The sequence below is a fragment of the Strix aluco genome, chromosome 5 (assembly GCF_031877795.1).
Source record: "Strix aluco isolate bStrAlu1 chromosome 5, bStrAlu1.hap1, whole genome shotgun sequence".
In the NCBI taxonomy this organism is placed as follows: Eukaryota; Metazoa; Chordata; class Aves; order Strigiformes; family Strigidae; genus Strix; species Strix aluco.
Genome location: NC_133935.1, coordinates 25,588,298 through 25,732,476, shown reverse-complemented (window position 1 = coordinate 25,732,476; position 144,179 = coordinate 25,588,298). Strand labels below are relative to the sequence as shown.

Genomic DNA, 144,179 nt, shown 5'->3' with positions numbered 1-144,179 from the left:
CTGGGACTGCCACTCACTTCATGGCAAACAGTAAATAAACTCTATGGGTTTGGTTTTGTTTTTGTTTTTTTAGTTTTAATGCTGATTTTCCTGGACAGCATTTCTAAAACAGACCCTTTTATCTGTTAAAAAGCATTCTCAACCTTCAGCTTGATCCACTAATTCTGAGGTAGGAGTAACATTTTTTTCATTACATAAGGTAATACTGTGAGGAACTGAAGGAGCTAATGCCTCAAACATTCATTGATGCAGAAAGCCTCAAGGACAAGTTGTGACATTTGTCATTAGTCTAAGGAATGAACTATCTGCCTAAGGAAGCACAGAGTGCATCGAAGAGTGCATGGCTCCACTCCCTTGCAGTTCTATTGCCAAGTTCTCTAGATAAGTGTCAAAGGGGGGAAATGTCGACTGAGTAAACCATATGTTCAGGTTAATGCCTACACTTTAATATAAGGAGCTTGATAAATGATGTAGTCCTTGCTAACGACTATACCACTGAAGAAGAGCTAAAGGATTGCTAAGAGGGAAACACCCTGCCCTAGAAGAAGCCAAAGGCTGGATAATTACCCAAGAAGATAAAAGGGGGGGGAAGGTAAAGGTGGCAGGGGGAGATCATGACCACTGACTCAATTAGAGAAAAGGGTTAATGCACCCCATCCCCCCCCCCTCAATACATGCACAGAACCCATGCTCCAAGTGTTCCTCACCTCTCATGCAAATGAGTTTGTGGAAAACCCACCTCCCTTCATCTAGTATGCAAATCAGCTGATAAAACAAAATGAAAAGGCAACAGAGAACTTCCTGTGGGCTGTAATACTATCTGTGCTTTCATTAGTAGCTTTTCCTAATTATCTTCGCACATTTTCAATAGCTCTTTCTAGTTTTGCGACCCCTAACTGTGGTATAAAAGCTGTTACAGTCAGGTGGAACTTAATGCCACATTCTATCAGAGGGCTGTAACACTTTTTCCTGTAGATGTCAGTAGTTAGGAGCTAATGAGACAGAAGAGGTACTGGTCCTAACCTGTATGGGTGTGTGGTGGATTAAAATATTAACAAGGTAATGATTTAGCAGCAAATCAAGATTTATTAATGACTAGAAGCACTTAATAATTAACCAGTTTAAGGGTTTACAAAATAATTCAGTAAAATGTTATGATCAAAATAGTGACTTAATTGTAGATTCAAAAATGACAAGGTTCACACTAACTTACTATAATGTATCTGTTTTGCTGATCAGGGATATCAATTAAACTCAGACACCAGAGTGAAAAGAGCAGGCATATTTTACTAGAAATAACTAAATAATATAACAGAATAATACAGAAAACATACAGTAAGAAAAGACAGAATAGTGCACTTAAACAAATAGGAAAATACAGGGTAATGCATCAAATCATTACTACTTGAGAGAGAGAATAGTGATTAAGAAAGATACATCACCACTTGCATATGTTACCATCATCCAGATCCGCAGACACTGGGGAGCCCCGGTTACAGAGAGGATTTGGAGAGCCTGTCCCAGCAAGTGGGAAGTCCTACACAATGCGTCCATTCGTAGCTGAGGCATCCAAAGTCACTGTGAGCGGGTCCAGCCTTATATACTAGAGATCGACAAGCTAGAATAGCTGGCACCTTTGTTTTGAGCGGAGAATTTCTGTTCTCATTCTCCTGTTGTATTCCACCCGAAGCCTAGCCAGGGCTCGGGGTGGAAGACCAAGGGAGTTTCTAACAAGGCCAAATATGTGGGTTCTCAGCCTTGAACAAGGCTAAAAAAGGGAAGTTGGATACATTCTCTTAGCATTTCCTCCTCACTACTGATTATATTCTAAACTGCATCTTTCACTAGTGAGCTTACATACTTTGTTAACGATTACATACTAAGTTAGCAGCTTTGGCTTGGGACCTGTTGTTCAGGCTTCAGTATTTCAATGCTTTAGCACTTTTTACATCAGCATAAGTGGGTTTTTATAACTTAGTACAATACCTACTAGCACAATGGCTATCAGTTATAAAATATACAAGATTCATCTATAGGTCAGCTCTGGATTGGGCCTGTTGTCCAAGCCTTAGCACTTCACCAAGGAGAAGGAATTGTCCTCAATAGACTCATGGCCATAAAAGGGAAAAAGGAGTAAGAGCCTAACTCCCCAAACGACCACCTGAGACCCCGCACATGCATAGTGTAGTTTTGCAACACCAGCATTATGTAAAAGTAGTAGTATTGCGGTTTGAACTCAGCCAGTAGCCAATCACCACATGGCCAGTTGTTTACTTCCCCCCCCACCCCACGGTGAAATAAGGAAGGGACAAAAGAAATTTGTAGGTTGAATAAAAAAAAAATTTAGTAATAGCAACAAAAACAAAGTAACAATAGTAAGTCCAAACCGGTAAAATGCAGCAGTGGCTTATCAAGTGTGGCGACAGGTACACAGCCCACCCCCCCCACAGCAGTCATCCAATCGCACCAGAAAATCCTGCCATGCTGACCTGGAAACTGAAAATGGGAAGTGAGAGAGCACTCATCCACCTATATACTGAGCATGACGTCACATGATATGGAATACTCCAATGATTGATCCAGACCCGGCCCTCCAGCTGTGCTTCCTCTCAGCCCAAGGAAAGTTAACTCTATCCTGGCCGAAACCAGGACAAGTAGATAGGCAGGAAGGTGAAGACTTCTTGGAAAATGTATGAATCTTCATGTCTTTAAGGTATATAAAGGATGAACTTTTGTTTTAGTGTGTGCGTGTTAGGAGGAATGATCCCCCATGCACCCAGCACCAAATAAAGAAATGCCTGCTTCTTAATGCTACACTGGTGTTAAGAGGTTTATTCCCAATTTTGGGGACAGCTTTGGCGACCCAGGTGGGACTCTGCTTCTGAATCTCAACAGATCTGTGGGATCGCAGGATCTCCAGCAGGCACTGAGGGATTCTCGGGGACAACCTCTGATCCCCAGAATGACGAGCTTGGACCAAGTTCCCTGGTAAGATTAAAGGCATTCTTTTGGAGTTTTTGTTTGCCTGCCTGTAATGCGTGGTGAAAGCCTCACAGGGTTGGGCTATAAGGGTACTCAAGGGGTTTGAGTCCCCATTTGTTTAAGTTCTACCAAATAAAAGTTTGGAGGATGCCCAGGTTTTTGGTTTGGGGTTAAAGACCCACTGAAAGAGGTATAGGGGTTCGAGTCCCACCCATCCTGAAAGTGGTATAGATGTTCAAGTCCCCTTCAGGTTAATATGCTAAGCTGTGTATTGTAGTTCTGTGTTAGGTTATTGTTTTGTGTATGGTTTATTGTACTATTTTGTTTATTATATTATTTTTGTGATGGGTTCTGCCCAATCACAGGATGGAGGAAGTCTAAAGGCTGATCCTTTAGGCTGCATATTGAAACACTAGGAAGATCTGGGGGGAAACCACTGACCCAAAAGAAACAGATTGAATATTGTAATCATTGATATATACTTTAGATGATCAGGAGAAATGGCCTAAGAACGGAAGTATAAGCTGTAATATTATGTTGCAACTGATGCTGTTTTGTAGACATGAAGGAAAATGGGATGAGATGCCATATGTGGAATTGTTCTTTGCATTATGGGATAATTAGGATGTACGTAAGGAATGTGGTTTGGTTGTAAGTGAAATTGGTGTATTGGCACTAGAGGTAGAAAATAAGCATGTAGCACCAGCAGGTGATGCAAAGGAGAAATGAGCAGGAAATGGCAGCACAGGATGAAAGGGGAGTGGACGGAAAGCAAGGGGAACAAAAGGATAGTGACTCAGATAGTTTCACCCACGAGGAAGGTTTCAGTCTAGTGGTGGGTAGGACTAGGTGGGGAAATGCTCAGAACATACAAGCCCCTCTGAAGCAAGCAGTAGGAACAGATAAATCAATTGGATAAAGGTGCCATTTTTGGTATCAGATTTAATAAATTGGAAGGAGTCTGTTGGGTCCTGCCTGAGGAAAAGAGAATTGTGTGAGAAAAAGCTCAGGAGGAGGAAGAGAGGCTAAATACAAGGGATGGTCCATATTCTTTTATGCCAGCACAAGAGCCAGACTAGAATCTAAATACAGGGGCAGGTAAATTGATGAATAAATAGTGTCAACAGCTGACTACTTTGTTTATAGATCAGTCAGCACTGTATATAAGAAGAAAGTTACAGAAGTAGTGGGCATGCCTGGAATGTCAATAGCTTGATTAATAGAAAGTGCATATAAGGTATACAGTAATAGGAAAGAATTGGAGAAGAAGGAGAAACAAAAAAAGAGAAACTAAAGGATAGGAAGCAAAACGTTGCAATTTTAGCAACCACATATGCTCAAGGACAAACCTTCCCTTGGGGAAAAGGTTTCCCAAGAGGACAAGGAACAGGAGGAAATATAGGAAATAGAATCCCTCTGGGACGGGATCAGTGTGTGATCTGGAAGGAAAAGGGACATTGGAAAAATGAATGCCTAAAGAGAGAATCAGTTAAGTCTGTACCCATTCCAGAGGCAGACTGATGTATGATTGGTATGGAGATTTGGATTGACAGGGACAGAGGGTTGAGGAATTAAGACTCCCCAGCTGAACCCCTGGTTCCAGTGAAACTGGGGAATGAGGCAGTTAAATTCCTAGTTGATACACGGGCAAAACATATTCTGTACTAAATAGCTGTAAAAGACCCATGAGCAAATTCTTTATGTCAGTGATTGGTGCCACAGGGCAGAAAGAAAATCGGCCATTTTCCAGCCTTTGAGGTTTGGAATTGGGAAAAGGGTGTTAACCCATCAATTTCTTTATATACCAGATTGCCCTATGCCACTATTAGGACAGGACATATTAAGTAAACTGAATGCATGAATCATTTTTGAAAAAGGGAAAATCCAAATCTATATTCCTGAAAATAAAGCTTTGGATGCCCAAGTCTTTATCTTACAGAGGGAAGCCAAGTTACAGGAGACACCAGAAGAAGTTGAAAACACCTATTGTATGGGCTTCAGAAACACCAGAATGATCCTGAGCAAGAGAATCAGAAATCATCCAGTTGAAACCAGATGTCAGACCGATAAGATGGAAGAAATACCCAATTAAAACTAGAAGCAAGAAAATGATTAGAACCATTAATAGAAAGATTCATAAATTTTGGGTTATTAAGAGAATGCCTATCACAATACAACTGATATTTTAACTGATTTTTTTAACTGATATTGTCAGTTTAAAAGCTACATTCAGAAGAGTATAGGATTTAGGATTTAAGGCTATAAATCAAATTGAGCAGGATGTCCATCTCACAGTGGCAAATCTGTTGATACAGAGAAATGATTACTTGTTTTGAGACTTATTTACTTATTTAATTACAGCAAACTTCTTAGCAACTTATTTACTTACTTATAGCAACTTATAGTATTACTTATAGTATTTTTGAATATTGCTAAGAATCCTGCTTTCCCAGACTGTTCTGTGGAATTTTACCAAGGACTACTATGTTCATCAAAACAAAGCAGTTTACTGTGAAAATCTACCAAGAACTGCAGTGCTCAGCAAAATATCATGTTTTTATCCTTGGGAAACAGATGTGCTCTAACTAGTTGGGTCTTGGTAATGAGTAAAGATAGCCATATACGGACGGTAGAAGTTCCATTGGTTCTCTTAGATAAGATAGAAGGAATACACCAGCTGAAAAACACTCTTGTTATTCAAGAAATCGGCCAAGAGAATCTGCACATGCTCGGGGGAAAAGTACAAGGTGAGAAAGACTACGAGCCTTCCTCCTAAAGACGACCACCAGGAGGCAATGTGCAGGTGCAAAGATAACATAAACTGTTGACATCAGCCTTTCGAACTAACCCAGCCTTACTCATGCATATGTATGTTTATGTTATGTAATCCAATGAATCTCTATATTCACACTCTATATGTTTTTGGTAAAATGTGTGGTGGGTGTGCAAGCTTTGTGGAGAAATCCCCTTGCACTCCAGCGCTGGAGTAAACATACCTGCTTTATAACTCTACTCGAGTTGTAGAGTCTGTTTTCCGCACATCACTGTATACTCTCTTGAGCATCCTGAAGGAAACAGACACGTGGTTAACTTTACTGGATCTGAAAGATGCATTCTTTTGCTTCCTGCTAGCAAACGAGTCAGGAACTGTTCGCTTTTGAATGGGAAAGCCCTAAGACTCCAGACAATTGTGCTGGATATTATTACCGCAAAGGTTTAAGAATAGCCCTATAATCTTTGGAAATCAATTAGCAGAAGAATTAGAAGACTGGCAAAAAGATGCATGAGAATATCACCTTGCTGCAGTACATAGATGACATACTGCTAGCTGCAAGTAATAAAGAGGATTCCATACAAATGACAATTGACCTCCTAAATGTTTTAGGTCTGGCAGGGTACAAGGTGTTCTGGAAAAAGACACAGATCGCCCAGAAGGAAGTAACATATTCGGGGTTCACTATTTCCAAGGGCCAGCATAGTCTTGGAACTTAAAGAGGCTATTTGACAAATCCCAGAACCCAGTGAAACAAGAGCTTAGATCATTTCTTGGAATGGCCGGACGGTGTCGCCCTATGAGTAATGAATTTTGGACTTGCTGCCAAAGCCCCATATGAAGCTGTACAAAGTGAAGGAAACCTCCTTGTTTGGACTTGGGAGTGCAGAGATGTGCTTAAAATTGAAACAGACCTTAATGAGCATCCTGGCGCTAGGCCTCCCGAATTTAGAAAAGCCATTTGAACTATTCATACATGGGAGACTGCATATTGCCTTAGGAGTATTGGCCCAGAAACTAGGATCATGGAAAAGACCTGTGGGGTACTTTTCAAGACAACTAGACAATGGTCAGCAAAGGATGGCCAGCATGTTTCTGAGCAGTGGCAGCTACAGTACTACTGATCCAAGAGGCCTGAAAATTGAAACTCAGGCAAAAGCTAACTGTATTTTTGTCCCATGCAGTTACAGCTGTTCTAGAACAAAAAAGAGGACACTAGCTGTCACCAAGCTGGATGGTGAACTATCAAGCCGTTCTTTTGGAACAAGACGATGTGGAGCTGAAAGTAACCACAATCCTGAATCTGGCAACCTTTCTAACCACCAATCACAGTGGAGAAGAATTAACTTACGACTGTTTGCAAATGATGGAGCAGATATACTCCAGCAGAGCAGACTTGAAAGACATTCCAATGGAAAATGTGGACTAGAGCCTGTTTGTAGATGGTAGCAGCTTTATGTGGGATGGAAAGCTGAAAGTAGGATACACAGTGGTAACCATTAAGGAAGTAATTGAGACCAAAGTTCTGTCATCTAACACTTTGGCCTAGAAAGCAGAGCTCATAGCCTTATTAAGAGCATTAGAGCTGTCAAAGGACAAAACTGTTAATAGATAGACAGATTCAAAATTTGCCTTTGGAGCAGTCCATGCTCATAAGGCCATATGGAAAAAAGGGGACTCTTAACATCTCAAGGATCCCCAGTCAAACACAGGCAACAATCCAGCAGTTATTACAAGCATTAAATTTACCTAGACTATGGGCAAATAGAATTTTCCAAATTACCATGGCAAAATGAATATCAGTGTCTTTTAGAAATTATAGGTACTTTTTCAGGCTGACTGGAAGCTTTCCATTGTTGCACCAACAAAGCTAGGGAGGTTGTAAAAGTCCTATTAAAAGAAATAATATCCAGATTCGGACTTCTATTGGGAATGTCATCAGATAGAGGACCTCATTTTATAGCAGAGGTTGTACAGAATTTATCCAAAATAATGGGACTCAAGTGGGAAAGTAGGAAGAATGAATCAAAGACTAAAAAGTAAGTAAGTACTATAAGTAAGATGTGCCAAGAGGCACAGATAAAGTGGCCGGATGTTCTACCCTTAGCTTTGCTATGAATACGTGTCCAACTTAGAACAAAAAAAAAAAAAAAGGTTAGTCCTTTTGAAATCATATACAGTAAACCTTACCAGGTGACAGAAACAGTAGTCAATTCTGAAATCATAGGGAAACATTATCTGAAAGAGTATGGTAGCTCTCTAGGCAATGTTCTGTCCTTTTCCCACAGGTATGTCTTTGTGAGAACACCACGGTCCCTGGATGTGATATTTTGGGTAGATGCTGAGTTTTAATTGCTAGGTCAGGTGTGATTGCTGATTCAAGTGCCAAAGCAAGCGCAGAGCCCCATATTTGCTGTTGGGCTGGACAGGCTTCAAAGCACTTTGGAAAGCCAGGGCGAGAATTCCCTGCTAGCACCTTCTCTGTGGCTCAGAAGGTGGTGTGTTCGTACCCTGTTCCTGAAACTCACAAGTGTGCTTGTTCAGGGACAAAGCAAGTGCGGAGTCCCACAATTGCTGTTGGGTTGGACAGGTTGCACTGCACTCAGGGAAGACAGGCAGAGAATTCCCTGCTAGCACCTTCTGTGTGCCTGGTCAGGAGATTTGTTTAGTTGTAAGTAGCTAGAGTACATGTTCACAGTAGCAAGTCTGGGGCTCTGCGTTTCATTTCCCCCTGAACAAGCATTCCTGCCTGATCTTGTGAAACACTCAAAACGCAAGACATGCCCAGGCACAAAGAAGATGCTAGCAAGGAATTCTGGGCCTGGCTTTCCCGAGTGCTTTGCAGCCTATTCAGCCCAATAGCAAACCTGGGGCTCTGTGCTTCCTTTGGACCTGAACAAGCATTCTAGCCACCTCCAGGGAAACATTCCAAACACATCTCCTGCCCAGGCACATAGAAGGTGCTAGGAGGGAATTCTCTCCCTGGCTCTCTGAGTGCTTTGCAGCCTGTGCAGCTCAACAGCAAACTTGAGGCTCTGCACTTCTTTTGACCCTGAACAAGCATTCTGACCACCTCCAGTGAAACTAGCAGAACGCAACTCCTGCCCACGCAGAGATAAGATGCTAGCAGGGAATTCTCACCCTGGCTTTCCCAAGTGCTTTGCAGCCTCTACAGCCTAACAGCAAACCTAGGGCTCTATGCTTGCTTTGGCCCAGAACAAGCATTCTTACCACCTCCAGCTAAACAATCTAAACACATCTCCTGCTGCAGGCTGCCTGACACCTCATGTGACCACACTCATGTCTGCAGCTATGTGTTATCCCATGTTGATCTGTCTTACCCCATGTTATCCTTTGTTATCCAATGTTATCCCATGATCTGACCCACAGGGCCTGGCCTGCGGCTCATGCCTGGGCTGCCTGACCACCATGTCCCCATAACCATGTTCAAGGCTGCATGTTATCCCATATTGATGTGTATTATCCCATGTTGACCCATGTTACCCCACATTCTGGCCCACGGGGCCTAGCCTGTGGTCATGCCCGGGCTGCCTGACCCGCCCTGTATCCCACCATGTACTCATACCCATGTCTGACGCTGCCTGTATCCCATGTTGATGCATGTAATCCCATGTTGACCCATGTTATCCCATGTCTGGCCTCCATGGCCTGGACTGGGGCTCCTGCCGGGGCTGCCTGACCCCCCATATCCCTCCATGTACCCAGAACCATGTCCGAGGCTCCATGTTATCCCATGTTGACACAAGTTATCCCATGTTGACTCAAGTTACCCGATTTTATCCCATGTTACCCAATGTTACCGCATGTTCTGGCCCACAGGGCCTGGTCTGTGGCTCATGCCCAGGCTTAGTCACACCCCATATTACTCCAATCACCCATAAATATGTCCGAGGCTCCTGTTATCCCATGTTGACACATGTAACCCCATGTTATGCCATGTTATTCCATGTTCCAGCTCACAGAGCCTGGTCTTTCATCTTCCCCGGGCTGCTTGACCACCCATATCCCCCAGTGTACCCATATCCATGTCCAAGGCTGTGTGTTATCCCATGTTGATGCGTGCTGACCCATATTACCTCATGTTATCCCATGCTCTGGTCACAGGGCCTAGTCTGTGGTTATGCCCAGGCTGCCTCACCCGCTATGTCACCATACCCATGTCTGAGGCTGCATGTTATCCCATGTTGACCTGTGTTATCCCACGTTATCTCATGTTATCCCATGTTCTGGCCACATGGTCTGCTCTGTGGACATGCCTGGGGCTGCCTGACCTCCCATGTCCTCTTAGCCATGTCTGTTGTTGCGTGTTATCCCATGTTGATGCTATCCTGTGGTTTCCCTTCTTACCCCATGTTATGCCATGTTATCCTGTGTTCTGGCCCACAGGGCCTGGCCTGCAGCATCTGCCCGGGCTGCCTGGCCCGCCATGTCCCTCCATTTACCTATAACCATTTCTGAGGCTGCATGTTATCCCAGGTTGATGCATGTTATCCCATGTTGACCCGTGTTGCCCCATATTATCTCATGTTATCCCATGTTCTGGCCCACAGGGCCTGGTCTGTGGCCCATTCCCCAGATGCCTGGCCCCCTATATCCCTCCATGTTCCCATACCCATATCTGAGGCTGCTTGTTATCCCATGTTGACATGTGTTAGCCCATGTTGTCCCTTTGTTATCCTCTATTCTCCCATGTTCTCCATGTTCTCACATGTTCTCCATGTTCTCCCCCTCAGGGTCTTGGCTCTGGCTCCTACAAAGGCTCCCTGAGCCCCCTTATCCCTCCATTTCCCCATGCCCATGTCCAAGGCTGCGTGTTATCCCCTGTTAATATGTGTTATCCCATGTCTAGCCCATGTTGTCCCATGTAATCACATGTTATCCCATGTTTTCGCCCACAGGGCCTGGTCTGTGGTCATGTCCAGGCTGCCTGACCCCACATGTCCCCATACCCATGTCTGAGGCTGCGTTATCCCATGTTGACCGGTGTTATCCCATGTTGATGTGAGTTACCCTATGTTATCCCATGTTATCCCAAGTTCTGACCACAAGGACCTTGTCTGTGGTAATGCCTGGGCTGCCTCACCACCAATATCCCTCCATGCACCCATAACTCTGTCCGAGGCAGCCTGTTATCCCATGTTGTCCCTTGTTACCCCATGTTAAGCCAAGTTGTTTTCCACAGTTTAGTGTTGCAGCTGTCCATTGCTTTCCCCTGCCACCTTAGCATAGCTCAACAGCCTCTTATATTTCTTCCAAGGCCTGTTTTTCATCAAAGCCTAGCTCTTTCTCACAGGCTGTGCAAGGCTGACAGGCCAATGCCTCCCACAAGTTGTGCCAAGGCAGCAAAAAACAATGGCCAGCTGCAACACTGAACTGTGGAAAAATACTGAACTGTGACAAGTTACCACTGTGTGAACAGCGCATGATTGAGAAGTTGATTGGTCTGCACAGCACGTGTTAGTGTACTCTTATGCTGATAGGAGAAAAGGTAGATAGCTGTCTAATTGCTGATTTGCTGATTATGAAGTAAGAGCTTTAACCATAGTATAAGTATGTACTATTGTAATAATAAAGGGTCTGTCTGTCTGCATAAAGAAGAAAAAAAACTCTCTGACTTGTTATTCTGGCCGCTACATATAAGAAAGGTAGATTGGTGCTTTAATTGAGGCATGAAGCCTATTTATAACATTAACAGAGCCAAGTGGAGGTGCTCCAATGTCTTAAATCATAGTAAAATAGCAATCCTAAATTCTACTTTAATAATGATAGAATATTGTAAGAAACAAAATTTCTTGAATGGAAATTGTAAACAAGGAATTTCATCTCCAGATTACACAACATGGGTCATGTTGGATGGATATTGGACTACCCAATTACAACTTAGTACAATAACTAGACAAGTAACTTTACGATTATTGACCCTATGGCCTACATGGAAAAAGAGTCCAATCAAAGCCCGATATTGAGGATGAATTCAAAGGGATACTGAAACAAAAAAAGACCTTGATACTTGGACAGGGCCTTCCACAGCAGTACAACTTGATTAGGGACTCCAAAGTTTCCTATTAACAGGACTAATGGCTTTAGAAAATCAAGTAATGTTAGAAAATTTGACTTGGCAAGTAGAAACTTTGTCAAGAGCCACTCAAAAGGGATTCCAAATTCCAAGCTAATACTAAAATGACTTTACAAAATAGGCTAGCCTTAGACTTGCTATTAGTTAAAGAACAAGGGGGGGTGTGAATATCTCGAATTAGACAAGGAACACTGCTGTATCCACATCCTAAATATCACTGATAACCTGCAAAAACAATTAGACAGAACAAGAAAAGTAGCAGAAGATAACAAAGTGATCAGAGATGTAGCAGAAAATAATTGGCTCAACAAAACCCTCCAAGGATTAAGTGAGAACTTTAATGTGTACATAATAACTAATAGCTTGTATGCTGATTAATGGCAGTCAATGTGCTGCAAACATTGCAAAAGTGGGAGGAATGTCCATATCACAATTGATAGAAATAGCCTACAGGGTTTACAATAATGGAGATGAGAGAGAAAAGAGGGAAAGACTCAAGAAGAAGCATAAATGAATAAAATTACAAGCCTCACTGCTGGCAGCAATGATCATTGGGAGCCCCAGCAGAGGTGGAGGAAGGGACTGAAGTAGAGGTGAATGGAACTGAGGATGAGGATGTGGGGTTAACTTCTTGAAGAGTATCCTTGTGGGTCCATAATCAGTGTGATTTTTTGCAGGAAAGGACACTGGAAACATGAATGCACTCAAAGAAAAAAATAATTTGTTGAGTCTTCGGGAAAAGAGGGGCTGGAATCAGATGTTAACCTGCTTATGCTAGAGACATCTGATACTGAATGAAGGGGACCAGGAGAGAATATGAGAATCTCCCCAGCCAATCCCCTGGTTCCTGTAAAGCTGGGGAACGAAGTTACAGATTTCCTGCTAGACAGTGGGGCAACCTGTTTGGTAGTAACTAGTTGCAAAGGACCTTTAAGTAAAACACATATGCCAATTGCTGGGGTCACAGAAAAGTGCGCTTTAAGGCCATTTTTAAAATCTATGGAATGCACAATTGAAAGTACGACATTAACTCATTAATTTCTATATATGCCAGAATGCCCCCTCCCATTGCTAGGATGTGACTTATTATGTAAATTAGAGCACAACTAACATTTTCTGATGAGTCTATTCAGATACATGTGCCTGAGGAGACAGCATGGAAAGCTCAATTGTGTCTATTGACTAAAAAGAAACAGGAAGGGACCAGGATCTCAGAAGACATTTTGGATGCTGTAATACCGGTGTTATTGGCCTCCGAGAAACCTGCACGAGCAAAGAACGCTACTTTGGTAAAGGTAGAGTTAAAATCAGGATCACCACCATGCTAGACTTAAAAGATGCTTTCTTTTGCATCCTTCTGGAGGAGGAACGCCAGAAGATCTTCGCCTTTGAATGGGAGAGTCCCACTACCAGTAGGAAAGTACAACTCTGTTGGACTGTGCTGCCCCAGGGATTCAAGAATAGCCTGACCCTGTCCAGTAATGTACTTGTCAAAGAACTGGAAGAATGGCAAGGTAAGAATCCCTCTATCACACTGTTGCAATATATGGCTGATATACTTTTCAGAACCAGAACTGAACAAGGAGTGTAAAAAACGCCATAACTGACTTGCTCAGTTTCCTGGGGCTAGCTGGATATCCTGTCTCCCAGAAAAAAAGCCTGGATAGCTCAGACTACAGTGACTTACCTGGGATTTGAAATATCCCAAGAAAAAGAAGAATTGGGTGCAGAACAAAAAGAAGCTATCTGTCAGATAGCTCCCCCCGCCCCCGATCTAAGAAAGAACTGCAAGGGTTCTTGGGAATGGCTCGGGATACCAAATTTTAGCCTGATTGCTAAAACATTATATGCAGCTATCAAAGGGCCTGGAGAAATTTTGGAATGGACACCAGAGTGCCAGAAAGGAATTGATTCCATTAAGATTGAACTACTGAGAGCTCCTGCTTTAGGTCTGCCAGACTTGAGTAAAGCCTTTATGTTATATGCCCACAAGAGACAACATGTAGCATTGGGGGTCTTGACCCAGACTCTAGGGGACTGGAAAAGTCTGGTAGCTTACTTCTCTAAGCAATTAGATGAAGTAAGTAAAGGATGGCCTGCATGTTTGAAAGCAGTAACTGCAGCGGTGGTTTTAATTAAAGAAGCCTGAAAACTTAACTTTGGGACAGCCTATCATGGTTTTTGTACCACATGCAGTGATAGCTGTGCCTGAACAAAAGGGGCATCATTGGATCTCTCCTAGCAGAGTAGCTCAATATCAGGCTGAACAGCATGATTCCACTTTAAGGATGTCTTCAACTTTGAATCCTGTCACTTTAATATCAGTTGATGAGAAGAGAGAGCTGGAACGTGACTGTCTGCATGCCATAGAGCAAGTATACTCTAGCTGACCTGATTTGAAAGATGTACCATTAACTGATCCAAAACCAGAACTTTTTACAGATGGAAGTAGCTTCATGATGAAAAGGGAATGGAAGGCTGGGTATGCTGTGGTAACCCTACAAGAAGAAATTGAAGCACAAGCATTGCCACTCAACACTTCCTCTCAAAAGGCAGAAATTATAGCTCTAACCCAAGCCTTGGAGTTGTCTAAAGGTAAAAGAGTAAATATCCATACAGACTCCAAATATGCGTTTGGAGTGGTCCGTGCATGTGGAGCCATCTCGAAGGAGCGTGGACTATTGTCTTACCAAGGAGCTCCTATTAAATAGTATTGATTCCTTTGAGAAAATTCAGTGGGAACCTCCAAAATGCTCCAAAGAAGAGAATTGGCTTGCCAAACATTTAAAATGTGCCAAATCAGAAGGTTGATGGAAAACTAAAGATGGACAAGTATTGAGAAATTTTGAAAAAGACTCCATAGTTTTTTTCTCCCAACTTCTCATGGGAGAAGATGCTCTAGTGGCAAGTGTTAAAAGATATGCTATAGGACTAAAAATGCAATAATTAGCTGATATAATTGTACTAACAATCTGAAAATTCAAAGACAAGTGAGACAAGATGAGTCCTGGGGGAATACTGGCAAATAGATTTTTCTGAGTTACCAAAATGTTGTAGATATCTTTTCAGGATGGCCAGAAGCTTTTCATGTTGTACCAACACAGCCAGAGAGGTAATTAGAGTACTATTAAAAGAAGTGATTCCTAGATTTGGTGTCCCAGAAGGGATATCATGAGATAACAGGCCTCATTTTATGGCTGAAATAACAAAAGGAGTTGCTAAATTCCTACAAATTAAATGGAATTTGCATACTCCCTGGCAGCCTCAGTCAAGTGGAAAAGTCAAAAGAATGAATCAGACATTAAAAGGACAAATTTTGAAATTGGGTCAGGAAACTCAGATGAAATGGATAGATGTGCTGCCAATAGCATTAATGAGAATTTGGATTACCCCAGGGTCAGAGAAGGTGTAAGTCCTTTTGAAATATTATATGGTAAACCATACGCAGTAAATGACTGAACTGGGAAAGATAGCCAAATGCATGTCACAGGAGATCATACACTACCTGGATATATGTTATCTTTGGGGTGTGTTCTCTCTTCCTTCCACAGGTACCTAAACCAGAGGTATACTCCAGTACATGACTTCCAGTCAGATGATAGAGTCTATATTTGGACTTGGAAGGATGAGCCCTAAAAGGAACAGTGGAAAGGGCCTTACCTGGTACTGTTGGTTACCTATACCGCTGTTAAAGTAGAAGGGATAGACTCTTGGATAACTACGCCAGGGTGAAGAAGGCTCCAAAGGAAGAATGGATTTCTGAGGAAATCCAACTGTTGAAGCTGAAGATTTCAAGAATCCAATGAACTGTATCTGGGAATTCATTAAATCATATTCAGATTTAGATTATATTTAAGGATTGATTTCTCTGTTTTGCATACAGTTCATGATACTGATGCCTTTTGTGAGATATATGCTTAGAAATGACCATCAAGAACAAAGTAGGATTAGTTTGGGTGATGCAGTATTGTATACCAATTCTTCTGACTCAACAGGAACCAGGAAATCTGTGGGATCAGATTCCGAGGACCTTACAATCGCAAACTGGTCTGATTGCTGTGTTAGTACTCATTTTCCAGAACATGGCTGAAAGGGGATTCCTTTAATAGGAATATCCACTCCTGCAAATACGTCATGCACAAAAAGAGCCAGTCCTCTTAATAGAGCAACCAACAGTTTTTCATTCTTTTATCATGGTTAGGAGTCAGTGAATTGGAAAAAGCCACAGTAAATATTTTGGCCACAATTGAGAAAACTGGAAATGAGACTTAGGATGCTATAAAGGCCCTGCAAGAAGAAGTGTCTGAGTTAGCTAAAATCGCCTTACAAAATAGAATGACTCTTGATACATTGTTGACCTCTCAAGGAGGATTGTGTACAGTTTTAAATACGAGCTGCTGTATATATGTAGATCAAAGTAGAAGGATTTAAATGAAATCTGGAAACAGACTAAAATGCTTCATGAGGTACAAAAGGATAATACTTCTTATGCACTCAAAGAAGCATTCAAATGGTTAACTTCCTGGTTCCCTGATATGAGTCTATGGATCAAGAAACTCTTATGAATTTTAGTTACAATAATAACTGTGTTTATATGCCTTTTATACTCATCCAATATACATGGAGATGTTGCTTGTTTGGGTGAACAAACTGTGGAAAAGATGAGACTTATCTAGATGAATTTAAGCTCTCCAGATAGTCTCAAAGGGGGGGAGTTGTAGCCTCGGGCTTGCTGTGCCACCTCCCTGCCCGCCCAGCCTTGAGGGGCTCACTGACCACCTCGCTGGACAAGCCTCCACCAAATAAACGAAGCAAACCAAACCTTTCCATTCAAGCAAGTCAGAAAATGAATTTAAAGGAGCCACATAAAACTTCTGAGACTCCTCCAGCCCCGAGGGGCCAGTCTGTGAGCCAGGAGAGCAGGAATGGGGCTGAGTGCATGGCCGAGGCTGAGGATGGTGCCAAAATGGTGCCCTGGCCTGTGGGGCCTGGTGAAAGGCATTAGGGTGGATGAAGCCTGCTGGTGCACCCAGGGCAGGAGGTTTGGCCATGTGTGGCTGAAGCAGGGACCCCACCAGCCCACCAGAGCATGATCATGGTGAAAGCATGGCTTGGGGGCACTTCTCATCCACCACAGTTCACCTGCCCAGGGGTTTGCCACAATGCCTTTTCCCTGGGGTAATCTTGCTGCCAACTTATCGGTAAAGCCAAGCAAAAGTGAGCAACTTAGGCAAGGCTTTTGCCAAGGTTAGAAATCAGCAGAAGCCAGCAGGTCTGCTCTCCAGTCCTCCAGCCCACCACCACGTATTCTCCCCACCCTGTGTGCTGGAAGGATGTCATTTGGAATTTCATCACAAACTCCTGTTAACAAAGTCATTACAATAAAGTTACTGCAAAATTTTGCAAACTGAACCCTGCCCCTCCTGCAAGATTACAGGGAGTGTTTCAGTAATGCAGGACAGAAACTGTGCTGCATATCCTATGATAAAATATGATGGAAAAAAAGACAAAAATCATGGGCCTTTCATGTCCTCTATCATCATTCAGCCCATTATTCAGCCCATCATTCAGCTACAGTAATCAGTTTGGGCTGTCAGCTACTAAAGCTGCATTAAGCATGTGGTGGTATTTTAAATTAAACATGTCTTATTTTACATATAGAAGGACATTAAGGCAAGATGCACTCCTGCTTTTCATAAAATTTATGCAGCTGATTGCTCCTGCATTAACTGGCAGACACCAAAGGAGAACTTGGAGACTAACATGGGCCCCCAGTGACTTCAACCAAAATAAGTTTCAGGCAATTTCAAAACATTTGTCTCATCCAACCCAAATGTAGCCATGGCATTTCCAAAAAAGGGGCATCAGAAGCAAGTTCTTGCTCTGCTTACAGCTCACATCCCCTCTTCTTCCTTGGGTGTCAAGACTGATTTAACCTGGAACTTGCATTTGGTGGGGAAGCAACTAGCCCGAGTGTTGTGCAGGCCTGCCAGTAGCTTTTGGAATGTCACAGGGGAAAATAATCTCTGTAAATAATTATTTGAGCTTCCAGCATCAATAAAGTATTACTGTGAAAATGGCTGAATGAGACTCGACAGACTATTGCTATGGGGAGGACAAGAATGAGAGGAGGTAGCCTGGGACGAAATCAATGGGGAGAACAAGCGTAGTAGACTTCCAAAATGGAAGATGATGTGCTCACATGCACCTCACATGGATGTGCACTGTTTCTAGTGAATGCAACACTGTGGGAAAAGTTTGCTTCTGTGTCCCACTGTCCCTCACTGTCCCTGGACAAGCAGCTCCTCCAGCAGGTCAGTATAAGGAGAAGGATTGACAGGGCAAGGACAGTGTGCTTTTTGAGCACAAACCAGAAATGAATCTCAGCAAGAGACACAATGGTCATCTCCAGTCATATTACCCTTGTCTTTCTCCTCCATCCCTTGCTGTAACCTGTTGTAGATACTTGCTTTCTGTTTGAAACTACATAAGCAGCTTCTGGAGGCAAGAACCTATAATATATCTGCAGGACACCACTGAGTTGGGCCTCCATCTTCATGACCCTGATGGTGCAGGAGGAACAAGTGCATCTCTGACAGCTGAAATTTGCATCTGCACTATGTTCAGTGAGGACTGGTATCATTAATTTGTTGGTGCCCCACAGCAGAACTGCCTATCTGCTTGAATGCTCCTACTTCATGAAAAAAGCCCCTCCAGCTTTTTAGATGAGCTCTGAAGCTTGCAAGAGGGGAAAACATCAAAACAGCACAGAATGATATTTAAAGGGGACATTTCTGAACCTAAGTCAGCACAAAGTCTGGAATAATGTTCTGCTGCACGTGCACTGGTGCACTCACTGGGGACTTATCCTGGCTCTGTGGCTGTTCATATCTGTCAGTTAAATCAAAGATTCCCCGTGGTGACATATTAGGCCAGATGCTGAGAAAGACAGTGCTGTTGCCGTGATTTTTGGGTGGCTTTGCAAGCTGGGGAGCAGGCATGGTACCCAGGGAGGATCCCCACCTTGAGTCATTGGGGTTCATTGCACATTCCTGGCCTCTGCTATGCACACAAGATGGTGAAACTTCTGTTCCCATCTGCTTTCTAGTAACTGGGACCAACCTTCTGCAGAATTTCAGAGAAACCTAAATGGTTTTTCTGGCCTAATCTGATTGCTGTCTCTGGGATGGGAATGCTCTGGGTGACTCTTTCAGTGACAGCACTGCTCAGCTCAGTAACTGACAGTAAACAAGGTACTGTGAGTCCTTGCTTTGAGAATCTAGTTTAACTAAAGGTGGGATTTTTTTTTTATAGAATCCCTTAATCCTAGATATATGCCAAAGTAGCTGACTTGGCAATAATGTCTAATGATGAAGAACAGATCATCAAGGTCAGGTGCAAAATAGAGGTTAGCTACATCTGATGGAGAGAAGTGTGTAGATTCAGGTACTTCTACACACAGCATTCTCTTAAGAGATTTCAAACCTCTCTCAGCCTCAGGGAATAACATCAGTTTACACTCTGCACACTGCAGTGAATATGTGCTAAAATCACCCAAGGGAACAATTACGAGTAAAAACCCTGCCATCCCGCAGGTAAATCTGCAATTCCCAAGCAGCTATTTTGGTCACACAGCTCTTTCCAGTGAGACACTAAAGCCTCTGTGGTATGTATTACTGTGTGGGGATAGCAAATCTACAGCTGCCATCGGCACTGTACTGCACTACGTCTTCTGTGCATCATTACTTGGGTTGAATATTCAGCTATAGAGAAGATAGCTGGGTGGGCTATTGTGAGACAGAAAATACTGTAGATAGCAGTGCAGCACCAGATTCACTTTTAGCACAAAGCTCATCTTCACATGCCATTTTCTCCAAACCCTTAAAAAGTCAAATCACAGTAAGAACTCAGATTTACTGTCAATCTGGTGAGATTTAAATACAAACAGCAGTTGTCATAACAGAAGCGTAGGGCTAATGTGCACACAAGTTCTTGTTTTCTTCAGACAATCACAGATCAGCTCCATATGCTGGTTTCCTAGTCAACAGCTGTGTCCCAGCTATTGATTAAATTCTAATTAATCAAGCTGGAAAATGGTGTCACTGCTTGCAAATGCAGCTTCTCATACGTAACTCAAGTTTGGTTCATCATGTTTATTCTGCTTTTCAAGAGCTACCAACAAAATCATTACTTTAAGGTTGCAGCAGCATTCCTTACCAGGCAAGGAGAGACAACAGACTTCTCAAGGTCTTGAAGTCCAGCCACTCCAGTGTTCTCTGATACTCCTCTTCTTGGTTTTAACCTAATGGTACGCTGTAGTGCTAGGGCCTGAATAATAGGCCCTGAAACAAAGTTGACCTCTAGATGAACCTCATAACCAAACATTATCCATTATTAGTATCTGTTAATTAGTAAAATCTGTATTACCATTAGCATTAATTATTAGTATCTGATCATTAACAAAATATGTATGCTCACTAGTGAAAGATGTACCTTAGACAGAATATAATCAGTAGTGAGGATGAAATGCTGTGAGAATGTGTATCCAACTTCCCTTGCTTCGCCTTGTTCAAGGCTGAGAACCCAAGTGTTTGGCCTTGTTAGAAACTCCCTTGGTTCTCCCCACTGAGCCCTGGCCAGGCTTTGGGTGGAATCCAACAGCAGGATGCAACCACATGTTTCTGCTCAAAGCAAAGTTATTCTGGCTTGATGATTTTTGGGTATATAAGGCTGGACCCACTTGCCACGACTTCGGATGCCTCATCTATGGATGGACACATTGTGTAGGACTTCCCACTTGTGGGGAAAGGCTCTGCAAATCCTCGCTGCAACCGGGGCTCCCCAGCAACTGCGGATCTGGATGTCGGTAATGTATGCGAGTGGTGAGGTATCTTTCTTAATCACTGTTCTCCCCATCATGTAGTAATGATTAGGTGCATTACCTTGCTTGTTCTTATTTTCTATAATTAACTGCATGTAGTAATAATTAAGTGTACTGTTCTGTATTTTTCTTACTGCTTATTTTCTGTATTACTTGGTTATATCCTTTAATTATTAACGGCAAAATAAGCCTAGTCTTTTCACTCTGGTGTCTGAGTCTAATTGGCATCCTTGATCAGCAAAACATATGCTAATTCATTAACAAATTAGCAAGAAATTTCCATCCCATACCTGAGCTACAGTACAAGCTACAACACTGATTTTCTTGTAGTGGTATGGCAGTAGCTATCTACTCTATACATTGTTAAGAAATGCAGCCTTAGTTTGACAATATTTGGCAATTATTAACTCTCCATATGTGCTGCCTTCCCAGATAGAAGAGTATCACTAACACACCGTGTCCCTCTCTGCCTTGTACACTTTATGATTGTTCTTACTGTAATGGTAAAGCAATTGCTCTCAAAAAAAGGCCTTTGAAGTGTGGAGTACTTTGAGCCTTGTTTCCACAGGGAAACAGGGACAACAATATTCAGTGAAGTCCAAAGGTCACACAGGTTGCCTGTGGCAAAGCAGGAAAACTAGACACAGGTATCCCAGGCTAGTTGCTTAAAATGCACCACTGTTGAACTCAGTACCCTTGTCTATGTGATGTAAGGTAGAATTTAAAAAGCAATGGAAGAGCTTTCTCCTATTTTTCTCCTCTTCCATAGGTTTATGGAGATGTCTGCATCAACACACATCTTTGAATGCAAAGTGTGTCTAAACAGCTTGCCCTAGCTCCTTGTGAGGTTGAGGAAAAACTCTCAGTAGCCATCATGAGGGCAAATGAAGTTGTAGAGACTGATGTTAAGTCACTGAGTCCATCCATCTTCCCAGCCCTTGCCAAGAAGCAAAACTACTGCAATCAGGATGGTTCACTTGCACCCTTTAACCAAAAGCATGGGATTTTATGAGCAGTATAGTTTTGCTTATCATGCCAATGAAAATAGCAAGTAGGTTTTTGACTTTGGCTCTAGGATCCTGACTGTTTTTGAAATAAAAATATGAGGAATCATGGTCCCAAGCGTCTTCCTAACATGTTTTGACTCAGCTCAGCATTTTCTCTTTCCTGCATGCTCTCTGCTCCCAGTTGCAGGGATCACCCTTTACCTGGAGGCTTTCAGAACTGAGAATTACAAAAATCCCTCATCTGTGTAGCACCCTTTGACTACAGACCTACTAAATTAACAAGGATCAAGACCTGTGAGTAAGGCCACCCCAGTATCTGAGGCACAAGTATTTACATACTACAAAACAAACACAATCGCAATTGGTGCTACACTGTAACTTGGGTTTGCACACTTGGCAAAGCAGCCAAGGGAACTGAAGGCGAATTTGACGCATCCTCTTAGGCTGAGGAAGTATCTCTGCATTCAAGTTGAGGTGTGTTGAGAGAGAGCACAGCGTGAAAAAAATCCATGCACTAGGATCTTTTAGCACAGCCTTGGGACAAAGGCTGTCTGTACATCTATATCCAAGTTTCTACTTCTGTAAAAAGACAAACACGTAGGCTCAGGGGGTAATGTCTGAAGTTGCAGTGTCTACATGTACACAAACCTATACCTACAAATACCTAAGCTAAGTATTATTTTCAGTCTACATTATGCCAGTCCTTGGAACTGAGAAACTTCATTGGTAACATTATTAATTCAGGCTATTTTAGCATTAGTAAAAGATTAAGAAAAAAGACCTCCCCTTCCAAAACTACAGGTAAAAACCCAGAGCAGTAGGATTTGGTGAGCTCCAAACAGCAGTGACACCCATGATATCCTAGCAGGGTTTCAGATTCAATGGTCTAATTCCTCTTCTCAGCATTAAATTCATTTAAGTGATGTAATTCTGCCACTGTACTGACAAATAACCCCAAAAGAAAAGCCAGATTATGAGATTTTGTAGATTTAGTCTTACTCCAAATTTCTCATTACGAAGACTAGGTAAAAACCTATTTGAATCTTCCTTATTTCAGAAGGCAGATGAGGTGAGACAGCTCTGAGTTACCTCTGTTACAACATACTGTGAGATTAAGGGTAGCATGTAACACTCAAACATGAGTCCTGCTGAGTATGTTTTAATTTGCACTTGTCTTTACACCAAGACTTATTATGTATGGAAAAACATGAGTATGCACAAGTGACTGAAGAATGGGTATTTCTGAAGAAGCGTGAGAGGGTTAGGCCTTCACTTCTCATGGAAGTGCAGCCAGAGACAGCACCATGCTCCATTACACACTTTGAAAATACAAGCCAAGTGAGTGTACTAAACTAGCTCCTTTTCCACAGAAAGGCTTAAGGAGAGCAGTGTATGTAGTGAGGCCAGCTGGGCGACTCAAATCCCAACCAACAATTCTCCTTCCAATTCAGATGTAGAGAAAGATCTGACCTATTTGGAAAAAAATAACTACTTCAGCAGTGAACAATCAGTTTTCATCTTGAGCTAGATGACAAATAATGTGGTAATTTTAGGAGAGACTCATTCATTCTTGTGAACAGAAGTGTGCTCCTTTCCTCGGTCTCCTTCTGGCCTCATGAATCTTTCCCTTATTCCTGTACAGTGGTGCAAGTTTCAATAGGCAGGACTGGAAAACATTTTCATTTCAGTTTACAGGTTTTAGGAAAGTCAGTTAATTGCTAAAAATACACAACAATCATAAGAATAGCTGTAACATTGAGAACTGATAGGCAAAGTTAAAAATCTGGAAGCAGTATCCTGAGCTTACAAAAGGGAAGTCACATCTGCTTAGTAAAATTTGCAGCTATTTCTGTATGGTTTTGCTTAAGTTAAATGATGGCTGAATTCACATGTTTATCCTGGCTTTGCTCTTCAGCCAAGTTTCCTATTTCCACCATAGAAGCTCTGCTCACCCTGTCATTAACATTTGTCCTGAAGTTTCAGTAAACAGCCCTTGAACTCCAAAGTGTTGTCTCTGATGCTGAAAGAATTCAGTGATTTGTTAGTGTTTATTGAAATAGATTCGCAAGAAAATGCTACTAATACTTTTTTTAATGCTAATAATCCTGTTTCTTTGAGAAATATGCTGACTAAAACTGTTGCACTAAAAAATCAGATTACGTTTAAAATGGAGGTGCAGATCACTTCTCTTTCATTTTTAACTACAATTTTACAGATATCTCAATATAATCTTGATGCTCTCAATCTTTGCTAAAAAGTGATTTTTTTTTTTTTTTTTGTCTGTGGCTCCACCTGTTTTTCTTATTTTCTCTTTTTTACTTCCAGTGCAGAATTACTGTGCTGCCACAAGCTTTCACTTAACCACCAACCAAAGAAGCAATTTAACCTGTGGAGTTTAATTCTACCTTGTACACCCCAAGTGTAAATACTTATTTAAACATGTGGCTAATTCTAAACAGAGCTAGTCAAGTGAATAAAGCTACTTACATTAAAATACCCGTGAGATTAAGTTTTTAGGCTATGTTTACACCATATCGAGTAGTGCTGTGTAGAGCTGGACCTGGAGCTAGATGGTGGAGGAGAAGCCAATTAAGTTAGTCCTACAGGTGTTGCTATCATAACTAGATTATTTCTAGGATTCACTGGTGTGCTGATGGTGCTGTACTGTGCCATATAAAAAACCAGCCTGTTCTGAACTAGCCCTGGACTTTCTCAAGACAGTACTGCACAGTGTTATCACATCATTAGTAGTAGCAGTAAAGCAGGGATCCTTCTGCAGAAAAATGCTACATCGTTTAAAAAAAAAATAAGAGCATCCTTTCATACACAGCAGATATTTTTAAAGTGCTAGTTTAAAACCAATTATTGGTTATATGATTTCCAGCTCAAAATCAAACATGTATAATAAATTTTAGGCTGCTATTTCAAAATTAAAGTTCATAAAATGAACATCTTATTATGTAGAACTCCTCCTGAACAGCTACCAAGGACTGTAGTTTTTTCACTGGTGATTAAATTTACCTACCATGAAAGGGACTAATGATAATATACACCATTAAGAGTCTACAACAATTTACGCTTTTTGCAAAGCCTTTTATACTAATTTTAAAATGTGAAGTGGACATCTGCAAATCTTAGCTAGAATACGACTTGTATTTCCACCAAGATGCTGAAATGCAATTTAAAAAATACTGAGACACATAATTCCATGAGATCGCAGAAACACACTGAATCCTCAGTAGAAATACTAATTAAGTATACTAATTTTGTTACTTTTATCTATGAAATAAATTATGTAAAATGTGAACTAATTTCATTGTTTTGACACAAACATCTTACCAAAATGCTGGTTTTGACTATAATTTGTTCTCTGTGTCATTAACTGTGGCACTTACATTGAGTGCAGTAAGAGAGCATTGCTGCATTTTTTTTTTTTGCTTCTTAGCTATCAACAGCTGTACATGATTTAAATTTATCAGTACCTGAAAAGCTACACTTAGAAAATTTAGTCTTATTAAAAGATGCATTACTATATCTACAAGTGACAAAGCAAGTTCTGCTATGATGATCTCATCTACAGCCTATGTGAATTACATATATATTGATTTATATATCTAAATGCCTATACATCTATCCAATGTTAACTGCAGAGAAAGAACAGAAAAAAATAGAGCCTGTCTGTACAGAGGATTTATACCCAGCCTGTTATTCTACTTTGAACTTCAGTTTTAACAGTCATCTTGCAATTATACTTAATATTGACCTTGGCCACACTGAAGCCAGAGGCAAAGAATCTTACTGATTGTTGTGGAGTCAAGTTTGTACTGTTTTTACTAGTATAAATCAATTACAATATTAAAGTCCACTTGGAACTTATTAAAAATCCTATAAATTCTGGTCTGCATTCTCAGTGAAACTCAACTTTCAGAAGAAACAAAATTTCAAAGAGCTAAAAGCCCATTCCCCATTACAGCTATTTGAAGGGTTGGAAGAAGTTTCCCAAGTTGTTTAGTGGCAAGGAAGGGCTTCATCAACCATTGGCATACACAAGATTACACTGGGCATTTCACTGAATTACAAATAGAAGTGCCCATAAATTTTCTTGCACATCAGTGACCAACTGAAATACCTATGAAACTCTGATCACTTACAAGGAAAAGACAATCTAGTCATCCCACACAACATGTGCCTAATTTCCACATCAGTAACCAGTTATTTTTTGACATAGAGCATACTAAATTAGGACTACTGAAACAAGTTAGAAGTTCTGTCCTGTGAAAAGCTTCCTGACATAAAAACGTAAATTACTGGGCTCTAAGTTACATCTTCTAAGTTTCTTGTTCCAAAAATACCTGAACAACTTTGACTCTGTATTAGAGTGGGACAGTCATCAAGACTGCCAATGCCTCAAATCCAAATTTTGAAAGCTTTATTCCCTATTACCCTGCCTTAATGCCTTAGCTTGATTAAAGCAAGTACCAAAACCAGGCTGAAAGCAGCAAGATGAGGAGTTAGAAATGTTAACTTGCAGTCCTTCTAAAAAGGATCATGTTTACTAACACAAACAAGCCGTTCCAGCAGCACAAGTTCCACTCAGCATTGTGTCCAACTCCCTCCAGATTGGTAAGGTGAAGGTTCAAATCCATAGAAACCTAAAATCAACAGTTTGAAACACATTTGATTACTCAGTGACTGCCTGAAAAGGCAGAAGTTGCATATTAGTCTAAGCTGGAAAATAATCCACTTGAAAATATTTTTCCCTCAGACTGCTATCAGTAATCCTCTTCACCATTTTTCAAGTTACTAACCCTTATGCTTATCCCCAAATCTGAAATGGCATTAAAGTGATCATGAGAAGAAAGCTTACCGGAATCAGTAAATACTTGGTTTAAATATGGCAAAGATGGAGAGGGAGAACAAACAATCCAGCCCTCTTTGCTTTATCACAAACAAACTGACAGAGCACTGTGCCACCACCCCGCTACTACAAGTATTGTGCTTGTAGCATGGTATAGAATTGCACTGTAGATGGTTTATATAAGTAGTTGTCCTGACTGTCATTTTTTTTTTTTTTTTGGTGAAAAATGTGTATTTTTCCTGCAACTGTATCTGGAGTTTCACTCCATTTGATCTTTCTGTTTATCTGCAAACTTACACAACACTGGAGTGTTTCCCATGGCTTTCTACCAAAACAACTGTAAGAACTCTGGAATAACGATGTCTGATTTCCAAGATACACGTTTTTATGCTGAAAACCAAGTTCCTTACAGAACTTGGATACAAAATACCCCCAAGAGTTAATAAAGGAAACTAAATACATGGTGGTTTTTTTAAAAAGACAATCTAGGAGCAGGCTGTAAATTTCTATAATAAACCACAAGCAAGATAGCTCTGAAAAACTATAATTTAAGAAGTTTTACAGCTGGGGGTACATAAAGGGGGACTGTCATAAAAACTTAAGTAGTCATGAGTAGCATAGAGACAGAAGATAAGAAACAACTGTTTGCTGTCTCTTCCAGTATCAGAAGCAGCCATCCACAAATTGAAGTAGTAATCTGCAAATGAAGATAGCAGGAGCCAAAACAGGGAGAAGCGGCTTTTCCTGCAGTAGGAAAAGCAGTCTTAAACACCGTAGCTGCTCTTATGTTCCATGCAGAATGAAGTGCAAACTGTCCAGAGCTCTTCAGAACAAGTTGTCCTGGTTTCAGCTGGGATAGGGCTGATTTTTTCTTCTTAGTAGCTAGAATAGTGCCATGTTCTGGATTCACTGTTTAGCACTGTGCTAAACACAAGTGTTTAGCAGTTGGTTGTATCTTGCTGAAACAACACTAAGTTCACATGCATGTTTTTTTGGTTTGTGTTGGTGTTTTTTTACCATCTCTTCAGTGATAACAAAAACATTATTTGATACTGCTACTACATTTGCAGAAAAAAAAAAAAAAAAAAGAGTATGCTTAAAGACCTGGCAAATCAAATGTGTATGGAGTATGAGGGATTAAGAAACCAATTTGCTTTCCTATTTTGACAAGACAAAATCTAAGGATGGAACCACTCCTGTCAAAGAATTTTTGTCAACTCATCTTAAATTATTTTGTCTAAATACTAAAGCCCCATTAGTATTGTCTTCTCTATAATACAGCCCTATCTGTAAGATTTATGAAAGAAGCAGTCTTTGAAGTCAGATTTGTTCTTTAAAAGCATTGTGTATTACCTGGAGATATTGTACGGTTCAAAGTTCTGCTGCTCACTTTACACTCCTTTCTAGAAACACACTGATAGAGTATTGTTACAAAAGAGTCCATTAATTATGTTACTTTCTCTCAGTTGTGCCAAAGTTCCCTAAGTTTGGTAGGGCAGATTACTGATGTCAGGTCATGTACACTTGGGATCTGCAAATGTCAGTGAAGAAAACTTACCACCCAGACAGGACCAGCATTGTGAGAGAAATAATGACACTTTTTACGATTTCCAAAGATTATTTGACTATTTCTAGAGGTTTTGACATGAAAACAAATGAAGAATAAAAAGTTATGTCTAGTAACTGCCCACATATGTGAACTTATCCTTTAATAAATCAGGCATGCTGAGGTTTCATTTAACCTAAGGTAAAAGCACTTCACAAAGCTGACGCATAATATATACAGCTGTCAGGGCCCTTAACTGTCTTTTTGTTTGTTTGGTTGTTGTTTTTTTTTTATTCCCCAATGTAGTAGGCTGACACAGCTTGGCAGCAGTTCCCCAAGACCACAGGACCTGCACCAGTAAAACTGGCTACTTCCAAAGGCTGTGAAAATTTTTGTCATGTCTGAGTCTTTTCCTCACAGGGAAGATAGGAAGTTTCTGAGAGCAATTAAGCCAGGAACAACCCAGAAAATCTAGTCATGACAGCCATCTGTCACAGTAAAGGGGAGCTACCTAGATCAATCTTCTAGAGATGAGGTACACACAAAATGTGCTACAGCTCTATTTCACCAGCTCATTCACCACTCCTGCCCTTTTTCCTGGTTTCCTTCAAAACCTGAAACATGGTTTTATATCTTTTAACCTGCAAGAACCTATAACCCCAAGTATCTTCTCAACCTCCATATCTACACAGAACAAAATAATTCTTATCAGGGATGGGGAATAAAATTATCTTCAGAGAAGTCCTAAGTGGCACGAAGCTTTCCAGCTCATGATTACTTCCTGGAATTCCAGGACATTTTATGAATTGACACAATACATGTCAACCCACAGAAAGAAAGCAAAAGACTAAGTGAAAAAGGCCAGAAGTCAGGGTCTGCAGAGAAGCAGCACCACTTATGCAAGAATAAATTCTTCAATTGTTTGGATCATGGACAGGAACACATTGCTAGGAGCAACTACTAAAATGACTGACTTGAACCTTTTGTGCTTGTGAGTAAACCAAATTTTCCAATACTCTAAAAAGCAAAAGATCCACAGAAAAGTCCAGAACGACAATGCACCACAAGAAAGAAACATGGACTGATGCTCTGCTCTGAGGAAATCCCAAGAAACAATTACACCCAGTAGAGCACAGAAAGGATCCCCCCTGCCCCCACAACACCAACTGTGAAATACTGTTACAGGAAATGTAAAAGTTAAGGTTTAATACATTGGTATCTTCATGATTCATCGCTGTAAAACATGAGGGTATTCTGAAGCCCTGTTTTGATCCTGTGTGCCACACAGCAGTCCAGGCCTTCCTGCAATCTACCTCTGACCTAGATCAAGTTTGTGACACCCAAGGGCTACCCTCCATCCAGCCAGACCACTCTCATTCCAACAATACCCAGATGGGATTGGTCTCTACCACATTCTCACTCCCTGCTCCTAATTCTGAAAAGAATTCTCTCATGTTTTCCTGGCAGCACAGGAACTGGTTTCCCAAAGAAGCTGCTGCTTATATCAGAACACCTCTCCCATCAAGATTTTCCTGTGTGCCCTCAGTAACAAATCAGTTGACCTATCCCCATGTACAATCCTGATAACTATTTAATAAAGCTTTTAAGAGCCCGTTGACACACACTTTATCACTCACCATACCTACCCGCAAGATGACTAGAGGCACTCTGCTTTCCAGAGATGGCCTAATTAAGCTGCAACATCAAGGTTTTTTAGTACCTAGAAAATGCATGTTAGTTTGGATTACAAAGTTCCCCTGGCTGGGGAATATAATCTTGAGCTACCAAAATCCACATTAGTTCAAGCTCCCCATTTATATTTTTAGGGAATGAGCCTGGGATCTGAAAGCATGAGTACTTTGTGTTTCAAGTATTAGGTAGAACTGTCAGCAGACGAACAGCAGCGCATCGAAACAACGTTTTACTGACCTGATTTAACCACATCCTCTGATAATCTGCACCATGACATGAAAAAAACCTGTCCAAATGTTACTAGAATTGTATTGTTATATGAACAGAAATAAGCACATACTATCTCAACTGTATTCAAAAATATGTATTAATGTTACAAATATTTACAAGTGACATTTTTTCCTGTAAGACTGCTTTAAGCCAGGAAAATTCACAAATAGTAAAGGGAGAATCTAATAAATTAATTGAAAGCCACAATACTGATCACTGACTACAAAAGACTCAAAGTTACGGTTTTGGTTTTAGTTTTTTTAGGGAAATCAAGAAGAATCCAAAAATAGTGGTTTGACTCTAGATGGTTATATAAATCTTGTGAAAGAATTAATATGCTCCTTCAATAACAACATCTGCACCATTTTCAGACTAATTCAGTTGAAAAAGAAACTATGTTGAGGAAAGTCTGTATAATTTTAAGTTATTTATTTACTATTTCTGTGTTAGCTACAGTATTTCTTGTTATATTTAGAATTTATTCCTAGAATAAAACAGAAAAATGAAAATGCATTTTACAATGACAAAAATTGAAATTCTCAAATATCATTTATACAAATAGGTATCTACCAATTCTTAGAAAGTGCCTATTTTTCTCATTTTGCTCCACAATATAGCCCAAAATTCATTTTCTGTGAAGAAACAGAAAAGTATATTCTAATAAAGCTAGAGAACACATAATTTTGGCCCCATGTCTGTAAAAAAAAATTTTAAATGCAAGAAATCACATGTGAGTTCAATACAAAAAAAAATCTACAGACTAAAAAAAAAAATCAATCCAACAAGCTGTTCTAGAAAATCTGGACAAGATGTCACCAAAAAAATTCATCATTTGCAAAACGATTCATATCTGTAAGATATAAGCTGCTCTGTCAAAGCGTAGGAATTCAGTGCATGACAAAATTCTGTATTCATTCAGGGAAGGACAGTTATCCCACAGGAGCCATGTGACACCTAGCCACTATCGTGTCTGTTTCTTCACACACTTTGGCCTCCATGAAAATATGTGAAACAGGCTGCCCATCGCTCCCCTTTAGTGTTAAAACAAATGGCACGTGCTTATGGTAGTAAGCACTATGTTTAAATGTCTATATTCAAAATACGCATGTGTATCAAATATCTTCAAATGCTTTCCTTTCATTACCCAAATTTAAAAAAAAAAAAACAAAACAGAAAAACTATGCTTAATGACATATAATTGATGCAAAAATTTGTCTAAACCATTAATACCAGAGATAAAAAGATCCACTTTATATATTAATGCTATATGTTTCTAATACAACCTATTAAGTGCCATATTCTTGAGTAATTTGCTGCAACTGGGATACAACTCTTGCAAAAGCTGTCCCTCAAAAGAAATCATCCTATATAGTGTTCACTTACAGACAGCACTATATTACACAAATATTTTAAAAAGTCAGAAACTCAAGCAACAGAAAATCACACTAATCTCTCTGAAAACATAGAGACTATAAAAGATACTATAGAATTTTAACATTTTTCACTAACAGACAGCGTTAGCCTCATGCTGGAACCAAGACAATCTATTGTACCTTCTCTAGTTAGTAAATCTGTGACGAGATCAAAGTGCTTTATTCAGTTATAGCATTACTTTTCTTAGGTTCTCTGCACTGCTCCTCTAATAATACATTACAAATAATACAAAATAGTAGTGAAGATTTTGTTGCTCTTTTTTTTTTGTTGCCCTTATGGTTGCATACTGGAGAAGTGACTATTTTTCTCAAAACATTCTCTTCCGACTGTTATGGTGATCTAATTCAAATCCTTGCTCCCACAACTGTATGCTTTATTTTCACTTTTGACTACAAAAATCACACTTCTGAAAATGGCAAGGAATCACAAACTGCATCCTTTGAAAATTACAATACCTTATTTTACAACTGTAGTGTGTGCAAATCATCATTTCAATGAAATTTAATAGTTACAAATATTCTTAAACTGTGTAAGTACAGTAGGTTCTGCAGAAAGTAACAAGGACAATCAGTAATCTACCACTGGAAACAAAAACAATAAATAAAAGTTTAAGTATTAAAACTAAGAAAAAAATATTCCTGTACATTGTACAGTACCTTTTGGTTAAAGATTCTTAGCAAAAATATAGTAATGTCTTTTAAGCATTCCAGTTACAGATGGTTTGATATTAAAATTTCAAGGTTTATCCATCATGAAAAAAATATTGCATTTTTCCATAGGTGCAGCAGAAACTGTCTCTCTCTGAACAAGGCTTCAGTCTTTAAAAATATATAGACAGTAAGTATGAATTCAAATGAAGCAGTAAAAAATTATAATACAGTACTGAGGATGTATGGTTGTTGTGCATTACGGATTTTACATTCCTTTTTATTTTGAGAAAGCAAGACTAAAGAGCCCACTGTATATCACTGAGCTCAGCTGGATCCCCAAGTTCTCCATCAGCCTCCAAGTAATTCATAAGAGCTGTCATAGCAGTGTCATCATTTTCACATATTGCATCGAAGTCCAGCTGAGAATTACCACCTATAAAATTATTAAAATATTAAGGTAAGCAGTACAAAGCATGAAGAGTATGGTAACTTTCAAAACATATTTGTGCTTAAAGCATCTTACTTTGAAGTCAAGGCAAACATTTACATGTAAATGTTAAAAAAAGTTAATCAAGTCATAGAAATAATGGCTGTCTACAGACAGTTATAAGGACATGCATAACTTGATTTAAGAAGACGACTTAAGTCTTGCCAATCCATTGCACTGCTTCCAACTGCTAGCTAGTAAGACTTGTGCCCATGCAGTGAAGTTCATATTACTGAAGTGGAAAACTGCTTTCTACTTTACGTTACTTTAGTGGGAAACAGGGTCATGTACCTGAAATCTCATCTGATGTACTATGCAGATGCACTCCAGAAACTTTCTAGTTACTGTGTGTTAGCTCTAGAAATCAGTGCTATACCCTTGCCTTTAACAACAGTAAGGTAAAATGCTCTAGCTCAAGTATCAATAAAAAACGTTTCCTTGCCTACCTTGGATAAAATGTTGGGGGTTTTTTTTGTTTGGGTTTTTTTTTTCCAAACCCTTACCTGAGGATTAGCTTTTTTTGTGGGTTGGTTGGGTTTTTTTAATATAACAGGCTCATAGCTAAACTGGAAGAAAGACATAGGTTATAAATAAATAAACAAAGCTCTAGTAACTGAAAGAAAAGAGGGAGATGGAAAAATTTCTAAGAGCTGAAATACAGGATAAGCATAAACATTGCTTTTAGAGCACTTTGCCTTTTATGTTAAAAATAATACAATGGCATTCTCCTCTTACAGGGCCAGGGAATCCTATATCCAGATTAATTGCTGCCTCAGTGCATGCTTGAATGAGGGAAATTAAAAAAAAAAAAAATTCTTTCTGAAACATTTTGACTAGCCCTTTATATTGACTATTCATATCTTGCAGTTAAGAAAGAGATAAAGTGTTAAAAGGAAAATAGTTCTGAAATTACAGCCAGTTCCCTTATATTACACCAAAATACTTTTCCTTACCCATCTCTCTTTTCTGGAGGGAGAACTAGTAAGTACTTAATTAAAACTGCGGCATGCAAGAATGCAATGGTAAACTTCTGTTACAAGATGTTATTGTTGTCATGAGATTTTTAATCACTGATCAAATTTTGCTGTTTCCCTTCCAGTGGTAACCACATCTGTTTTAAGAGTCATCTTCAGACATACAAATCTTTTTACAACCACGTTTAAATTGTAAAGTGGTGCACTCAAAAATTACGCCATTTGTCAGAAATTTCTTCCCCTGCAACCCCCAAAATATTCACAAGAGAAGTAAATCTTACTGAGGAGAGGTTCATTAGTGGAAAAGGGAATAGCACCCTGGTTTTGTTCTGAAGTCTCTAGAACTTCTGCTTCTGAAGGACATAACTGAATCAACTCTTTATCTGGCACCTGAAAGAACAGAAGTAATAAAAGGGACAGAATTAAATCCTAAATTTAGTCACAATTATCACATTACAGAAACATTATAAATCACTGTCTAAGTATTAAGAACAAAATAGAGTAAATGAAAAATATGCATCAACAGGCAGATCTACTGCATTTAAAAGTAATTTTTTTTAGAAGGTCATGTAGCACTGGACTTGGCTTAAATAAAAGGTGTTACACATCTGTCAAAGGTATTTCACAGTGATGGCATCTGCTTTATTGAGGGTCTAATTCAATATTCAGCAAATAAATCTAGCACAACAAATTGTACTGGTATATACTTTCCATGTCTAGTACCAAAACCAACAAATTCCCAGTGACATCATGTTTGTCAATGTTGACACATTCTAGCTAAAAGATTAAAAAAAGACCCTCATACCTCCCACATTCTATATGCATTAACCTATATGAATTATAATCTTGTATCTTTTCTATTATTTTGTGTCTTGATACCATCATGATAAAAATCTAAGTAGTTTTAAATTACTTTTTGCACTTCAGAGAAATAAGGCTAGCAACAGAAATGGAATTCATCCTAACCAAACATACCAGAAAAAAAAAAAATCCTCTTCCCCCCCCGCCATTTTCATGTAACACATACATGCAATTTATCAGGATAGATTTCCTGGGTTGCCTGACTTCTATTAATTTCCTAGTAGAATACACAAACTTGAAATGCTTTACAAAAGCATTTTAGGAACAAACGGGATACCAAAGCACAGAATAAAGAAAAACCTTCAATGAATACAATGAAGGTCTCCTTATGAAATACTGCATGATTTAGGGAGTTCAATGTAAGTCAGCCAACTCCTAGGGGGAAAGACCTGTGGTAAGGCAGGGGAGAACTGATCATAAAAAAGGGAGGAAGCCAAAACAATCCCTAATCCACAATATTACTGTTATGAGATTAAAACTGCAATGGGAAGATAAACTGTCTTTAAATGGAAAGAAATTTACATTCAAAGAAATGCTGATGGAGAAGTAAATGTTTGTTTGTACAGTGCACAACATACAATATACTTAGGTAAAAACCATGTTAATTTTTTCCATAGCTATGGTCAATAACTATGATAGTTATAGTTTGTGGTGTTACCAGCACTACCAGATTAGTAAAACAGCATATTCTATCAATTTTAAGACTACTGAAATACTTTCAAAGTAAAAATTTTAAACATTTCAAAACATACAGCATAGATTTTTAAAAGGATCTTCAAGAACATTACAAGTACAAGTGAGAGAAAACAAGAACTGATATTTTATTTAGGTTGTCAGACTGAACAGGTGGAAACACTTTTACTCTCTGATGGTTATTTAGCAAAATTTTTAATGCAATTCCAAATCCAGAAGAGTCCTCATCACATGACTCACACTCATATTTAGCATATTTGTAGAGCTTCAGCAGAGATCCTAATAACTGAGTGGAGACTGCAGTCCCCTCAGCTTCAGGAATAGCCCCTTAAGACTTGAACTGATGCACCTGCAAATGAAGTTGGAACTTCTGCTGCTGTCACATCTCTCAGAAGGCTTTCATAACTGCCATGTAGTTGGCAGTACCTTACACCTTCTCTCACAAAAACACAAGTCAGGGTAATTTGGTTCAAACATGGGCTTTGAGCTATCTGGCATTAACCTTTTACTTTTAGATTTTCACAGGCAGTGACATACTCACATTGCTGCAGTTTACAGTTAAAGAAGGTGACTTTCTCAAGAGATGTGATGGACTTAACTCCCCAGATGGTGAAGAATGCAACCTAAAATTGTATACATTTAGTTGATTTACTAAGTCACATTGATCATAAACTGAAAAATAGCCTATCTGTTGCACAACCCACCAGACCTCCCCAGTGTCGAAGCATGAGCCAGCTAATTTGAGACAATGTTGTGTTAAATTCTCTGGAAGATTTTAAATTCTCCTGCTCCAAGTTTTCATAACACAAAAAGCAGAAGAGATCAATAAAGGCCATGGGTCATAATTACTTGAGCACACTTTGATTTTTCTGCTGAACCATCAGTACTGTCAGATTAAAGAGTAACAGGTTTCAGAATTATGCACACTGGGACAAATAGCTATATTTCAAATACAAACAGAATATAGACAATATAACAAAGTTCTGCTAAACTGTGAAGGAAAAACAGAACATCCTTCTAATGCTCTATTGTTATTTTGTTATACCTGTCTTTCCATATTTTCATAAAATTCCAACTAAAAATAAAGATCACTTGTTTGTTACCAGAATTCTGTGAGATACTGCTCATCCTCCCTCACCAAACATGCCAGATATGAAACTAACAGTGAAAATGTCGTACCAGGGCCCTTTCGACAGCTTGCTCCCATCTCCCCCTGCTCTTCCTGACTCCAAAAAGGACAAGGCTATAGAAGAATTGGGGTGCTCTGGGATGCTTCCTCAGATCCGAAATCTGTCACTTCCTCAGATCCGAAATGTGATAAGGGATTGGAGGAAAGATAGAAAACAGGTGAATAAGCAGCCTAACTTAAGTAAGTTGAGTTATTTGTGTGGAATATTTGTTAGTTCCCTATATTCCAATATCCAATGTGCCATTTGGTAAGCAGTACTGCCATCTCTACAAGCCAGGACAGAAATTCCAGATTGAATAGATTTATAGCATTGCTGTAACTGAAATGATCATTCATCAAATGCTAATCCAAGTCAAACATGCTTGTAGATAGAGCTGTAGGCATAGTCCTGAAATTTTTTTAAAAAAACTTGGTGATGCCTGATGCACAGCTTGAGAACCATCTGTGTCTTACTGATATTAAAAATATGCAGAGCAGATTCAGGTAGTAAATGCACTCATCCTATTGGATTGTGTTTGCAGTCACAAAGCTATCTGATGAAAAACAGCTGGTGTTAGCCTTTGTTGATCACTTATGTCTAATTTTCATTGCCTTGGTGTGTGCAAGATAGTAACTTGATTTCATACAAAAGAAAAATGAAGAAATAGCATGAAGTTCTACTCTTTGGCTAGAAAGAAATAAAGCATTGTTCTCAGCAATGATTCAGGAAAAGTGAACTACATCTGCGTGCAAGCAATGACATTCAGACATCTCCAGAAACATTCAGTTCTTACTGTGAGGCCTTCAATGGCCGACTGTATTTGTGAATGCCTCTAGTTTTTCCCCCCCAAGATACAGGTCTGTAGGATGAATATTATGCCAGACATCCCAGTTACACAGTGCAACTGCTCCCATTCATAGCTGGCTTCTTTTCAGAACTGCCCTTCCTTTGGACACAGTTTAGTTTATTCTGCATGACTTCAGTCTTAATCTTTTCTTTCACCTGCATAGCAACTTCTTGGGCTACAAGTTTCAGCACAAGTTTATTTCTCAATTTCCAGTTTCCATGGACAACTAAGATCGAGCCTGGATAGCTCAGCTGGGAGAGCATCAGACTTTTAATCTGAGGGTCCAGGGTTCATGCCCCTGTTCAGGCGAAGGCTTTATCCTTGGCTGGTCACGAGTGGTGTCCCCCAGGGCTCAGTTTTGGGGCCACTCCTGTTTAACATCTTTATTGATGATCTCGACGAGGGGATCGAGTGCACCCTCAGTAAGTTTGCAGATGACACCAAGTTGGGTGGGAGTATTGATCGGCTCGAGGGTAGGGAGGCTCTGCAGAGAGACCTGGACAGGCTGGAGCGATGGGCTAAGGCCAACTGTATGAGCTTCAATAAGGCCAAATGCTGGGTGCTGCACTTCAGCCACAACAACCCCCAGCAGCGCTACAGGCTTGGGGAGGAGTGGCTGGAGAGCTGCCAGTCAGAGAGGGACCTGGGGGTGTTGATTGACAGCAGGCTAAACATGAGCCAGCAGTGTGCCCAGGTGGCCAAGAAGGCCAATGGCATCCTGGCTTGTATCAGAAATAGCGTGGCCAGCAGGGACAGGGAAGTGATCTTGCCCCTGTACTTGGCACTGGTAAGGCCGCACCTTGAATACTGTGTTCAGTTTTGGGCCCCTCACTACAAAAAGGACATTGAATTACTTGAGCTTGTCCAAAGAAGGGCAACGAAGCTGGTGAAGGGTCTGGAGCACATGTCGTACAAGGAGCGGCTGAGGGAACTGGCGTTGTTTAGTTTGGAGAAGAGGAGGCTGAGGGGAGAACTCATCGCCCTCTACAACTACCTGAAAGGAGGTTGCAGAGAGTTGGGGATGAGTCTCTTTGACCAAGTAGCAAGCGATAAGACAAGAGGGAATAGCCTCAAGTTGCGCCAGGGAAGGTATAGACTAGATATTAGGAAGTATTTCTTTACAGAACGGGTAGTCAGGCATTGGAATGGGCTGCCCAGGGAGGTGGTGGAGTCCCCATCCCTGGAGGTGTTTAAGAGTAGGGTTGACATAGCGCTTAGGGATATGGTGTAGTTGGGAACTGTCAGTGCTAGGTTAAAGGTTGGACTAGATGATCTTCAAGGTCCTTTCCAACCTAGATGATTCTGTGATTCTGTGATCACTGAAACAAACAGACCTGCACAAGACTAAACCGGCTTGGATCACTGTGGCTGATGAAGCTGGCAAGCGGAACATCTTGCCTTTGGCAATCTCATGACATTCAGTCTGTTAGTTGAGAAATAAGATGACTGTTCCCAAAGAAAGCAATGTAATGTTTTTTCATTCACTAGCCAGTGTTCAAGATGTGAACATAACCAGGAAAAATACTAAGTTCAATGAATGACTTGAAGAGTAAGACTACCTGATGCAGCTTCTTGAGGCGTGTGCTCATCACTGTCAGCACTTCCACAAATATTTGTCCTGGAAAGTAATTCTTGGAATCCAGAACTTGCAGTTTTTTATTTCTCCTAGCAGCCTCACTTTTTAAGTTAGAAGCAAGTCTGAACCATCACTGTGATCTTTCTGAAAAGATGTTTGGTAAATCAGAGCTAAACATCCTGCTGCCTTAACCTGCTGCTCCATAAAGAGTAAAGCCATGCTCTACTTATATGATGAAATCAAGACATCTATAAAACGAATCTCTGACAGATAGGGAGGTATGCATCATGAGCTTCAAGCTTATGATAGGCAGACAGACAAACAGAAAGAAAATTATGCCAGTGTTAATACTATGGAAGCTGAAGTTTTTGATAAATAAGATCAATTTCTGTAAGGTCTGTAATGGACTAGAAAAATCCACTCTTCTTTTGGGATCGGGAAGGATATGAAATAATAAATATTCCCCTGAAATATCCCTAAAGAGGCCTCAATCATACCTGCCTCAAATGTACAGCTGAATTCCATTTAAACAGACTGAAAAAAAAAAAAAAAATCCCACTCTTACAAAAAGAAATCACCCCAAATTGGGGAGATTAATTCAGTACCATATCTTCTCTAAATTCCACAATTCTGCTTGTTGTAATGGATTCTTCTGTTTCTTAAGATTAAAACAGATAGACTTTGCTCTCTTGTGACCTGTTGAACTGTCACAGAAGAAGAGTAATGGGTTGGTTTCATCTTCATACAAAGCTCACAAAATCTCCCTCTGTTGCTTAGGAAGATACTGCTCCTGAAACTATTGCCTCTGTAGCAATATGAAGTGAAAGAGCGTTGCTTGTGGTTCTTAAAACCACAAATATTAGAACTTTCAAGGGGTAGCTTTGAAGAAAACTTTCCCAAGAATGAATTAATTCTTTCATCATCCAGCAGATTTATTATTCATCTACTTAATAAACTGGTTTCCTTAAGTTGATGACACTTACACTCACATGGGTAAGCATTTTCAGAAAAAGTCAGGTGATCTGAAGCAAGAACATCACATTGAGCTGACTGAAGTGTCTAGAACAAGAGTCAAATGAAGCTCTTGTGTGATGCCTGGATATTAACCATCAGATGTGAGAACTTTTGCCAACTTATTTCAGTCTGCAGAAAGATATAAAAATTGACTCTCCTTCCCTCTACTGGTGGTAGTGATGAGAGGCCATTAACAATGGTATTACCAAAATCTAACATCCCATCTTCACTGTTGAGGATATCAATCCTTTTTTTGTTGCCAGTGCTTTTCCTCCTCCTTGCTGGATAACCCCAGCAACCTGCCAACATGCTGTGAGATTAATTTAAATTTTTTTTTTTTTAAGTAGCAATCTTTTCATCCCGTTACAACTAAAGTGTTTATTCTTTTCTTCCTTTCATTGAAAATTAATGATTCCCTGTGCAACTTAACTATTCTAGTAAAGGAATGTGACTTCATTGTTGGAAGGTGATTCCAAAACACTGAAAACAGAGTAAGAAACATCTACCATTGTCACTTATCACAATCTTTGGCTCTGCCTATGGTTTTTACTGTTTCAGAAAATACAGTACTGTCTTCTGATGAAGAGACAGCTGAGAAGACAATCACATTGCAAAGAGATAATGTGTAATCCTGGACTTCAGCACTGGATGTTGTTTACTTCGACTCTAGTAAAGCTCTTCTCACTGTTTCCCTTAACATCCTCACAGACAAGCTGATGAGTTAGACTACTACTGAAACAGCAGAAGCTCACTATGCTATGGCATATATCGATATGTGTTGATGAGAACAAGAGGCTGGAGTACCATCCTGCAGAAAGAGATCTGGGGGGGTTTGGTTGATGGTAAACTCAATGTGAGTCCACAATGCGCCCTGGTGGCCAAGAGGGACAACGGTACCCTGGGGTGCATTAAGCACAGTATAGCTAGCCAGCTGAAAGAACTGATTGTCCCACCAGGCTCAGCATTGGTGCAGCCTCACCTTGAGTACTGTGTGCAGTTTTGGGCTCCACAATATAAGAAGAATATAAAAATATAAGAATGTGTCCAATGGAGGGCAACGAAGATGCTGAAAGGACTAGAGGGCATGACTCATGAGGAACAGCTGAGGATACTAGGTTTGTTCAGCACAGAGAAGAGGAGAATGAGAGATGACCTCAGTGCTGTCTACAACTTCCTTATGAAGGACAGCAGAGAGGGAGGTGCTGATGTTTTCTCTCTGGTGTCCAGTGATAGGACGTGGGGAATGGATTAAAGCTGTATCAGGGAAAGATATTAGGAAAAAGATCTTCACTGAGAGGATGGTCAAGCGCTGGAACAAGCTCCCCAGGGAAGTGGTCATGATCCTAAGCCTGTCAGTGTTCAAGAAGTGTTTGGACAACACTCTTAGATATATGGTTTAACTTTTAGGTTGCCCTATGTAGAGTCAGGAGTTGGACTTGATGATCCTCATGGGTCCCTTCCAACTTGGGATATTCTATGGTATGAAACTATTCCTTATACCTTTACCATTTTTGCCAAAACTGGTATACTTCTTCCTGGAAGATTTAGTATTACTACTCTTTCAGGTCCAGTTGCAAAAGTGCCAGTGGAAAGAACTACAGGGGACCTTAGAACACACTGCTCTGCAGACATAAAAAAATTCTTGGCATTCTGTTACTTGGAACTGGAAATGTAAGATCTAAAGTCTGAGGGATGGCTTCATTATGCAAAGCTAACATTTAGATAACTTGTCCTGTGCTGATGAGATGATAGTACCATTATGCTAAATTTGACCTTAACAAAAATGGTTGGACCTTCTGATGAAGCCTTAACTCCTGAAAGAGTTGTGATTGAAAACAGACTTTTTCTGTGCATGTGCACCCTGAAGTCCTGGAATTAGGGGGCTCAGAGACTTTTTTTTGAAATGTTCTTAGACAACAAATGCTGATACAGTGCAAAGTGACATAGAGTAATAATCTTTCACTCTATAAGCAACTCAGGCACCACTGTGGGTGCACAACACAAAAAATACATAAGGATATCTTCACATTAAAACTACCTTTCTTCCTTTTGAATTCCTTGGCTATGCTGTGTATCTGATAAAACTAGTTATTTTTAAAAGCGTCAATCTTTAATTAACAATTTGAATCTTGTATGGATTTCCATTTGGAATGAGAGTGAGAGTTTTTTCTAATCTGTTACTGGGTACTGGGAGGGAATTGTGCTATCACTTTAGTCTACATTCAGGATAATCATGAAATGGACAATACAGGCTATGAAACCACTCCACTGGGGACTGTTTCAAGGAAAGTCTTCCTAGCAGAGTGACACTATCAGAACAATATAAACACTACTCAGAGACATCTGATTTTCCATTCCCGAATGGTTTATCTACTCATTTCAACATCGCGTAAAGAAGCTGCATCACACTATCACTTTTGAAGTCATAGGTAAGTAATACTTTCATTAACAAAGGAAATTGCATGCCCAAAACAAAAGTATTTCTCACCACCAGTGATATATTCTGCCGTGCATAAGACTAACATTAGGTTATAATTGGTATCTCATAACGCCACTGCTCAACCTAGAAATATTTTATACACATAATAAAATAAAAATGAAATTTGAACCACCTCCACATAATCACATAATACTCTTCTCTATCTTTACTTAAAAGCCCAGTGTATGATGTTAAGTGTTTATTACCTTTGCAATTCTAATATTTCATTTGCAATTTCGGTTCCTATACTTCCAGCACCAAGAACTGTTCCAGAGGACATTCCAGGTACACTTACTAAAGACTGCTTTACAGCATCTAAAGTTAAAAAAAACCAAAATAAAACCTTAAGTTTGTAGCAGTTTCATTAAACAGCAAGGAACAATCACCTCAAGGATTAATTTTAAAGCAGTTTTTGTTCTGTTAAATTCCTTAAAACACTAACTCATGGGGGAGGGTGTTGTTAAGTCTCATTTGAAATATAGAGGTAAGTGAAAATTTGAATTTGTGAAAATTACTGATCTCCAGTAGTGAAAGTAGGTTTAATCATCACCACCTCCAGTCTCTCACAGACAATGAAAAACACGTGAGAAAAAAAAAAACCTTGAATTTTTCACAAACTGAAATCAGTTATTAAAAAGAACAATTTCAAAAGCAAAAATAAAAAAAATTGTAGAAAGATGATAAAACAGCATGTAGAAATCAGCATCTATGCACAGCATAAAAATATTAACAAAATATATATCAATATCATCCTATATTCTATAGGTAAACACAGATAGTACAATTGCATTTCTTCAGAAAGCCAGGCAAAATATGAAGATTCTGTGACAGAAGCATAATATCCTATCAACCAAAATCCTAGCTATATTAGAAGTTGCTAGAAGAAAAAGAAACACTATAAGCCCTTCTGATCAGAGTTATGTGAATGATATGAATTAGGATGATGTGAGTAACCAGAAATTGTCACCAGAATTAGTTTTAGAACAAATTAATCCTTCCTTGCACAACAACCTAGAACAGAAAAATTCCTGGATTGAATAAACCTGAAATTGTAGTAATTGATCAGGAGATGCACCTTTGGTAACTGTAAGAAGTGACACTTGCCTTCTGCAGGCTGGGAATCGTAGAGGACCTCTTCTTCAGCTGACTCGTTATGACCTCTGAGATTTAAATAAATAAAGACAACAAAATCAGCAAAATTTTCAAAGGCAAAACTCAGCATATTTATGTTTGATTTCAATAATACTTTACACAGAGTAAAAACTGACATCCTCAAACTAGTAAAAAGATGAGATATACCTCACATTTTTCAGTGTTCCATCCTTTATACTGTTTCTGAAGCACTGGGTGAAATATTAATTTCCACTTATTCTCCAAATAAAGAAGAAAGGCCAATACAGTCTGTGTTCCATGACAAAAGAACAAGGCTGCCATTTTTACTACTAGGACCAGTTAAGCAAAAAAAACTGCTACAAGGACAGGACAGTGGCTACCATCTGCCAGCAGCTGCTGCCTACCTTCCCTCCTCTAGACAGCTGCAGATGCCCAGATCTCCAGGGCAGGCAAAAGTTGCCAGTGGCGGTTGGGTAGCATAGACTATCTTAACTGATCTTCTCTGTCTTCTTGGAGAAAAAGGACATGGGCAAAATAGGTGGGTGATGTTGACTTAAGACATGAACCACCTACAGAATAGGTAAAAGGCCCCCTTGACAACTTAATGGAAATAAAATCCCCCGTCGCCCTCTCAAAAACCCAGTCATTGGCAAAGATCCTCAGTAGCATTGGAAATCTAAATTATAGCTCCACTGCAAGTCACAGAGAATGAAAAAAAAAAGAATTAAAAATAAAAAAGAACAAAACACACACATTTACTGTCTCACAGGCTCCTCCCTTGCAATCAATTTGGAGAGTATCTTTCTGTCCTGCCTTACATTTCTACAATCTATCAATTATGCTTCTCCACATTTTGACAGATGGTAGGTAGGGTAACACTTAAAATTAGGTCAACTGACACATGCAGTCATGTAAAGCTCAGAAGGAAAAGTTGAACTAACTTCACATTTCCATTTATTCATATCTACTTTTCTTAAAAGATCCTTCCTTTCTTCCTTTAATAAGAAACTCTTTCACCTATTTTTTTCTCCTGGGGAACAGCGTAGTTTTCAGAGTCAAATCTACGACTTAAGCCCGAAATAAAAATAACTGGTAAATGAAAAAAAAATGTTCTTCCAGGTTACTCAATCATTTTTTGTGCAGTGTTGATGTTTTCCAGTCTTGTTCTGCTTGTTAAACAGGCTGCTTTCTGTTAATGCTAACTGTAATTAAGACAAAAAATAACATGGGGATTCATATGAATTACTTACAATACCACAGTGTTGTTTGATACAATGTACTCCAGTTCTTTGGTCCATGGATTCATGAAACTAAACCACTGACTCTTTAAAGTAATAAAAGTCCCATCTTTTGCTCTAAATTTGTAGGAATTTGTAAATACTTTTTCTTTATTCTGCAACACTAGATAAGAAAGGAAAGTTGTAATCACCACATTTATACTTAGAAAGGTAAAGTTAAAAAAATGATCTGTTTTATAGCATCATAAAACCAAAATGTTTTTCATGGCCAGAAATACAAACTAAATGCCAGAACAACTGACCGGACGGGAGCTCTACTAAAATCAAACTATAATTTTAGCAATGTCCTTAATCTTAAATTAAAGCCCAAGTACTAAGTTTCTGCAAACCACTAGTACAGAGACTTCTGGCTTGGTGAACTTTCATAATCAGTGTCTTTAATTATATGTTTAGGCACATTTGCTACTCAGGATTCCTTCCTCATTCTTACAAAGAATTGAAGCAAAGGGTTGAAAGAAGCATTAACATTATTCCCTTTCAATTAAAGCACTGCACTAAGATTCAAGACAACAGAGATTTCTCCCTGCTTTAATTACAAGCTTTCTGCGGGCATGTCTTAATGCAGCTGTAGAAACTATTGTTTAGTTTTATTAATTCTCAGCTTCTCATTTTTGGTTTGTAGTGTTTTCACACAGCAGTTACATGGAGTTGTAAGCAGTCTGAGAGGACCAGTTATTTTGTACCTTCTTTATGTTTTTCAGCTAGATGATTGTGATCATCTTGATGGCAGTACTCGTAACAAGAAGTTCCTAGAAGCTCTTGTGGCAGATACCCTAAAATTGCTGTTGCACTGTTAGAGATAAAAACATGAACTACAGTGGATTCCAAAAATTGCAAAGCTTGTTTTCTTCAGTATCAAATAAAGCAGAGAATTAATATTTAAAGGAACAGATGCTTGTATTCATGTTTGGAAAAAAGATACAGCATTAGTATAGCTCTAAGCCAACAGGAAATATTATTCACTGCAAATTAGCTATTTGCAATGAATGGCAATTCAAAGACAAAATAACAGTGTTCATACAGCAAACCACATGTACACACAAAATACTTATAATCATTAGGTCTTCCCATTAGCCAGTCAGGGTACTGGTCACACATAAGGCATCATCAAAAAATTTAGTAGTTGAATTTTGCTCTGTCAGTTTAAGGAATAGGTTTAAACTGGCTTTTATATGAAAGAGAAGATGACTGAAAGCAGTAAAAAGCTTCCAGTGACACTAATGAGTAGCTCAGTCTCTACAACAAATAAAAATCTGTTTTAGAAAGTTCAGAAAATAGCAACTTAGCTTTCACTTCTAATGAAATAATTTGGTGCCTCATTTAGATATAATGTATTTGTTCCAAATTGTTAAGATTTTATGCAGTAGTAATTTGGGGTTAATTTTGTTACTTAAGTCATATGCATAGCTATGAAGGTCTAATTTGAGATTTTTATTTATGAATAAATAAGTATGAGTGCATTTTATGACATTTTTATCCTGCTAGCTCACCTTTTCCTATAGGACAATAAACTTTTATGCATTACATTTTATGTTTGACAAAAAAACCGAAAGCCCAAGTACTCAGATTCAGAATGAGCTGCTTCTTGTGTACAGCACCCAGAAATTCTATCCTGCTTGAGAAATTACAATTCTGACAAAGTATTAGAAAATTTAACTGGTGGTGTCGCTTTCATTTTCGCTTCATTAAAGAACAAAATGCTTACCGCTGATCTACATAAACAAACTTTCCATCCATGGCAAATCGTGTAACAAATTCTGTTGCTTTGACGTTTATCTCTCCACTCTTTTGTGGAACAATATAAGGGTGTAACCTCCCAATTGCAACAAGACAGTTAAAGTTACTACTGTCCTTTTCTACATCATTTTCCTCTTCTACTCCCACTTCATTAGGAGCCCAGTTCTTCATATACCCAGTACAGTGAATGGTACAGTATTTTCTGTGATCTAATAAAAAGAAATGAAATAAGAAGCAGTCATGGTTCAAAAAGTAAACTGAATTACTTTTTTTAATCACCATGAGACCAGCAACTATATTTTATGCTTACCTACAACAACTGTACAAGGCTACAGATAATTTTACAAAGTATTTTTAAATTAATTTTGTACTACTTAATTTTGGCTTACCTGGAGAGAGTGCTTCTAACCCTATGTAAGATTTAGGAAGACGAGTTATAGGTGTTGGAAGTTCAAACACAGTCTCACAGAAAAAAAAATGTAAACCAACATTCTGGTAACCCACATATCACTTTCTCTTTATAAGAGAATACATATAAGAGTATATGTATTGTAAATTAAAATAAACTGGAGAGGCATTCTGTAGCTTCCGAATCAATTTATCTTTTGTGAATTTGATAATCATAACCTATGCTTACTGCAACTGCTAAAAGAATCAGTTGAGACAACCACTCAAAACAACTCAGCTAATCTTCTATTTATGTTAGGCTTCTGAATTCAGTAACTATGTTTCAAAAAAATTGCCATATTCTTGATATCTGTATTCTGAACAAATTATGCTTTACATAGATTTGATTTCCTATCAACTATGGAAAACATATATCAACTCCGTAATATGAAAAAATGAGTTATCCTACTGTGACTTTGCCACAGTTTCTCAGATTGTCAAGGTGCCTTCCCAAGAAACATCTGTACAAGTTAAATTCTTATCTCACTAAGTAAGTTGGCACATTAAGGGAGACTGAATTCTGTTTACTTACAATTACAGACCTATTTTAAAATTTACTATTGTATGGTACATCTCAATAATTACAGGTTACACTGAAAAACAGAAGTAGGAGGACTTTTTCAGGGTCAAACAGTTTCAGCACACCACTGCAAAAATCAATACTAAGGTATTAAAAGCTGGAAATTACTTTTTAAAAAGATCCATTCACTGAAAACTTGACAAGAGTATACTGCTGTACAAGCATACCAAAATATGAACTAAATTAAAATTACTGGAAAAATTAATGGAATTACACTGATAAACTAACTTTACTATTAAAAGGAAAAAAAGGAAAATTCATACTTTTAAGTACACACAACACAAAGTACATCAGAAAAAAAAGTTGGTCTACTTGCTTTTTTTCCTTCAAAACAGTAGATTTTGCAGGCCTTATTCACAGTTATCTTCAAGACGACATACGTTAATTAGTTTCATTCTTCTGATCTGCTCCAGTGCTTTCAAAAATTTCCCTGAGACTTCTACAATTAGACTACAACAGACTATGCACTCCTAAACAGCCACTGTAATTCAGGTTCCTCCCTCCCTCTTTTCCAGGAATGAACAGGGAGGAGAAAGAGTACAATTAGACTGTTTTGCAAAATGGTCTCCAGTACATATTTACACTTCTCTACAGCTACTTTGTGAAGTCAGTGATAACTACAAGGGTCACACTACTGACTCAGAACTTAAATATACCAAGTTTCAAGACAGAAAGCCCCCACTTCATCTAGGTTTTAATACCTTTCTTCTTTGGGTTGGGCAAGCACTCCTTCTCTTCTTTGACTGTGGTCCTACTACATTTAATCCGACAGAAGAAGGAACGTCGAGCACCAGAATTCAGTCGAGTTGGTCCAGCTTGAAAATCTGTGTGTACTTGCAAGCCAGCTTACAGAAATTTAGTAGAGTAGTTTAAAAAACAAAATCCAACAATAAAAGTTCAGAATACAAGACTTTTTTTCATTTTAGCTTCCAGTACATTCTCCTTACTGTTTAGCTGCCTAAATTTTACAATTAAAAATGAAAAAAGTCTAATAACTTAAATAGGGCAAAGAAAACCTGACTGTCACACAGATTACAAAATTAAAAAGAACTACCAAACTATTTTTAAACCCTTATTGATATTCCAAATGGTATTTTAATAAATATGCTTTATAAACTTTCAACTTCTATTTGGTACAATGAAGACCTGCAAAAATGCTTATAAAAGCCAGCTATAAAACAGTCATTAGCTGCAGAGTACATAATGCTTTCCATATTAGAAATAACTGTAAACAAAATAAGACTTGGTTAAATTAGGATTGACACTTAGCATTTTCAGAGAAGACAGTGATTCTTGATTTTGAAGTATTTTATCCCATGTTCGACTACATCAGGTCTTTTGTACTGACAAGACCTATTAAATACAAGAAAAAAAAGTAGTATGCCTGGTAGGAAGAACGTCAGACCGCATCTTGGTAAATGTTTTAACAATGCAAACTTCAGTAATTCTTATTCTCTAAAAGAAATTATTTTCTGGGCTAGCTTTTAAACTGTAAGTGCATTCTAAGCAGCAGATAAGCATGCAAATATGTTTGGTTCATAGAAATTATACCTCAAGTTTGTACATCTATGCACGTACAAACACATGAATATGTCCAGCATAATAACTAGATTTAATAATATCTCTTTAAAAAAATCTGAGCACATTCAAATATGACTTACTTTTCCCATCTATGAGCTTCTCCCTAGGAGAGACATCAGAAGAAGAAAGTTGCTCCTTAACTTTTGCAACATCTTTTGGATGCAAGTAATCAAACAAACTTTGTCCAATTAAACTGGCCTATTAAAAAAAAAAAAAACAACAAAGAACAAAAAAACCAAAAGAAACAAGAACCACATTGTTTTAGAACAGGACCCCACACATACTGTCTCGGAAAAACAACTTTTACACCATTAAAAAAAAAAGTCAAATACCACAGTTACTCTAAACTTCAATATTTTGATCCACATTTAATTTGCCATTGTTTAATATTATTTTTATAAAAACAGGGTAGTAAAAACATCATTTGTTACTTCCCCTTTGAAAAACAGCAGATTTGGTTGGATAATAAAAAACAGTTCTGTAAAACTAAATGTTTTATTTATGTACATAATATGATTCCTGATCCTATCTGAAGAAAGGTTATGCACAAAATAACTCTACTCACAGATTATTGTGGGGCAAGAAGGTAAGGAAACAGGAAGAAATATTCATGCTACCTAATGACTCTGAGCTCTAGTTTGGTTGGACAAAATGGCACCACTGAGCCAGGAGCTGCCTGGAAGTAGGGGTCAGCTCACTTCATCACTTTAGCAGGGGATATTTACAAGAATCTCTCTAGCTGGGATCCATTCAACCTGCTGACTGCTGCTTTAAAGCACTACTGTAGGTAGCACCACTTTCTTTTGAAACAGGAAGCAATTCTCACAGAAGTGGGCTGATATGGGTTTTTTCATTGCTTACCTTCACCATAGCAGATTAAATCAATGGGTAGAAAGGAGCTATGTTGACAAGCAGTATTCTAGATTCAAATTGTAACTCATTCTGGACCCATGCCACTTGCTATGTGATCACTGCATACATAAAGGGGAGCACTTTTCCAGTAAGCCAGAGTCAGAAATGGGTTTAATGAAAAGCTTCTAAGAAAGCAGGATAGACATAAAGCCTCTTTCATTTGCCCAGTCCCCACCTACCCCTAATGCAAAGGAAAAATGCTGAGTGCCACTGAGAAAAGCTAATAGCAGCCTTGTCAAAATATACAGGTGTAACAAACAGATTAGGCTGCAGGATGGGATTCATAACCTAGAATGATTCCCAAATAAGCTAATAAATTATGGGTTGACAGTCATGCTTTCTGAACCTCTTTGGCTGGAATAGCAAAGATCTTATGGGTCTGGAAGTAGATATATGTCTGATGTGAGAGACTCCAAAAGGTACTTCTACACTAAATTTACTCAAGAACTATTTTTTTTTTTTAAACAATCTGCTTTATACTTGTTCCCATGATTCATTTCACTTTAATTTAAAATGATATAGTTTGGTTTTTTTTTAAAAAAAATACAGAACAGAGTCCAGAGTCCTTCCATTTATGGAGAAAATGAACACAGCACAAACGGTTTCAAAGTTACAGAAGTAGACAGATGGAAGCACTAACTGGTCTAGCCTCTGTTTTTGGAACAGAAGCCATACATGAACACGTTATCATGCCTTGATTATCTGGTAATTGTCCATGATGTTAAATGTCAACTAATGGAAGTTACTTAGAGTTTTCCTATTTCTCTTATTCTACAGGCTAAGCTAGCTCACATGATCTCGTTTTTCCTTCAAGTTAAGAGTATATGCACAGATAGTTATTGTGGATGAGGTGTTATGTAGTGCATCCAAACATAAAGGCACTACAAGGAAAGCTTTAACTTTCACTGCTGAACTACCAATCTTCCTTGGACTAAAAAAAACCCCTCAAAAATCACTTCACCATTTAAAAGAAAATCTCTTGGAGATAGAAATTAGGACATCTACAAATTATCCCTTCCTCGCAAACTAGCAGTTTTCTTAAGGATGATCAGTTGAAAACTGGTGCTATTACTCAGGTCAGGAACACTGACTGTACTTGCAAATATTTTGTTCCATGATATTCAGCCTTACTCTGAAGGAGGTTAAATCAAAGAAATTCCAAAAAATGATACATAAGGACTGTTTTTCAGTAATATACAATAAAATGTAAAAGTTTAGAAATTTCTAAGAAAATGAAGGTAAAAGCAAACCAAGAAACTCAATTATAACCACCTGATCGTAATTAAGTATTTTGCAAACTGATTCTGAGACAAACAGAATTTTTCCTCTGTTGCATCCAACCACAAATAGGAATCCATCTGCAGCCTGAAAATATAGAGATACTGTCTTTAGAAGCATACAATTAAAATATACAATGAATATTGATGACTACAAGGAAGCACACTTTTAAACCCAACTTTTTTAATTAAATAATCTATAAATCACACCAAAAAGCAATTAAGATTTCAAGGACCAAATCAGACCTTCAACTACAGACAGCTAAAGCTTCTTAAACCCAGCTTTGGGAAAAGAGGCAGCCAGCTGCAAAACAGCTTAACTTGGGAGTCACATTACAGATCTTGGCAAAGTCTGTCATTGCAGCAAAGGAAAAAGAAAACAGTTGCAAATGAGAAAGGGTAAAGGGGTGTGGATATATGACAAAGTGTGAAAAAAAGAAGAAAAAGTTTCTTTCAGGTATTATTTCTGCATCTTTTTCAAAGTACATAATCAAAAATTTAAATGAAGGAGAGCAAACAACTGCAAGTATATTTACACGTAATTAAAAGCATTCTCTACTGCATGCAGACTTCAATATCAACATAAAAAAATTTATGTATTAAATATGCAGACTGTATACAGATTCATTATCCCTTCAAGGGCTGCTCTCTGCCATACTCACAAATCATCTTCTGTACTCCATAATGAAAAAGCCTGTATAGTGTACAGAGTTTATAAACTAGTACTTATCAAGTACATCAAAGCACTTGCTTGAAGATGGGAAGAAGCAGCACTCTTCAACTAAAAACTCAAGTTAACAGCAAGCTTTAATAAGGATATTATTTAACTGAGAGTTTCCTTCCACTTACCCTAAGGATTAACTGTTGGATCTCATCATCCTTTAAAAATGAAGGTTTATAGCGGACTTCTGAATAGGAGCTAGTGGAACCTGGAAAACAGATTATTTGTAGACATAGCGTCAGAAGTTACACTTTAAATTTACTTTTAACAGAGTTATACTTGTTTTGTATTTTATAAATTTTCTTTGCAACTACAACAGCTGAATAAAATAAAAATCCTAAAAATATTAAAAATAAAAAAACCCTCTTAAACATATGGTGGTAATGAATATGGGCACACAACCAGTTTTTTTCTTGCCCTTTACTTAAAATAAATCAAGAAAACTTCTGCCCAGATATCTTCAATGTACAGAAATTATACATTATGACAACTGAATTTTTGAGAAGCATTTCATAGGCTTATTTCAGAATCCTTAACATTTGCTGAATCTGAATAATTCCAAAGTTATCAATTGTCTTCTGGCATGAATTATGCTTCATTAGTACTATATATCCAACAATCCAAAGAACACTCTACTGTAGTTGAGTGTCTCACTAAAAGTAGTGAGACTGATGCACTATATTTACTGTTCTAGCATCTGTGGCAAGTACACTAAAATAATTTTTAGTCATTATAACCATTTCCACATTTTCTAGTTATTTTTTGAGGTAAACAGAAGTTGGTCTTTCCAGCAAATTTCAGCATTCACTATAATTCCACATAGTATCTTCTACTTTCTTAAAACATTTGTTTTGAAGATACATGTAACTGTGCTGGATGGAATGCAGTTTTCATATACTCTTGTTCAAATACAAATGTTTGAGCTGAAGATTTCTTGTAGATGCTTGTTTAAACTGCAAGTGCAATTACTGCTCTGCTAATTTGTCACATTATTTCTTTACACAAAATTCTCAGCCTGCTTGGACCAATGGGCCCATAGAAAACCCCTCCAACCTAAATCATTCTATGATTCTATTACTGTCAAGTTTGTAGCATAATTAATTTCTTACACTTCTGTGACTTAAAACTAATAGGTTTCTTATTAGATATATTTATTTACAATAAATTTTTTTGCAATGCAGTCTTTGATCTTTGCTTAGAGTTGACCAAATTATTATTCTGAAACAGTGCTGCCAAAAAAACAAATCTTGTGTGCTGCTGATAGATTATGTAATATGTATATTTGGACATAATTTTTTTAGGGGAGGAAAAAAACATCTCAAAACCTAGCAATAGTAAAAGGAGAGGAAAGACTAGATCCTGGTTTGATCCCGACACTGAACTATTCCCTGAGATCCATGATTACTTTAACTTTGCTAGCTGACTAAGGATATAAATTTTTGGTAACTCCTTTTTCTTGGTATTCTTTAATAAGTCATGGTGTTTAAGACTTCAATGTAATCAAAGTCATCAACCATTCTGTTAAAGTATGTTTTGTCTTGCAACATTCCTTATGACTACTGTTCTTGCAGGCAACAAAACAAGTTTCAAAGATGATTATGTCCAAATGCAGTTTCTTCTTTAGCTTTATGCAACTGCTTTTGGTTTTATGAAATTACACCGTGCAAGACTTAACCTATCACTGAAGTGAGTTCCCCATGCTTCCTACCAGTGCACACTGGACGAACAATTCATCAGAAGTATTTGATATTTTATAACTTGGCTTTCAACATAAAACCTTCCCAAAATTTTAGCTGTAGTTGGGTTTTTCGGTTGGGTAGTGTGGGGTTTTTGTTTGTTTTGTTTTTTAATGGTCTTTTTCATGAGCTTGTGAATTTCAAAGTCAACAGATAAATAAGAAATGCCAATACAGAGACAAAGGGTTGATGCAATCATAAACATGGGAATAACAAACAGGAGTATGAAGACCATTTGCTTCTTGTCCTGGTTTAACCAGGATAGGGTTAAGTTTCCCCAGCAGTGGGGGGGGAGCTCTAGACGGGTTATTCAGACACCATGCGGACGTCACATCCTGGCGCGTCACACTTTCCTGGCGCGGGAGCGCGGTGCACGTGTGGTTTTGTACATCTGCTCCTCTCACTGCTGTATTTGGTAGCTATTTTGCTCTGTTCATTGCTATCACTATTACTGTTATTGTTATTGCTGTTGTTTGTTGTGTTGCTATTGCATTGTTGTATTAAACCTTTCCTTATTTCAGTCTTGGGGCTTTGTATTTCACTCCCTTTGTGGGGGAGGGGCAGCGGCCGCGTGGTCTCAGACCCCAGCAGGGGCTAAACCACCACACTTCTCTATTAGCAGTACAGCTGTTGGCATGGGCACAGAACCAAAGGTATTACTGTTACAAAAAGTATGATGGAAAGTGGAGAGTTACAGAACACATGTTTACTTTGGGAGTTGGAAAATAACAAAAGACAGACTTGCTTGATCATTTTAATCTTTAAAAAGAATCAAGGAGTGATTCAATTGCAAGGCATACCCTTAGCAAACAGAAAATATCAGACATTGAAGGGTGGCTTTTTCCTGCTATACTAAGCAAAAAGAAGAAACGAAGTTCTGGACGCTGCTAATACGTAAATTTAAATAAAGAACAGAATCCAGCAAGGAAATGTAAAATAAATGACCTTTGATTTATTTAACATCAAAGAAGATACACAGTCTAACTCCTGATAGAGCAAGGACTTTCAGAATTAGCTTTCTAAAACCCACCTTTTAAAGATTTTAAATGTTGTACAGCCATCCGTAAAACTGTAAGCTTGTCTAGCTTTCGTGCCATGGGACTGCACTGAGGTATCATAGCAGACAATTCCTCTATCAAATTATTCATTTTGTCTCTTCTTCGTTTCTCTGTTTGACTGTGAGCCTCTCTAAGAAGAAAAATTATTTTAAGAAAGACATAGAACATATGATTTTTCCCATAATGTCCATCAATTCAATTTTGGGAATGGAACATATCACAAGAAGTACTAGTGCACTGAAAAAGTTTTTCATACACTACTTGTATTTGATAATTGAATTGGATTCACTTGTCAAGTGAAAGCAGAAATGGTCACAATAATGATGTGAAATAGTAAGGGGGGAAAAATTATCTCAAGCAACAACTTGACTATATGTGGCTGGAACAAGAGGTCCTATGAAGACTTATAAAAGTTGAATTCTTCTTGTGATCCTTGATGTCCAACTGAATACCTTGACACCTTACCATATACCAGAGAACTTCTGATGCCCAGTAACCACTGGAAAACATTTCTGCTTGCTGGCCCTGTCTCTACCTGGCCTGTATAACCAAGATGGGGTATTCATTCTACTGCTTTCTTTTTTTTTCTTAAAGAATGCTCTCAGCACTTGCTAAAGCATCTCTGAACTCTATTTTATGCAAGCTCACAACAATCTGAGATGAGCAATGTCTCCTTGTTACCTCATTACCTTAAAAATTACTCAGATTGAAGACAGACACAAACACAAGCATTTATTCATAGCACAGCAGAAGCGACAATACATTATGTGCTTATAGGAGATGTAGCAGAAACTGAAAGAAAAAGCTATGTCTCATGTAATTTCACCAGAGGTATTTCAGAAAGCTTTCACCTTCATTCATTTGATAAGGTGGTAGAAAGGGCTTCAGTCTCTCTGCATCCCGTGTGTCTCAGGTTTCATTTCTTGGTAAGCCTCTGTCCAAGAACTCAACCACAGAAAGAGAGCTTCTCTGCTTGGACAGTTTTAATCACAAACCCCCTTCTAAGGCACATGACAGTGCATTTAACAAATATATTTGTATCTCAGATCACCTTTTCTTTAATTCTTTCTATGGGAGTATGTTAGCTTTTATAGTCAATCTCCTCCCCTCTAACACCCTCTGGTAGATCAAGAAAAGTTTAATTCATTCGATTCCCTCCTTACCCAAAAGACAAGCTAGTCACCCAACTAAAACCAAGATTATTTTCCTTTCTGACTGAGAATGCATACAGTGGTAGTTAACCAAACTGTGGGACAACAAGTTTTGGATAACTGATCTCCAAAACTCTTTCTTAGGCATACTGTAACAGAAGGTATCAAAGGTAATAGAGTTAACTACACCTGGCCTATTGAGAAAGAACAAAGTACAGTTTTAAAGACCTAGTCTTCTATTATTTTTATTATTTTTCCCAAAACCAAATCCCTTCTCCACACAAATAATTCTGGGTCATTCATCCAACCAGTTACCTTTACTCTCTCTAAAGTCTTTTTTAAAATTTAATTTTATCAGTTATTCTCAGCTCTACAGGTTCACCCAACTTTTCCTTCGTGTCAGGTAGGAACAATCAAGTAATATATTGTGTATGCTCCTTGAACTGTGAAACTCAGGAAGACAGATACAAACATATGGGGAAAGAGGACAATCTTCCACATCTCTAGGAGTCAATATGGAGTTACAGAAACCTGAACAGGTGGATGCAGAAATTCAGGTGATGACTAGATGATTCAAAAAGCCTTCTGTTACATTCCCTGGTTACAAAGGGAAAGGGAGAAAAGCAAACTCCTCAATAAGCTTGAGAAAAGAAACACTGGAGGGAGGTAACTTAAGCAAACCTTCAAAGAGTCTTTTAATTATTTTTTTCCTTCAACTAATGAACCAAAACTTAAGGAAAAAAAATTAACAATACAACATGAAAGTTATTGAAACAGTGTGCAAAACAGATTCTTATAAGCAAGATTTTACTCAGTAAATAAAAATGAATTTTGGATTTAAACAAAAAGACTGTGAATATATTTTGGAATGCTTCAATTTCTTCCATCTTATTTAAATTACAGAAACACTTCATAATTATTAGCACACTGTATAAATAATGCTTTTGACAGCAGAGTGGATTTCGTATTTCTGCTTTGACATCTCTGCTCATATGACAAATGAAAGATATTTTCAAAACAACTTTATAAAACAGCTCTGGTTTTACTCAGTGCTTTGTCTATACTTTAAAATATTTGTTTGGATGAATCATGACTGCATTCAGTCACACAGTGTTTCAAATCTTACAACTGCTTTAGGTGAATTTCAATTTGGATTCAGTTAAGATGCGAATTTGAAGTGCACTGGCAAACCTTGAATAATTCTCTATACAAAAACTTGTTCCAGAACAAGAAGTCTTTGTCATGCTTTAGCTGAATCCATTTTCATGTGGGATAAATTTTAAATACCTCCAAGTGTAGACAAATCTAGAAAAAAACAATTCTCAAATTCATACAGACTGAGGATCAGCTCCTCCCTTTACATACAGCTTGAGACTACTGCATTTAATTCTCACCTTGAAAATTTTAACCCAAGGCTTTTTCTATGTGAGATATTCTGCAACACAGCTTTCATTAGAATTAGTAGAAAATAAAATCCTCAAGGAAGCTCTAAAAATTACTATACATTTAGTGGGGGGAAAGGGAAAGTTTACTGTTAAATATTTGACAGTTTTAACAAATGTTACCCAAACTCATATTTTACTATTATGAATCCTAGTATTCACTAGCAAAATGTACATTTATTGTAAATTAGTACCTGAAATCTTTTATTTTAACATGTTCTTCATCTTCACTCCTAAAGAAAACAAGATAGAGATTCTTACATTGCATATTTAATACTAGACACTTCTTTCCTCCCATGAATTCAAGAAGATACAGAAAATGTTACAAATTCACTATGGCTCTAACAAAAGCAAGACCACAAAAATTCCTAAACCAAAAATGATCTAGCAAGTGATGCATAACAGAAAGAGACCAAAGCATAACTTCCAATATTCACAGTCATGTGAGCATATTATGGGGATATTTCATAATTACGGGGCTATTTTTATCCTGGAGAACACAACAGTAATGGAATATTCAAATAATTTAAGTCCAGGCTTGATTTTAGTTTTTATTTAAAATTTTTACAAGAGGGATCATCCATTCATGTTTTTATTTCTGAAATCTTCCTGTCAAATGATGAAAAAAGCAACCATAGCCCAGACTGGGCCTAAAATACATTTTAATTGCACATGGTTAGGAAAGGTAAAAATTAAGTATTTTTCCATACCATACAGCAATGACTGAAAAGTCTATGTCATAAAACTGTAAATGGAAGACAATCATAGTGTCTGTATCATGAACATATTTGGCAGCAGGAAAATATAAAGGATGATTCAAACATGTTCTTTCTTCTTCCCTAAGATCACTGTATTCTTCACCACCACCTATTAAGAACATCAGAACACGGCCTAATAGTTATCTTGCCAGTTCAGTACAAGCAATTTGATACTTGCGGAGACAGTTCCCATACAAATACTGGCTACTCTTTTCCTTGAAAGAAAAACTGATACAAATATTTTTAATCTTTCTACAGCAGTCCTTCAGCTATTTTTAATTCAGCAGTGGAAACATCTCATGCAGTACTCTAAACTCCATTCCAGAGGAGAGACCTGCTAGTCTATAACCATTTTAGAAGAGGCATATGTCGTACCAGAAAGATTATAAGGAGACAGGCCAATCAGTCAGCAGGTGCTTCCTATGAGGAAACGGAAGTAGGAAGTAGAAGGACAGTTGGAGATTACAGCTTTAGGAAAGACCCAAAAAGCTGCTTCCACCTGTAACTAAGCACTGACCCTGGTGGAGGATCCAGCAGCCAGAGCCAAATTAACACACCATTTAGAGATCCAGCTCTTCAACCTGGGATTTCACTGGAACCCAGGAATCTTCTAGACAATCTGATAAACCCAGATACAGGAGTAGTTTGGGCTCACAAGACCCTAAGACTTTTCTTCAGTGAAACTGTTTCAGATTTAGACAAGTTAGCATTAGTTAGTATTTTTCTTTCATTTTAAAACAAACTTTTACTGGAAATGTGCATATAGTATGAACTCTGACAGAAGTTACCTTGTCTGACTGTAAGAGAAGAGGTAAGGGTAAGACAGTCCAACTGCAATGCAGCATGTGGCCTATTAACTAACTCTCCTTCTCCCTCAGGAGCTCCACTTGGGGAAGAAACTAGAACAAATTTGCTGCTCAAGCAATCAGTCACAGTCTTCAATGGATTTATATAGCCTCCATCCTAACAGCTGTGCTGTTACTGATATAAATAGATAGATTAAAACTATCTTGACTACATGAACATAGGGTGAAACTCTACCTCATGGCTATAATGTAGATATATTTAATCGGTACTAGAAGAACAGAATCTGTATTAACCAGGAAAAATTAAAGAATACCAACTTTCCCTCTATTTTTTCAATTGATTTATTAAACATACTTCCCCATTTCTTCTAAAGTGGAAAGAGAGGTTTTAAAGACATAAGAGAAGTATTTTTATTCACACTTTTCCATCATGAGCATGATGGAAAAAATCCACAAAGAAACAAACAATTTATCCCCAAAGAAAGATTTTTATACTACCCAATAAGCCACGTACTGGCACTGACTACCCTGCAGAAAGGGGTCTGGGGGTGCTGGTCACCAGCAGGCTCAATAGGAGCCAGCAGCGTGCCCTGGCAGCCCAGAGGACAAACTGCACCCTCAGGTGCATCAAACACAGCATAACCAGCCAGTCAAAAGAGGTGATTATTCCGTTGTATTCAGCATTGGTGCGGCCTTGCCTTGAATACTGTGTGTGGTTCTGGGCCCCACAATTTAGGAAGGATGTTAAGGTCCTTGAATGCATCCAGAGGAAGGCAACAAAGCTGGTGAAAGGGCTTTCCTATGCGGAATGACTAAGGACTTTGGGCTTGTCTTAGTTTGGCAAAAAGGAAGCCAAGGAGCAACCTCATTGCTCTCTACAGCTTCCTGAGGAGGGGACACAGAGAGGGAGGTGCTGATCCCTGGGATCCAGTGATGGGACACATGGGAATGGTTCAAAGCTGCACTGGGAAGGTTTAGACTGGACATTAGGAAGCATTTCTTTACTGAGAGGGTGGTCAAACACTGCAACAGACTTCCTAGAGAGATAGTTGATGTCCCAAGCCTGTGAGTGTTTAAGAGGCATTTGGACAATGCCCTTAACAACATGCTTTAACCTTTGGTGAGCCCCAAATTGGTCAGGCAGTTGGACTAGATGATCATTGTAGGTCCCTTCCAACTGAAATATTCTATTTTATAAAAAAGAATACTGCACAGCTACATATAAACAAATATATCTTCTAAGTGAGGTATTCAGGTGCAGAAAAAGAAATCACAACAAAGTAACCAGGTAATCAATAACTATCCTGTAACATACCTACACAAAGGGTTTACTTATGCTGCACAGCCAAACTCACCTCTGGTTTGTCACCATATAATAGCGTTATTTTAACATAGTTGTGGTAGTTCTGTTTTAAAAAGCACTTGACGAAGTTAAACAGACAAAAAATGTTTCCATGCACCAGTCCTAGAAGAGTATGAGACCTTTCCTTCACCTCTGTAGTTGTCTTCTTTAACTGTTACTTGTAATTTGTTCCCATTCTTACCTTAACTTCAATACTAACAAGTCTGGTAAATCTACAAGCAAGTCAGAGTATCTTCTTAGAAAGAAATATCATGAAACCTTAACACTAAATGGACCTGTTAATTAGTTTTATCACTTTGTGCTGTACAAAGACCTGCCCTTAGACAAAGCATTCCTTAAGGCAAACCATACAGCTCATCTAATCAAACAGATAAATGTGCCATGTTTATAGCACTGAAAGCAGAAATGGATTCATTTATAAAAAGTACCTTTTCTGAGGATCACCATCAACTTCAACTGTATCCCTGCAGAAACAGGTAATAAGGTAATCAAAATGTAGTTTGAAGCACAAAAAGATGACTTAATATACCCAATGAAAAAAAGCCACAGAAAAATTTTAGTGGAAAGCCCACTCGATTAGTTATTTTCAGCAAGAACATTAGTTTTTAGAAACTAATTACTACTTCTTATAAACCAATACTTTTTCAATTAGTATTTCAACTTGGGCTTTTTCTTTTTTATGACACAAGTTTCATAAAATCTGAGATAGATCCAAACTTCAGGGAAACACTATTGATGAACCAGCACTTTTACTGAACAGGGAAAAATTAACAAGTGCTACTGAAAAAGAATGGAGACTTTTTTTTTCCAAAACTAATATATTTCTGGGGTTTTCAGTGATTTACAGGATACACTTGAATCTCCAAGTTGACAATTGTATCAACATCCACAGCATGGCCACATTCTGTAGATCAATGGACTACATATGGAAGAAGCAGTGATTAAAGAGAACTGCTTCAATAATCCTAAATACATATACATTTCCTACCTTGCCCCCAACCCCACCCCACCCCCCAGCTTTTAAAACATTGATTTTCCACACTAGTTTGGAGATAATTGTAAGGCAGTAGATCTGCAGACTGACTCGTGTCCCTTACTTCTGGCTGATTAATACAGTTTTGAATAGATCACTTTAAAAAAATATTTTTCTATGTAAATGATTATTTGATTAACTGGCATGTGTTTAGCAATTATAAAACAGGAGAAAACAGTTGACAGTATTGTATCAGTAGTCAAGTATGACCCAGTTAAAAGACTGAGCACTGCTGTAGGACAGTCCTCATTTTTAGGTCACAGGTCTGTCTGGACATTTAAGTAAATGGCTGCCCTGGTCATTGAAGAAGCAGTTCTGATTCTGCAGTTCCAGATCAAAGATCTTAACTAGCAATCTTGTTTCACACTTTAAGGTGATACTCTAGTGTGTACTTGTGAGACTTCAAGCAAGTTAATAACAATTTGCTGCAAAGAGAACTTGCCTTAATAGCAGGCAAAGGAAAAAAAAAACCCACAAGAAAAAAAAGTTTGAAATTTCGGTATTAAAGACACATTACCCAGACACCTCAGGCCAGGAAATGGTATTATAGAATCCTACATATAACCCTTAGATTTAAGGATTATTTTTTCTATTTTTAATAACTCAGGACTGTCAAATAATGCATTCGGAAGAAATTGTAATAAATAATGGTAATAAATAAAGGAAAGAGGATTAGACAGTTACCATCTCGCACAAATAACAGATGAATGTCTCAAATTTATGTTGAGACACAAACAGAATCGATTTACTTACTGGTTATCAGAATCACTTCCTTTGCGCTTCCTTGGAATCTCAGACACAGACGCACTGAAAGAAGTGGTGGTAGCAGGCTTAGTTATTGGATTCATGAGGCTGAGGACTCCAGAAGCAACGCACAGATTTCCATCTATTGGGAAACTATCTGTGAATGAGAAAAATGCTCAGTGTCCAGTTAGAGCTATATCATTATGTATCTATTCTGATTTTCATCTGGGAAAAACAAAAATAAAGTCTGTGTGTGGCTTCTATGCCTCTGACACAAAAACCATAAAGGCTGCACTGCTACAACCTAAGTACAGAAAAGAGTACATCGTCATCCCACAGTCCTGTAACAATCTCATCAACCCAATCAACACACCAGTGCAATATAAAATACACCTATTCTCCTCCTTACACAATCTTAGCAGACTACACTTAAATCCCCCAAGCACCTCAAACATCCTGCTGCAAAATCACAAGATGTGGCATTAGTTAACAGATCAAAATCGTGTGACTAACACTAAATTAAGCTTAATATATAGTGAACTCTGTCTTTTAAACAAGCTGGACATCCAAAAACTGAAAGTTTGCCATAACTATGTTTCTGACATAAAATCTATAATTACACATAACATCAGTTGGAAGAGTCCTGAAAGCTTGTCAAGTTCTACCTCAAAGTTCCCTTCACAGTTCTCCTCTCAAGGAAAACTGCTTTGTTTCTGGGAGGGACAAAAGAGAAGTCACAAGCCAAAATAATCCTAGCAACCGACTGGGAAAGCAAAACAGTCTCAAGGAATCTAAGCACTATTGAACTTCTTTTTTTTTTCCTATCTCAATGCAAAGCTATCACAAAGAATCACCCAGTTGATATTTAGGTAAAGAATCAGAATTAACTCTGTTTCAGCAAATGTAGGGACTCCTTTAGGCTTCATGTGCTAGTGAGGAAAGTATCCTATGTGATACATCTAGAAACAATAAAGAGTTAACACCATGAAGAGACACAGGAGGGATTGAGAGGTCATTTAAGGAAGTAAGCATCTCCTACTTTTAGCAGGAGGCAAAAACCCAAGATGAGTCCTCTCAAAATCCAGCAGGAAGAAAACTGGATACTTTATTGTGAGCTTTGGTTTTTTTGAGCATCTGTGCTGTCTGTAAGTGACAGATAAAAATGTGTAAGAATGACGACACACAGTGTATGTTTTTTTCCTCCTAGGCGTAAGCACATCTTACACCAGAAAAATGACCTTCTAGGTTCTCACTTTCTGTTGGAATATGACTCTGGAGGGTTAAATGAAAATAGGCTAATACTTGAACAGCTTGCCTGGTCTTCCACTAATCCTCTCTCTACCAAGTCAGACTACACAGAGTCAGCCCCTGTTTTATTTTAGAAAGCTCTTTAACTCATTAAGTCACACAGAAAGTTAAAAAAAAAAAACAAAATCAAAGAATCAATAAATACTTGACAAATAAGTAACAGCCTTTGGGCATCTGCAACAGAAAGAAAATTTGATTACTTCAAATATTCCTAACTTGAATTACATTGTGCATTAAAAACATATTAGAAGAAATTACATCATAAATACTACAAGGGCACAAATGGTCGATGTTTGAAATATTGTTGATTAAACATTACTTCATACAGTCTCGTTTTATATTTCTACTATAAATTCATGCAATTATAAAACAAACAAAAAAACCCCAACAATTCCAAAGGAACTCTTTATTTATAAAGAGTAGTTTTAATTCACTTAGGTCATAGCAGCCTATAATTACTAGATTAAGTTACTGAAGTATAATCATACTTCATGAATATTCATGAAAGACTACTTACTAAACAGAAACCTACATGTATCAAAGACAAGAATGCCTTCAGCACTACAGATCCTTTCATCCTGGAACAAAGCAGGCCAGAACAGACCCACTGACCTAAATACTCCTTTGCACACAGATGGCCAGCCTGCTTTCTAAAGCACTTCCCTTTAAAGAAACAAAATGAAATGCATCATTTACAGCTCTTCCGATTTATCCTTCATATTATCAAAATAACTAGTTTTTCCTCAGCTCAAGCACTAAATTCTGCATACTGCACTTACCTCCTTTACATTTCCTAAAAACACCCTTTTCTCTTTCTTAACTAAGAAAATCAAAGATGCCTAGATTATCAGCAACAATGACCTATTAAGAACTTCTACACTACAATTTTTAGGTGATAAATTGAATCCTAAATACTATTGCTGTGACAAACTAAATGCTATGTGAAATGCCATCCAAAAATATAAGGTTAAGAATCTGTATTGATCCCTGACATGTACAGCACACAGCATATATTCTTTATATATGTTCTTTAAGATTCTCAAAAAACCCCAAACGAAACCCAAAAAGCCCAAAACCAATGCAAAATAAAACAGAGAAATAAATTTAAAGCTTCAGAACTACCAAACTTAGTAGAAAAGTAATTATTCAGAATTTAACAGACAACAGCAAATCTTTTTAATACCTACTACTCACCGAACAAGAAGCAGACAGAAACAGTTCATAAAATAATCTCTTAGGCCTTTACAATAGCTATCATTATGACACTAGGTGATTCCAGGGTGCTTACTCTTTCCCTGAAGAGTGGCTTAATCTCATGTAGTCTCTGATCAAAGATTTCTTTACTTCTTCAGCTATACTAGTTTGGAAGAGCTGGATAAAGGATTTAAAAATCTTTGAGTTCATAAAAAGAGTGAGCTAGAATGAACCCCAGTAACCAGGATGTGCTTCTATGGTAGGAAAAAGCTGGATTCTTACCTTTCATTTGTGCACCTGGCTGAATTTCTTATGTTTTCAATTTCTGTGAACATTTTCATACCATTAACATCAAAAATAAACACCACTAAGAACACGAGAAGCAAACCTAAATGTTTCCCAATTTCATAACACCCTTGCTTCATGAAAAATAATATCCAGAAAGACCATTCTTTATTTCCTGGAAAACTGAAATCTTTAGTCAATTTTTAAACTACTAGAAACAGTTTAATTCATCTAGAGATGTTTTGTTTTACCACCCCAAGGGCTATTACTTACACTAGTCTGGTCTGCAGTCAAATAAAATTCCAACTAAGAAATGACACTTTAATTATTACCGTTCATGTCAAAGTTTTGCTAATGCCCTGGCATACTGGTAACTAAATAGTTCTTCAAATACTTACGTCTATTTATGATCTACGTTTGGCTCTCAGTATTAAGTATATGTGTTTATCTATATTAAAAATTGAAACTATTTTAAAAGTATATTATGCACATCAGGACAGATGAAAGTAATACTGAAAAAAACCACTGTAATCACTCCCTCTGCAAAAAAGCAAAGATGATCCAAACATTACAAACACACCATATGAAAAATAGCTCATTTCTAGAAAGTGTAGCAGAAATAAAAAACTATTAACACTAACTTTTGTATATTTCATTACCAGGCAAAAAAGTATTTAAGGAATGGTTATCAATACACACAGTTCTCATCACATCAACATACGGGACCATATCCTACTGAACGACGACCTCTCTTTTTTTTTTTTTTCCTCCTTGTAGAAAAACACAAGTACAGTCCCCAAGGGGTTTAGCAAGGAAGTGAACAACTGCAAATGAGCTACATGAAACTACTGTTTAGGGGTGGAATATGAAGTAAAATCATATGAAATCAACTGTATTCCTACGTTCAGCAAAGGTTCTGTGCAAATCAAATGTAATGTATTAAGAAACAAGGCTTGGAAGATTCTACAATTTTCCAATTACTGATAGTAATATTTTCTAAACGCATGCCACATTCCTGACCTGTTTTCTCCTCCAAGTTTTAAGGTTTTCAGTTGTTAAACAAACACAATCTATTAGAAAAGTCTTACAGCCAAACTCCACCAACCATAAAAGGTGAGATTCATCTGAACAAAAAGATGTCCACATCTGAACTAGCCATTCTAGTCCCTCTAGGAGGGAAGACGACACTTTCTAGGATGATTCATCTCAACCTAAAATAGATTCTTACAGTTGGCTAGAAGAAATACAACATTTCTAGGGTGATTCATCTTAATCTAAAATAGATTCCTACAGTTGGTTAGATGAAATACAGTCTAAGAGTACCTATCCCTATCTAGTAATTATACAAAACCCAAAGTAACTAGCTCAGACTTGGATATCTACTCTGTAGACATCTAAAGATAAGCGCGATGAATCCCACCCAAGGTGGCTATACCACACAATTCTTAAAATAAAACAGCCACAGACAGCACCCGTTTGTGTCACATGCAACAAGTGAAAGCCTAAAACAGTCTTTCAAAATTATTTCCTTAATAATGCACTACCACCTCACAACCTACTCACCCCCCCTATGAAAGGTTAGCTTTTCTGGCAGGGTTTACTCCTCAGAGGCTTTCTGAAAATATTACTTGTAGTACTAAAACATTATTTTGACTTTTTAGAATCATCAAAAGGAAATCATACAACATACACAGAAGCACTTCAAAAATCAGCAGAAAAAGTACACGTCATGTAGGCATTAATAAATTAAGAAAAAAGCTGTCAGTCAGCCCTCATTTAGCCAGTTTAAAAAGGAACATCTAAATCAATCTATAAGGACATTACAGTAAAATATGCTTGAAATAAAATGTCAATGAATAAGTACATTTATAAAACTTACTGGTGGCACTCCTCACAGTCTGCGAATAATGTACACACCAGACTTGGAGAAATATCGCAGCTCTGCAGCTGCTTAAGTTAACAATATGGTAACACTGGCACAAGCTTTCTAAGACAACACTTTCAATCCAGCTTCCTATTTTGAAACACTTTCTGGCAGAAGGAAAGGAGAAGAAAGAAGCTGCTTTGAATTGAAATTTCTAAGACCATGGATGCCACAGACTATTAAAATGTGTATTTTCCAAATGTATGTTCTTGGCATGCACAAAAACCTTTAGCTAGAATTTCAAGCTTTGACAAGTTTAAAGAAGTCAAAATTATGTTGTAAGTTACTGTAGTTAAAGTGGCACATAAGGGTTCTTCAGCCTAACTAGATGAGTTATTAGAATTGAATCCTACTCTCACAAGCTGTTAGGCTATGTCTACAGCAGTAAATACAATGGCATAACAGCAACAGGTCAGTAGAGAGAAGCAGCTGGTGCAGAAGCCCCTGTTTCTGATTTGCAAGTAGTACAGGGAGCTAACTCACATTTAGTCTGGTTCACTGGGCCAAAAATCCTTACGTGTTTTAAAGCTGCCTGAGCAGTCCCTTATGTTTGGAGTTGGAGCATGTTTGCTATGTGCCTGGAGTAGCACTAACTTTGCTAGAATAAAATTCTAGTTTAGTTTCTTCTGAAAGGAGTCCAGTTCATTTATAGCGAAACTGCTCTGCAAACCAAACCAATGAGCAGTAAGTGGGGATGATGGGATTCAATTCAAACCAATGCTATCACTCTGAACCAAAACACTAATGTGCACACAGCCTCTGAGTACTTACTTAAGGGCCTCAGCCTAAAGTCCTTAGGAGCACAGTCATACAAAGGAGCAGAGATATATAGACAGACACAAATCTAGGCACACAAGTCACATAAATTTTCTAAACTGAGGTACTACTCAAGATGTCAAATTGGATCCTTAAGTTTTGTCACAATTGACACAGTAATATTTTTCTTAAGATATGTCTCTGATTACTTAAGTAATTACAGATATATCTATCTATACATGCAGCACACACAGGATAGAGTTATTTGAAATTATTTGTCTCAATAGCTATGTCATGTAAATTGCTTTATTTTACTGTGGAGTTATTTTTCTAAAATTATTTTAATGAGTTCTTACTGCAGATTTTCATTAGAGAATGAGAAAACTATACCTATATCCTTACATACATATACTTCCTCACATGTATGAGGAAGAAAGTTGCAGGTGCTGTGATATGCATCACTTTACAGGTCCTGCAGATCCAAACACCTATAAAACAAAGAACTGTATTTTCTAAACAGGAGTGAGAGCTATATTAAATATTATTTTTATTTATTTTAGAGCTTTAAAATAGGACATGAAACATCTTCAGATTAGTTACAGCAAGTCTAGCATCCAGATCATAGTCCACAGTATCTCTCATTGAAAGTTGAGGCAACAATTTTCATTGGAGTTAAGTTGTGAAAACAGTAGAAATGTACAGTTCCCCCCCCCGCCCCCCGTGCCCCGCATTTTATAAGCATGCATTATGCAGGAACAAGATACAGAGACTTCAGTAATGAAGCCATCTTATGAACAACACCATACAGACAGAGAATAGTCTCTTACAGGTTAACTAAAGAACATTGGATTTGTTTTTAATATCACAAAATGATGAAAGGAAAACTTATCCTGAATTATAGAAATTTAAATCAAACATTATCATAGGCAGCTGATTATTTTCTGCATCTATTTTTACTTATTTTCACCACTCAGTAGTCAAGAATCACAACTTAGCAATGAAGCAACACATTTACTTAATAGATTTTGAACACCAAATATTTGGCCAAACCTATTAGTGTATTAAAAAGTATGACTGTAACCAGCTAATGAAGAGATACTACTACACAAGCCCTTGAAAGGCTACCCTGCCCTCCCAGTCACTTTCAGGCTCATACCATGTTGCTGATAGAAATCAAGAGTCTCCTATATCATAGTTCATTATTAAAACAAAAAAAAAAACCCCAAACAACTCTCCAATCATATACTGCTAAAGGAATGGCAGGTACCTGTTTTCTTGTAAGTTTTTGATTCATATTATTGTAAAATGCTGATTCCCATCAAGTCAGCTGCAGAACTTCCATGGTTTTAGCTGGCCCTGCAGTCCAAACAGGGAATTTTCTGCAATTCACAATGATTTGCTTCCCCCAATCACCCACCAAATTATTTCTTCTTACAATTAATTTGATTCTTAGTTGATGTGAACTTTCCAGTTTAGAAATTTGTTCTTCATAATTTGCAAGTATACCAACAATAACGTGTACACTTAAGTGAAAAACAGCTTTTAAGCAGCTAACCTTAGTATGGACCTATTCCACAAAAATTAAGATACTTTTATCTTAAAAAAGAAGAAAAAACCCATTTCTTCAAAATCTGTTAAAATAGATATAAACATAGGTAACAAAAGAAACCAGGGAGGGGGTTTTCTTTCATTGCTTTCCCAAGTCTGTTTGTAAATGGAAACATCTGCATATTTGGGGTTTTCTTTGATTATTTCCTTTCCTTACACTATGTGCATGATACAGAAACAATGAAACCTTGTTTTAAGCACAACTGAAAAGACTGCAAAAACTCTACAAAAATAACACCACCAAAACCCCACTTTGTTTTCAAACGCTAGATCACTTGCTACAAAATTATAGCCATATTTAAATAATCAAGCTGCAGATACAGAAAAACATCAATTATTCTAGACCGCCTGGATCCGCATATACATTAAAACACAGATAATAGACATTTAGAAAACAACAACTACTAAACCTAGAATGATTAGTGCTAACAAAACAGAACTGCAATGTTGACTTAGAAGAGATTTGCTCACTTCTGTTTTTCAAAACCCCGTGTAAAACACTTCTTTCTCCTCGGAGAGACAAAGCAACATACTCATTTCAAAGCAGGAGGAGCGCAAACAGCTGCTGGTGGCTTACAACGAGCCTTGTTTTAGTACCAGAAACTTATGATTAAGAACAAGGAACATAAAACCTTGACCACCATACAAGCGCGGGCATACACACACACAGAGAAGTCAAAATCACTATATCTAAAATACTAAATTATGTTTAATCTACAAAAAATCATATTAGTGTATTAGGAGCACATAAACCGGCTGTGTATCAGAAACAGTAAAGTACATTCTAAGTTAAAAAACCAAAACCATTTTTAGTCCACATCACATCAGTATGATAACACATCTATAACAGTAATAAACAGAAGCCCAGAGTGAACATTATACTCTGGATTTCTCTGTGAGTGCACAATGTAATGCCGTTGCATCCGCCCCCGTGTACCTTTATTGAAGTTGAATGGGAGAAAGGAGTTAGCAGCACTCGGGTCAGCCTTTGGACCAGCATGTCTCCAGACAACGGCGTGAATTAAAAAAACCCCACCACCACCAAGTGATACTGGGACCGCGACCCAGGGTGCCCCCAAAGAAAGGCTGTACCCCACGGACGGCCACACACAGCCTGGAGACACCCACCACGGGCACCAGCCTCCCAACAACATTCACGCAGAGCTCGCTCGTGCCACACCACGGAGGCAGACAGGCACACCCCACCCCACAAGTTACCCACGATCGCCTCACACGCACAGTACAACACACCACCCACAGCCGCTACAGCGGGACGGGGGGACACCCAGCCACTGCCCGCCAACAGCCACCCCCCAAACGGCCCCCGCCCCTACCTTCAGTGGCCCGCCGCTCCTCCTCAGCCACCTCGGCGCTTCCCGCTCCTGCCTCGGCCATGGCGGGCGGCCCGTGCCCCGCTCCACAGCGCCCCCGACACCGGCGGCATGCAGGAGGTGAGCTAAGGTGAGGAGAAAGAGCCCGTCGTGTCGGCCCGGGCGCCCCACCAGCCGCCTCCCGTCACTGGGGCCGCCTCAGCAGCACCACCGTCGCCCCGCCCGGCCCAACCGGCGGCACACTTCTCGCGAGAGTTCGGGCCGCGCGCGAGCTGGGAGCGGCTCGTGTGGCAGGGCTGGTGGTCTGGCGTGGCGGAGCGGCTTTTTCTCTCTCTGCCGCACCTCAGGCGGGCGCCCTTCCCTTATCCCCGAACAGGGTAGAAGAGGGGAAGGCTGGTGTCCTCATCTCGAGCCCTGAGACCCACGAGGGTACTCGTGGCAGTTGGACTGGCCGCCATGCTAGCCATGTTCAGTATAGGATGGAAGTGCCTACTGCTCCCTCCTGGCATACTGGAGAGCCAGGGTCGGCTTTGCCTTGGCCTGTGTACCTGTTATATTTTCAAGGTGCTGTACAGAGGACACCTTGTCTGAGGAAGAATCGGGATCTTGAAATAATTTCGGTTGGGAGAGAGCTCTTTGGGTCATCTGGTCCAGGGTGTGCGCAGGGTAGAGAACAGTCACACATACTGATAAAAAGCATAAAAATAGGGTTAACTTTTACCAGTATATTAAGTTGTGTTAGCAGACCTGGATCACACTAGGTGGTTGAGACTGTAGCTATGTTTTTTGCTAATACCAGGAGGGCAATTTTGAGGTGAATCTATCCATCCTCATTGTGCTTTGGTTTGCACTCTGTAGTAGTCTTGGTGTGTGCAAAGGGTATTCCTTTTGCATGAAGACTTCGAGATGCACTTGTAAGAGCTTAATGTGCTCCAGCTGCTAACGGGCACTCACTCCAGCAGACCCTGCTAGAGCTAGTCTGGAATGAAGCTTCTACAACATGTACAGTGTTGGCATCAGGACTACAGCAATGCCTATTCTGCTGGGCAGAACCTCTCTTACTGTCCTGCCCTGTCTGTTGATGTTGATGTAGCCTGTGCTTATTCAGTTCCAGTTGTAGGTGTGGCAGAACAGGCTATTGCCTAGACTCGCACATCCTTACCTGTGCCATCTTCATGGGCTGTGTGTGCGCCTGCTTCTATCTATTGAACTCGGGTGTGAGGGAACTTACATGTACAGTGCAGCTGGTATTGCTCACCAGTAAGGCTGGATTTAGATCATCAGTGACGTGTATGAAGGAAGCTACTTCTGCTGGTGTACTGTTCAGTGGGCTTTCAGAGCGTCTGTCTGTTATTAGTAATGGGGGGTCCTTTGGAACTAAAAAAAGTAGGTGTAATCTTTTGCAAAGTATATTATATTCTTTCATCATCTGTTCTAGTGATTAATATCTAAGTTAAAATTTGTATCTTTGACCTGCAGACAAGTGATTGTTTTTTCGGATCTGGAGGCATGATAAATTTACTCTTAAGATAAAAAACCATCCTTTGCTAAAAGTGAAAAAGGCAGTGTGACTAAATACACAAAAAAGATCCACGTGGTTTTAATAAAAGCAAGATTATTACTTACATCAGTATTTTCATCATTAACTCCATTATGCTGAGGGGAAATATATCTATTTGAATGCCAGTTTTGTGTCCAGATCAAAGGAAGTTGCAAACACGCAAAGGGTTAAGCCAAACCTATGTATTATAAAATTGCTCTTGCAGAAAGAAATTGCTTGAAAGATAGTTTTCTGAAAGGCTGTTTTCTTCAAAAGGATAGTCACATGCAACCAAACGATGAGTCTGGAGCTGTAGAAACAGTGCAGAGGGACTCTTGTAGTAATGTTTATAAGCATCTCACCCCTGGTGGTAGGACTACAGGTGATTATTTATAAAATTACAAGAGACTGTTTACTGTTGACTCTCTTAAAAAAAGAAAGCTTTTTTTTTTCTTCAAAATTAAGGAAATTTTGAGGTCCTGCTAAAGATTCTTACTATAGCTTGATATACCTGGACAAAAACCTCATACGTGTAAAACAGCTCTTTCTGTGTTTGTTTTCTCTGTGTAGGAAAGTTAATATTTTATGTTGAGAAAACTAATGCCTTGAAACAGAAGTCTCATCAAATCTTTGCTTCTCTGCTTCCATCATCCCATCTAAGACAGCAGTTCAGTATTGTCTTTATTTTAATTATGTATAAAGATCTATGTCTGCCAAAACACTTCCTACAACTACCTGAAAGGAGGTTGTAGTGAGATGGGTGTTGATCTCTTTTCCCGAGTATCCAGTGATAGGATGAGAAGAAACGGCTTCAAGTTGCACCAGGGGAGGTTTAGCTGGGATATTAGGAAAAATTTCTTCACCAAAAGGGTTGTCAAGCACTGGAACAGGCTGCCCAGGGAAGTGGTTGAGTCACCATCCCTGAAGCTATTTAAAAGATGTGTAGACGTGGTGCTTAGGGACATGATTTAGTGGTGGACTTGGCAGTGTAGGTTTATGGTTGGACTCGATGATCTTAAGGGCTTTTTCCAACCTAAATGATTCCATGATTCTATGATTCTAAGAACTTGAGAAAGTAAAGCCTCACAAAATGACGTGGGCCAAATCCATTTGAACACCTATGGATTTCATGTAATGTGGTGGAAGATTAGTAACTTGCATAGTCAATGGTAGAGCTGGGAAAAAAACCCAGGAAACAAGGATGTGTTTCATTCATAGCTTTCTGAAATTTAGGCAGAATTTACTTGCCTAAACTCCAAACTGTAATCTTGAGAATGATTACTCAGATGCAGTCCTGAACTCCATTTGTGCCATCTTTTATACTTTGAAGCTCCTAACACATTTCACATTTGACTTGGAAGCACCCCATCTGTATGGGAGGGAGTGGGTGGCTGAGAATCTTGCCCATAGCTAAGCCCAAGGGTTGGACTAGGCATGTGGAACAGCTGTGTGGGTGAACGGCTCTAACAGAATATGTTTACCTGGCTGGGGAATCGTGCGTTCCAACTGGGGATGTTGCCGAACAAATGGAATTGGACTACTACAGTCCCAATGCACGCTTTTTCATACGCTATTTTTTTTCCCTTGCAAATCCAACTTTTCATCTCAATTTTAAATTATATGTAATCCTGCAGTTACTATCGCAGTGATATATATATTCCACCATGCTGGGTTCAATTGGTCTTACAGAATTTGTATTGGACAAAGGCAATTACAAACCATTTTTGCCCTAAATGAAATAGAAAGCAGTAGGAAGAGCTAACGAACAGGGTTTAGTGTTGCCATCTTTGACAAAATAATTGTTATTAATGCACATTTGTTTTATTCATATGCTATATTGATATTGAAAAAAATTTCCCAGAATTTTTTCATAGGAAGCTTAAATGTCATGTTTGGCCCTGCTAAAATACTCTTTTGCTCCAGTTTTGAAGCTATGCGCTCCCTCCTCCAGGTTTGCATCATCAGTGGACACCCAAATGTTAAGGAAATTTCAGAAGAGTGAGTCAGCCACATTGACTGAAAATGTTTCAGAGACTCAGTAACCACAGAAAGTTGAAGATGGCCGTTGTTATAAAGCTCAATGAGTTAAAGATTTAAATAGTTCCAGAAAACTGTTTTAACAAACTTAATAGCTTAACAGCTATTAAATACAAACTCTCTCCATATGGGAACATTCACTGAGGACATTAAAAATACAATAGTTAGGGTTTTTTTAAACTGACTCACTAGAAACAGAGCTAATGTGCCTTATTCACATTTTATTTATTATTTTTTAGTGCAACAATAGAAGTACTCATAATTCAATGCAGAAATTTTTGGCACTTTATGATATGTCTAGGTCAGAAAATCAGATGAATCTCTTAGCAATATTTCTGCCTGTCATGTTTTCTGCTGTGTATTTCTCATCCATGGTCAATGTCACATCTCCTGACACTTAGAGCATTCTTATAAACATAATGCACTGCCAATTCATTAACACAGATTTTAAACATTTGTTGTACTTGTTTCTTATTCAAAGGTGATGATTGGTCTCTTCATTGAACATTTCATACATTGAATATATGACAGTAACTGGTGTTTATAGTATATAGTTAGCCTTGAGTCTTGGCAGAGAAGGATCCCAGTTTATGTAAGGCACTGATTTTGAGTAGGCCCCATTTTTAGGTGAGCACTTTCTGTTGAGTAGCTTTTAGGTATAAAATAGAGAACAGAATGCTTTATGTAAGCAACAGATAGCCTCTTTTTTCCAAACAACTTATACAACAACTTGCTAAAGGGGTAAAAATAACAATCAAGCCTCAGAGCAGTTAAATAATAGCCTGGGACTGAGCAGTTAAAAAAAGGTGTCTGTATTATTACTCCTTTTTCTTTTCTGTAAATGATTAATGACATCCAAAGCACAGTGTGTCTTAGCTGTTACACAGGACATGAAGAGCATACAGTCAGCATTTCTCTGAGATACCATCCTGAAGAGGATGCGAATTTCTTTGTGTATTTGCTGGGGCCAAGCTAGCTCCATGCATGCCACACTTAGAGACCTATTTCAGAAGCTGGGAGAGACTGGTCAAAAGCACTCTCCTCTTCTGAGGGAACACTGAGAGTCACTCTGTGTTATTAGTGTGACTTTTATTGCTTCACATAAAAACATACTTAGGTGACTACTTAGGGTGAGCTAGCTAACTTTTTTCTACTGAAACTTAATAGCAGTAAACTGAAGTTACTCAGCATACCTGTAAATACAAATACAGATTTTTCACAGACTTCTCTCCCAGAACACAAGTGTTTATGGTTTCCCCTCAGGCCATGGTATTACATGGCTCAAAGTAATGTAAAGAGCAATACCTGTGTCCTGAATCAAGTGTGTTTTTATAGAGTACAAGTGAACAGGCTATCTAATTAGAAGAATTAATACAATTTAAAAAAGAATCTGTTTTAGTCTGTGGTTTGTGCTTGAAGGGCAAAGGCACCACAAGCCGTTTGTTGACTTTGGTATAAATTCTGTGTCTATGCATTAGTAAAATCTGCTATCATTTTAAAGCAAAATTTCTTCCTCAAATCCAAAATTCTTTTTCTTCAAAAATTATATAAATAGCATAATCATACTGTAATCAGTCAATAACAAACATAGGCTCTTTAAAGTTATATCCACTCAATAATTTGTAAAGAAGCCCTTTGAGGAAGCAAAAAAACAGCACAAAAGAATTCCAACTTTGCCAGCAACAGGCTGTGCTATGCTGGCATAATACAGTGAGTGATTATGCAGTACATCAGACTGGATTGTGATAGTGATATAGTCTGGCCTTAAATATCTGTGAATCACAGACAAATTCCTTGCATGATGAAACAAGTTTAACTTAGAAGAGCTTCCAAATCCTACTTGCTCTCTCTTTCTAATCTCAGTATTGGAGCCAGTAGGATAATCAATTTAGTTTGGGGTTTTCTAATTAAAACAAGTAAAAAAGATTAGTATTTTCCAAAGTGCCTACTTTATTTTGGAGTCCTGGCTGGTGAGGTCTGTGCCCATGAGGTAATTCACTTGCTTGTAAACCTCTTACCTAGAAGTCTCCCAATTTGATGGTGCCACTTTTGATTTAAAACCAAAATAATCTTCAGTATTTAAATAGCCTTTTCATTCCTGGCAGAAACGGGTATTTTCTGAATGCCTCACAAGAGCCTAATGTCTCTGAAAAACAGTATTGCTGTTACAAATCCCTACACAAGGATAAAGCAAGCTGCCTAGGGGACCTGTTGAAAGGAAGAGCAATTCAAATGTGCCCATGGTGCACAAGGCACAGACCCCAAGCTGAGTCCTACCTCACCAGGATCAGTGAGATCCCACCCAGGCCTTTTCTGCTGTGACTAAAAGAAAACAAAAACAGCTGTGGGGGCAGCATCCCTCCAAGGACAAAACACCTTTTCTTGGGATTGCACACAACCCAACTGTGAACCTCCCAAGCTGCAGTCATCTCATCCATCTTGCCTGCAAAGGTCCCGACAATGCATTACATCACTGTCTGAAAGTCTTCTCCTTGGTTAAAGTAGACTTGGCACCTACCGTACAGATTCCTGGTCTTTTCAAGTGTTAACAGCCTCATATTAAACAGCTGGTATAGTAACAATGCAAAGATGCAGAAACGTAAACCACCTTCAATCTGTGCCAATAAATCAAGGCACAATTAACTGAAAAGGGAAACCAACAACTGTTGCACAGAGTGGGCCCATGAATATGGCCAATGTTACTCAACAGAACTGAGACAACTGAATGCATCACATTCATTGCTCGCTGCCTGTGAACTTCACAAATCAAGAAGTCAAGCCGATCTGTCTGCTTCCTAGAATATGCAAAATCCATACTGAAGCCCAATTATGTACTGTGCTATTTCAGAAAAAGGCATTGAAATAAATTGTGCATTTTGAAGTTTCCTTGAGGCATTAGTTTAATTTTGTTTATTAAAAAAGGTAGCATCTTCTTTAATAACAGAAGTACCGTGCAAATTTCTCACCATTGTATTTGAAGCCAAAAGCCCTCCTCTTCAGATACTGCTTTTCAACCAATTGAGTTGTATAGATAATAAAATCTTTTCATCTCATTTGTAAAGAACACAAAAGCAAACAGCTCGCTTTGGAGACCATGCTTGTTCACTTTGTTGTTTCTTTGGGCTTTAGATAGGGATCTTTTGCTGACATCAGTGAGAGCTGGATGAGACCTTAAAGGCAGGCTGCTGGATTGAAGAATCTTGAGATGTGTGTCTAGTTTACCAGTGATTCACTCTGTCATGACCAAAAAGTCACTGAAGTTCTTATCTGATCATTCGTTATTCTTAAATAGATATATTGAAGTCAGAAGTAGACTTTTTCGAGAAATCAGTGTCCAAGACTAGCAGAGCTCTTGCAGTTTTTGCTTAAGTCCTAACACTAGAGAGATGTATGTTCAAATCAATGCTTCCATTTTGAGTCTCAGTTTTGTGGATGGCTGTGTGTGCAGGGACAGGGCCTGGGGGAATGAATGTCTTGGCACCTGCTTGCGGCTGGAGCTCCATGACCTTCCTATTCCAGCCCATCCATCCTTCTGCCTCAGCCCAGGAAGGAAACAAGGTGTAACATAGACTTGGCGTGTATGTAACACTTGCTATCTGGAGCTGCCCTCTCTTTTTTCAAAATGTGGAGCAAGGGCTGTGGTTACACTTTTACACAACAGCTCCAAGGTCACAGCACTTACTACTCTGCTGATGAGCTGCCCTTTCAACATCATTTAGTTTCGTGGGCAGGAAATGTAGAGGGAAGGGCAAAGCTTTTGTCTTTGGAGGGGGGAGGATGTGCAGAGACACCTGGAGGAGAAGGAGCTACTACCAATTGAAGGTGGGCTGCCTGGGGACAGTACATAGACAGAGCACATATTCCTAGAGAAGAGAGAAGCAGCAGCAGATGGTGGCTCACTAGAAACAGATTAAAGCAGCTGGTACAGAAACAAGATGTGGCATCAAGGGTCAGTTCAAATCAGAAACAAACTGTTCCTAGCAGAGCTCTGACTTGATTGGGAAATGAGAAACCTGGGTTAATTTCCCTCCACAGCAAGAGAAGGTTCAAGCCTACATGCCCCTTTTCCCCAGAGAACAGTAACCTCCATGCTATCAAATAACCTGGAGAGAGGTGGTAGGAGAAGTAAGAGATAGTGGGATGAACTCTCTTTGCATGCATAGATTCACTTCCCCTCACACCGACTGTACAAGTGTTCCTGTGCGATGAAGTGTACAAATCTGGGTGCCATTACTATTGACAAAGAATAAGTTCATTGTATTATGTATACATTAACTTGCCCTTTAACTGTCCCAATAGTTAACACACCTGGTATCTCTCAGACAGTGACTTCTTTTAGACAGAACAGCATTCTGTGCAGCAGAGCCTAGCACTGCTGAGCCCAGCATGGCTGACAGGTTACAGACTGCTGGCACCCACATTGAAAACCTGCTGAAATTAAGCTATGGGATAGGCATTTTAGAACCTCTGTGATATTTAAAATTTACATGCATGATAAATAAAATTACCTTAAAGGAGTACCTGAAGCACTTCCTGAACTGCAAATAAATCCTTGTCTAGTCCAGAGCTGGGAACCACTATTGTCATCACTCTCAACAGCAAGCCAGACTGTTTTGAACATGCCTCCCTTCTCTTTCCATGGGAGGATTTTCAGAAAAGACCTTTCATTGTCCAAAGCATAATTGTTTTGCTTATGTACAAGGCACACTTTGTACAAGAATAAAGAAATGAAAAATGCACAATAGATATTTGTATATATAGTGTTTTAGTATATAATATTTAAAAGTGGTTGATTTAAAAAAAAAATTTCTCCACATGCTGAAGGCATAGCCTTTTTATTTACCACTGAATTTGAGGATAAATGAATTTACCACTATTTTTGAGGAATACTGAATTTGGTAATGCAAGGGGATAAAGAATAAGTCTACATTTTCTTATGATATGTAGCTCTGAGATACAATATATGGTTACTGGAAGAAAAGTGTAATCCCATTAAATAGAATTTGTACAATTCTGTTAAAATTGTATCATTTACTGAAAGCAGCAATTCTCAAGTGGAGGGAGGGCTGTTATTCACTGGAGGGCTTCAGAGGCCAGTCACTAGCTGCTAACTCCTCTGCTTTCAGCTGCTCAACTCTTTTTTTATGTGACTGTTTCACAATTGCATCTGCTGTCACTGCTCTAAACTCAGTAAGGAACAGGAGGACAAAATTGTTTCTATAGTGAACCAGAGAACACAACTGCTTGTGGAAGCCTCTCTTGAATAAATTATGGTCTACAGGGAAGAAGAAAGGTCTCTTGTGAAGAGAAGTAATGATTTCAGAAGTAGCTTCATATGACTGCAGTTGGTACAAGTTGAGCAATTTTTGTGATCTCTACTTTCTGACTGAGATCAGTGACACTGGGGTTTTCACTCTCTATGGAATTCAAGACGAGAATACACAAAATACTGTCTCAATTCTTTAGATAATTCCATTCTGGAAGATAAACAAATCCAGTACACTGGTGTGAAGAAATAAAACCAGCAACTTTACAAAAAGAATGCTACTTTTATTTTCAAATGCTGTAAAAAGCCTCATATAAATTTTTATAATGCTTCTATGTAACTTTCCCAACCACAACGAATGAAACAGTCTAGGAAAAATATAGCAGTTGCCATTTTGACTCCAAGAATGAGCTGCTATAATATGTCAACATTAAAAGGACAAGGTACAGTATGTTACAATGCTTTTAATTGCTCATATTATTGAAAAAGTGAGAGCACTTCCTAAGCATTAGAGTATAACTGGGCTAAACTGCAGTATTCCCTACTTGCTGTTTGCAGAGGAGGAAAGTCACCTCTTTAGAAGGAGCCGACACAACACCCTTTATACTGCTTATGCCCATTTATCTTAGTAGTGTGGAGAGCTTTCAGCAAGCCCCTTTGCACTTAGGTGAATTCACCCACATCAGATGCTATTATTCCATACTGTATCCAACGGCTCAGGTGTTTTAACAGTTGACCTATAAAAATAACACTTATATAACTCTCCAGCAAGGCAAATTTAACAGTGCAAATGCAGTATCAACAATATTTGATTTCTGAATGCTGGCAATTTTTTTAACTCCTTTTGCACATGAAACAACTTCTGCTGATTTCCTAAGGCCACTCACTCACTCTGACTGGAGATGGAACAAAGTGCAAAAGCTCAGCTGTGTTTCCCAATCCAAGCTTCCTCTCCAGTTTCCGGGTATTCAGATCCAGAATTTGGATTCAGGCTCACCACTTCCATCGATGCACTCAAGTTTTCCCTGCTGGAATAGGTTAACTTTCCAGCAAACCTCTGATAACAATTTGCATACACAATTCCACATTTTAACAGAAGTTAACAAAACATACTTCCAGAAAATAAATTTTCACATGGTTGCAATCATCAAGCCATTTCAGGATCTTTGGTACTCCAAGAATAAGAAAAATAAATGGCACAGTGACAAACATTGCCAAAGGAAAAAACACAAACATCCAAAGGAATAAGACTAACAAAACAAAAGATATGTTGCACTTCTGTTTTTTGAAAGCCAGTGTAGATTAACCTTCTGTTCTCTTTAATCCATTGGTGTCACAGTTTCACCTTTAAAAAAAATTGTATCATCCTAAAAGCAGTAGTTAATATTTTGTTTAACTTGACTTACTGATTAAAATAATGCTATGTTTAAAAAAAAAAATCAACTACCGCAATACGGGAATTTATGCTAAATATGCTGCAGGCTGTTTCCCTATAGATATAACTCCTATGTGAGCACTGATATGATTAATCATCCACAATTTTAAATGAGTATTATCATTAGTGTTACAAATATAACGGTTGAGTTTTTTCCCGAGTTTGTAAACCAGTGAGTATGTACAGACATAGTTGTTTAACAGATAGCTTTAAATTGTGTATTTATCTCCTCGCCCTCAAACCCCACAGGAAAAAAAAAAAGTCACCAGTATTACTGCACATTTGCGGTTTCCATGACACTTATCTTGTCTTAGCAAGTTCAAGCAAAGACTTCTTTTTATATTATGCAAATAGTGTTACTGTGGTCTTTTGCAATGTGTTGTTCACAGGAATTCCACATAGTGCCCCATGAATGAGATTGGAAATTAAGACTAATAAAAACTCTCGTTTGAATAGCAGTGTCCTTTGAGGCCAAGTTTGCATCTGATAGTTTTTGCCCAAGCTCCTCTGTCTTGACAGAATGGATTGAAGGCTTTAGAAAAGGAATTTCCTTTCCTGAGAAGCCTCAGAAGCTGCTAGGGCACTGGCAGAATGAAATCTGAAAGTGTAAAGGTGGATTTAAGCAAGTTACTGGTTTTGGGCAGTCTTTGGATGGACACAGGTAGAGCTTCACTACATTGACAAGGCTAAGAACACCACTGGAGAATTTGAGGGATCTTGCCCCAATGGCAGTAAAGGGGTGTTAATTAGTGTAAGGTATGAGAAGAAAAACTGGGAGATAAATGAGCTGTTCCCATGTAAGTCCAGCATTTAGGCAAAAGTTTGTATTAGCCATGTTCTGATATAATGTTATATAAATTGGATGGGCCCTGAGGTACTGGCTACTCCTCTTTGATGAGCTGAAGATTAAAGCTTTTTGTAGAAATGCAGTATAAATAGCAGATATTAGACACTTGAAGGGAGACAAAACATTGCAGGAAAGATATCACTGAAGCCCTTGCGGAACCTAGTAGCTGTTGGATCAGTAAGCCACTGATGCACATAAATCTTGCTGGTAAATGGTCTTTTATGCAGCAGATGAACACCCCAGTGTGTTTTTAAAGCATACAAATAATTCAGAACAGCTGATACCATGGTGCCTAACAGCAACAAATACTTCTGTAATAGCTTTATAAATACCCACTTCCATTTTGCTGCAAAAGCCAGTCTAATGGAGTCTTTCCTACTGTATGCCAAAATAGCCTGTGCTTTACTGCAGTGGGTGTTGCAGAGGTTTTAGAGTGCCTTTCACTTGCATTCAGAGGAAGACAGCAACAGCGACTCTGCTTGTTCAATTACTGGGGAATTGTTCATTGCTGTAAATCTTTTTTGTAACCAGAAAATTACATCAAAGATCTCTACTGTATTATGATAGATTCAAAATACTGCAGATAATATGCTAGTACAGGTAGAGATATAGATACATTTGCCAGCAACGAGGTAACTGGAAACTGATCAAGGAGTGCAATTCAGTCCTGAACTGCTGCTGGGCTGAGAAGCAAAACCATACCCTGCATATGGAGGGATTTCAGCTTCAATTTCCTCGACCTAGGAGGAGACCCATGTCAGGTGTCAGTTTGTCACCATCCTGCAGACTGGGGAGAGCCTTTAGATGCTCTGCCCAATTCAGTTGTGGTTGTTTGTGGCTCCTGGAAACTGGGCTGCAGACTCAGCTGATCCTTTGTAATCCCATGGCCCATGTTAGATGGAGATACTAGAACATGGAGCCCACAGGAAAGTCTGAGTCTAGTGGGGCAATCCATTTCCTCTAGCTTGGCAGAGGCTGCTACAGGGTATTCTGGAAACAAAAGGCTAGAGCAGGATCCCTTCTGCCTGGAACTTCTTAGGGGACAAAAAAGAAAAAGCAGCAATTTGATCACTTTTCTAGAATATGTTTTGCACAGACAGAAAAGGCAATTTAATTTATGAGTAGCAAAAAGATGAGCTGCTTTACAGCAGACGTAGGAATGCAGTCCTGGAAACTCTATCACCTCCTCAGAACTTGGTATCAGAAAGTTTCCCTTCTGTTAAAAAACTTTATTTTTTTTTATTCAGATTCCTCTTTTCTTCTGAAGTTGCCAACAGGCATCATCATCTTAAACTGAACAACTATAATTTAAAGCAGAAATACCACTAACCAGATCACAGGGACTGTGTCACCACCAGACACAGTGGAAAAAGGAAGAAAGAGAATGGATGATCAGCTGATAAAACCCTCCAGTGGAGAGAAGCAAGGGTAGGCAGGGTACAAAAGTAGGCCCACGGGACACTGCTATTTAAAACAACTCCATGTTGCCACACTCATGGGGTATCTGCAGACCACAACTGGAACACCCTTGAGCAACTGCTCAGAGAATTTTGGAAATGTGGGCAATGGTTTCTTATACTGCGTATCTAAAACCCACCAGGTAAGCAGTATAACAACAATGCTGCATAAAATGGTATGTTTTACTCCTGGGTTGATTAGATGGTTTACAGTACAAAGCCACAGTACAGAGAGGCATAATTAACCATTATACACACATAGGCAGTACAGTTAAAGGGATGTACGTTCCTTTTATTCCAGTACCTTTGTATAATAAAGTTAACAAAAATATTCAAATATTAAAACAAAAAAAAAAAAGCCAGCTGGCACTGCCAACTAATTCCTGTAGTAGTCTTAGAAATCCTAATCCTGTAGAATTTCCTTGTGAAATTGATGTGCACCAGAGTCAATGTATTGATAACTAATGCCAAGCGGGTCTGGTGATGCAGCTACCTGAGGTTTGTATTACTTCTTTTGTGTGTTTGTGTTTTGTTTCACAACTTCCCAGCTTTCATGTAGGAAGGGATTGAGCCACGCTGCGTGAGCCCTTCGAACCTCTTGTAGGTATAATTGAGGAAAACCCAGTCTTTGGATTTGTAGTCAGGTTCCGTTGTGTTTGGCACTAGAATTCAGAAACAAAAGTAAAAACACCACAATTAAAACCAGCACTGCTTCCGAGAGGATTTTTCACAGAGCACTGACATAAACAGCCCCAAACTCTTATTTCTCCAGTCAAAAGAAATTCCTTGAAGAAATCCTGTTTCTAATCAGGTCAGTTGCCTTTTGTCAATGGTCTAAGATGTACAATTTCAGCATGTAACTCTGAAGCAGAAAACATTTTTTTCTGTTTGAGTTTTGAGGTGGTTTTTTTTTTAGTATGTCTACATACCATAACAGGCATACCTTGACAGGAACCTCTAACACACCCACAGGATATACAGTTATGCAAAACATTTAGTATGCTCCATGCACAACAAACACATGTATACATATCATGTTATCCTTACCACAAACAGAAGAAAAAGATATATTCAGGTTCTCCCAAGAGAACTACACATACCACGCACATATTACTCTCCTAGGACTTCCTCCCAGCTTATAGCTTCAGTGAGGCTTGTACAGCCTCCTATTTTATGAACAGCCCACATGGCTGGCATGCTGCCCATGGACATTCACTGCAGTGGGCTTCTATATTTAGCTCTCTGGATGCTGTTTTTAGAGTTCTATAACAATATTTTCAACTCAAGATGACAAACACACCAATATCAAAGTTTGTAGTTAGGTATCTAGATGTACAGTAACATTTTTAGCGGGTCTGAAATGCCAAAACCAACACAAATGTACTTGACATCCAAATATGGACTTACAGCTTAATTGAGGCACTGGAGATTGATTGCTTTTGCATTGAAAGGACAAACTTCCTTTCCTTTAAATAAAAGCCATTTCAGAAAAAAAAAACCCTGTTTTTTGATGATTATGGTTGTTAGACACATCTACACTTATCTGTCATCAATTAATCATTATATATCTGCCTATCTTTAAGCCATTAATAATTAATTGAAACAGTGGGAGCTGAGAGAATTTGGCGTGTCAGAGAATCAAGCCTTTTATGTATAAAAATGTCCTACTACTTGCCAATAGAAGTTAACAATTAAAAAAACTTAAATGCGTTGCAGAACCAATCAGGTTCATAAATCACTATATTAAATAATCATCTGTCCGAAAATTTTTGCCCACAAATATGTGAACATTTATGTTTGGCATGAAACTCAAAAGTCATTAAAGATCAAGAGCAAATCAGTGCATAGTGTTTTACCAGAATTTGCTTAGACTGTATGGTGGGAAACTGTACTGTTTTCTGTGCTCACTATATATGCAAACCATTTTTACTAATAGATTTAACAAAATCTGTGGGCTTTTTTTCCCCCCCTCCAAGATTCTAAGGAAGTAGAAGCTATGAGAGATCACAGATTTACATTTATATTTGAAAGTAAGTTTCTAGATCAAGTCTGTATATTACCTTGATTAAGGTATCAGAAAAATGAATATAAACAACATCTGTGGAGTATTATGGCATGTAATAGATAGAAATTTGGAATGGCAGTCTCACCTGGTTGTAAAATATCAGATTCAGGAAATTCATCGAAGTTGGAAGTATCATCAATACTTTTGATTTCTATAGGGATTGCAGCTGGTCTTTCCCTGCAAATAGAAATAAATGCCAGAATAGTGACTACTAGGAAAAGATACATTAAATCCCAGTTTTGATTAACTTAGCTTTTTACAGTTACAACATCCTTTTAAAGCACAAAGGTTCCACTGAGTCCATCAGAGATGTATCTGACTCGTCTGTTTGCTGACATCATGGGGAGATTTATTGGTTTCCTATCTAGCATTAGTATCTTCCTGGCAAACTTGAGGAAATCATAGTTTTCCCATTAACTGAAGCAACATTCCACACTTATCTGCCATACAGCTATTGCCATGGTCTTGGTTGTCACCAAGAACCACTGTGATTACCTTCATTTCATAAACCTAGCCTACCCAGCTGAGCAGGATTTTACTTGTATTTGGAGCCATCACATGCATTGCTTTACAATTCCAGTGCTCATCAGCCTGGACCTCATCCAAATACCTTTTGACTGCAGCTCGTCATTTCTGACACTTAGTTGCCAGTATCTCTCATCCAAAATCAGTTGGCTCTGACATGTTACTGCTTTATTAGCTCAACAATTAGGCAGCCCTTTAAGAAGTTTTAAGGTGGCTTTCAAAGTTGCCCAAGTGATCTGTCCCACAAAAGCATTCAAAACTGGAACACGGCACAGTGGGAAAGTCATTAATTTACACCTGCAAAGTTATTATGGTTGTAATTATTACAATTACAGTTAAATCTGCTTCTGGGTGGAACGGGGAGACCATTTGGCCAGGGCGCCAAATGTGGCATGAACACATATGTTTCTACTCTTGCTGCCTATTAATGTCTCCCTGAAAAGATAAGTTAAACGAAGCTTTCTGCACCAGAGGAAATGAGAAGTACAAGAGCTGGACAATCACACGCCCACAGTATGGATTTTCATGTAGAATACTGCAGTATTACTGAAAGAGCAGACTACCTCAAACCCTAAAGGGAGCTGAACAGTAGCCATCATTTCAACTGAAAGTCTCTGTGGGGCCACCAAAGTCTGCTCTAAAGGTGTTACCACTTTAGGTACATGCAGATGTAGCTCAGCATCTGCAAGCACAAGCTCAGGCTGGAACTGGTACAGCTGCCTCAGCTGCGCCCTCTACCCAGGCTTGGCCCAGCAGAACGTGGCCACAGAGGCTGCAACTATGAGGTGAGTCAGTGCCTCTGCCCAGCGCTCTGTAGACACACTGGTTCACTCAGGTGTAGCATCTGCAACGTGCAGTAAAGACATGCCCTGTGTTTTCCTCCTACTTGCTGCCTCTCCTCTTCATTCATCTATTTTCCCTGCATTTTTAGCATAGTTTGCTTTTCTTGTGCTATTACAATAAAGATTGATTATAGCAATAGCTGCAGAGCCCATTACTATTTGAAGAAGAGCTCTCTGCTGATATCAGAGCATACATGAGGAATAACAGAGCCACCCTACCACAATTTCTTTCCGTCCTGGGCACTCTGGGGCAATCTGAGGCATCCCAAGACAGTTAAACTCTGATCAGATCTATGAATGCCAGCGAGGCCTGAAAACCTTTGCTGTCACCCACCTACTGCCTGTAGCTGCTCTTCAAAATAAAAGATAAACTGAAAATAATTATCCTTGACATGATAGTACATGAAATTCTTGCTTGTGTGTCTTTTATTCTCTCTAGAAAATGTGTATATATATACCTGATATGTCCCCAGTCCACTCCTTCAAAAAACGGATGACTTTTTATTTCCTCTACTCCATTACTACCAATTCTATTTTCTGAGTCAATACAAAACCTGAAAAAGTCAAAAAGAAAATGTTACAATAAATGCAGACTGAAGCAACAGCAAATACAACTGCTGTGGATCCTGTATCAGGAATTTGAGAAAGTTCTTTCAAATTGTTGCATCACCGGGTAACGTAAAAGCAGCATTGCATCTAGGAGAGAAGGGAAATAGTAGAAGCAGAATACTGTTAAGAGTTCCAAAACAAAAGAGCTATGATGACGGTAACTTGCATGTTCTCTAAACTGTTGCATCACCATCTTCAATGTTTATGAAAAGTTGCTCAAGTTCCAGCCCTGTAAGATTAGTTTGGAATGGAGGCTTAAGTCCATACCACTGAAAACTCCTCTGCATGTTCTCAGCTATTTAAACATGTTTCAAAGTCAAACTAACAGGAACAGATAAACTTAGTGAAATAGGACTACTCTCTGATGTCACATTTTGGAACTACAGTGAGCCAGACACATTCAAAACACGCCACGTCACTATTCTCCCTGTCACCCCCTCTTCCCTCTCTCCTTAGAGGTCCAGGTACTAGTGGTACAAAGAGCCAAAGCCTATTTTTAATATGGCCCAGCTGCATAATCTCAGCTCAGACTCCAGAAGAAATTGTCACTATGAGAGCAGCTGTGAGAAAGTCTGTAGTCAAGTAAGAAGAAAAAGATGAAACTGGAGACAGATAGGATTGTTGAGATGGGACTGTTACCTGCTCAAGTAGGCAGGAGGAAAAACACCAAGGAGAAGTATAAAATCCTAAAGAAGAAAAATACAGAGGTGAAAGCTCTAACAGCAACTCAGTGACATCAGGGATTTGTTCCAAGGAGCAGCAGAGGCTGACCCTTCTCCTCTGGACCAATGCCTAGCTGGCTGGAAAAGACTTGGAAGCATCTCACCAAGGATATGGTGAACATACCAATGTTTAGCCTAGGAGTTCATTAAATCATATCTATCTTTTGTATGTGTTAGCAAAGATATAACTGCTTTATATTTTTACACTGTCCTTGCAGTTTCTTTGAGGATGGCAAAAGGTGTCAACAGTGACACAAAGAGGGAGGTTTACAATAACAGGAAAAAATGCCCCTGTCAAACAAAAAGCTTGGTCTTGCCAAGTTGAAGTCACCTGATGACCTTCTGGAAATGGGGAGTACTTGGTAGCATGGGGATGTGGGCCTCCTGTTGTTCTCAAAGTCAGTTGGCCTTTGTTAAATGAAATCCTGTTTGCCTAGATGAGCAAAGCCTTCGGATGTTGATTTAGTTATCCTGAACTCATAATCTCTACACACAATCACATCACCCAGATTCGCAAGGCAGTTTTCACATCAATACACTGCAATACAAAAAAGGTCACCTTCTTGCTAGTTACTGAAATTTTCAGCAGGTAATTTAGTAATGTAGCATGTTAGGCTATAAACTGTCTCCAATTATAGACTGTGATGGTCTTTTACTTGTAGTTGAGTGTCACTTGGGAAAAAAAAAACTGCTTGTATTTCTACTGCAGCCCAGCCAGTTGGTTGATGCCAAGTGCTAATAATAGACCTCAAACCTTGTAACAACAGTTAGCCAGACCAGGTCTTGGGATCTGTCAGGCTTTGTCTGAACTTGTGCTTATTTTAGTTTGGTTTTATCTATACCCATAAAAATAAGGAAACTTTAGCTTTGTCTGCAACTTCCTTTAAGTTGAAATATGTTGTCTAACTTGTCCAAGCTATAATGGACAAAGTATTCAAAGGCCAGGTGTTTGTTGCCTAACCTGCTGTTTTGACCTCATTTGAGTAAATCATCTATAACTAAAGATGTTTTACCCTAATTTAAAAAAACTAGTCACTGTATAAGTAAATTCATAAGCAAGACATGTTAACAAATAAACTGCCTGTATTATCTATAAATACCCCAAACACAGCCAAGACTGAGGAGGAAGACATCTTCAGCAGCAACAGCAAAGAGCTCAGGAAGTATGTTCCCCTTTTTGACTGTAACAAAATTGTTTAAGTTTGTAATATTATCTTTGGGAGGAAAAAAAAAAAGCCAGAAACCACATCCCCCCTGAAACCTCCCAGCACAAAAGAGCATTTCTGCCTGACTTTGACACCAAAACCCCTTGCAAAAACTTCAGTGCAAACTGAATGGATTAAAAATGGTCATTTTGGAAAATGTGAGTAAGTCCAAAACATCCAAAGATTTCTGTTCAGCGCATTAAAGGCTGGCAAGCTGTTATTTTCTAGTTTCCTCTGAAAAAAATTGTGTGTTAATCACTCTCCTCCCCCCCCCCCCCCCCCCAAGTCTGCTCTGTTTCTCCTGATACCATGGGTCAAACCAAGATCGCTACAGCTTATTCCTTCATGTTAAACAAATGGCAAAGGGAAAAAGACTACAAAAATCCATCAAGGATGTGACACAGAAGAAACCAACTTTCCCACCAATGTGAAGATTCCTTCATGCAGATTGGAAAGTTAACCTAATGGAAGATGACTATGTCTGGGTGAGTGACCAGAAGTGGGCTTTTGTTACTGACCTTAGAATTAAATCCTTTGATTTCTCTGAAATGGGCACCTCTGGAGGAAATACCAATGTTTCTTTCCAGTTCATAACTTTCCTGTAAGTCTCTTGTGGCGTTTCTGAGCAGAAAGGTGGATACCCTGTACAAATAAATTCAAAAATTAACAAGCTTTTCCCAGAAGAGGAAAGTGACCTGGGCCTCTGCTTTTGCCACTACAGCTCCCAACCTAACAAGTAGTACTAGCCAAAAGTTTTCTATTTTGTAATGCAACATTAAAGGTTACTTTGTAACTTCCAAGTAATGAGACGCAATGTCAAAAACATTTAATAGGGAACAAGTTACTCACTGAAACAATTAACTGAGGCATCATCTCTTCCTGTCTTCTTGGAAAGGTGGGAAGTCTTCAAAATTTTCTGGAAGCTGAATTTGGGGCTTACTTCAGGTAGAACTGAATGAAATTCTGGTACCTCCACTATGCAGGGGATCAGACTTGGTGAACTAATGGACCCCTGTTACCTCTGAACACTTTGAATGATTCTTAAGTTGGAGTCTTTAACATACCTATTAGCATTTCATACATAATCACTCCCAAAGACCACCAGTCACACAGCTTGTTGTACCCAGTCTGCATGAATACTTCTGGTGCAATATAGTCTGGGGTTCCAACAGTAGAATATGCCTGGAAAAAAAGAATAAATTCTTTAAGAGATAAATACTGTGGTTTTACACTTTGCAAAACCTTTTTCTGGGAATTCACATACAGGATCTTGTTACTTGGATGGACAAGAATGCTTAATTTGAGAATTCACAGTATCTAAAGTCCCAAGAACATTATTCTTTCAGATGAGTAAGCACAGGGAACCCTGAAAGTAAATGGAAATCATCCTCCTAAATGTGACAGTCATAGAATATTCCCACTGTAATATCAGATGCCAAGATTTTATTTAACATTTTCTGTAAATAGTTTAAAAGCAAAAAAAATTACACATAATTTTACTAACTCACCAGCTGTCGCCTGTTCTTCTTCCATGTTTCTGCTTTTCTCTTTGAGTTCATATTCTGAAATGCTAATTTACAAAACAGTTATTAGATAATAAATGCATTTAAGAAAGACTGATAAGATTCTATGAGAATAACTATTTTGTATCTTTAGAATGTCTAGAAACAAATACTTGATTATAACTGGAAATGGGAAAATGATAATAACTACTGTCCAATTTGCAACTGAAAATCATGTAAGTAGGACACATGATCAGCAATTCTAATTTAGAACTTGCTAAAAGTTTTACGGACTGATCTGAGATCAGCAGCACTTACTGTTGCAGCTGGCAACGTATATTCAGTTAAGGGCAATGTTTTTTTAAGCAACAAGTGAAGAATCCAAGAACTGCAGAGGAATTTTACATTTGTAGAATAAAACACTGATGTGGATGTGTCACCAAGTCATGTTGATGAACAACTTTACTCTTATGAAAAGCTTCATGAGATTGTCACTGACTTAAGTAAGTTGGCACATGAAACCCATGTCCTTCTGCAAGAGTGTTATTTAACTTCACTAAAGCTGTTATGAGAATTAAAATACAGATACATCACATTATGTGTATTTGTATCTGTGTACAAATGTGCAAAAATACATTAATACTGCAGAAATCATAATTTCTTTCCTGTGAAATGCTTCCATGTCCCAGGGAACAGGCATTTCCAGTTTTCCAATTAAAGCAATCAGCCTAACGAATCTTGCTCACCCCAGCAGAAATAAATTATGATGCAGCATAGCTGCAGCTCAAAACTATTTAAACATTTAAACTAGGACACCTTATACTTACAGAAGTCACTTGGTGGGTTGTGTGTAAGGTTCCTGTAGAACTCTGTTCTGTGAGCTTTCTTTAAACCTGTGCATAGCCCAAAATCAGATAGTTTTACATGACCCTAAAAAAAAAATAATCAGAGAAAACATAATTTAGAAAGGTAGTGCTTGAAAAAGAAAGTTTTAATAACTGCATGTGCCTTCTCAGGCCATGATGCACTTGCACAGGCCAAGTAGGGAAATGATGCTTGAATCTTGGTGTACTGAGAGACTATGTTTTCTCTCAAACAGGTTACTGCCCCCTGGGAATGGCTACCTCTACAATTCTGCAACAGCTGAGGGCAGCTAGTTTGCCTGGGTTTGTTTTGAACTGGATACCACTAAGACTGAGAAAGCCTTCAGGACAAAATTCCTGTTGATTTTGGTAACCTGGCTTTATTCAGTTTCCAGACATCAGTGCTAGATAGTCTACAGACTTGTGTATGATGCTTACTGGGTCCACTTCATGGCTCACTATAGTCAGTCTAACAGAGTGTTTCCACTGGTGAGCGGGTAATAAAATGAGATAACTGTAGGAATTGAACTGGTTATTTAGCACTGTCTGAATGTTTCATGCTTTCATTTGTTTTGAAGTAACTATGTGTAAGAGTTTTTAATGTGTATGAATATGAGCATCTGGACACCCTAAGTGGGCTTGCCTTGAAAGGGCTTTCCAACAACAAAAGGTAATTTTGCTTAAAGTATATTGGTGTTCTACAAGGAAAGGACCATTTTCTGCCTTTACTCCAGCTAGTTTCAATCATTGGTGTGGCACTGCTAGTTCCCACCGATTAGCACCACTATAAATGGCATTATCTGCAGACTGAGATGTTTAAAGCATAGGCAGTTTACATGCACATTACATGCCTTGGCATCCAGCAGAAGATTATCCGGTTTAATATCTCTGTGGATGAATCCTAGCTGGTGAATAGCATCTATGGCCAACACAGTTTCAGAAATGTAAAACTGTGTCTCCTCTTCTGACAAGGTGTCTTTCTTCATTAGTAAGGTCATCATGTCACCTAATCAAAAGAGAAGAAAATACAGCTTAGAAATCAGAACATTTTAATCACAGGGCTAATTCTGCGTGAAACCCCAGTAGAATCCAAATTTAACTTTGTAACTGGCCTTATAGCTACTAATTATAAAACTATTACTGCGAGGACCTACAAACCCAACATCCTTTATTAGTAAACTGGATGTAAAACTGTTGAAAATCCTAAATGGGAATTTTTAATTGGATAGCCCAGGAAGATATAGTGAATTTTAACACATAATACATGTATTGCACAAATAAACTGTTTGAACAAGAGCTTCTTTTTGTTTTTACTGTTAATAGCTTCAGCAGTAAAAAGCAGAACATTGGATTAGAATAATTATTTAATCCAAGTCTATTTTAACACCCTTTCATAATCTTTCTCCTTCTCCTAAAAATCAGGAACAGTTACATTACTGGGACTTCATTTAAAACAGTGCTAAAATTTTTATTATCACAAATTACACAGTATGCTTGTTTATAACATTTTACAAAGCTGACAAGAAAAGCTAAGGAAAAAGTACTTGTATCACCTAACACCACAATATACAGCTTACCTCCAGGTAAGAACTCCATGATTAGGTAAAGATTTCTTTTATCCTGAAAGCTGTAAAACATTTTCACTACCCAGGCTCCATCTGCTTCAACCAAAATATCTCTTTCTGCTCGAATATGGGCCACCTAAAATTTTTTTAAAATTACTATTATTAAAGGACAACTTAAATATTTCAACAAGGAACACTGTATTATATTCCTAGTCCTACAATACATTTTCATGATCTTTAGCAAAAAACCTATTTTCTATGCTCTTTTCATACTCATATTTTTCATAATTTTTTATTAGATCCCTCAAAGTCCTCACAAAATACCCACCAGAAACCCACAGAAGTCAACTCAATATTGAAAGTAACCATTCACACAACTTTGCAGAAGTAATCTCTAGAAACACAAGGCATAGCTTGTTAAGCTGTTTTTGTTTGTTGGAAGAACTGACAAAACTGGTGGAAAAGTGCAATTCCCTTTTTTTACTATATCCTAAAATGAAATTGGAATATTCAAAAAATTTGAGCTGACCATCACAGAGCTTTATACAGTAGCATCACAGAATCATCTAGGTTGGAAAGGACCTTGAAGATCATCTAGTCCAACCTTTAACCTAGCATTAGCAGTTTCCAACTACACCATATCCCTCAGCGCTATGTCAACCCTACTCTTAAACACCTCCAGGGATGGGGACTCCACCACCTCCCTGGGCAGCCCATTCCAACACCGAACAACCCGTTCTGTAAAGAAATACTTCCTAATATCCAGTCTAAACCTTCCCTGGCGCAACTTGAGGCCATTCCCTCTTGTCTTATCGCTCATTACTTGGTTAAAGAGGCTCATCCCCAACTCTCTGCAACCTCCTTTCAGGTAGTTGTAGAGGGCGATGAGGTCTCCCCTCAGCCTCCTCTTCTCCAAACTAAACAACCCCAGTTCCCTCAGCCGCTCCTCGTACGACATGTGCTCCAGACCCTTCACCAGCTTCGTTGCCCTTCTCTGGACACACTTGAGTAATTCAATGTCCTTTTTGTAGTGAGGGACCCAAAACTGAACACAGTAATCGAGGTGCAGCCTTACCAGTGCCAAGTACAGGGGCAAGATCACTTCCCTGTCCCTGCTGGCCACGCTATTTCTGATACAAGCCAGGATGCCATTGGCCTTCTTGGCCACCTGGGCACACTGCTGGCTCATGCTTAGCCTGCTGTCAATCAACACCCCCAGGTCCCTCTCTGACTGGCAGCTCTCCAGCCACTCCTCCCCAAGCCTGTAGCGCTGCTGGGGGTTGTTGTGGCTGAAGTGCAGCACCCGGCATTTGGCCTTATTGAAGCTCATACAGTTGGCCTTAGCCCATCGCTCCAGTCTGTCCAGATCTCTCTGCAGAGCCTCCCTACCCTCGAGCAGATCAACACTCCCACCCAACTTGGTGACATCTGCAAACTTACTGAGGGTGCACTCGATCCCCTCGTCCAGATCATCAATAAAGATGTTAAACAGGAGTGGCCCCAAAACCGAGCCCCGGGGGACACCACTCATGACTGGCTGCCAACTGGATTTAACTCTGTTCACCACAACTCTCTGGGCCCGGCCATCCAGCCAGTTTTTTACCCAGCAAAGCGTGCAATCATCCAAGCCTCGAGCAGCCAGTTTTGCCAGGAGAATGCTGTGGGAAACAGTGTCAAAGGCCTTACTGAAGTCGAGGTAAACAACATCCACAGCCTTTCCTTCATCCAATAAGCAGGTCACCCTGTCGTAGAAGGAGATCAGGTTTGTCAAGCAGGACCTGCCTTTCATAAACCCATGCTGACTGGGCCTGATCATCTGGTTGTCCCACATGTGTTGTGTGATGGTACTCAGGATGAGCTGCTCCATCAGCTTCCCAGGCACCAACGTCAAGCTGACAGGCCTGTAATTTCCTGGATAATCCTTCCGACCCTTCTTATAGACGGGCATCACATTGGCCAGTTTCCAATCTGTCAGGACCTCCCCAGTCAGCCAGGACTGCTGGTAAATGATGGAAAGCGGCTTGGCGAGCACCCCAGCCAGCTCCTTCAGCACCCTCGGGTGTATCCCATCCGGTCCCATAGACTTGTGTGTGTCTACGTGTCCTGGTTTAACCAGGATAGGGTTAAGTTTCCCCAGCAGTGGGGGGGGGAGCTCTAGACGAGTTATTCAGATACCATGCGAAGTCACATCCTGGCGCGTCACATTTTCCTGGTGCGGGAGTGTAGTGCACGCGGTGCACTGCTCCTCTCACTGCTGTATTTTGGTAGATATTTTGCTCTGTTCATTGCTATCACTATTACTGTTATTGTTATTGTTGTTGTTTGTTGTGTTGCTATTGCACTGTTGTATTAAACCTTTCCTTATTTCAGTCTTGGGGCTTTGTATTTCACTCCCTTTGTGGGGGAGGGGCAGCGGCCGCGTGGTCTCAGACCCCAGCAGGGGCTAAACCACCACAACTTTGGCGTTCCAACGTGAGGCTGGAGAAGACTGAAATAAGGACAAAAGGAGAAGTGTGTTAGAGCAATCTGTTAGGTGTAATTTTTCTGTTTTTACTTGTATTGTTTGATAAGAAATGTTTGCAATGCTGGGCAATTTGCTTGCGTGGTGGGGCTGGATTAATCCTCATATCCACTCTGTGCTCCTAGTGCTGGTGTTTGTTCTCGGTGGAAAATGTGTCAAGGGTCTTGTTCTGCTCTACTGGTTACTGTCTGCTTATAATGGGCTCGTTTCACTGCTTGTGGGGGTGAACCGATACCTGTTTGCTGCCTGGGCTTTTGTTTGAGGTCTCACCCCCTCTGTGGGTGAGCCAAGGGAAGAGATTCTCTCGGTTTTGGAGAGCTTCAGCTACCCCTGGAGTACCCAGGCCACTGTGTTTGCGGCACTGTGCTTTCTGAATGTCTGCCAGATGTTGTTTTGGGCCATGCGGTACTTCTCCAACAATAGCACCACCCGGAAACCTGCCTTGAGGGCAGATAGCTATAAATGGCTAGGTATGTGGGAGAAGATGGGCAAGTACCTGAGTGGTCACCCCCAACGTTCTGGGATTTTACTCCCGAACAAGTGCAGAGTCCTGATAAACTGGTGGAGTGTTTGGAAAAGGTGTGCTGCCAATCAGACAAACCCCGGGAGATGCAGCTCGCTGCGATGTGCTGGGGGCTTGCCCATGCTTACCGCATCGCCCTTAACACTGATCACTGCCCTCAAGGGGGAGAAAGAGCTGCAGGGTCTGAAAGTGAGCCTGCTGGTACAGCAGCTGGGCCAGGGGGACAGGCAGCGCCAGTACCGGTCACCTCCACCAGCACAGCAGCTACGCCGGAGGGACAAGCAGTACCAATATCAGTTGCCCCGATACGGAAAACCAAATATACCAAAAAATCCCCTCACAGTGCACAGGGTGATAATGAACCAGGCCCATCACGAGAGCAGGAGGAAGAGCCGGAGGTAATCATCCGATCTCTATCCCTAAGTGAGTTGCAAGATATGCGGAAGGATTTCAGCCGCATTGCAGGCAAGCAAATTTGCACCTGGTTGCTCCGGTGCTGGGATAGTGGAGCTGCTGGTTTTGAATTGGAGGGGAGAGAGGCCAAGCAGCTGGGACCTTTAGCCAAGCAGGCTGGTATTGACAAGGCAATAGGGAAACAGGGTCAAACCCTCAGCCTTTGGAAGCGACTCCTGCTCGCTGTGAGGGAGAGGTACCCCTACAAGGATGATGCTCTATGTCGGTTAGGCAAGTGGACCGACATGGAGAAAGGCATCCAAAACCTCAGGGAAATGGCTGTGTTTGACATGATCTATGGTGATCTGAATGATGAGCAGTCACCAATGGATCCAGATCAGATCCCTTGTACACAGCTGATGTGGCGGAAGTTCCTGCAAAGTGGACCAGAGGGACATTCCAAAGGATTAGCAGCAGCATCCTGGTGGCGAGACACTCAAGACAGTGGATGAAGTGACTATCCAGCTCCGGCAATATGAGGGAAGTCTCCCTTCCTCCCAACATGCTTTGGTTTCAGCCGTAGAGGAACTGTCTCAGAGGCTCCAGAAAGTGGAACAGGACATGTCCTATGTTCCACCTGCACGGGCCGATGTCTCAGCTATTAGAAGCAGGCGTTTCCCCACCCAAGAGAAGGGCAGTAGAAGGTACACACCACGGGGCACCCTGTGGTTCTTCCTCCGCGACAATGGGGAAAACATGAGAAGGTGGCATGGACAGCCCACTTCCGCCCTAGCTGCATGAGTACAGCAACTGAAAGGGAAGACCACCATGAAAGGGGAGTCTTCCAAGAGAGATGCAGCTCCAGTGTCCAGTCGGAAATCCCCCAGGTAGAATAGAATGGCCAACAGTATGCTTGACCCTCTTGAGGGGACCAGGAAGTCATTCCTGCAGGAGTCACTCTTAGATCAAGTGAGTGATGGTGAGCAGGATTAGAGGGGCCCTGCCTCCAGGCAGGTGGAGGAAAGGGATAATCGGATTTACTGGAAGGTGTGTATCCGATGGCCTGGCACATCAGAACCACAAGACTATAAGGCCTTGGTAGACACTGGCGCACAGTGCACCCTGATGCCATCAAGCCACAGTGGGGTTGAATCCATCTGCATCTCCGGAGTGACAGGGGGATCCCAACAGCTGACCCTATTAGAAGCTGAAGTAAGCTTAACTGGGAAGGACTGGCATAAGCACCCCATTGTGACTGGCCCAGATGCCCCGTGCTTCCTAGGTACAGATTACCTCAGGAGAGGGTACTTTAAAGACCCAAAAGGGTACCGGTGGGCCTTTGGTATAGCTGCCCTGGAGGAGGTTGAGCAATTGTCCACCTTACCCGGCCTCTCAGAGGACCCCTCGGTGGTGGGGTTGCTTAGGGTTGAAGAGCAGCAAGTGCCAATTGCTATTGGTGCACCGGCAGCAGTACCGTACTAACCGAGATTCCCTGGTCCCCATCCATCAGCTGATCCGTCGACTAGAAAACCAGAAGGTGATCAGCAAGACTCATTCACCTTTCAACAGCCCTATATGGCCAGTGAGAAAACCTAATGGCGAATGGAGACTGACCATGGACTACCGTGGCCTGAATGAAGTTATGCCAGCGATGAGTGCTGCAGTGCCAGACATGCTAGAGCTCCAGTATGAGCTGGAGTCGAAGGCAGCCAAGTGGTACGCCACGATTGACATCGCTAACGCGTTTTTCTCCATTCCAATAGCACCAGAGTGCAGGCCGCAGTTTGCGTTCACTTGGAGGGGTATCCCTGGAATCAATTGCCCCAGGGGTGGAAACACAGCTCCACCATTTGCCATAGACTGGTCCATACTGAACTGGAGAAAGGTGGGGCTCCAGAACACCTGCAGTTTATTGATGATATCATTGTATGGGGGGACACAGCTGAGGAAGTCTTTGAGAAAGGAAAGCAGGTAATTGAAATCCTTCTGAAGGCTGGTTTTGCCATCAAGTGACAGAAAGTTAAGGGGCCTGGAAGAGAGATTCAGTTCCTAGGAATAAAATGGCAAGATGGGCGTCGCCACATCCCAATGGAGGTGATAAACAAGATAACAGCCATGGCCCCACCAACCACCAAAAAAGAGACTCAATCTTTCCTGGGCGCTGTAGGGTTCTGGAGGATGCACATCCCAAACTACAGCCTGATTGTGAGCCCTCTCTACCATGTAACCCGCAAGAAGAACGATTTTAAATGGGGCCCAGAGCAACAACAAGCCTTTGAACAAGTTAAGCAGGAGATTACCCAGGCAGTGGCTCTCGGGCCAGTCCGGACAGGGCAGGAGATTAAGAACGTGCTCTACACCGCAGCCGGCGAGAATGGCCCTTCCTGGAGCCTTTGGCAGAGAGCAGATGGGGAATCCCGAGGCCGACCTCTAGGCTTTTGGAGCCGGGGATACAAAGGCTCTGAAGCTAAGTATACCCTGACTGAGAAGGAGATACTGGCAGCGTACGAAGGAATTCGAGAGAAGGAGATACTGGCAGCGTACGAAGGAATTCGAGCTGCCTCAGAAGTGGTCGGCACTGAGACACAGCTCCTCCTGGCACCTCGACTGCTGGTGCTGGGATGGATGTTCAAAGGAAGGGCTCCCTCCACACATCATGCAACAGATGCCATGTGGAGTAAATGGGTTGCGCTGATAACACAATGGGCTCGAATAGGGAACCTCGACCCCCCAGGATTAGTGGAAATGATCACAAACTGGCCAGAGAGCAAAGATGCTGGGATGTCACCAGAACAAGAGGTGAAACGTGCTGAGGAGGCCCCACCATATAACAAGCTGCCAGAGGAGGAGAAGCGATATGCCCTGTTCACTGATGGGTCTTGCCGCATTGTGGGAAAACATCGACAATGGAAGGCTGCAGTGTGGCATCCCACACGAGAAACCACTGAAGCTGTTGAGGGACAACGTGAATCGAGCCAGTTCGCAGAGGTGAAAGCCATCCAATTGGCTTTGGAGATTGCTGAGAGAGAAAAGTGGCCGAGGCTCTATATCTACACTGACTCGTGGGTGATGGCAAGTGCCCTGTGGATGTGGTTGCAGCAATGGAAACAGAACAACTGGCAACGCAAGGGCAGACCCATCTGGGCCGCTGAAGTATGGCAGGACATTGCAGCCCGGGTGGAGAACCTCGTTGTGAAGGTGCGCCATGTGGACGCCCATATACCCAAGAGTCGAGCCACTGATGAACATCAACACAACCAGCAGACGGACCAAGCTGCTAAGATCGAGGTGGCTCAGGTGGACTTGGACTGGCAGCATAAAGGTGAACTGTTCATAGCCCGGTGGGCCCATGAGACCTCGGGCCACCAAGGCAGAGATGCAACATACAGGTGGGCTCGAGATCGAGGGATGGACCTCACCATTGACACCATCGCAGAGATCATCCACGGATGTGAGACGTGTGCTGCAATCAAACAAGCCAAACGGGTGAAGCCCCAGCAGAATGAAGATCGATAGATGAAATATAAATATGGAGAGGCCTGGCAGATCGACTACATCACACTGCCACAGACCCGCCGAGGCAAGCGCCACGTGCTCACAATGGTGGAAGCAACCACTGGGTGGCTCGAAACTTATCCAGTGTCCCACGCCACCGCCTGAAATACCATCCTGGGCCTTGAAGAGCGAGTCCTGTGGCGACACGGCACCCCAGAGAAGATTGAGTCGGACAACGGGACTCACTTCCGAAATAACCTCATAGATGCCTGGGCACAAGAACACGGCATCGAGTGGGTCTACCACATCCCCTACCACACACCAGCCTCCGGGAAGATCGAGCGCTACAATGGACTGTTAAAAACTACATTGAGAGCAATGGGGGGCGGAACCTTCAAACACTGGGACACACATCTGACAAAGGCCACTTGGTTAGTGAACACAAGAGGATCTGCCAGCCGAGCTGGCCCGGCTCAGTCAAAACTTCCACGTGTTGTGGACGGGAATAGAGTCCCTGTGGTGCGCATGAGGGACCTGCTGGAAAAAATGGTCTGGGTTAGTCCTGCGCCGGGCAAAGGCAAACCCATCCACGGGATTGTTTTTGCTCAAGGACCTGGGTGCACCTGGTGGGTGATGCAGAAGGATGGAAAGGTCCGATGCGTACCACAAGGGGACTTGATTGTGGGTGAAAACACACCGTGAGTTATACTGTGCTTTTGTTAATTTTTCTTTGTCAATGCTAATTGCTAAGTGGCAGCTGGATGTGACGCACGTGGTATAGAATAAAGGGGTGGATTATGTCCTGGTTTAACCAGGATAGGGTTAAGTTTCCCCAGCAGTGGGGGGGGGGGGCAGCTCTAGCCGGGTTATTCAGACACCATGCGGACGTCACATCCTGGCGTGTCACATTTTCCTGGCGTGGGAGCGCGGTGCACGCGTGGTTTTGTACATCTGCTCCTCTCACTGCTGTATTTTGGTAGATATTTTGCTCTGTTCATTGCTATCACTATTACTGTTATTGTTGTTGTTTGTTGTGTTGCTATTGCACTGTTGTATTAAACCTTTCCTTATTTCAGTCTTGGGGCTTTGTATTTCACTCCCTTTGTGGGGGAGGGGCAGCGGCCGCGTGGTCTCAGACCCCGGCAGGGGCTAAACCACCACACTACGTGATGCAGTAGGTCACTGACTGTCTCCTGGATTGCGGGGGGGTCGTTCTCCCAGTCTCTGTCTTCTGGCTGAGGAGGCTGGATTCCCTCAGTACAACTAGTCTTGTTATTCAAGATTGAGGCAAAGAAGGCATTAAGGACCTCAGCCTTCTCCTCATCACTTGTTACCATGTTTCCTCCCGCATCCAGCAGGGGATGGATACTCTCCCTAGTCTTTCTTTTGCTGTTGACATACTTATAGAAACATTTCTTGTTATCCTTGATTGTTGAAACCAGAGTAATTTCCAGCTGGGCTTTAGACCTCCTGATTTCTGCCCTGCATAGCCTCACAGCCTCTTTGTAATCACTGTGAGTGGCTAGTCCCTTCTTCCAAAGGCTGTAAAATTTCCTTTTCTCCCTGAGTTGCAACCAAAGCTCCCTGTTCAGCCAGGGGGGTCTTCTCTGTCGCCGGCTTCTCTTACAGCACCTGGGGACTGCCTGTTCCTGAGCCATTAACACTTCCTTCTTAAAGAGTGCCCAGCCTTCCTGGACCCCTATACCCTTCAGGATTGTCTCCCAAGGGATCCTTTCAAGCAGGTGCCTAAACAAGACAAAGTCAGCCCTTTTGAAGTCCAGGATGTCAGTTCTGCTTAGCCCTCCCCTGGCCTCTCTAAGAATAGAGAACTCTATTATTTCATGATCACTGTGCCCTAGTCGTCCTCCGACCGCCACATCATCCACCAGTCCTTCTCTGTTCACAAAGAGGAGATCCAGCAGGGCACCTTCTCTGGTCGGTTCTCTCACCAGTTGCGTCAGGAAGTTGTCTCCCACACACTCCAGGAATCTCCGGGCCTGGTCTCGCTCTACTGTGCTGTATTTCCAGCAGATGTCTGGGAAGTTAAAGTCTCCCACAAGAACAAGGGCAAACGATCGTGAAATTTCTCCTAAATACCTATAGAATATTTCATCCACCTCTCTGTCCTGGGTGGGTGGCCTATAGTAGACTCCTACTACAACATCTGCCCTGTTGGCCTTCCCTCTGATTCTAATGCAAAGACACTCTACCCTGTCTTCGCCACACTTGTGCTCAAGGCAATCATAACAGCCCCTAACATACAGCGCCACCCCACCACCTCTCCTTCCTTGTCTGTCCCTTCTAAAGAGCTTGTAGCCATCAACAGGCGCACTCCAGTCATGGGAGACATCCCACCATGTTTCTGTAATAGCCACAACATCATAATTTTCCTGTTTCATCATGGTTTCAAGCTCCTCCTGTTTGTTACCCATGCTGTGTGCATTGGTATACATGCACTTCAGATGGGCTGATGTTTTCCCCCCTTCAAATCTAGATTAAAGCTCTGTCAATGAGCCCAGCTAACTCCTGCCCCAAGATCCTCTTCCCCCTATGGGACAGATGCATTCCATCTAATGCCAAAAGGTCTGGTGCCCTGTATACCAACCCATGATTGAAAAATCCAAAGCCCTGATGGTAACACCAGTCTTGGAGTCACAAGTTCATCTGTTGAGTTCTCCTGTATTCTTTTTCATCCATCCCTCCAACTGAAGGGATGGAGGAGAACACAATTTGTGCCCCCGACCCCTTAATCACTTTCCCCAAGGACCTGAAATCTCTCTTAATTGCTTTAGGACTTCTAGTAATGTCGTCACTACCTACTTGAAAAACCAGGAGAGGGTAGTAGTCCTTGGGTCTCACTAGAGCGAGGGGTTTTGCCTTGAGGTCCTTGATGCGGGCCCCAGGGAGGCAGCAGACTTCCCTATGAAACGGGTCCGGTCTGCATATGGGGCCTTTGGTACCCCTCAGAATGGAGTCACCCACTACCATGACTCTTCTGGGGTTCTTTTTAGAACTGGTTTTAATACCTGGTCTAGAATGACCCGGCCTTGGTGGACCTTGGTCTTCCTCCTTGTTTGTCTCATTTCCTTCCTCCTTCTCTTCCTCACTCAAAAGTTCCAGGGCCCTGAATCTATTGTGAAGGGATACCATGGAGGGTGAGGGAGGTCGGGAGAGGATCTTCCTGCCTCCCCGAGCAGGGACCTGTTTCCAGCCTCCATCTCTTAGGTCCCCTCCTTCTGCCTGGTAGCAAGAGGTTGAGGGATTACCTGCCTCGTTTGGAACCTCCATTTGCTCCTGTTGCTTTAGGGGTGCTAGGGTGTTACTCCACCAATCAAGTTCCCTTTCACACTCCCTAATACTTCTTAATCTCTCGACCTCTTCTTTGAGTTCCACCACCAGGCTGAGCAGGTCATCCAGCTGATCACAGCGCACACAGGTGTTATCACTGGTGCCTTCCGACAGGACTGACAGTCTCAGACACTCCCTGCAGCCCTGAACCTGGACCGCTGCATGTTTGCGTGGCAGTTCCGTCTGGGTCGCCACGTTCTTTCTGGTGGTGGTTTTGATCCGAGTGGAGACCATGGTTCAGTCTACTCATGGAGGACGATAAGAGAAACTAGCTCAGATAGGCTCTAGAGCCCGGAGATAGACTGCGCCCTGTCCGCTCGCCCTGCCTGCACGAACTGCCACACAAACTGACACGCCTCACCCTTCTGACGCGCCACGCCCAATACTTCCATACTGCAAGCTCAGACAAAAATTTAATGTGCAACTCAAGATGCAAACGCTGACAAAATTATTGGAAAAGGCCAGAGCTGATCTTAAAGAATGCAAGAACCAAGAGGTAAAATGATATATGAATTATGATTACTGTCAGAAGTTACCAGATTTCTCATGTATGTATACAAAGAAACAAAGAGCTAATAGCTACTTCTATACAGGTATCTCACAGTTTAAACCTGGTGAGATAAGCCTGGGGAAACTACTCTAGCAAGAGTGAGTGTCTAAACTAATTACTTCCTGCAAAAACCCAATTCCTCCATCACTGTGAAGAGATAAATGCCTGACAGTGAACTACTGTCTAGTTCCTAAACCCACATTGTACACAGAAACTGCTCCTATGGGCATTCATGGCAAACCTTACTTGAACTGTACAGCAAGTGCCTTAGCCAAGTGGGAAAAGGGCCCTTACAGATGACAGCAGACAGCAATGCGCTCAGTGGCCAGTATTAAAACAGTGTAAAAATGGTAAGGGTCTTGGGCTGTTTAAGCAGAAGGGAAAGGGAAGTGAAGATGGAGCCATTCCTCCAAGTGATGCGCATGAAGCTGGCCCAGAACTGATATGGTCACCACTGCTGTTGATGTTCCCAAACTCACTTGCCCAAGACCAACATCTGACCTTGCTCAGGATATTCCAGTCCCAGCTGAGGCTTTGAAAAATGTATGGAGAGCCGCTACCCCATGAATTCACTGGTAACTAAGAATAATGGAGATTGGAGGAGGGGTGTGTGTTTCACTAGAAGGTACCCTCATCCTGAAGGCAAACAAAAGACATGCGTGGAAAAATATTTCTTGACAGCTGTAAGATTTTCATTATTCATATACCAGGAAGCTTTCTCTGGAGAGAAAGTATGTACCACTATTCCAGCTTTGAGGGCTATTTCCAATAAGCAGCAAACAGTCTTCTGCATGTCTTCCCCAATTCTACTGGCCAGGAACATCTTAACATGTATCTACTCTTTTCACATGGTTTCATAGGGCAATGGGTTCCCTCTCTGTAGGAGACACTCCAACTTTGATTTATCTCTCTCTGTTCTCATTAGAAAATATTTCTTTCCACCTTCCACTCCTCAACATAGATATATTAAAACCTTTCTTAAAAAACAGCCACGGTATCACCCAGTGCTAGCAGGCTTGAATAACAATCTTAATTTTCTTGTATTTGTGTCCTATGTTGCTTTCCATTGAACAAACCAGGCAATGAAAATTACAGCAGATAAACATTTTGCAGGGAAGATTACTATCCCAAACTAAATGGAGAGTGTGAGCTCAGCCTCCTTGCCACATCAGGTTATGAAATGGCAGCAGGGCTTCAACAAGAGGGCCACACACATCCTGGCTGCTGTGCAGAACATGCTGCTCCTCTGGTTCCCTATATTCAGAGCATGGGCTTGAGAAGACAAAAAGTCTGCATCAGGAAGAAAATTAAGTACAAGTACCACTGCAGGGAAATGTAATACAAGAGCAAATGATGGGTAAGGTTTGGGCTGGTAAGGAAAAGTCCTCTTATCTGCCCTTTTGCCTGAGACATCCACACTTGATTTCTTTGCTTTGTGGTGCTAAAGTACTTCTTGTGTCCTACCAGGAATTCAGAGTGAAGTGTTAACTAAAAAGTAAAAGCAAAATCCAACCCAAACTAACAAGACCCAACTAAAAAGCAAAATAAAGCCAATGAACAGTGTGACATCTGTTGGTAACTAACCAACAAAAGAAAACATTAAATCCTCTCAGTTTTTACTTTGGCACAGTATTACTCTTCAAGAAGGATTTTTCTTGAATGCAGTTTACAGATTAAGTACTATAAAGGTCTGCATTGATAAAGGAAGGGAGAAAGAAAAATAAACATCTTTGTCACTATTGCAAATTGGTTGTAAATGAAACATTTTTTAAAATGCTGTTACAGGACCTTATTTCCTAACTTCTACTTATTCTTTTGTGGTAACAACTTATTCTAATGTGGTAACAACTCCATAGATGTTTTGGACTACTATAAAGCCCCATTACTGAGGCTTTTGAAGTGGAAAATATTACCAAATAGTATCTGCCACAAAGAAATTTGGCAATTTTCTAGACAGCGTAAGCTTGAAATCTAGGAGACTTATACAACACAAACCTGCTCTTTCTCCAGCATATCTGCTTTTCTTAGTATCTTCATTGCATAAATATGACCCGTGTCCTTCTTCTGAACAAGGCGTACCTATAATGAGAAATATAACCCAATCAGTCTTCTCTACCTCAGAAACTAGATCTCAGCGTGGAATCTACTGGAAGGCCCAAAAAAATACTGGAAGGCATGGAAAAGTTCTTTTGTTAAACATTTGAAAACACATGATAAAATGTACGTGTACATGTATAACACTAGTAATGAACAGAGAGTTTGAAGTAGTTATTGTTTTAGGAAAAGTCAGCAGGCACAGTAAATTCCAGGTAGCTGTGAGATTGTGTATGCTAGAATTCAGGAACAGATACAACTGTGATGTGACACCGGGCAGGGAAGATATTTACAGAGAGAAGCTGTGCAAGTGCAAATCCATCATTTCAGGGGGCCATGTGGGCAACATCCGTTTCAGAAGCAGTGGGAAACTAAGGGCCTTCCCAGGGGCCTTGAGAAATCGATGCATGTAATTCATTACTGGACTTATCAGTCTCACACAATTACTCAAATAGCTATTCTTCGGCAATAAAACTCCCCAATCGGAACTTTTTATTCTGTAATTAAAATGTTTCATTTTAATGTTAAATCCAATTTTAATATCCTGTTCAAGCAAGAATACCACAAACCTCCCCAAATGCTCCTCTTCCTATAACTTTCAAAGACTCAAAGTCATCCAAGCCAAGTCTAGTCCTCTTCAGTCGCAGAAATTCTGTTTCTTTGCGAGCGTGTTGTGACCTACGCAGTTTTTTCTAAGGAGACACATACGCAGAAATTTGTAAGTCATTTGACAGTAGAAAGTCAAGATATACGTATTCCTGTGAAGTATTCTCTCTCTCATTAGTATTACAAAGGAAATGTAAAAGGAAAAGACTTTCTGAATTTCTCAACGTATGATGCATGAGCACAGTCTTTTTATAAAAGAGGCCTCAGGCCAATTTCACTTTTTTAGGGGGTTGTTTTAATTTTTTTATTACCTAGCTATAAAGAAGCAGCAATAAAAAAGTAATGAAGAAAAAAAAAATCATACTGGTTCGAAGTATATCAGTCCAAAGGCCAAAGTTTGGGGCAGTGTGAAGCATGAAACCTGTACCCCACTGGAAAGAGTGATGACAGGCAACAAGGAGCCTAAGAGGCAGCAGAGATCCAACTTACACAGTCTATAGCAAAATCCATTTGGTTTATAGCAGGCAAACACTTGTATTTGAAAGAAAAATCTGTCCAAATCCTGTCATATTTTTTTTTTCTACAAAAATATCAGTGGGATTAAATCTGAGAGAAGACAAGTACCAACCTATGCTCCCAAAGATACCGAGAAGATCTCAGAGGCTGCTAACGAGATCCATCAACCTGCCAGATTTTGTACTAGGATGACAGCATCATTTAAAACCACAAGATGGCATTACGCATCAACACTCGCTTTTCCCTCTTCCCAGGAGCCACACAGACTCAGAAATCACTAAGGCACTGTTCCTACTTATTTCCCTGCCTATCCTGAAGGCAGTACAGGCAGCTATGGTGTGATGGACCTCAGAAAAGCAATTTACCATCCAAAGTTTTGAGAGATGACAACCGGACAGAGATCCCTCATCTGTATCCAAATGGAGCAAGGGTGTGCCCCATTTATTAAATCAGGAAAAAATGGTTCAGCATTTTGCTTTCTACCCACTTCTTCCAAGCACATTGCACCTTTTTTTTCTTGCCAGATATAATGGCAAACAATTTTAATCTTTGAAACGCATGCTATATACTTGCTGTGGCCATATGTCTCATAAGGACTAAGGGTGGCATGAAAAGCCTTAGCTATTGCAAGTATCATTCACAGCTTCCCTAATAAGTTATTTACAGGGGCAACATTCATTTACAAAATAAAACCTAATGTCATGCTAGCTAATGTTTCTGTAAGTTCCTCAAATGTCAATTTGAAGTAGTGAGAAAAAAGCAGTCTCTTCAAAGTACTTAAGTAGTATTTACCTCCTCATCTGCAAGGCCTTCCTCTTCCATAGCCACTTCCAGCTTCTTCTGCCTGCAAAGGGGAGAAATAGAAGATTGTTTTTTTATTATTAAAACAAACATACACTACAGAAAGAAAATGCCTTTGCTTCACATATTCCAGATACCAAAGAATTTGTCTCTAATGGAAATTTGAAGACTTACTGCCCACTCCATCCATTTACTCATTTGTGACCAAAGCTGTTGATAATGTGCAAGCAAATTAAAGCACATATTTATGTATTTGCCGAATTGAGCATTAAAGGTCCAAACATATAATCACTCTAATGACTTCTATTTCTTCATACAATCTTGTTGAAGTAAAGCTGGTTTTATCAGTTAGGATTAAAATCAGAATAAAGAAGGTTTTTTTTGCACCATTTCAATCTCAGCTCTACCCCCAACACCTCAGCCAGCTCCAGGTTTCACCTCCAGTCCCCCCAGCCTTGCTGACCTCTCCCTGGTCACACACCTGGTCCTGCTCCCCTTACTCTCATGCCAACTAACTCTACCTCCTGGATTCATCGCTGTCTCCTCCCAGTGTCCTGCCTGGGCCAGGGCTCACCAATCCCAGGGCTTCTCCAGCTGGTGCCATGCCAGGCTGGGAGGGTCTGAGCAGGGAGTGAAGCCTGGGAGCACCCCACAGACAGCGGGGGCTCAGCACATGGCAACATGTCCAATGGACCCCTCTTTCCACCCATGGGATGCTTCTTTATGACTGTCAGGGTACAACTTTCAGAAAGCTGGTTAGCCATTAGCAGTGGCCAAGAGTTTCAAGGCTGGGTGCCAAGCTGCTGGTGTCTTTCTGCACTTTGGGAAGTACAGCAGGATCCCCTAAGTTAAAGGCCCTCGGTAGACAGTCTATTTTCCTAACTAGAAGAAACTCAGTTACAGGGGATAACAACTAAGTATGATGAAGAGAAACCCTGCTGCTCAGCTGAAAACCCCTCAATTGAAAACATATTACCAGGGGAATGATAATTTCACATGCTGATGACAATCTGAAACACAACATTCATTATAATCAAATGCTTGGTGCTTTGACACTTAATTCAAGTAGAACTTCACCACATCTGAGGCAGAACTGGGCACCAATGAGAGAAGTTAAAGTGGAGATGACCAACACATACTCCCACACAAGGAATACCAGTCAACACCACCCAAGGAGAATTTAGAGGTGGGTATTAGATTATCCCCTGAATTCTTCCTGCCCACCCAAGAGCCTCTCAAACCTTCCATCACCAACCCTATGAAATTTACTGCCCCTTATTTCCACCCCAGGCCACCCTCAGCTCTGCCTCCTTTCCTTACCCCATTACCCTGTCAAACGCCTCTCTTATCAGTCCTGTTCCCTACCTCCTATACACTTCCTTCTGCAGGGTTTATGAGTCTTGGCATAAGCTCCATGCTGAACAGACACCACAAGCCACTTGCCTTACACAAACTCAAGTTATCACCCATCAGCAGCTCTGCAACATCTACCTCTGTAGAGTTTATTCCTTGTGGCACACGTAGAGGAATGAGGTCACCAGCCCCACATGCAGAAGTAGAAACCTCACACATGCTGCAAAATAAGACCCTGCACAGAGTGGTTTCCCCAAAGTAGTAATAATCTGATGAGAATGTCAAAAGTGGAGGTCACTCAGTGGCCACTCAGTGACTGCTTGGTGCAGTAGCAGGGGATGTTCACAGGTTTACCAGCACAGCCAGCAGCTGAAAGGTAGCCTCTGCCCTTTGTGCCCTTTGGGGATTAGCTCCTTGCTACCAAGTACAGAAAAACTGAGAACTGCTCCATGCACGGGGATCAAAGTACCCTTGAACAAACACCACCAAAAGTCAACCAAGAAAAGCTGAAGAGGGGTGAGAGGAAGCAGAGCCAGTACCTGGTCTCTCTCTCTTCGTGCTGTATAATTAGATTGCTGTAGAAGTTCTCCAGTGTAAGTTTGGCCACCGTCACTCTCTCCCGGGTGTGGTTACTCATGGGAAAGGATGTTGTAGTCCCTGCAGTCATCGCCATGGTAACATGTACTGAGACAGAGCATGTCAAATCATTACTCACTTGGAAAAAAAAAAAAAAGATTTAAAAAAATACTCCTTTTTCCCATCTCAAGCTCCAAATTCTTAGATGCTATAGAATTCACAGGAAAGGGACTGCTCTTTAGACATAATAAACTTCATTAAAAAAACCTGTATTATAAAATTATCCCAAGATAGCAGGAGGACTTAATACCCACTCTCTAAAAAAATAACAACATGTTGGCAAAACAAAGGGTGAATCATAGCAAAGAATTATGCAGCCTAGGGGCAGCTCACCCAGCAGTGCTTGTCCACAAATGAGGAAAATGTACCTCCAGAGGACCTGAGTTCAGCGTGGTGGAGGGAAGAGGTGGCAGAGCATGAAAAGTAAAAGGCAAAAGTGAGAGGAGGACCAGGCAACTCCCACAGCTGGACATGTCACAACTCTGAGAATTTCAGACTCTAGAACTTCTAGATGCTACCAAAAGGACAGGATAAAATGAGAAAATAAATGGACAAAAACCCTAATCCCATCCAGAGGAGAAGCTATTTCAAGGATAGAAGACAGCCATCAAATATCTTTGAATTTTAAAGCCACTTAAAATTACATGTGGATTTCTAGAAGTCATCACATGAAAACAAAATAATGGAATTGTGGTTATTTTAAATTGAAAACTTCTGTTGCTTTTTTTTGTTTGGTTGCTTTTCTAAAGCAACAACCAACCACTAAGAATAGAAAACCCTTCCTCACCACAAGGCCATTAGGTAACCAGTCTTTCCATTTGTTTCCTTTCCTTTTCCTTTCCTGTTGTGTTGCCAATGAAATGAGCATTTTCTGGAGCAGTTGTTCCTTACAGAACTCCCTGTGTTCAGATTCTCAAACTGGGGGAGAATCTTCTATGTGGCTGTAAATAGGATACCCATGTAGATAAAGTACTTATAGATCAGGGCACATGGTCACTGAGCACTTAAAAACTGTGAAGAAAGAGAAAAGAAGAAAGCCTGCTCTCTTTGATAGCTTTCATCCTGAACACAAAGAACTTGGATGTACTAGAAGAATGCTTTTAATGCTGGGAAAAGACATCTTAGGGCAGTCCTGAGTCCCTTGCAGCTGGTCTAGGGAAGCCAGAGGAGATTAAAAAAAAAAAAGCACACTTTGTTCTAAGACTGCCTGCCCTATGTGGGTTGAGGCACTTTAGGAGGGCTTCACAGAGGGGAGCCACGAATAGCAGCATCTCAGCCCCACACCCCTTTGTTCAGGTTGTTTTGGGGTTGGTTTTGGAAAATTACACAGAAGTACATACACTTCCTTTTGATTATTTACATAATCCTCATATTTCACCAGGGGATTCTAAGGAAGACAAATCCCAAATTAGGCTTATGATCTTCAAGGAGATCCTAATGCCTTTTAAGGTGAATTGATTCAAAGTTTCATACAGAAGAAAACTTGGCACATTCGTATCAGAGCAGGAAGATTGCTTAACTCTGCTCTGCATTTTTTGTTTTGGATTTACCTGCTACCCTCTGTGAGGACAGCATTTTATCTTGTGGATTTTTAATTGGATTTGGTGCAACAATAAGGTATTTGTTGCCAGAAACATAGCTGCTGTGTCACAAATAAAGGTGTTTTACAGCATTATGTACATATTATTTTAGCTGTATATTTTGGACTGTGCAAGACACCAGAGTTCTGAGAATAAAAATGTATATCTTTACATATACAAAGAGGTTTTAATAGCACTACAGCTGCTTTAAGATGTCAGTATTTCTATTTTTTAATCAATCTTTTATCCCCTTTGATTTTCTACTAAAGAAAGATGAGAGCTTTCAACTCTTAATAGTCTTTACTAAAAATTAAAGGGTTCTATTCTTCACACAAAGATGTACCCTTTCTCCAAAAGCCGGGAGAACTTAGCACCACTCTCCCTGTTGCGTCTGTTGTACAATATTACACTCTTTCGCCCTTGATAGGTGGGAAAAGATAAATATAAAACAGGTATCTGAGAGCAAAACCTACAGCATGTTGACACAGCCAAATCAAACAGAGCAACTGTGGACCACTCACTGACATCTGTGATTAAATTATTTCAAGAAATGACCTAATAGAGTAAAAACCCACCTTCTGATCATTTTGGAGTGTCAGGATAGCGTAGCATTAACCCAGGCTTGAAATGGATTAATCTTTACTTAAGGTATGAGTGCACTCTAACATTGGCAAGCAACAGGATATTTATCTTTTGCAAATCTTGTATTCCTGGTAGGATAAAATAACACTGCAATTTTATTGCCTGTTAATTTGTTTTCCCCATGCTCCTATACTCACAAATGCAGATGTTACCAAATGGCAAATCTAAGTCACTTGATTTTATTAAGCCTGTAAAAAGGAGGTAACAATTCTGGCACTAGCACACTATGCCATAAATAGCAGGGCTGACCCTCACTGTGGTTCTACAGTAGGGAAATATAGACTAGAACCCAACCTGTAAACTAGTGAGCTCAGAGAAAGCTATTTACCATCATACCATGGCATAAGCCCACCAAAGTATGAGGGATACATCACCACAAGTGTTTGCTTCCAGCATCCCGTGAATCCTATGCACACCCCACCAGCCCTGCCTCTGGACCACACCGTACCACAGCACATTTCCTTGAGATAGAATTTACTTTACATTTGCTCAGTTTGCAATTGGTGTCCCCAGTTAGTTCTGTCACCATGAGAAAAAAAAAAAACCACAAACCCAACAAAAAAAACCAAAAACAACACAACACACACCAAAAAGAAATTTGTAAAACCAAGAAATGCCCTAAGCTCTTTGGGTTCCCCAAAGTGGAAAAGAGCACAGACCTGGCAGAAGACACAAGGTATCCCACAAAATCCTATGTCAACTCACAGACAAGAAAACCCCTTCATCCTTTTTCCTCCCACCTCTCTGCAACTAATAAACCCCCAAACAAAGCACAAATCCACATCCCGAACAAAATATTCAGTTAGGAGTAACCAAGTCAAGTCCTTAAGCATGACCTTTATAAACAAATGATACCGGAGGGGAGGGGGGGCGGGATGGAAGAAGCTTCAAAATGAGGCCTTTTATTGATAGCACACTACTTATGCTGACCTCACCACATTAACAGGAGTGTTTTTAAAAGGTGCCACCCACACTGCTTGAAAATGTCCTCAAAAACCTATTAATTCACCAAAATTCATGCCATTTACATAACGGAACCATTCTACTCCTGCTGTATCACCAGCCTTGCATTAGACTCCCTAGACCACAAAAAAGGTCATATTAAACCAGCCAGCCATATTTGGCCAAAACTCCTCTGGCTGACAAAGACCAAAGACCTTTCTTTCTGAAGGGCCTGTTACTTCAGAACACAATGATACACCACCGGCTGTGAACGAGAGACAAATGAAACTGATCTAATCGACAGGACACACTGAGCAGCGCACAGCCCGCAGGACAATGTCTTGGAGCTGCCAGAAGCAGAGACGCCATATCTGCTGCTTGGCCCAGAAATCCAGCCTGCACCTCCTGGATGGATGGCTGAGCTCACAGTACAAGCCCTTCTCCTGATGCCTGCTCATCATCAGCAGCAAGCACCTATGGCATGGGGATGAGGAGCTACAGATGTGGGGCAACCAAGGAAAATCTTGCCCCCAGAGGCAGGTGGGACAGCAGCATAGCAGGGAGGAGCTGAAGGATGTTCCTGAAGAATGAGGGAGAGGAAGGTACAGCAGCAGAAAGGGGACAGCTAACAAACTGGAGTTTTCAAAACTCTCCTCTAAGCAAGTCTCTCCTGATCCACCACAGAATAGAACAGAACAATTTCAGTTGGTAGGAAAATGCTGCCTGGTCAAAGCATAAATTCGATCTTTTTATTCCCAGATCTCTCCCAACTGGGAAGCAGAGAAAGGCCACACAGTGTTTACTACAATTTCAATTTGCACTCCCATCTATCACAACAGCTTTAAGTCAAACCCTCAACTGATTCTCCTGAAAGAGTTTCCACTGTTGAAAACCCCACACCCAACTTCTGTTGCAAAACTGGTAACTCAAAACTCATGTCCTCTCTGGGGCACTTCTTGGCAGCTCCAACATTGTCATTGATGTTTTCGTATTAGACTATCAGATTAAGACTCTGGTTACTGAGAACAAAATCACCGAGGCATCCAATCCCACCTGCTACAACAACTCAGAAGAGGAAAGAGGGAAGAAATCAAGGCACCTGGAGAACTGTTCTCCCCTGAAAGAAACACTTGTCACTTTGTGGGATCACTTTCTGATCAGGAAGGGATGAGAACACAAAATCCAAACCTCTCGCAAGTTGTCTCCAGCCTGCACAGCTCCGGCTCTGGGCATCCAGGGTGCATGAAGGTAAGGCAGAGCACAGAGCTATTGCTTGGCAGGAAGGAAGGATGGAGATTTGACACCCTCGGTAATTTTAAAGTCTATTTCTATATATCCAGGTAGCTCTAGACTTTAAGGAGAAAAGCATAACAAGGGATGAAACAGGATCCCCACACAGTTGTGCTACAAGTTCTCCAGAAATTCCCTTTATTACCCCATGGCATAGTTTCCAGCCTGTAAAATAGTGCAAGAGAGCAGGGATGTGGAGTAGAGAGCATCATCACCAAACATCTGAACTGTAGTGACGATTCAAACACTTTGATGGTAAAAAGAAAAAAAAAAACCAACAACAAAACATACCAAAAAACACCCCACCCCCCCAAGCAGATAAGGTCATCATTTCAGATCCTTCTAACATATCCTTCCAAACATTCACATTTACTTTTATAATAATTTCTCACTTCAGTGAGAATATAAACATGTGAGAGTATGCTACAAGCAGTGAAAACTGAAACCAATCTTTCCAGCTATCTTCCTTATTAGAGGGTTTCACATTTCTCAGGATACTACAGTAACCTATTTGATCAATTCCTGCTTTCTCTTACACAGAGTGCCAGCAAAAGAGCAAGTCTGTGCCACTTAGACAGTGGTGTGCATCACGACTGGGCCTCACTTCTGTAAGAACGGGTCTGAATGTGCTAGTCACTTTACAGACAAGTCTCCTGCACAGCTCTGTTATATCATATAGCTCGTTCTTACTATCAAATAAGGCTGGATCTATACTATCAACTTAATCTGGACCTAAGTCGCACAATGGAAATATCATTCTTATTTTTGAAACCATGCATGTAGTATAATTATACAGCAACCCTAGAATAAGTTCACTCTGGACTCATTACTTAGTGCATATTTAAGTTAGGGAGCAAACACCACATACAATTTTCTCAGAGAAAAGCATGTTTTTTTCCACATGACAGAAAAATGCTACTTACGTCACACTGCTGGGGTCTCTGATTTGGATTTAAAACGTAAAGCTACATACATGTTGTTCAGCAGGACAGGAAACACCAATCATTCCTCCCAAAACAGCTACGTCACTTCACAGAAAGGTTGATAATTTTCATTTATACAGTTAAGCATGCAGCCAAAGCCCAGCGCATTAGGAAGGCAGTACTCCACTGCAGTAAAAAGAGTAAAACTGCAAAGTTTATAAAAATTCCATTTACATTCCAAGAGAATTTGGCTCTTGAATGAAAGCCTCTGGGTAAGGCAGATACTGAAACATATTTCTGCCTTTCAAAGTTCCCATTGTCTCAGCATGACACATTTTGCCATTCAACTTGATCCTGAAATGAAGTATACAAATGGCATTTTTCAAGAACTGGAAGGTAAAAGAGAAAGGAAAGACAGGCTTTTGGTGCCAGACCTGTTCCAAAGTAAACACATACAGCTCAATAAAGCAAGTACCTTCAAAAACACCAGCTATCACCACCATGCGTAGTGCCGGAGCTCTTCTGGGCAAGAAGCTAGAGCAGACTTAGCAACACTGCTTGGCTCCTTACAAACACAGCAAAGCAATTCACAAAACTGGGCACTAAAAGCCACTACCGACAAGGAGGATATTTAAAAAGTGCTATCTAGGAAAGCAGCATGGATACAGCAAGGCTTCAAGTATGAGCACCAGCCCGGCTGGAGCAGCACACACCCAGGCACCCTGAGCAACTTCTGAAACATGCAACTGTATGTGGTATGAACTGACAGGCAAACAGAAAGAAAGATAAAAATCTTGTACAACAGCTGATAGTTCTAATGATGAAACAGAAGGAGAAAGTGGTCATACTGTGGTATCAGCCCAGAGGGAAAATTACTTTCTTCACAACGGTTTCTGTTAGCACAAATCTGGCAATTGCACTGTGCATATTTTCACCATCCAACTGTTTATACCAAACCTCCTCCCTGGAGAGGTTCCCTGCCTTCTTTTTCTATAACCCACTTTAAATCCACTTCCAAAGCTTTTGAGAAACATCCAGAAACAAACAAAACAGTACAGGATCCTGAAGTCTCTGAGCAGCAAGCAAACATGAAAACCCCACCACTCCAATCTATGTCAGTTATGGGCCAGTATTTTTCAACTCTTGAAGCTTGATCTTAATACTCATGTTATTACTAAATACCGATTTTCATGTTCAGAATGAAGCCTTGTCCAAAGTTCACTTAGGTCAATAAAAAAACCTTCAGCTCAATAGGTTTTGGCCTGATATTCCCATTCTAACATCTGGATGGTACTAGCTTCTTCAGAAAGAAAAAGAAATATTACATTCCTACATATTTCAGGTTTTCAGCAGTTTCACCATTCACAAGCCCCTATTTTATTTAATATGCTACCTGCCAAATAAAACAAATCAGATACTTCAACATGCAGATTATTCTTCTTTGACGTTATTGCCAAGACCAGATCTTTCTGACACTCTCCAGTTTTTACAACAGTCCCCATCTGAGAAGGGAAAATGAGATAACAAGACATCACTGACACTTCAGCATTTCATTTACTTCATTTATATACTTCATTTCCTTTGACTTGTTATTCATTCCACAACGTACATTTTGTTCTAGTAAGTTTTGCTACTTTAAAAGTTACAGAGTGAATTACATTTGTTCTATTTAAAGTAGCACTAAGAAACTGAGTAAAATTAGTCCTGTCAGAACAGGCTTTGCTATTTAAAAGCAAAAGATGTTCAAACATTTTAGCCATTTTAAGTCATTCTTGCTTTCCCCATGAAGCGTCTGGATGAATTGCCCATTATAGTCACAGCTAAAAGCAGAGAACACTCCGTGACTGACTCACCCAGCCCCAGCTCATAAACCAAAAAGGGTGGACACTCCCAGTGTCTGACCCCTCCCCGACCATGAAAAAAACTTGAGGAGACAGTCACAGACACAAAGGACTCAGGGATGGAAACGCTGCACGGGTCCTGCAGCCTCAGCAGCTGCTGTGCTTCTGGGACTGATGACACCAGGGAAACCCAGGGGACTGCAAGGCCCAGAGAGCAACTCAGGGTGTCAGTGGCTGGCTCCAACATGCCCCCTAAACCCCAGAAGAGCTTTTCACCCAATGCACCCAAGTAAGAGATGCTTTCATCAAATTACTTTCCTATCTTGGGGTAGACAACTAAACCTACAAATACCCCAAAATGTCAAAGAGGGGCTCCGAGTAGACCAGGCAAAAAAACCCTCTGAAAAAGACCAACAACCCTGCCCTGCAAAGGCCACAGTTGTATGCACACTGTACGTTGGCATTAGCCAGTACTGTTCCTGAAAGAAGCCATGCCACTTTCCATCAAACCATCTGTTTGTTTCTCTCCTGCTGCCACTAGATGCTTTGTGCCAGTGCGAGAAGCTGCGTAACCCAGATTGAGAAAACACACTGGGCTGAAACAATTTCTTTTAAAAGAATTTTGGTGCAGCCAGTTTCACCTGCATTGATCGAAAAGGGCCACCCTTCCCCAGGCTGAGCCTGTTCATTCCTTCCCATGGAGTTTGTCCAAAACCCAGAAGTGATAGGGCTTCATCTTTTAATCTGGCCCACAGAAATTAATCTTGCAAATCATTCCAACACACCCGCAGTAATTATAAGGAAATATTTCCTAATATGGAATAAAACCTGAATATTGGAGTCGTGCTGCACTCCAGGATTTCCTGCTATTCAATGAGGCTGAACAGCAGAAGTCTCCCATGAACAGTGGCTGTGATTCAGTTCTCTGCTACTTTCAACGAGCAGCAAGCACAGCCAAACACAAAATAATTTCCCTGACAGGAAAAGATATGGGCTGGGTGAAACTATGTATGTGTATACAAAAATATATATTTATATGGGTATACATATAAAGTATGTCATCTACACCTATATAAAATACATGTACTTTGTTTTCTTCCTTTTAGAGTTAATCTTTTGTCCACTTCAAGTAGCAAAACCTTTTAATTCAAACATCATAACCTTTGCTTTCACTAACAATGGGAGACTGGCCACCAAATGTTTAGAAAAAATCCATTAATAAGGTCACTTCCATCGTTGCTCCACTTGCCTCAACCTTTGGCAATACAATTACATTCTTTATGCTCTACTATCAATCGCTCTGTCCCAAAGTACATTGAGACATCCTGTACACTCGTTCAGCGTTGAGTGACTTGCAATGACATATCAAAAATCTTCATGAGCTCAGTCCTTTCAAATAACTCATTTTCTTTACAGAGGGCTTTTTAAGACAATCCAATCATTTGTATTTTAGCTGTATCCACTCAAATCGTTTTATTATGCGTGTGTGGGGGGGTTTAACCCCAGCCAGCACTACACAGCCGCTGCAAGCTAGGACGCCCCCACCCACCCCATTAACCTCCTGTAGAGAGAAAGGAGAAAATAGAGAGGTTGTACTTCTGCTCCATCAGCAAGGATGGAGGACTAGAGTTAGGAACAGGAAGGGAATAGAGGTGCTGGTGTATCCACACACTGCTCTGTCTTCCAAGGAGTGTTCCAAATGGGAGATCAGCTCAGGACAACACCCTGTATGATTAAATGAAGCACAAGATGCTATGAAGGAACTAGACTTGCAGTCCAATGCAGTCATCCCTCTCATCCAGGGTTTACTGCAGCATCTGAATTGATGCATTTTAATTTACTGGCAACAAGAGAAATCAGTAGCTTGCTGAAAAACTAACAATGCTGTGCAATGAAATGGCATTGCTTTGCTCACTCGTATCTTTCCTTTCTCCTGGCTTTCCCCAAGTTTCACAGTGCTGCAAATCTTTGTCCTCTTCAAAGTGTCTAAAAACAGGAAGTTCTTCTATCTATTGAAGTAACTGCATTCCTGTGCACTTAAGCATTTTCTCAGCTTTGAGCAGGTACTTGCATCCAGGCATATTCAAGAAAACATTGTTTTAAAGATCTACTAAATGAACTGGCATAAAAAATCCTGTGCTAAATATTTTGCTGCAATGTTTTGGATCATGAAATAATTATGAACAGAGCAAGGTCAGTGACCAAAAATCTGCTTCCTCCTTACTAGTTTTCTGCATAAAATTATACTCAGGTCTAATGAAAGATATGCCCCACTCCAAAACATGTCCAACTGTCTAAAAGTAAAATTCAGTCACAGTGAGTTTCTCTACATCCAGCTCTTCCATGGCCAAGAGACACAACTTAGGACAGAAGTAAAGAATCAGAGGAAGAACTTCTAATATGTCACCTGTATAAAGTTTCCTTGAAATTGTAATACGTTTTCAGCTTTGATCCAATCAACTCTACTCTCAAATTTTACAGATGCTGTAAAGCCTTTCTATTCTCTAAGGAGCCTAGGGAAGAGGAACAGAGGGGGGCTTCACCTTTGGCAACTAGGAGGGACTTTTGCATTGGAGAATGCTGGAGGAAAAGAGTGCACTAAGTTTGTTTTAACTGATGCATGTTCGAATCCCTGACTCTTGCTAGGCTCTTTTTAGATCACATCAATCAAATTAATATGGTAATTACACAAAAGTGCATGCCAGCAAAGGAACTGACTGCTAAATGAGATGTGGAACATCAATGACCGGCTATGGCCTGTGCAATGCCTCTAGTCTCTCTAGAGTTAATGAGCACAACAGATGCCTCTGGCCTTAAAAAGCTGCAAATGCAGGTAGAGCATCTTGTTTGTATATGAAATACTGGAGAGCAGATGTTTGTCCATTCAAATCCCACTACAACAGTTTAGTTCTTTAACTATGATTTTTGGAGAAGGAGACAGCTGATGGCACAGAAAGCAGACTACCTTGATGAGGCCCAGGATACACAAAGATGGAAAGATGTGTGCGGTCTTTTGACTTAAGAGAGGAATACATCTTACCACCTTTCTAGTGCCTGAAGCTGGGAAGCAGATTTGGAACGGTGGGGATGGAGCTGTGCCTTACTCTTACCACTAAACCATCAGAAGCTCTAACCATCAGTACCAAAGGTAGAGAAAGAAATATTATTTCAAGAAGGAACAATAATGGCAACATCTGATCCCTACAGTGATAACAAGGACAACTGAAAAGAGAAAGCATTACCATTCTGCCTCACTAGCAGACTGTTTTAGTAAAGAACAGTCAATACAACTGTTTTTGCATTTCAACATTTATATTACTTTGAGAACATATATATCACTGTATCAATCTATGTATCATTTTGAGAACAAAAATACACTGCAAGTGGGTAGCCTGGTGTGCTGGCTTTGTGTGGCAGGGTTTTTGGTAGCGGGGGAGGGGACTACAGAGGTGGCCTCTGTGAGAAGCTTCTCAAAGCTCCCTGCGCTTCAAGTTGGACCCGCCTCTGGCCAATGCCGGGCCAATTAGCAACAGTGGCTGCACCTCTGTGATAACATATTTAAGAAGCAGAACCTGAGAGAGGGTGGGGGACTTTGAGGAGGAGTTATGAGAAGGACATCTATGCAAACACCAAGGTCAGTGGAAAGGAAGGAGGAGGAACGGGGGGTAGTGTGCCGGAGCATGGACCCTGTATCCCATGGTGAGACAGCAGGGTCACCCTCCCTGACACCTATGGAGGTCACCAGAGGAGCAGAGATCCACCTGCGGCATGTGGAGAACCCCCAGGTCTCTGTGGAAAGAAGCCCCTGCTGTCATAGCTCATCACTGGGAGGACTGCAACACGTGGAGGTGACCCACACCGAAGCATCTTGAGAAGAATGCATCCCGTGGCGAAGACTCATGGTGGAGAGTTTGTGAAGGAGTCTCCCATGAGAGGGATGCCATATGGAGCAGGGGGAAGAATGCAGAAGAATGCTTCCCCTCTCACCCTGGAGGAAGCAGCAGCAGGCTGATTGCACCACCCCATCCCCTGCCCTTGTGCCACTGGGGGAGGAGGTAGAGATATCGGGAACAAACCTGAGCCTGGGAAGAAGAGAGGAGTGGGGGGAGGTGTTTTTGAGATATGGTAACATTCCTCACTGTCCCATTCTGTCTGTTAAGCATCATTATAGTTAATGTTTTGAATTAAAGTGACATCTTTTTTTCTTCCCCTAACGAGCCTGTCTTTTGCCTGTGACTGTCAATGGGTAAGCAACCCCTCCCTGTCCTTATATTGATTCCTGAGTCTTTTGATTAATTTTTCTCCTTCCCAGCACTGGGGAGAAAGGGGTGAGTGAACAGCTGCACAGTTCTCAGTTGCCCTCTGGGCTCAAACCACACACCAGGGCTTATCCTTCTAAGATTTAGAGGTTTAGGCATATAGAAAAACAGATTTTTCAGTGGCAGACTCACAGAGCCTTGCCTTCATGAAATCTGAGTCTTCATGCAGCCTATTGCTTCACATCCCAGCTGCTCATCTACTCTAAGGCTGAAGTGAAGCTGAGGAGTGCTTTGTTATGGCTATGTGCATACACACATAATCCCTCCTACACAATCACAGAATCATCTAGGTTGGAAAGGACCTTGAAGATCATCTAGTCCAACCATTAACCTAACCATTCTCAACTACACCATATCCCTAAGCGCTATGTCAACCCAACTCTTCAACACCTCCAGGGATGGGGACTCCACTACTGCCCTGGGCAGCCCATTCCAACACCTAACAACCCATTCTGTAAAGAAATGCTTCCTAATATCCAGTCTAAACCTTCCCTGGCTCAATTTGAGGCCATTAACAAAGTAACAAGCAATAGGACAAGAGGTAAAGAGACTCATCCCCAGCTCTCTGCAGCTTCCTTTCAGGTAGTTGTAGAGGGCGATGAGGTCTCCCCTCAGCCTCCTCTTCTCCAGACTAAACAACCACAGTTCCCTCAGCCGTTCCTCATAAAACCTGTCCTCCAGACGCTTCACCAGCTTCGTTGCCCTTCTTTGGACATGCTCAAGTAATTCAATGTCCTTTTTGTAGTGAGGGACCCAAAACTGAACACAGTAATCAAGGTGCAGCTTCACCAGTGCCGAGTACAGGGATAAGATCACTTCCCTGTCCCTGCTGGCCACGCTATTTCTGATGCAAGCCAGGATACCATTGGCCTTCTTGGCCACCAGGGCACACTGCTGGCTCATGTTCAGCTGGCTGTCAATCAACACCCCCAGGTCCCTCTCTGACTGGCAGCTCTCCAGCCACTCCTCCCCAAGCCTGTAGCACTGCTGGGGGTTGTTGTGGCTGAAGTGCAGCACCCGGCATTTGGCCTTATTGAAACTCCTACAGTTGGCCTTAGCCCATCGCTCCAGCCTGTCTAGGTCTCTCTGCAGAGCCTCCCTTCCCTTGAGCAGATCAACACTCCCACCCAACTTGGTGTCATCTGCAAACTTACTGAGGGTGCACTCGATCCCCTCATCTAGATCATCAATAAAGATGATCAATAAAGATCATCAATCACATATCCACCCTTCTAGGAAGACAAGAGAAAGGCAAAAAAGGAAAAGGAAATAAAAGATTTGTCTCTAGGTGAAAGATGATGTGGTTTGTGATGGGCATTAGTTCCCTGTGGAAGGTCATTCTCCAGTCTTGGCCTGGGAAAGCTCACTCAGAATAGGTGTTTTCCTTTAAATTAATCTCGGAGACTTGATTCTATTATCTGGTTTCCTACTTAAAGGACAACAGAAGCAAAAGCAGGGTGTGAGTAAAAGTTCTGGCTATATCCAGCTACAAGAGAAAGTGAGAGGGAAAAGCAACAGGGGATATTTAAGTTTCTATAAGATATTAAGGCTGTACGTAGCTGCTATGCTACAGTTAAACATGCAAGAATGGGCAAATTTCCAGATTAAAAAAATTCTTAAAGAACATAGTTTCATATGCTTTCAAGATGAAATCTATTATGGCAAGAATAAGAGAACGACAACTTCTCCAGGAGCAAAACTTTCCTATGAAGAAATTCTTCAGAACAGAACAGTCTTGCAGCACATCCTGAAGGCTAAGCATGCTCTTGACTGAGAAAAGGAGCAAGATTCATCAGTAAGAAGGACTCTTTGTGGAACACAGGTCACCTCATATAAAAGTATGGGCTTTACAGGAAAGTAGAAGGAAAAGCAACACCTGTGTTCCTGAAGAATGGCTCTTACTGTTCCTTTTCAGTGTGTCTCTATTGTCCTGTAAGGTGACTAAGTGTCATTGTGCCTTTGTTTCTTTATCTGTCAAGCAGAGACAAAGGCCAGTGGAGTTACCTGCAGGAAATTTGAACAAAAATACCAGTTTAGTGCAAACAATATGTAAAGATGGAGACTGGTAAAGTGGCAAATAAAGAAGTCTTCCAGGCAGTGATCTGAATTGCTTGGCAAGGTGGATACAACCAGCTATTTCCCATAAGTAATAACCAGAGAAAAACCCAAATAAGCCATAGGAAGAATGCGATCATTTCCACTTTTGAAATATTATTTAACATTAACATTTCCTTATGAGGATGGGCCCCAAGCATAAGGCCCTTACACAGAAAGGGTAGACACTGCTGCCAAGCTCTGTTTCAAGGAGTGTCAGTACAGTTCTATGAACTGCTTCTTAGAGAAGTCCCTCCCTCTCACTTTGCAGATCCCTGCCCAGCCCTCACCATGCACTCCTATAGTTTTCCCAATAATGCAGTCACAGCCACAGGTGAGTTAGGTGAACTCAGCAGCCTGACAAAACTAAGCTACCAACCACTCCCATGCTCCTGTAAAAAGGAGACACTTCTTCCATAAAATCAGCAAGTTGGTTTGTCCCACTCTCCAACTACACAACTACTTAAATTCAGTTAAAGGGGAGTAATGAAACATGGATAGGCACAGAGGACAAGGGAGAGAACAGCACTGTCCCTTTTGCAGGCACCCAAATTTGGACTACATCCAAGTAGGGTTTGGATACACTTGAGGCATTGTCCCTCTCCACAGTGGCCAGTTATATCAGGTTGGGTACAACATAAATCCCAGAGTCCAATGGTGACAACTGTTAAACAAATGTTAACTCTCACCAATGAGTCACATTCTTCTTGCACCAACTTTTGCTGGTTCCATTTGAAAATAGGCTGATGAAGAGAACAGCTCTGCAAAGCTTTCAAAAGACAGGCTATAACTTTCTCACAGCCCCTTTATTTCAGGCTGCCACAACACAAAACACAGTCCATTCAATTTTGATGAAAATAGTTATGGTGAGGCTAATCATGATGAACATCTATCCCCTAGATAGCATAACTATCATGTGCTGCATTCTATTCATGAATAACCCTAGCTATATTTACAAAGACCAGGAAGGGTTTGTACTATGTGCTATTTCTGCTTGCTTTGGAAGCCATACCAAGTGCTCCTCTTGCAGCACTACTTAGTTCCTGTAGGTTGAACAAAGCCCAACATGGAGAAGCAAGCTCAAACAGCCATGCTGACGTGGAGCAGAAGTCCACACTATGCAGCAGAGACATAATTTGTACCTGAATCTGAATAGTTTTATGCTCACTCAAAGAATGCCGAGAGCAAAGACTTAGAGCAAAGCCTGATCTACAGTAACACATCAGGAACATCCACCTTAAGGCCCACTCTAACTTCTCACTCATTCCTTAATGTGCCTCTTCTCATTCTCCTCAACTCTACCAGAAGAGTTACCAGCGAAGGTATCCCCACCACAACCTCCAATGATGGCTTGAGGTGGACAGACCTTTCTGCAAAATAAAACCACATTAAATTCTGGTATTTACCAATGATGCAAGTGTTGAAGTCATGAATATTTTGAGTTTTCTTTTTCTAATTGCAGATGATGTATGTACAGAGGAAGGATGCTCTTGTGGCTATAAAACAGGAAACTGCATTAAGTAACAGATGGTCTGGATTCTATTTTGTTTCTCATGTGCAAAACCAAACCCTACGGAAAAAAAAAAATGTACTTAGGGTGTGCCTCAGTTACCCTGCATGAAAACAAACATATCATTCCCATACCTAGCAGGTCATGTAAGGAGTCTTAATGAGGTCATACGCACAAAGAACCTGGGCTCTTAAAAGGAAAGATGCTGAAGTAGTATTAAAAGATTATTAACTCATTCTAAAATTCATTATTTAACCTCACCCCAGAACTTAGGAAACATGTGGTCCGTTCTTGTCACTGCACTCCTCTGAGCTGCCCATTTGATCAGACTGGACAAGTTAACTACTTCAGTCAACTGCAGAAGAGGCACTAATCCATACATTGTGGATTTGGAAGGGTGTGTGGCAAGATAAGCAACTCAGATGTTTTTCACTCTTCCAAGAACAGGGTTGAAGTCTCATTCTGATTTCAGAAATTGGAGGAAAATATATGGGAAAAAACTATACAAAAGACAATTAAATATTAATATACTGCAAGTGGCCAAGTTTGGCAATAACTTTTCCAAGTTGAGCTACACTCAGCCTTGGCAAAATGTTGCTATTGTGAATTCAGCTGAAAGTATTCATTTGAATGACTCCCCAGTCTATGTCTACACATTCTGTTGCTCATATGCAAATAACATTAATCAGCTGTCTTTTAAAGTACTGATAAATAGACAATGTTTGGAAAGTTTTACCAGTTCCTGGTAAAGACACACATAACATCAGGAATGTAGTTTGTCACATCAATATAAAACAAAGAGAGAATACTTCTCAGTTTCACAAATCACTAGGAAGCGGCTGCTCTGCTATATTCTGTTCACTTCTGAAAACATGAAGAACACTAAAAAAATAAAGAGAAAGGAGTCTAATAATGTAGTATTAGTACTGAATCAAAAACATTTACATCTGTGATTTCTCAGATGATTAATTATTGCTTTGATTGAGTCTTTAAATTACAACTTGCACTATTTACAAAAAGAAAACCAGGTAAAATCCCTTATTTTTGAAGTGCCCCTGGCAGTCAGGAAAGGTCTGTGCAAAAACTAGCACTTTTTACACCACAGATCGTGCCACAATTAATATTGAGCTGTACCTCCCTAGCCTAGATATGTAATAAAAATGTCATTACTCTCTCCAGATCTAAGATGATGGGATAGAAGCAAGATCTGGAGGCTATTTTATGGGTTGGGGGGGTTTTTTTGCATCCCCTTGAGTAAAATCTTGCAAAATAAATTACGGAAATTTCAGCAAATCCTGAAAGCACAGGGAAGCTGCTCTGCTGGCAGCCTCCAGGAGGGAAGGTATGCCCTCCCCTTCCCAGCATGCCCAGAGCTGCAAAGGTCTCTTGGGGTTGTTACCAAGCCTCCAGCTGCTTTCCTCTCCTTAGGGTTATTCCTTGTGTTAATAATGCCAGAAAGCATCTTCCAATGAACTGGAGCTGCAAACTTTATTCTGCTTCCCTATGTGATGTACCTCCCACCCCAGCCTTCAACCAAATTATGCTTTGCCCCTTTAAAGTGTTTTCCACCCAGATCTCAAGGTACTTTGCAAAACCAAAACATAAAACACATCATCTTGGTAAAGCAAGCCAGCATTGTATCACCATTGACTATGAAGTAAATAAACCCGGGCTCAATCCTGGGAGGACTCTGAAGGTGTATGAGCAAGGGAAGAACTCGACTCTGCCTTGTAACAAGTATCTACAGCGGTCTGGGAAAGAGACCCCTTCCAACTCCACCCATTTACTAGTAGAAATATATGCAAGTTAACATATAGGCTTACATAACACTCTCCACATATAGTTCTCAAAATCTGAGGAAAATTTCAAACAGATTTTAGAAATTAGGAAAGTGAGGCACAACAAAATTAATCAGAGCCACCAAAATAAGAAGTAATTTAAAAAGTCAACTATGCAGCACCATATCAGCATCCAAAGCACAAAGTGGAATGTGCAGAAGCTGCCACAAACCTGAAGGAAGAGATGAGACATGGAATTGCCACATTAGCCCTGACTCTTACCTTGAGTTTAGTATTAGTCAGATCAGGTCAGCACTGGAGAAAGGCAAGCTGTTTCTCTGTCAAGCCTTCATACAGATACACGTCTGAAAAATAAAATGCATGCAAGTAAAGGAACATAAAAATGTTTCATGGAATCCTATTTTTAACACTAAATGGCACGATGAACTATGGGAAAAACTAGAATTACAGCAGGAAACAGAAAAAAGCTCAGTTGACATGAGCCTGGGGTTTTTCGGAGGTGCAACTGCAGAGGACCTCTGCCTACTTACGCTGCTGTTTACACGGAGCCCTGGGGCTTTCAAAGCTGTTACTGAGGAAGCACATTCTTCACACTCTTCTGGAGAAAAACAAATGCATTCTGACTACGCTATCAGCAAAACAAAAGGAGTCTGAATTCACAAGTTTTTGCAGGCACCTGCAGGGATATTTTACTAGGGTGAAGCCAGCAGATTTTATTACTGTTGAAATTTCAACTGCCATAGGAAACTACTCAGAAATCACAGAGCAGTATCAGAGCATAAACATGCACTGGAGGCTGCACAACTGGAAGTCCCCCAGCGCCTTGCTTGCACTCATCTTTTTCTCCTGAAAAACATGTTAACCTCTGTTCTACCAGCTGTAGTGGCAGAGTCCTAAAATAGCCAGCCTCACAGAAAGTAGAAGCAAACATCTCCTCCGAGTGCTTTTTCATCTCCACTGACTACAGAGGACAGTTAAGATTACTAACTGGCTTAGATGTGCAACCTTTAAGCACCCAAGGGTAGGTAGATTAATCCTGCCTGGCAGCTGATACAATGCCAACTCTCACTGTGATGAGGGTACCTGAAATTAATCATTGGATTTCATAGTTTACTTCTGCTGGTCATCACAAAAGCCTGTAACTGTTGACCATGTCTATAACAGGTTTCTCAAGCACTTCTAGAAACCTAGCCTCATCAAATAGCAGTCCTACAGCAAATGGATGTGACTTACAGTTAAAATATGTTCCAAGGGCCAGATGAAGCCAACCAAATAGGTGGTGTCCCTCCCCCATCCCCATCTGCATCACAGTGCACTGGAATCTCCAGCAAAGGAAGACTGGGCAACTGTGGATAGATCCAGCTCCTACCAAACTTGAGACAATTTGAATCCAACCGTGGTTTAAGCATCTTGCCATTTTTACATCCTTTAACTCTGGGCACCTCACAGAGAGTAAAAAATATTCTCCACAAAAAAAAAAAGATGAAGCTCTCTCTATATAGTGTTTGCTAAAAATACCTCTTTGGAGACATCCTTTGCCAAATAAGTGCCAAAACTTCAAAGGCTGAATTATAATGTTGAAATATTTGTAGTGCAAGTTTGTTACGTTTTTTGTAAAGCGTGGCTGGCAGAGATGGCATCTTTCAGCTCAAAGACCAGGCAATAACTGGAAATAGCTCTTTGGTAGCTTACGTGAAATGAGTCAACGGATCTCATTCCAGGTCTCAGTAAATTAGGAATCACATCACAAAAGCATCTGTAAGAGTCACTTCCTTTGTTGATACTATTCTAAAGGCCAAGGGCTGAATAAGGTGGGGAAAATGAATTATCCTCCTCAAAATAGCACACTCCTTCAAAACATGCATTGCTTTTACCTAGCATCTTTGGTGAAAGTATCCCAATGTGTTTTTACAAAACATGAACTAATCTAAATATTTCTTTAAGTAATATATGTAACCTCACACTTTCTCAGTCGGAAAAACTAGGACCTGCTGACTTCTAACATGCCAAAGCCATGTAAAAGGAGAGCATCCAACAGGAATATTCCCATCCCACATGCTAACTGCATTTCTGCTTTCCAGAGCCAACAAAAGTTTCAAGAGCTCCCAAGTATTTTTCTTCAAGAAAATTTAGGATACAAACATAGGCTTACCTTGAATAAACCACTGAATTTCAAGGACTCACATTTGCCTTGTCTTTTGCCAGTAAAGGGGCATGAAGCAAGCAATACAAACTTAGAAAACTAAGAAAAAGTAACAATATTTTAAACTCTGCTTTAATAATATAGAGTAATTTTAAGATGACACAGATAATATGGGATCATAATCTTTGATCATGAACATCAGTCTTCACTTCTCATAATAAATCCCCACACCCACATAAAGTATCATATAGATCCCAGTGAATTAACTTTGCTAGAAAGCAAAGCCATATGTGTCACAAATACAATTCAGAGCAGTAGTTTTGAAAAATCAGTTAATTAATTTGAACTTTGTTGCACTCAGATGGCACAAGGTAACAATATAAACACACTTAATATTAGGGGATTGGTGCTGCTCAGTAAATTTAGAGATGCCAAGTTCAGAACAAAGAATGTGTTTCATTCAAAGATGAAGGCCCCCCTGAATTTTGGTGCTTTGTAAACAGTTGCTAAATTAATTGAACAATGCCTGTGAAGTACGCAGGGTCAAATGTGGTCAGTACCTCAAAGAACACCAGATCTTTCAATATTGAAAAAGCACTTATAAAAAGATCTTCGTACATGCATACATTCTCTCTCTGCCAATCACTTCAAAAAATGCCACAACAGAGGCTGGATTATCCTTTGTCAGTCCCCTCTCCCTCAAAGTTTGAGAATGATACCCCCAAATTCAATATGGGTAGTATTTAGCTTTGTACCAATAAAAGAGGCTCTTGCTTAGAAGCAGCACTGACTGAGGTACCAAAGGAAGACAAGAATTACAAAGAAATTCTTAATTGTTTATTTTATTCATACATCAGTCATTAGCAAATATTAATTTAGATCCCATTAATCTGGAAAACCATGCATCTGCAGCTTCCTTGTAAAAAGTAAGGTTAGCCAAATTTTATTTCCATTAAAAATCCTACACCCTTGGTCAAGCACAAACTTCATTCCTGACCTATCCAAAAAAGAAAAAACAGGAGGAAAAAGCATAAGCAGGTGCAGCAGTTGTTATACCACAAGCAAAATAGCCCCTATTTCCCTCCCTAGATGTACATACATGATGGGAGCCTACTTCTGTAAGTGACTTCATCTTGTAAATCAGATGCTTTGTTGACAAGATGATCACCACCCAGAAGGTGCAGCTTCCTTCTATTCAACGCTCAAAGCACCAATTCAGATGTTCCAGACAGAAGTCTGGCCTTCCATCCAAGCCAAATATGGAGCTTAATCTGCACTGCTTTTACCGTGGTTTTAGTTTGCAATATCTGGAGAGGATTTACTTTACAATTCGAAGAGAATGGGGGGGTGGGGGGGTGGACTTTACCAACATCTTTGCCTTGCCTCGGCAGGCAAGAGAGGGAGGGAAAGCACTTAGATTCCACAGTGACAGAAAAAAATCTCATTATGCATTCTTCAACTGCACACAGGCAGATGCAGATTCACTATCACTCTCTAATGTCCTAAGTAAGAATACAGAAGATTTTATCATCTTAGTCTGTATAGCAGCATTCTTTAAAGATGACAGGACTGCTTCGGAGTATTTAAGGAGAAGAACCAAGAAAATACATTTACTGAGAAAATTACAGCCAAATAGAAAGATACTGTCAAGACTAGTTTCAAAAGTGAGCTTCTACATGGAAAAAATACAAAGAACACAAACAGGTTTCAGTGTTTTGATTTTTTTTTTTAAGGAGAAATAGTATAATCAAAATTGTCATCATAATTCTTCTCATGCCGTCTTTGCTCCCTAAACAACACAGGCTCATCTTGTGCCTGAGGGTCAAAATCCAAAATTGAGATGGGACTGTAAACAAAAACAAAATTGGCTTTCAAATATTACTGCTTGTTTAATAAAAAAGGCAGAGGGAAAACTAGTCAAAATTTCTTATGTTTATTAGAGTATAACAATTTCCCCCCAAGTACCTCATAATTACTTCCTTTTTCATTTTTGACTTTCCACTATTCTTTCAATTCTTTCAAATGCAGTGATTTAAACTACATATGAAAAAATGGATGTGTATCTATTTTTTTTTCCTAAATGTTGCTTTTGATTGTAAAGATTATTTTACAAAGCAGAATGTTACTTTGCTTCTTTAAACAGATAATGGTCAAGCATGTTTCTTCACTGTACCTTCCCCATGGCCAGAGTTTTGCATCTTACTGATGAGTGAAGGTGAGGGCAGCAGCATTTTTGGCAGCCTCCAAGGAAACTCTGCTAGTTTCCAGCAAAGGTGCTCAGCAAAGTTATTCTGTCAGCAGCCAGGCTGCAGCATAAGCTGTGAGCAGCAGCTGAAATCAGTGGTGCAGGTCAGGGTATATTCAGACGTGAAATTCTCTCATCTCTGGTTTGGGCGATACAATGTTCATATATTTTCCCTGAACACTGAAAGGTATTTGTTGTTCTTTTTTCATCTGCTACTACACAAATGGCTCACATGTCTGAGCAAAAGCAAACAGTTAACATGAATTAGGTGCCCTCTGTGGTTAAACGGGGTTTAAAGGTATCCAAGAGCAAGCCTAAGAGTTACAAATGAACCACAGCTGTCAGAGACAATGATTTCAGCATGAACTTAAAGCGAGTTGAACCATCACAGCAGGGAACATGGCAGGTTGTACTCAGATGCCTCCTGAAAAAACAAGTGGGAAGTTCCTTTAGGTCACCCTACAGTAATATCAGCACCACTGATAGTGATTGAAGGACTTGGGATTAGAGCTACAATACATTCAGTCAACTTGAATATCCACATACTGGTTAGCCCACTAACACATCCACAGTCCAAGATTCACAGCACCATCAGGGGGATTGATCGTATCAGTATGGCATTCATTTCGCACTCCTCTCTGTGACAAAGCCCAGAGCAGTAAGTCTTGGAAGACAAGAGGACGATCACCACCCCTGTGAGAAGAAACTTTGATTTAAGTTCACTTGCTTTTAAATTACATCCCAGGTGTAACCAACCCTCTGGAAATGCCAAGATTTACACGCTCAAAAAGATTATCTGGTGAACATACTATAATCCTCACATGGACAGCTCCATCCTTCCATATATTAGTACCATGCCAGCACAGCTGAAATCCAAGTTTTCATCCCACACATTTGTTCTCCTGTAAACACTACCTTAGCTACATGGCCTCAAATCTTTGGAGACAACTTTGCATTTTCTTGTGCACCTGGGGCTCACAGTGACTTCAGTGTGTTCCTTCCTGTTGAAGGAATAGATGCATGGTGCCTGTAAACACTACTCATTACTAGAGAACTAGAGCTGGTCAAGAAGTGGTGCATGCTGCGACATAAGAAGCTGAAAAATTTCCAATTTCTTTGAAGATTAGTCAGCAAAGCTTGAAAAAGCGAAAGCATTCCATTTCGTTCTTTTCCCTTTGTCACTGGCTCATGGAAAAAGAGACAGGGAGAGAAAAGAAAGGGGAGGAAAGAGATTTAACAGGGGGAGGAAGGAATCCCTTTCTCTACTCTCTTCCAAATCAAAAAAACCTGGTTTTGTTTTTCCAGATCTTTAGCTCCCTTCATCTCAAAAGCTGTCCTTCTCAAAACTGTATAATAAATTACCTGTAATTCATTTTCTTACCTGAAACTATTTCTGGAGAGGATTGTTCTCAATACCACAGCTCACCATAACTTAGTGATTTCCAACCCGTGGTCCACAGACACTGTCAGCAGCGTGGGGCTGGTCAATGGGGCAGGAGTGTTTTTTAACCAAAGCTGTACAATGGTCTGGGAGTGCGCTGTGGCTTCACAGTAGTCCGTGGTTCACTGGACTTGAAAACCACAGCCTCAACTTCTGTTGCTGTCTAACCACTCTATGGCTTGTATAACTCAACCTCAGAGACAGCTGTAAGACTCAGATTCAGCTGAAGAATATCAGAGAGAGATTTACTTGACTTCAGTTCACATGTATCTCTCTAAGCAGATACTAAAGGTCAGTTATATTCATGTTTTATACTACACATGTATGTTTTTATTTCCTCTGATGAGGATCCCCCTAAGGTAATGCCTGTATTCCGCACTTTGGGCTTTTCAAATACTTTAAAACAGTCTCTGCTCTATAGATTTTTATTTGTCTTACTGTAATTTTGCCTGACCTCAAGATCTACTTGGGACAATTCAAAGCATAAACAATTTACAGGAGATTATTCCAGGTGTTCTTAACATAATTGGTTTTTTTTAATAAAGAAGAAAAAAAAAACCAAACAGGAAAGTTCCTAATTGCTACTTATGCAACTGAACAGTGAGGTCACCATATCCAGAATACAAGTGGGCTAAGATGCTCACATATTTTATATGAACTCTCCTTCTCTGTTAAATGAAACTCCTTGAGAAGATAAACAGGACAGAGTAGGGAAAGAGTCTCTATACAATAATTAAGCATATGAGAACCCATCTGATACACTTCAATATAAAATTGTCATCTATATACTTTGCTCACAAGAGATCTGAGAGCTGAATTCATGGAGAACTGTTTTAATAAACCTTGCTTCTCTGCAAGTTAGACATTACTTTATAAGATGCTACCTATGCCCGTTAAGATTGGGGAAGGGCTAAACAATTAGACTTTACTAGAAAGTGTATTGACAATATGAGGGTTGTTTTATTTTGGTCCCCCACTACCACCACCACTTGAATGTGAATATTTCCTTTCCTACAGCATTTGCAGAAACCAAGATTCATGCTGTAACTAATTTCATGAAGTGAAGGAAATAAGTTGCCTCTTTCAGTTTAAAACTTGATTTAGTAAGAGAAATTTTCTTTAGGCACAAAAAAATCCCTTTTGATTTATAAAAGTGAAATATGGCAAGTCAGTCATGAAGAATATCAACTCACCTGCTCAACTGGAGTTCTTCACCACTTTAGTGGACTAACCAAGCACAAACAAAACCAACAAAACCATGTGACAAAGATGCATGTTAACAACACCAGAACTGATAAAATTCCTTTCTTTCATCTTATCTTGATAGTCAGAATTCACTGCAATGCACTGAACTGCTTTCCCAGACACACCACTATACAATCTGCACCATAAGACAACCCTACTTGGTGAGTAAGTCTCATCAAGTGTATTTGCTACACAAATATCTGTTAACCCAAAGCCATTACTCCACAAAACAGGAATGTGCTTTAACAGTTGGCTGTTACATGTTTATAACAGCCACGTCTTCCATTGTCTTTCATTACTGTATGATTGCCTAGTGTCCCATAGAGAAGATCATATACAGAACACAAAATTCCCTTATAGTTCCAGATGTTACAGCTTGTTAAATTATACTTTCAATTACTGTTAAACAGACTTCATTCTCCATATTCAGTTTCTACAGTTTGTAACAGGTACTCCCATTAAATCCTTACCTTGTGATTGCAGTTGTTCTCCTTTTTGCTCTGCCAAGCACTAAATACCACAAAACAGAAGAATCCAGTTATCTTTAACTTCAAGAACCAACCGCCTTTGAACAATGCAGTACAACACTTTTGTCTGTGGAGCTAATACAAGTTTTCCTCTTCATACAGAACTCAGCATGCTAAAAATTAGTGACATTTTAAGTGGAACAATTCTTCCGTCATCAGGCTGATACTTGGCTAGCGTTCTGGTTACCTCCCTTATAAGGCACCAGTGAGAGGGAAGGGCTGGGAACACATTATGCAACTATTCATTGCAAAAAAATAATTAAAACAAATTTTAAGAAATGTCTGTAATAAACACTTTTCCAATATACAAGGCAAGACAAAAGGCACTTGATATCATTGGACTAGGGTCTGCTATTTCTACCTGGCTAATTTGGAAGAAGGAAATTTTTCCTGAAAGGAAAGGTTTTTCTCAGTTTTTACGGGAAGAAGTGGGACACTTAAGCCCACGAGCTGCCTTCTCCATATTTTGGTTCAGATCTAGCTAATCTGCCAAAGAGGTAGTTCTGCACTGGGAAATAAAGCGGAGATACCACACCACACCTATGTCCTGTCACCCTCTCCTCTTGGAAACCTAAGATGGCTAATCAAAACTTCAGCTTCAAACAGTAGTAAGGCGGTTCTGTGGCTAGGCAATCTGCATTCTGTCTGGCTTGTACAAAACAGCTCTCCTGCAGACAATGAAATATTGTTTGGAATTTAACTATTGGTTCAGCTATAAGTAGATTCATTTTTTTACTAGTGCACTCATAAGATGACAGGCTTTCTAGCAAGTGAAGCTATAGCTGTTCTGGTGTTACGTGGCAGTTGTCAGGCCTCTCTCATTATTAGACTCAGCTCTACTCATTCTGGAAGAAACAAAATACAAAACAGTGATCTGTGGGAAAGGTTCACTTTATCAAGCGAGTGATTGAGTTATCAAACAAGTGACTGAGATCGGTAGTAGTGCCGGCAAATTCAAGGTTTGCCTACATGGCAGAAGCAAATTTACCTTGGAAATGAACACGGTTCTTGGAAAACCCCTTTCCCACAGAGCAGACTTGAGAGTCACCAAATTGGCAGTGGTCTGGCAGGAAGAGGACACATATGTCCTCTGTGGCAGTTCTCAGTGATGCTGACAGTTCACAGTAGAGCACAAGTGTGCTAGATAAGTTATCTCTGCTGCATCAGGGACAGGGAGACGGAGCCTAACCTAGTACAACCAGGAGAGTCCCCTAAGCACACACAACTCCCCACTTGTAGCAAGCCACTTCTGCCAAACGACTTTCTTTTGTTGTTTGCATCCTTCTTAGCAGTAGCTTCAGCATAGTCATGTGTCTTACTGAAGTTATGACTTTCATTCCCTCCCCACCCCCACTTTAAACTCCTGCATATGGAAGCTGACTGTATTTCTAACTCCTATGGCTCAGCACGATCCAATATCTTAATTTTAATTGCATCCAGCTTAAGCACAACTGTATTTCTCATTAGCATTATTCTATTATAGTGGCTCATAAAGAGGGCCCTAAACCAAGTACTTCTTTCTGGTAAGTTACCCAACTTGACTGAAGTTTTCTAATTGTTTGTCTGGGGGGTAGTTTGCTTGGTTTTGTTTTACTACAAGGAGACTTAATTGCTAAAATTTCTTGGCACATTTCATAAATGCACTAGCAGTGCCTTACTTAATGTGACATTACACACGGTGCTTTCAGAGAATTGTAAACTGCTACCTTTATTACACGTAGTAGAAAAAGGTCTCACAACCTTACATCTGTTCAAAGATAACAGAAAGGTTGTTCTGTTTCCACTTCTGTGGAAAGAAATTTAAGAAACTCCCATGTGCTAAGATCTTTGCTAAGTCTGGAGCTCCTCTACAGCATGTCAACAGTCACAGGCTCACACTCTGGAACATAAGAGATATAATACATATAAGTTGCAATACGACAAACACTATTCCTGTAAACACAGTTCCTCTCCCCATACAGATCCAAGTTATCCCTTCACTTCCTCCCTCCGTTCATTCTGGCACCTGTTATAAACTCAATCTGCTCAACCTGTTCGACCAACCTATTACTTAATATTGCCTGTTCCTCGTTACTAAAAGGTGAATAGTTGTCTCTCTTTTTACTGCTCCAGGAGATTCTTGCTCTTGTGAAATCCCATAAACCCAGACTACCATTAGACTACAGAGCTGCAGGACTTTTCGTATCAATCAAATGATAAAGACTACTCTTCTGCATTTGGCAACAACTAAATTCTGATCCTGCAAGAAAAGACGCCCCACCTTAAATACAGTTCACCATATAAATTCACACCATGCACTAAATAACTCTTCCCTGAGTAAATAACCCATAATATTAGGTTGGGTTACCCTTACTGTTACTTCTTTTGCACAACAAAAGATGTTAATTAGTCACGAGACTTTGAAAAATCCTGCATTAACCCATCACAAAGAATTAGACTTCAGTCAGTTATTTATCAAACCCACATTTTCATGCTACAGTAATGCAATTACTACTGATGCCAGGTCTGCTCTAAGTGCAGCTACATGTTGAAATGAGCTGCAAACAAGAGAAGATTAAATGATTTTGTGGACAATAGTATGCTTCATTTATGTCAACTGTCATTACTCTAAGACACATAAAGCCTCTTTCTGGAGGACTAAAAGCAAATCATTTACCATATAATATCAGCTTTGTAGTCTTTGTGCTGATGAATACTGTATTCAGAGAAGTAAGTCTTTTCATTGTAATCTACATGCCTACCCTGCATCTCCTAGAATACAAATATCAAAGTTTATCAATTGGCTTTACATTTTAACTAACCCTTGACTTAAACTTGGTGGGAAGAAGAACATTTTTATTAGAATAAACATGGGCTGAGTGAAAACTGTATTTATAGCGAGAAGACAAGCTTTAAAAACAAGACAAACCCATTGCCTAGACAGATACAGTGGACAAGAACAGTGCTTCCCAAACTGTGACTACGCTCCTTGTGGTCACTAAAGGATTCAAGAGAGATCACAAACTACAGCAGATAACTTACATGATTAAAAACTTCTACCCACCATTCAAGCTTCAGGGGCATACAGACAGATAAGCCAAAAGGAGGCTACACAGAAGTCCTGAGAAACAATAGCTAGGCAAACCTCACCCATGCACCCGAGAAGCTATGTATACAGTGAATTCTGTTCAATGTGCCATCCCCCTTCATTCCAACGCACCAGGGACTCCCCTAAGCACGGGATCAGACCCTCAGAAGTCAGCACCAGAAGGCTTACACAAGCAGGTCCACAACGGATCATTTGACAGAAATCCAAAACTTCTGTTCTCCCAGGAACATTCCCCCATTGTGCACCGAAAGCATAGGGCCTGGTTGAAGTCCATGGCAAGTTTGTGGGGTTTTGGGTGTGGGTTTGTTGTTTTGGTTTTGGTTTTTTTGTTTGTTTTGTTTTTTTAGAAAGACTAACTTTCTGCAAAGAAAGGCAGAAAAAAATAAAGCATGATACCTGTCCACTGTAAATATTCACTTCTGAATTCTGTTTAGCTAGCTGTTTGGGTTTCTTTTCCCCTGAAATGTTTGAGAAATAAAAGTTTAGCATTTTTTTCAACTCTAATGAAGCAATATTTAAACTGAACATATACTATGCCATGTACAATGTGAAAAACAGCCAAGTTCCAGTTTCACAGAACTATGCAAATTTGACTTTTCCTAATCCAAGACACCTTTTAACAAAAGCAGGAATACATGTTTACATATAGTACATAAGATAAAACTGCATCACTTCTATCAGATACAGTCAGATTTCTCACATCCAATAAGTGTGGCTGCTGCTCATTACACCTCTCAGGGTAGCAGCCTATGGGCTACTATTTCAGTTACCTGCTCGGAGTAAAATTAAACTGATACTCTTTCATCCCTAAATTCCTAAAGAATAAGGAATGAAAAAGGTTTTTAAGATTTCTTTGTATATCCAGACATCTTTTATGGAACACGCACAACAATTTAGTGAGATTTATTTCCATTATATACACTCACAAACAAGATCCCCCTCTACTTCAAGTGACTTCAAAAAGCTGTAATGAAAACACTGAATCACAGCATACATGACAAAACCCAACATCCGTGGTTTCCAAAATAAATTTCACTGCTCTTCAGCAAAGAGCAAGTAACAGCAAAACAACACGAATATATCCCACCAAATATCCTATAAGAAACTTTTTTTTTAAAGTCAAACTTCAGCATTGCTTTTTATTCAGAGGCTACATCAAGGCTCATTTATTCCTATTCTGGATTTTGCAGCAGGAAATCTGGTAGGCAACATCAGTGGAGACTGTCTTTTAGCACACTTGTGAACTCCATCCCAAGACGTTTCAAATTAACTTAAACCAAACAAAACCAGGAGACATCTCACAGTTCTTCGCATTTAACTTTTACCTTAGTCACTGTAAATTGCCTAAAGATACAGAGCACGAGCCAGACTGTCAAATTACTGGCCCAATCCCAAACTCCTTTGGCTCAGGGCAATGTTAAAAAGCAGGTTTTGCGTTTGTTCATTCGTGAGTGGAAACTTGTCAGGTTTTGTTTGCTTGTTTAAGCACATTACGGAAATAATTTTGCCCCTTTAGTGATTTATTGAATTTTAAAGAGGGCAGGACTCCCTTAAACCCGAAATCCGCATTACGTACCCAGGTACACCCCACGCCCCCTCACAATCCCCTGCCGCGCCCGAGCCTCGCCACGCACAGCCCCGTACTCCCACAGGCCCGACGTTGCCCCCCACCCCGCCAAGAGCCCAGCCTGCCCCCCAAGCTCACCTCTCTCACTCCCAGCGCTCCCCAAGCCCGCCCGCCACGCCAGCCCCCTCAGCGCTCCCTCAGCCCGCTGCGTCCAACCGGCGGTACCCCGCGGGATAGGGCGGCTGGCGGCGGCCGCGGGGCACCCCAGCGCCCCGCCCGCTAGCGGCACCCACTCCTGGGGAGAAGGGCGAACTCAAGCAACTTCTACCGCTGGCAGGACGCGGCAGCCGCTGCTCGCCCGCCGGCTCAGCCGCTGGGGGCAGGGGGAGAAGCCATCTGAGGGGCGGCGCGCCAGAGGCAGGAGGGCAAACTGCCCCGGCGACTCCCGAGCCGAGAGCCACCCTCGATCCTCCCGCCTCCCCCCAGGGCTGAGCAGCAGCCGGGACTAAGGCCGTCCTCCCTCAGACTCGACAGCTATGGCTGCTCCTGCTGCCTCACACTGGGGGTGGGGGGGAAAAAGAGAAGAAAGGCAGGGAGAGATTCTCAGTCTTGTTATGACAGTGTCCCGTCTCCCCCCCACCCCGCACCACGCTAGGGGACGGCTGCTCTCCTACCTCCGGGCTGGGCCGAGGGCTGCTCCGGCTGCCCACAGCACTCACCTCTCCGCGCCGCCCTCCCGGTAGCTCCTCGCTCGCTGACCTGCAATCAGCGCCTGTTGGTGTGCAACCTCAACCTCCTCCTCCGCGATAATAGCGGCAGCAGAAGGGCCTCGGCGGAGGGATGTTTACCCGGCGGCTCTCGCGAGAGCTCGGCATCGCCGAACCGGGTCGCCATTGGCTGCTCTCGCCGCCCGCCAGTGGCGCGCCCCGCCTCGCCCCTCAGGCAGGTGCTACAGGAGCCCAGCGCGCCCCGCCCCTTCCCCCCCAGGTTGCCTCTATTCCTCCTCTAAAACAGCCAAAAGCTCCTCAGAGGTGGCTGCTGGCCTCGCCTGCGGCTCTTCCTGGAGCCGCCCGCTTGGCTACCCTGGCTCCCCAGGGGCCGAAGGGGCTGCCTTTCTCTTCAGTCGAAACAGCCAGCTTAAACCTTCGCTCTCGACCGGATCTGGCGGTGGAGGTGCACCGGAGGGCCTGTGGCTGTGAAGAGATCTCACAGCCAGGAGGGCACTGTTAAACTTGCCTCGAGCATACGCAGGTGCCCAGATGCTCAAACAGAAGACAGTAGAATTAACTGGAAATATACTTTTGCAGGCCTTTTGCTTTTATAGCCTTCTGTCCCACCACCAAAGTACAAGGGTAAGGATATTAACAGAGGCAGAAGATAAGTAAAACCCTGCTTTGGTTTTAGTACTACCCATCATAAAATGAAGCAGCAGCACTTGTGGGGGAAAGCTGTTACCACAAGGATGCAGTGGTACAGATTTCTTACAAAGCCAGCTACATAGAAGGCAAATCTCTGAGCTCAGATTGGAAGAATGACAAAGTACAACCATCTTCTGCTTCTGTCACAAACATGCAACATGTGGAAGCTACTGAAAGTCTCTCCTAGTGTTGTCACTTGACTTGAGGATAGTTGCTAATGAAGAGGACTTATTTGGCAGCTGCATTTAATTTGTTTTACTTCATTAGTCTAGGAGCTCTGTGCACTAAAGGAGATTTCTTGCCCAGAGATCTCACCATCTCAGGACCTGTAAGTGTGTATCTATGTGTCCTATTTGCCTGCAGACAGAGCCAGGAGATTCACTGTGGACCTCCCTGAGCACTGTGGACCTCCCTGCAGAGATGGGTTTTCAGAAGCATTAGATTTGGTAGGTTTGAAATAACAGAAGCCTAAAATTAGCATGTTTTTACTTGAATCCAGTGCAAGAGTGCTTTCTGGAGGGACTGCCCTCTGTGATATCTGAACTCCATTTCCACATTTGGAGCCTGCAGTAATGAAGTTGTGCACTCCCATTTACCATGTTGCAGTGTTGAAAACACAGACATATAACCCAGAAAAAGAATTAGCAAGAGAGTAAAAGACACTCTATGATAAGTAAATTCAAAATAAACTGGTTACGGATCTAGAAAAGTGGTTGTCCTATTTCCCTAAAGCACTCTTCCCAGAGCAAAAGTCTTTAAAAAATCTTTATCAGTAGCAATGGTAAATGGGTGGGACAAATACACCTGCCCCCCCAATAGGAACAGAGATTGATTTTGATTGGGTATTTCTGGTATTTGAGAGTTTTGATTTCAGTATCTTGCTTCTGTCCACTCCCCTGCTCTAAAGATGTCAAAAGAAAGTTGGGGGAGGCAAGGTCAGTCTTGGAGAGGATGAGGACCAGCTGTGACAATGAAAATTGAATGAATATTCACAACATGACATTACAATTCCTGAACTGCTACTGCAGCTCCTCTTGTGGATCCTGCCAGCAAAGTAGATGACAGACACTGCAAGGCTGTTGTGCCAGTGGAAAATTACTGTTTCATTGGTCCTGCGTGTGTGAGGGGGAAAGTGGGGCAAACTTCTATTTATTTAGTTATTTTCAAGAGAGAAAAGGAAAACAAATGGTTCCTAAGACTACAAAAATTCCTGACATGTAAAGAACTGGTCTCTTATTTTAGACAAATGATACATGTCTGTTTATAAATTTTCCTTGTAATTCCATATAACTTTCCTCATAAGCCAGAATCATGAGTTTTCCTAAGTAGTAGCACAATTAAAAAGAGAAAAAACATTGTAATAGTAGCACTGGCTGTTACTTAAGATACCTATGGAAAAACTATTTAATGTTTCTATTTTTATGTGGCTGTAAGTGTATTTATATTGGTGGACTTTCCATTGCAAAATGGACATGGTTTATTTTAATTCTCTAATTTTACATGTTTTTTAACATAGCTATATATATAGAAGGTTGGTTATCTTACTGTTGTACACATAAAAGGTTATCTTACAATAGGATCACCAGTGTTGCAACTGAAGTCAATGGGACACCTGGTGTGAATACAGTTAAGCATGTCTGTAGCCTTTGAAGGGCTGCACACAAAGAAAGTTACAACAAAATGCTCATCCTGAAATGAACCATGGCAGAACCAAACCTGCAAATAATGTCTGTGCAGGCAAATGACATGTGGAAAGTTTGGCAGAAATACATAAGGCTTTAACCAAAACTGCAATGCAGCTTAACAGTTATAGCACTGTTGACCCAATAGCTTCTATTTGTGTATATTTGCAGAGTTAGCCTTAATTTAGAGGTGTAAGAACCCATGTGCTATGTGGAAGGGCAACATCTCTTTAAGTTGCCAGGCATAGGACTTAGGAAAACATTCTTGTCATGGTTTGAACTCAGACAGTAGCCAATCACCACACAGCCAGTCACTTACCTTCCCCCCCCCCCCCCCCCCGGTGAAATAGGGGAGGGACAAAAAAGGGAGAATTTGTAGGTTGAATAAAAAAACCAGTTCAGTGATGATAACAAAACAACAGTAACAATAGGGACTCCAAACAGGTAATACATAATCTGGTTGCTCACCACACAATGACCGGTATGCAGCTTGCCCCTAACAGCAATCCCAACAGAACAAAAGATCCCACCACCAACCAAAAGCAGAAATGAGAGAGAACCCACCTTCTTTACATACTGAGCATAATGTCACATGATATGGAATACTCCAACAGCCAATCTGGGCCCGGCTCTCCAGCTGTGCTCCCTCCCTGCCCAAGGAAAGTTAACTCTATCCTGGCTGAAAACAGGACAATTCTGAAACAAAATCTTTGCTCTAAATGTGCATACTTCTGCAGACTGTATAGTGTTCCAGTCCTGCTAGTTGCAACAAGCAGTGAAAGGTTCTGCGCCCTCTGCTCAGATGGTTCTGGCTGCAGCATCAAGATATACCCTGGTGCACAGCAATTAAAGGCAAACACAAAAGCCTAAATACCACTTGTAAAATTCCACTGAACATCTGAAGCCTTCAAAAAACTTAGGGGAAGGTCTGTAGCAAACCAAACCAATACTGTCCTCATTATTGTAATTCAAAGGAGGGATATCTTATCTGTGAAAAGCCAGTTATGTGAAGTTTTGACAAACATTTCTTTCTTCTGCAGTCAATTGGTGTAACAAATACAAGTTTCTGTATCAGAGTCATGCTGGAGATGTCTCTTGGAAAGATTCTGGGGTTTTTTAACCTTCTCAGCATCAGAAATAACCTATAAATGTTTAATTTACAGGAGAAATCACAAGCAGTTTGCAGCTAACTACTTAATGTAGCATTTAGGAATCAGTTCTGACTTTCCTTCCTTGCTTTCTTACTATTTTTCTGTACAATATGAACCAGTTGTATTTCTTCAAAATAAGACAAAAAATACCAAAACTTTTAAGACTGGTCAAGAAATAAAGCGGAGCTAAGTAAGCACAGTGCAAGTCATACAGAAACATTCACACATTTTCATTATGACTTTTTTAGCTGCTCCTGATACTGTTTTTAATACAAATTTTACTTGTAACTCCCTGATCTGCCTAAATAAAAAAAGCATATGTTTTTGTTATTTAATACATTAGAAGGACAGGAATAAATGCAAATCCCTTAATCTGTTTTATGACACTTAGCATGCTATTATACAATTCTGACAAGATTTCATACCTGCTGAATGTACTGTAGATCTTTAGTTGCTCGATTCCTGTGGGGCACAGTAATGAATCAAATATTTTAAAAATGCTGCGGCATAGAATAAAATGTAAAATCTGAGATGTTGAGGGATGTGGTGTAGGGGAGAACTTTGTAGAGTAGGGCTGATGGTTGGGCTCGATGATCCCAAGGGTCTTTTCCAACCTGAATGATTCTGTGATTCTGTGATAATTTCTTAATAGGCAGAATGCAAACTTAGAAGGAGGCATGTATGATTGTACTTCACATGCAATGTTTCACAGTTTAATTCACTGAATTAAACAGTTTAGCAGATCTTGGGCCTGCAAACTCTTGAAGACTTAGGTAACACTGAAATTGATTTGGTTTACTTATGTGAGACTATTTACAGAAGTAACATTACTCGTCTCGTTTTTCCTAGGTTGGGCTCCTTATTTAGGAAACTGTCATCGATATTTAAAAAGATGTAACAACATAGGAATGTCTGCACTGGTTCAGACCTAGGCTCTGTCTGGGTCACATTCCTGGTGATCAT

At 40.4% G+C, this 144,179-nt stretch overlaps 2 protein-coding genes, 1 non-coding gene and 1 pseudogene across 18 annotated transcripts; 2 read left to right on the top strand and 2 right to left on the bottom strand.

Moving 5' to 3' along the window:
- The window catches only part of LOC141924039 (poly(A) polymerase gamma-like), a 19,717-nt pseudogene extending 13,243 nt beyond the window's left edge, over positions 1-6,474 (top strand).
- Positions 6,475-30,509: 24,035 nt separating this feature from the next.
- BMAL2 (basic helix-loop-helix ARNT like 2) lies at positions 30,510-70,669 on the bottom strand. 9 transcript variants are annotated; one of them, XR_012623505.1, is made up of 18 exons: positions 70,457-70,668; positions 62,057-62,204; positions 60,699-60,734; positions 57,538-57,576; positions 54,723-54,880; positions 52,085-52,164; positions 51,231-51,323; positions 49,127-49,244; positions 48,167-48,310; positions 46,407-46,647; positions 45,385-45,491; positions 44,654-44,804; positions 43,395-43,450; positions 42,497-42,605; positions 35,747-35,828; positions 33,933-34,041; positions 33,181-33,243; positions 32,432-32,623 (listed from the first exon to the last, which is right to left on the bottom strand). XR_012623505.1 is itself a non-coding variant. In XM_074826476.1 (17 exons), exons 1-17 carry the CDS (start codon positions 70,515-70,517, stop codon positions 32,487-32,489), a joined length of 1,869 nt encoding a protein of 622 aa, XP_074682577.1. In that variant the 5' UTR covers positions 70,518-70,667; the 3' UTR covers positions 30,510-32,486. The 9 variants fall into 9 exon arrangements, 3 of the variants coding, with proteins under 3 accessions (XP_074682577.1, XP_074682580.1, XP_074682578.1); XM_074826476.1 differs by lacking the exon at positions 33,181-33,243 and having other exon boundaries at positions 30,510-32,623; positions 70,457-70,667; XM_074826479.1 differs by lacking the exons at positions 33,181-33,243; positions 70,457-70,668 and adding an exon at positions 68,782-68,874 and having other exon boundaries at positions 30,510-32,623.
- Positions 37,458-37,530, top strand: TRNAK-UUU (transfer RNA lysine (anticodon UUU)). Its single transcript has one exon. It is a non-coding gene; the product is annotated as a tRNA-Lys (tRNA).
- An 8,890-nt stretch (positions 70,670-79,559) lies between the features above and the next one.
- STK38L (serine/threonine kinase 38 like) lies at positions 79,560-139,797 on the bottom strand. 8 transcript variants are annotated; one of them, XM_074826470.1, is made up of 16 exons: positions 139,685-139,797; positions 134,254-134,293; positions 126,971-127,053; positions 109,673-109,817; positions 107,772-107,823; positions 106,427-106,549; positions 105,759-105,842; positions 92,946-93,069; positions 92,220-92,374; positions 91,333-91,435; positions 90,512-90,573; positions 90,068-90,185; positions 89,522-89,645; positions 86,926-87,021; positions 85,186-85,277; positions 79,560-83,697 (listed from the first exon to the last, which is right to left on the bottom strand). In XM_074826470.1, the coding sequence occupies exons 4-16, from the start codon at positions 109,804-109,806 to the stop codon at positions 83,570-83,572; spliced, it is 1,395 nt and encodes a 464-aa protein (XP_074682571.1). In that variant the 5' UTR covers positions 109,807-109,817; positions 126,971-127,053; positions 134,254-134,293; positions 139,685-139,797; the 3' UTR covers positions 79,560-83,569. The 8 variants fall into 8 exon arrangements, with proteins under 8 accessions (XP_074682571.1, XP_074682573.1, XP_074682569.1 ...); XM_074826472.1 differs by lacking the exon at positions 134,254-134,293 and adding an exon at positions 110,103-110,148; XM_074826468.1 differs by lacking the exons at positions 126,971-127,053; positions 134,254-134,293; positions 139,685-139,797 and adding exons at positions 110,103-110,148; positions 124,807-124,896; positions 125,172-125,736.
- Between the last annotated feature and the right edge of the window lie 4,382 nt (positions 139,798-144,179).

Bases quoted from the DNA above. Each gene is read 5' to 3' on its own strand.
- STK38L (XM_074826468.1), bottom strand. From the start codon at position 124,830: ATGACTTCAACACTTGCATCATTG. The intron at 109,818-110,102 runs GTGAGCTGCCCC...GCTCTGTCTCAG, and splicing joins TTGTGGACAAGCACTGCTGG to TACATGTTACCATGGCGATG. The intron at 92,375-92,945 runs GTAAGCTGTATA...TCTTTTGATTAG, and splicing joins CATGGAGTTCTTACCTGGAG to GTGACATGATGACCTTACTA.
- BMAL2 (XM_074826476.1), bottom strand. From the start codon at position 70,517: ATGGCCGAGGCAGGAGCGGGAAGCGCCGAGGTGGCTGAGGAGGAGCGG. The intron at 48,311-49,126 runs GTAAGTCATATT...AATTTCTGTAAG, and splicing joins GAAGCTCATAGATGGGAAAA to CTGGCTTGCAAGTACACACA. The intron at 45,492-46,406 runs GTAAGCATTTTG...TATCTCTAACAG, and splicing joins TTTGTTTATGTAGATCAGCG to TGCAACAGCAATTTTAGGGT.